This window comes from Oryza sativa, chromosome 11, assembly GCF_034140825.1.
Source record: "Oryza sativa Japonica Group chromosome 11, ASM3414082v1".
NCBI lineage: Eukaryota > Viridiplantae > Streptophyta > Magnoliopsida > Poales > Poaceae > Oryza > Oryza sativa.
This window is the reverse complement of record NC_089045.1, coordinates 27,045,346-27,162,529: the sequence shown is the minus strand read 5'-3', so window position 1 is coordinate 27,162,529 and position 117,184 is coordinate 27,045,346. Positions and strand designations below refer to the sequence as shown.

The window sequence follows — 117,184 nt, the reverse complement described above, 5'->3', positions numbered from 1 at the left end:
TGATAAACACAAGTATATGCGAAAAGATGAGGTCCGTTGTGTTTGATTATTTCGCACATGTTTAAAGATAAACAAATTTGTCAATGCAAGTATGCAGCATTTCAAGATTGATGTGCTTGAAGTTAGGAGATTGGAGGTGTGTTTAGTTCACATCAAAATTGAAAGTTGGGTTGAAATTGAAACAATGTGATGGAAAAATTGAAATTTTGTGTGTAGAAAAGTTTTGATGTGATGGAAAAGATGGAAGTTCGAAGAAAACTTTTGCAACTAAACACGGCCCCAACATTTGAACTTTGAACCCAAAAACTATGCTGCTATGACTAGGGGTGGACCCGAACCTCAAGGCTATTTGGATCGTTGCATAAAGTATATGACCAGAGGCTCATTAGGATGAATATTTTTTCTTTACTATGTACTAGGGATTAATTCTTTTCAGTTGGTTTGAGATTTGGGTTAATTATGGATCCATCCACAATTATGATATAGTGTATGGTACCATCAAATGATGATTATCTCTGTGTCAGACCTTCGTTCTCCTTTCAACCCTCCTCTCACCGCGCACAACGCATTTGTACACTACGCTCCGTGTAACATAACCATCATATCGAATACTTTATATCCTTATTAATCACCATTTCTTAGCCCATATGGACCTGGCCCATTATAATATATTGGTACATACTGAAATAGTAGTAATGTAAAGGTACAGTTATCCTCCTCCATCATCGCACTTTTCAAAGTAAAAGAACAACCTTAAAAAAAAAAGAAACCATGTTCTAGAAAAAAAAGCCTCCAATAAAAAAAAGAAAATAAAAGCCAAACCTACAAAACATTCTTTGTATTTCTCTAGTTTCCGTTGCCATCAAACATATCGTAAAAGTCAAAGTGGTGGTTAAACCTCAGTTCTATGACACCATCAAATAGTGATTCACTGATTAATGGAACATCTTTGGTAGGTCATGTCTTGGAATATGACCTTGGTTGACACAATCAGTAAGCTCTTAGTTGAACCACCTGATACTGATTGATAGCAACAAACGTGCATGAGAGCCCTTTTGCAAATGCCACATTCAAGGAACATTTGCACAAAGAACCTTGTTTAATTCACCTTGTGTGATTTTAATGTGAGATGCCAAAGTAGATACTCCTAGCAGCTCAATTTTTGGGCTCACCAACAAATACCTACACCTAATTTATGGAGAGATAAAAGCGACATTAAATTCACTCACATCTAAAAGCAACCTTTTTGTCCTCTACATAGGTGATGACTAATAGCATTGTTCCCCCTTGGGCATTCATGTACTTTGACAACTGTTTTTCTTTTATCTTGGTAAAAAAAAGAATCTGAAATCCTCTAGCATGTTACTGATGTGAGAAAATGTACTTCATATGAACTGTTTTAACCAATGATATATACTATTATTATTTTTACAGACGACGACGTTAGTTTTTAGCATGGCATTAGATCATTTATCTTATTTAAACGTGTATGTATAAAAAAACAGTCATATTGAAATTTATTTGATGATAACATAAGTCATAACAAAATAAATAATACCTATATACTTTATTTTAGTAAAACGAATAGTCAAATGTTAGGATAAAAGTTAAGGCATCATATATTAAATAAACGGAGGGAGTATATGCATATGAATCGGAGAAAAAGACTCACTGTCAACAGGGAACACATTCTAGAGGTGTTCTTCATGTGAGCTCAAGTTAATATTGTTTTTTATTATGATCCAAGCGTATCATGTGGTCTTCTTGTCCATTGTAATGCCACTTTTATATCTTACTCACAACTAAATGTAACATATGTATAACTAAAACAAAACTAAAGAAACTTTTTTTTTGCGAGGCAAAACTAAAAATACTGACATCATGCAAATAACGTTTAAAAAGGTGAACTAGTAAAGTTGAGAAACTGCAGTATATATGTTGCTTGTATTTTGCTTTCTGTTAGTGTCGTTTTCACATCGTAGATCAGCTTACACGTAAGTTTGCTTGGAAACCCAATGATTAGCATAACACGTAACGGTGTCTTTGATTACTAAGGCTGTGTTTGAGGAGAAGGAAATAGAGAAGATTGGAAAGATACGTAAAACGAGGTGAGCCATTAGCGCATGATTAATTGAGTATTAACTATTTTAAACTTCAAAAATGGATTAATATGATTTTTTAAAGTAACTTTCCTATAGAAAATTTTTGCGAAAAACGCACCGTATAGTAGTTTGAAAAGCGTGCGCGCGGAAAACGAGGGACAATCCCCCTATCTCCCCGAAAGAACGCAGCGGAGTGTTTGAGGAGAAGGGGATTGAGGAGATTGGGAAGATACGTAAAACGAGGTGAGCCATTAGCTCATGATTAATTGAGTATTAACTATTTTAAATTTTAAAAATGGATTAATATGATTTTTTAAAGCAACTTTCCTATAGAAATTTTTTGCAAAAAACACACCGTTTAGTAGTTTGAAAAGCGTGCGCGCGAAAAACGAGAGCCAATCTCCCCCATCACCCCTAAACGAACGATGCCCGCAAATTTGAGAGTTTTAGACGTCTCATCTGAGAATTGTTTGACCAAATTGTGGGAAACACTAATCCATTTGCTGCTTTCCTTTTTCCAACCATACAACGAGTGTAACGTAACATGTTTCTCACACTTGCTACCACAAAGTTTCTCATGTTCTCATACCACTCGCCCACTTTTTCTGGATAGTATTTAATTAAATAAATTGGTTTGATTCAGGTTCACAATTTCACGAGATATTGCTCGAAATTCAGGTCTTGCAGTGCATTTCGGGCTATTGGTTCAAAATTTGTTGATTTTCTTTCAAAATGTATCGAACTATGCCCAAGGGTTACTGAAGAAAAATCGATGTCTTGCCGGGTCTCGAATTTTACTGGCCAAACGATATTGTAAACCCTTATTTAAATATACGAGATGCACTCTATTATTTACAATTGCAATATTTTCTGAATACACAAGATGCACGATATGATTTATAACCGAAGATGCACAATATACACAAGATGTATGATTTTATTTACTGGTGCATATTTCCCCATCCGTTTCTGATTAAGATATAAATTCATATATAAATTATACCTCGGTTCCGTTAGCATATTTTTTAATTGCTAAATGGTGTATTTCGTGCAAAATCTTTTTATATAGAAGTTAATTTAAAATACTCCCTCCGTTTTAGGTTATAAGACATTTTGATTTTGGTTAAAGTCAAACTGTTTTAAGTTTGATAAGTTTGTAGAAAAAAGTAATAACATTTTCAACCCAAGACAAATTTGTTATGAAAATATATTCTATTATTAATTTGATGAAACTAATTTAGTAGTATAAATATTAAAGTGAATTTCACAAAACCCCAGGTTTTGAGGTGCTCGTAACACAAAACCCCAAGTTCTACTATTTGTTTCAAGAAACCCCATGTTTTGGAGCAAAATATTTCAAGAGACCCCATATTTACTCAAATACTCATAATTTAAATATTATATATGATTATTTAGTATATGTTTACATTAGTAGGTTTCAAAAACACATCCCATCCTATGTAATTTATCTTTTTCTCACTCTTGAGTTGCACAAATGATAAAAACGCAACATAACCTCATTAATAATAACACATTAACCTATTATTTACAGGTATAAACAAACATACTACCAATGACCTATATTCATTAAAATGAGGCTAACATTTATATATACTCAAAAATATCTCGTATTATTATTTTTGTAATTATTATGCATAAATATATTAGCCAAAAACGATGATATAAGCTTAAACATGTGGTTTCTTGAAACATTTTGACCCAAAACTTAGGGTTCTTTAAAACAAATCGTAATACCTGAGGTTTTGTGTTATAGGTGCCCCAAAACCCGGGGTTTCTGAAATTCACTCTAAATATTACTATATTTATCTATAAACTTAGTCAAACTTGAAATAATTTAATTTTGACCAAACTTAAAATGTCTTATAACCTGAAATGGAGGGAATACCGTATAAATCTAATTTTAATTTTTTTTAATAACGAAAACATAATTAATTATACTAATAGGGTTTCTAGTTTTTCATACCTTTATTTCATCATCAATCATCATATTAAGTTAAATCTATCTCAAACACCATTGTAAGAGTAGCTTCGAAAAAATTGGGAAGAAAAAAAGCAATCATTATCCGAGGTGTCACACCATCCATCCTCTTCTTCTCCTGGTGAGGGGGAACCATGGGCGCACACGCTTCACTGCGTCTTTTTCCATCCAACCCCCTATAAAATCTCCAAATCCAACACCCCACCTCACCTCTTCCTCCTCGTCTCGTCTCTTCTCGTCGCCGGTGGATTCGCCGCCGCCTCCGCCGCCGCCGCCGGAGGAGGAGGACGAGGAGAGGGCGCTCCCTCGGGGGTGAGCATCCAGCCACCTCGGCCCGTTGCCTCCTCTTCGCATCTCGGCCCCGCGAGATTGGAAGTGAGGGCAGGGCAGGGCGGCAGGGGCCATGGCGGTCCCACTCGTGCTCGTCGTGCTCCCGCTCGGCCTCCTCTTCCTCCTCTCCGGCCTCATCATCAACGCCATCCAGGTGCGCCCGAATCCTCAGCTAGATTGGTGGCGAAATCTTTTCTTTTCTGTTCTTCCCTTGTGTATCTCAGGCGATCTGATGCGGCCGTGGCGCGAGATTTGGTTTCTTTTTCTTTTTTTTGTATTCTGTTTGCGCAAATCATTTCGTCGATTGTTTGTAGCCTCTTTCTTGGATTACTAAATTATTGTAGCTAGGATTTCTGGGTTAATTTTGTACTGTTTTAGGCAAAGATTTAGGATTACTAAATTATTTTCACTTTAAAAAAAAATTGTCTGTCACTGCGCGAAACTGTAACGAGAATCATCAAACTTTGCTTCATTTGATCTGCTAATCTGCGCGCAACTACGCAGCAAGATCAGCATGCGGCATTACCTGATCTGCTCGTATGCTCGTGAAAAACTGCAGGCCGTCCTGTTTCTCTCGATAAGGCCGTTCTCGAAGAGCTTGTACCGGCGGATCAACAGGTTCTTGGCCGAGCTGCTGTGGCTTCAGCTGGTCTGGCTTGTGGATTGGTGGGCAGGAGTTAAGGTATGTTGATATGGTCAGTGACAAAGCATCTTTCTGATATGCACTTCGTATCAAGATTTACCTGTTCTGCTAAAATGTTAAAATACCCACATTTGATGTACACGCAATGTTCTAAAGTTTATTTTGGAACCGTTGTGCAATGCAAATCATCCGTGTGAAATAGCTTCCTTTTGTCACATTAGGACAGTATAACCGAATCGGCAACCAGAACCTTCAGATCAGAAATTAACTGTTATTGCATTTATGTGTATGCCGTGCATGTTACAATTTAATAGAGCTCATTATTTGAGTTGTGAGCAGTGAGAAAAGTTTGAATGTGGACTCTCTCTTTTGATGGTTCTGGACGCCTCATGCCTGGACATTTTTTTTATAGGGTTTAGCTGCATATGCTGTGAGTCTGGAAAAACAGCCATGTTAATACTGCCACTGTTGTGATTGAATTTGGCCCGTGGAGCTAAAATTGAAATCCAACTGCATTTTTCTCTTCATTATGGCAGTAAAATTAGAGTACAGCATAATCAATCAAATTCTGGTGGCTAATTAACTAACTGTACATTATGCGAATGATCCATGTGTACAGCAATTCAGATTACAATAGAATTTACCGGCTTGCCACTTGAGCATTCTGCTTAAGATTAAATGTTTGATTTGATGTTAATGAAGCAAACAATTTTAATTTTTGCCATTTCGCCTTTCCCCTAAAATAATTTCAACCCATGTTCTGCAGATACAACTGCATGCTGATGACGAAACTTACAAGGCAATGGGTGAGGAATCAGTTTTATAGCACAGTTGATAGTGCTTACAATGTTCACCATGTCATTTATTTTGTTACAAACTTATCTGAAGAATCTTTGTAGGGAATGAGCATGCACTTGTCATATCAAATCATCGGAGCGATATCGATTGGCTTATTGGGTGGATTTTGGCACAGGTCTCATTCTCTAGTTGTTGAAACATCAGTTACACTGCAATATTTTGTTAGAAGTTCAGTATATACAGATTTGTCTGTAATATATAATAAATCATCCAAAACTTTTTTTTGTCATGTGGTCAGCGCTCAGGATGCCTTGGAAGTACACTTGCTGTTATGAAGAAATCATCGAAATTCCTTCCAGTGAGTTAGCTAGCTCATGTACATTTTACTGGAACATTTGTTTTGCAGTTCAGTCCCTTATAGACTAGTGCCGCTGACTTTTAAGTTATGTGCATAAAGCTATTATTGAAAAAAAATGTAAAGAAGGTAATAAAATATTAAACTTGCTCTTGGGACTAAAATTATGATAAGATAACATATTGCATTATTATGTCATATGTTCCTTCTCATCAGAGCTCTATGATTGTTGATGGTGAATTTGTTTGAAGCAAATTTGATATAATACCGTTAGATGATATGTTACACTTGAGATTCCACCACTCCAACCGCTAAGTATATTAATCTAAGGGTGGCTAAAATTGATATGCTTGAACTTTGTATTCAGTCAAGTGGATGTCATTCAGGTTGTAGCAATAAGTAGCAGAGTAGGTTGGCAGTTAAATGTTCAGTACCCAAAATGTCTAAGAACTAGTAGTAGAACATACATTGTGTTTCTGGTAACATAGCTATAGTTGTTCAAACTCTCTGTTACACATGAAAATATGCGTGCAACCAACTTTTATGGAAGCTGTACAATGTGGAATGGAATGGTATGAAGCAATCTTGAAGAAAATTTGATGTCCATCAACTAAGATCAGAAAAGATGTGTTCTGCTTTTGCTAGAAATCTGATGGAGAAGCAGCCTATCGGGTTCAGTTCTTTGTAATTACTGGAGATCCATAACCTAATGTAATGTGCACTAGTATCTCAGTGATGCAGACACACAGACATGCGAAGCATTCAGTTATCTATCTTCTGATATAGTACTTAGCGGTTTTGATTGCATGCAGACATGCTCAATGTTGTGATTGCATTTTGCAGGTTATTGGCTGGTCCATGTGGTTTGCAGAATACCTCTTTTTGGAAAGGAGCTGGGCAAAGGATGAAAAGACATTGAAAGTAACTTTTTTACCTCATCTACACAGTACACACATAATTCTATTGTTTGTTCTTTAACTTAGTGGTCTTGCTATGCTTATAGTGGGGCCTCCAAAGGTTGAAGGACTTCCCCAGACCATTTTGGCTAGCCCTTTTTGTTGAGGGCACTCGCTTTACTCCAGCAAAGCTTCTAGCAGCTCAGGAGTATGCTGTTTCACAGGGTTTGCCAGCACCCAGAAATGTATTGATTCCACGTACAAAGGTATGTTATTTTTTCTAGCTGAAATGATTTCTTGTATCTGGTATTCCTGTATTCTTGCATCAGAATTCACAAATATAAATCTCTTCTCCCAAGTTTTACCCTTGTAATAGTTCTGATATGAAAGAAATGAAAACATCATATTATATACACTAGACACTAGTAAACTACAGATTTCAGATGGGTAATTCTAAATGTAATAATCTTCACATATCGAGAACTGCATATTCTGTGCTACGGTTAAATTAGAGTATTTCTGTTGCATATGTTCACAGTGTGTATCTATTAAACATACGCAACTTCATAGGTGATTAGGATGCAGAATCTGTCCTTCAAACGTAGATAAATGTTACTTGTGTTTGAAATCTCTTAGAACAATACAAAGAAGGTCGAAACACTCGAATGTAAGATACATGTGTAACAACTTGCCTCGTGTAACAATGTGGGTCCTGTGCTCTACTGCCAAAATTTACATGTAATGTCTGTTGCCTGCCTAATTTGTACCTATAGTTGCTATCCGGTATGCAGTGTTATGTTTTTAGATTTTGATTGACATGAGGTCAACCTTTTCAAACTTTGATAGTTAAAATGTAGTTTATAGAACGAGACAATGAGTAATTTCATAATGATGAAAACCACCATAGCCAAAATCATGCATTGAAGACTGAGATGTCAGACACTACTACTCGTAATATTGATGGATTATGGATAAGAGTACAAAAGAGAAATAGGGGAACTCTGAAAATTCTTTTGTACTGGCTGATGGTTTCTATTCCGAAATAAACATGTGTACAGGTGTTTCAACATAGTAATATGATGATGCCTGCCTGTTTATTACCTTCCTGAAAAAGAATACCTAATACGCTAAATTTCAAGATAAATTCTTGAACTTATATGAAAAAGATTTTTACTGGTCAATTGGACATTCACAAATTGTTTTAAAGAAATAAACAAAAGCAACTAACTGAAAGATATAACTGTAATACTTCCAGTAAAATTAAAGCTTAATTGAAGTTCTAAAATGACAATTTGAAACAGCATTTTTTTATAATATATGACTGTAATACTTTCAGTACAACAGTTACTTCTTTAATCTGTTTATGGAGTGGCTGAGTGATCAGCTCCTTACAGTTATTAAGAATACATGGTTATGTCATGCATTTGGCCATGTAGTTATTTCGTATTGCAGCATTAAATCTATTTACTGATACCTCTTGTGAAAAAAATGAAAATTTCCAGGGATTTGTATCAGCTGTAACTATTATGCGGGATTTTGTTCCAGCTATTTATGATACAACAGTAATTATTCCAAAAGATTCACCTCAACCAACAATGCTGCGGATTTTGAAAGGGCAATCTTCAGTGGTATGTTTGCTAACTTCTTGGATATCTAATGGCAGACCAATCAAGAGAGTGTTGCAGAACTAAATATTGAAATTTGATGGGTTTCTTTTCACTGTTGAAGTCTTGCAAATAAATATAGATACATAGTCATAATAAATTGATTTGATTTGAAACAAATTTCCACTCCACTGTTTCTCTAGGTACATGTTCGCATGAAACGTCATGCAATGAGTGAGATGCCAAAGTCAGAAGACGATGTTTCAAAATGGTGCAAAGACATCTTTGTAGCAAAGGTGCTGAGCTATATATATTTTTTATTTAGACATCTTACAGTTAAAATGCCAAATGCATTGGTCGATCAATTAATTCTGAAGTAAATGTTGTATGTTCCTTTATTCTTAACTACAGGATGCATTACTGGATAAGCATTTGGCGACAGGCACTTTTGATGAGGAGATTAGACCAATTGGCCGCCCAGTAAAATCATTGCTGGTAAAATCTCAATACCGGAGCATTTTACTTAATTGCATAAAAGATAGTCTCTAGGTTAGAACCTAGGGCTAATGGCAGTGTGCAGACATACCAGTACGGTCTGAGTGTGAACAGGCAAATAAAAACATAGAAATGGCCCTTTTGACCATGGTTGTGATATATTTGCTCACAACTGGAGATGCATAGTGTGAGGGGCAATTTGGAGTGAGCAGAAGACAAATTTCAGTGAGCATGGCTAGCTAGTGGCAGTATTTGCAGCTGTACCAACTGTGAATATTTTTGGGTTAGCTCAAAGTCTGTTGGTCCATGCTCAACAAGTCAAAATAAAAAAAAACAGTTTAATTTTATAGAAAACATCTTTTTTAAAATTCGAAATCAGGCTGTTTGGGGTTTGTCTGGTCTGAAACTGAAAACTTGGGTCGAAGCCCCTTCCTTTGTCAGGGCCAAGTCAGAGGATCAGGGGAGGTGTTTTGCTGGGACTACCGTAAGAACACACTGTTGGTGATAGAAATGCAAAACTCAAGTACTTGCTGCAAGCCTGCATAGAACTGTTCCTTGTTTGGTCCAATACAATTACTGTAGCAACTTCCATAGGACGTCTTGTATGTATATGCTACTAGTGTTTGGTTAGTTACTGACTTTCTAATTCTGCTTATGTAACAGGTGACTTTGTTTTGGTCATGTCTCCTTTTATATGGCGCCGTCAAGCTCTTCCTATGGACTCAACTCCTGTCGACATGGAAAGGAGTCGGGTTTACGGGCCTTGGGCTCGCACTGGTGACGGCGGTCATGCATGTCTTCATCATGTTCTCGCAGTCAGAGCGATCGAGCTCAGCCAAGGCGGCTCGGAACCGTGTCAAGAAAGATTGAAAGAGATGAAGATAGAGTCTGCAGCTTATCAATGGGAGCTACCAATTAATTGGGTATTGAATTCATGTAGGCAACAAAATTGAGGGCCTAATCTTTCCTGTATAATGCACCAAAAGGGTTCTTACAGAACTGAATGCCTGAATAGAGAGATTCTAGGAGATTTGGTGAACTAGCAACTCTGAGCTCTGTTGTGCTGTATTTTCAGAGAATGTTTTTTTTTGGCAGAACAGGAATTGTACTACTTGTATTTATTGGAACTTCTACATCAGTCTGGATTTGTTCAGAAGACCTTTAGTGATTTATGTATCAGTGAAACTTATATCCTGTCTCCACCATTTGCATGATTTCTCAAAAAGTCACAACCATGATCATTCACGGTAGAAAGAATGCCATGATCATGTCTTCCTTTATCTGTCAGAGCTAAACAAATTTAGCACTTTATCTGTCAGACCTAAACAGATTTAGTTAGTTCCCTTTAAGTATGAAAGGGTTAGGTGGTTCAATTTAACTGAACTCCCTTTGGATTCATAATTCAATTCTTTGGTTCGGTCGGTTCTATAATTCTAGATGCTTCGGATAACGTTGAGGCCAAACTTTTATAACTTTAACTATAAATAATTTCTAATTTAATCTAATTTTTAATTTAAAGACACTAGAACAACGTATATAGATTCGTTTTACTAAGTATTATAATAAAATGAAAAATTATTTATTGCATATATTATAATAGAAAAACATAGTCAGATATATTTTGGAGACTGTGTCAATGTCTAAAACGTCACGAATTATGGAACCAGAGTAGAATCATAAAGGCATTGGGATCGAGACATGAAAATGATTACTTGCTTGGCCCTTTTCTAACCTGAATGGAAAAACAGAATAGAAAAAACGTAGAAAAGACATATGATTCTGTAAAAAGAGAATACATGAATAATTGTTTGATCGGATAAGGGGAAAAAAAGAATAGGATGAAAGAGATAAGCCTCAAAGGAAGTTTTCTAAGATGTTGGAGTTTTTGCTAATTTTTCACCAAAATCTAGATGTGATGAGCCATTCAATAGGATTTTATAGGATTTGGAAAGCTCCAATCCTTTATATCAAAGGACCAAATATATTTTTTAATAAAATTTAAATCTTATCAAATTCCTTCATAAATTGTTTGATTCAAAGGACCCTAAGTGACAGTTTCTTCCCATCATAACAATTACTTCCTTTGCTTTAATAGAAGATGTTATTGACGGTTATCTATACATTTGATTATTTATCTTATTTAAAAATTTATACAAATATGTAAAATGCAAGTTATGGTTAAAGTAGTTTTAATGATAAATCAAGTCACAATAAAATAAATGACAATTACATGCTGCCTCTGCCCCATGTTATGTTTTGGCACAATATGTTTTGAGACGGAGGTAGTAATTTTTTTTAATAAGATGAGTGGTCAAAATGTATATCGAAAAATCAATAGCATCAACTATTAAAAATCAGATTGCTATATAATTTCTAAAGAATTGTCTATTAATAGCAGTGGTCCAGTTAGGAAAGCACCTTTGTTTTGCTTGCATGGATCGATTTCTACACCCCAAAAAAAAAAATCTACCACCTAATTCTCTACCTCTATGGGCAAATGAATTATGACGACACAATTCTGTCTTGGGTCATGTATTTTTGTTTAAAAAAACTTGGGGTAATCTTCCTTTTCAAATGGAGCAATTGAATTTGCAAAATGCCTTTTCAAGTTGGTTGGAATTATGGAAAAGATGTAGTTCTCTAATGGGCCATGATTTTTTTTTTTAAAAAAAAAGGAAACTTGCATTGGGGCATAACTTCTTTTCAACTGCTTCACTCTGAATTTGTAAAACTTCTTTGGCGAGCACGCTGTTTCACATCATGCAAGAGCTAAGTGACTGTTTTCATTCTGACAAGCTACATTCAGTAAGCGATCTATGGAGAATTCTGCTGTAAGAAATTGTTCATAATTTTTTTTAACTGCTCATCAGTTGAAGCAACTTCATTAACACTAGAAGAATTGAAAGCTGATACCAAACCGTTGATTAAGCATGAAAAATTAGGTTGGGCTGCATATGAAAATCAATAATTAAGAGTTAAAAGATCAGGCACCTATCACATACGGAGTAAACAGGTACTCCATCTATTCCAAAATATAAGCATTTTTAGCATAGTGACAAGTCAAACATTTTTAATTTTAACTATTAATAACAAAATTATAAAAAAGATCAATCATGTAAAATTGATTTTACTAGATTTATCATTAAACAAAATATCATAATATGCAACTTTTTTTATTTAAAACATCTTAGTTTTATAGATATTGTTGGTCAAAGTAGCATCTCGGAGACCGTGTTAGAGTAAAAAATGCTTATATTTTGAGACGAGGGGAGTAGTTCCTAATTCTCATGACAGGTTGCTGATTTTCTAATCTATTAATAACTTCAACTACTTAATTTCTAATCTATTCACAAATCACAAACTCAACTGTCTATGACTCTCCTACAAAATTCTGGAGCTTATCAGAAGGAATAGTGATTGACATATCAATTACCGAATCCCTTGCATTTGGGGTTTTTAAAAAAAAAGCTGGTAATTTACTGTACATCACAAGATGAAGATATTATTATATGTTAACATCACAATCCTCAAGCATGGCTGCAGCCTGCAGAGCCATCATCCATGTAGCCCAGCCATCAAAAGGCACATGAAGAGATGGTACAATAGCAACATTATACAAGGTAAATTATGCATGGTAGAAGAACCAGGCATCACCCACTGACCACTAGACAGACCCAGAAGAGAAGATGCAAAAGCAGCACAAAGGCAAATTGCAAAGAGCATCAGAATGTACAGATGTTCCAGCAGGGTACATACAAATAATATATAGCCTTAGAAAGCCTCAAAATGAATTAGAATATAATGTAGCATTATTATTCTTTGAGACCCAGAAGGGGCATCCCTCAAAAGTTCCACTAGGAAAAACACAGACCAGCAAGATCTCTGGTACATACACTTCAGTAAGATAAAAACCAAGAAGGGGAAAAAAATTATCATCCTGATAACAACAGCTAGCACACAATTTGCAAAACGCTAGAGCAGTTTCTACTATAAGAACAAAAACCCAAAAAGGGGGGCCTATATGGGGGCAGCGCCGCCGTACAACTGAACACTCTTCAGATATATATATCCCGCAATCTTACTTCACATCTCAACCAAGAAAAAACACAAGGTTGCCAAAACCTAAACTCGCTGTAGAAATCCGAAACCACAATCTCAAACCTTACATAAAATGGAAATACGTTTAAATGGTTCTCTGAGGATATATATCTGATCTCATTGACCAAATCCCTGGTGGTTAGCTCTATTAACTAACCCATTTCTGTAAATCATGTGAGGTTCAAAATTTGCACCTGATGCACCTGTGGTTCTCTCCTCAACCTATTTTGACAAATGTTGTATGTGAAAAAGATTCCTAGGCGGCGACATTGCTGCACAGGAGAACATAAAAGTTAGAGAGTATATATAGTGTTGTGCAATGCATGCAGAAAAACAAAGAGCACAAAAAATAAGGTTTAGTTTCAGTAATGTCCTTAGCAGTGTAATATAACGAAGATGAAAAGCATACATTCAAAATAAGATGAGTACAAGCATGTTGTAATAATTGATCTTTTTTTTTAACAAAAATCAACTTGAAGAATGCTTTGACAAAAAAATTATTACACCAGTGCCCCTAAGAAGTTCATTCTCTAAAATAAAATACTCAGGTCAGGCTTAAGTTTCCAAAATCTTATTAGGCCATTTATATTTATCTAAGATGCAAAGTTGTCTACCGTATGACTGAAGACTCAAGCTACCAAACATCCAAGGACTACCACAATTAATATTTGCATTGCGTAAACAAGCAAAATGTTATGTCATGGTTAGTTGTGGTAAGAGCAATGAATTCAGAATACTGAATTTCTGATAAGAACTGAAACATATCATTTGCAACGAAATTTCAAGTTATTGAAGCACTTCAGAATTATTCTGAATCTAAAATATATGTTTGCACCATATTTCAGAAGCTAATCATAAATAAGATTAGTTTGTCGAGTTAATGATTTCCAGCTTTGAGACTGGAATCAATGAAAAAACTAGTTATTAAAGGGACACAGTTTTCCTAAGTACCTTATAATTCTTAGCAGATACTTTAAGTTTGGTGAGTTGGTGACATAACCTAACAACTAGAAAGCTAAGAACATCCAAAAAGACTAAACAGCTAGCTGAACCCATGACCCTAGTATACCTAGGTGGTAGCCAAACATGGAACAAATGTATACTTTTGAACTATATATTGGATATATCACAGGCATATTAATGTCTAAATATAACACCGTCATGAATATGTTAACTAGAATCTCCAGCTTGATGGGACGCTACACACATAACACATTAAGCACTGACAAAAAGTTCAATAATTGGAGAAGGGAATAAAGTTTCTACACCAAGCAAGTGTTACTATCTATTACGAACCACAGGTCAAAACTGGACGCATAGCTTCTGTTTTCACAGCTACAAATTTAATTGTTGTACTACTTGGACAGCATGCCTAAACGTTGATGGGTGAATCATCCAAACAAATTGATGTCTAGTTCATAAATAATGCAATAACCAACCAAAGAATGAAATATTCAGAGAATCATCATACGCATTTTAACGTAACAGTTGCAACATTGAGTAAATATCTAACATACTCCAGAAGCAGTAAAAAACACACACTTGTTTTTCTATAAAAGGCCAAACTGCCAAGTGGTGTTACCACGCTTGAATGATCAGTGTCATCCAGTATTTTCCTAGGACAACTAACACTAGCATTATATTTGCAATGGTAAAAACATTTCCTATATAAGCATTGAATATGCATGGGTTCATCTAGCGATATTGTTTCAGCAGAATGAATATTCAATATTTAAAGACACTGTTTTCACATTGCTACCATCATAGCGGCACCACATGAAGGTAATGGTTGAAACACTAGCCAGCAACAAAATGGAACTTTAGATAAACAGAACATAAGCATTAAGAATATATCTAACCTCTATTTGTTAATGCCCCATGTAACCTGCTGAGTTCTTTGCTGTAACATCTGAAGCTGCATTCCCAAGCCCATAGCCAAATGGGCTGGTTCCATCAAGCTCAGAAGATCCGGATCTCCAAGTTGTGTCTCCATAGATGGAGCCACCGCCACCACCGCCACCTCCTCCTGATGAATCTCCAAAGTTCCTTCCATACCCATTGGTTGATTGATTGAATGTATTAACAACACCAGATCCAGCATTCCTTCCATAAGCATTGGTACCGAGACCAAAGTTGGTTTCACTGGATCCATAACCGAAGTTCCCACTGCCATAGCCTGGGCCAGCATTAGCACCTTGTGCAGGCACAGGAGGGTTTCCCCAATTCACATTGTTGTTCCCAATTCCACCAAGGCCCCCATTGGCAGATGACATGAAGGAATTAGAGCTTGCAGAGTTGGAAGAGTAACTAAGACCTGAATTACCCCATAAATTACGAGCCAGCGAGTTGAACACTGACCCAGTACTGTCATTGACTCCACCATAGCTAACATTGCTATTGTATCTACCAGAATTTCCACTGTAGTATGGATTAAGCTGCCTTCCATACTGGAGACTGTTGTTGAAGCTTGAGCTTCCCCCAATAGCAGGGTTCATCCCTGGATCAAAATTCATACCGACTCCATAACCACCACCAAAAGAAGGATAACTACTACGGCCACCCGATAGAAGCCCAAACCTTGCATCCATCCTCATTCCATAGCCACCGACTGGGCTCGGATTATAACCCTGGGTGTATCCATTGAGGAAGTTATTGGCTCTGTTCACGGCATAGTTGAATCCACCGACAGGAGAACGCATGCTAGGCCCAGGTGATAGTTCCTTAGGAACCGCGCGCTTGACCTCAACCATCTTACCGTTCAGTTCATGGAAGGTCTTGAACAATGCCTTGTCCACAGCATCCTCCGAATCGTACGTAATGAACCCAAAACCTCTGGGACGCTGCGTGTTGTGATCATACATCACCACGACATCGGTGATCGTCCCGAACTGCTCAAAGTACTTCCTGAAGTCCGCCTCCGTCACGGTGGACGCTAGCCCCCCAACGAATATCTTCTTGGTGCGGCTGGGCCCCGGCGATCCATGAGCGCTCCCGCCGCTCTTGCTAAGAGCGTGCTGATCGTCCCTGGGAACAGCTTTCTTCGCCTCCACCTAAAACAAAACAAAACAAAAAATCCCAAAAAACATTCTGAATTCCTCGAAACGACAACAATCAGTAACACCTACAAACCACCATTACATACCACCATGGATGGATCTAGCACACCATCATCATCATCATGAATCTTAACACAAACATGTTGATGTAAGCAAACAAAGTTGATTTTAATTACCATGCGGCCATCGATCATGTGCTTCTCCATAATGACCCGCTCGGCGACGGCAGGGTCAGCGAAGACGATGAAGCCGAATCCCCGGGCGCGGCCGGTGGCGCGGTCGCGCATGATGACGGCCTCCACCACCTCGCCGTACTTGTCGAAGTACTCGCGGAGGCGGTCCTCGTTGGTGTCCCACGAGATGCCGCCGATGAACAGCTTCCCGGCGTCCGCCTCCATCCCCTCCTCCTCCTTCCCCGCCCCTGCATCAAAACAAACAACAACCACCGATCCCCCACCGGATCGAATCAGATCCCGATCCTCGCCCCGGCGATCCCCGGTCGGGCGGCAGATCTAGCAAGAACCGATCAAGAACCCGCCCCCAATTCGGCACCGAAATGGGGAATGAATGAACGAACGAACGAAATGAATTTTACCGATTGATGATCGGGTTGGATCGATCCCGAGGGAGGGCGATGGTGGGAAGAAGATTCTTGCGAGCGAGGTGAGGTTGTGGGGATGCGTTCTAGGATCTTGGGGGAGGCATGGCAACCTCGCGAGAGGAGGGAGGGGAAGGAGGCCACACACCACCACCACCACCACCACCACCTCTTCTTCCTCTCCTTTCCTTCTCTTCTTTCTCTCTTTCTCTTGTTGTTGTTGGTGTTGTAGGTGTTTGTGTGTCTCTCTCTATTCTATCTCTCTCTCCTTCCTTCCCTTCCTTTGCTTTTTATTATTTATTTATTTTCTTTTCTTTTCTTTCTCTCTGCTACTCTCTCCTCTGCTTTTCTTTTCTTTTTTTTTCTTCTCCTTCCATGTCCTGCAGAGCTTTATAGTATATAGCTGTGTGTTGTGTTCTTTTTTTTGGACTTATTTTCCTTTATTTATTTTTTTCTGTTTGGTGTTTGGCTTCGTGTAACGTTTGTGATCGTTGATGTTGATACATTTATTTCTCATGTATCTTTCTTATCAGGTTATATTGTGTATTTTATGATTTAAGTTATGATGATATTTTGTGAATAATGCGATTTTGATTCGATCTCTATTGATTTAATATCTACTTGTCGCTAGGATTGTCATATTTATATTTTTAATGTACCTTAGCCCTTAACTATGATGTCGAAATACTTTGCATTGTTTTTAAATTGAAAATTTAGATTTTTTTTCCTATCTTCATGGTGCAGTTTATTTAAAAATAAGCTGCAAATCGAATCAATTGTTCCTTTTGGTCTTTTTCCGAGCTGCAAATGTTCTTCTCGTGTAATGTGGCTTGTTTTCTACGCTATTACTCATGCCATCTCACCACATTGTTTTCCTTCGATGCTCACGGTATTGTTTCATGCTCATAGCTTTTCTCCTCCACTCCCACATTCTCCACGTACTCTGACGTGTAACGCGCGGTGTATTGTCCGTTTCGCGCGAAAGTAACTGCATAGTTTTGTTTGTTTCCATATAAAGAGATAATCATATCTTTTTCCACCTCACCATATATTTGGCTTCTACGCGATGTGCACTGGTAACGTTTTAATCAATTATTTTTATATGCAAAATCAATTACATACATTTATTCGCTTCAAATCATCTTCACGCGTGTTTCAGCCCATACACGAGAACCATGAGTATAGGGGAGGACCAGTGGCAGAAAGTTAGTCACGAGAATGGTAGATGGCATAATAGAGATACATTCGTCTTTCATTGCCATGCATTCTACTTGTACTTGTGAGGGGTAAAAACGTCATATCGCGTACGTGGCTGTCAATAGCGACCAAGGCGGACGGAAAACGATTGAGAATTGACAAAAGTGTTAAAAATGGGAACGGGGTGAACTTTGGGTGCTATTAAAGTGAACCGGTCTACGCAAAGTCAGTCTTGTAATTCATGGTACAAATATACTATCAAATCTCATCGACAAATGTTTGTGTACTCCTTGTGTTTGTCTTTTCTTAGGGCCATTTCTACGGAATCTAAATGTTCGTTAATGTTCTTGACGCGTCAAGCGCACACCTCCGAATACAAAATACTTATCACCAATCGCCCATTGTCTACTCATTTTCTTCCAAATCCACTCCTATCTAAGAACACATATATGACCTTTACAATGTTTACATCCACCTAGAAATTGTTAGGAACACAAGAAACCGACCTCTTGATGTCTTTCTATTGAACAGGAATATGTGTGTCTCCAAAATTTTGTTGGCATTTATCTAAATCTAGGACTAAAACTCCAGTTAGTACTTAGTTGAGAGAATGTCCACCTATCTAAGACATTTTTCTTTTATCACCAAGAACAAGGAGTAATTTACTCATCCCTCATGTAACAAAATCAAGAAATATATGCATGCATGCAACTAATGATTATTAAGATGGCTATTTGGATTCCAGTCAACAATTTAATTTAGCACATGGAGATTACAAATATGACCATCCTCATTTAGAAAAACTAAAAAAATGGAATATGCTTAACACTTTTGGATAGAGAGAGTATATATATAGCTTTCCACCAATTTGTATGGACTATGGATTGGCATATTGTCAATCTCCATTCTTCCACCCTAGATTGTTGCATGAGACGCTAAGACTAACATGTAAATGAAAAGGACCATCTAAAATTTCTTAAGAATAACCATACAGCTAGCAGGAGATCTATGTATTTATATCTTTACAACATATTTGATGTTTTGCAAAAAAAATTGTGCCACGCCCTTAGAGAAAAAAATTCAAGATGAAAACAATCCAAAAGAAAGATATACATATTAAAATATCAATTTACTATATCGTCTTATATTTTAGTCTTCATTTCATCAACTGAAAAACCATGTTTATTTTGAGCCCATTTTTCTTTCTGTTTTATATTATTTTTTACACACATTTCATCATGTAATTCATTCATGTACTGTTAATTTGTACTGCCGTTTCTTCTTGGGGTTTCACTATTTTCAGTACCATCTCATCCTAACGACCAAGCTGTAGATACTAGATGTGCATATGGTTTTTTTTTTTACGGGTAGATGTGGATCTCTGATGAGATCTTCAGTGTGGAATAGTATGCAACTTTGGTATTTTCTTCTTGTTGTTTTCTTTATGGGTTCAAGTGCAAATAGGAGTTGAAACGTTGGATACAACTCATGGGCATTTTCGGCACTTTCAATTTGGCATGACAACATCACCATGTGGAGGTTAATGATACATCTCCCATAGCTATTAGTAGGGTGTTTATGTTAAGATCACACGTCATTTTCTTGGAGGGAATGATGGGTAAATTACTTTTTAAATTACTGGTACAATTTATCTAGGTACAAGCAAATTTCTATATATGTATCATGCATATGCAAGTTTTAGCCTTCGAGTAGGTATTAATTAAGGAGAGGGGTCAAAATATATGGCCTCATCTTTTCGCTTATGCTTATACTTATCGGCTAAAATTTAAATTTTCAACCTTAAATTTGAAGTTGATTTTAAGGTTTTTTTTCATCGTAGTTTATTTTTAGCCGTTGCTTTTAGATCGTAAGAACACATATATAAAAGTTTTACTCAAATTATTTTTGTTTGCAAATATATCTGTCTTCTTAGAGTGAGTAAGATATAGGTCTAGACTAGTTAGGACTATAATAAAGATAAAAGATAATAGGGGTAGTATGGAAAGTTAATTTAATGGTAAAAATCAAATTTATAAGTACTAGGTTGTTATATTTGGGATAAATTTTAAACTCTATAAATTGTTGTATTTTTTTAGAAGGAGTGAGTAGAATTTTTTTTTTTTGCTTATGTACTCTTAAAAAAATTTGTATTTTTTTGGTATTTGATTTGTAATGTTATTGGGGATAATTATCAACAACTAGCTAGAAGGTTAAACTTGTTTATATAATGGGAATGGATAAGATTATCTCCCTACAAATATGAATAGTATATTATATTTTGTATTAACTCTATATTGGGGTGTTTCTCCATTCCAAGATATATCTCCCTTTTCCAGGTCTATCTTGATGTAGTCACTGACATATATGCTAATTAAGGTCTCGGTTATTTGACGCCATCCGTATCCTAAGCTAAGACTAGGCAATTAGCTACCTATTCTTTATGATTGTGACATGAGATTTGTATACATAAAACCTGATTAATTAGAGCCACTACTTCATGAGAATTGCCTAGAAGCGTAAGCCGTTAATTTTTTTTGTACTTTGGACCTTGATGGATTTCTTATTGGAGGCCAACAGGGGCAAAAAGGAGACACTCATGCCTCTGCATGGGGTGTGCTTTTCAACAGCTTCTTTGAGAAGTTTATGCTCACACTGTATAAAGGGCTTTTGATGTGTAGAAAAGTTGCTACAGATGATCTAGAGAGCACCAAGCATGGAGTAAACATATATTGCTAAAAGAAGATGCTACAATATCTGCATACCAAAAAAAAAAAAAACTAAGTCTGCAAAATGACCATGAGCTGAAAAATACAAGTCCATGATGAAACTTTTAGAATTACTTTTCTCCTTTTCCATAAACCCCATACAAAGAGGGATATATGATTGTATATATGTATGTGCCTATATTATATTAGAACAGAATAGGATCGAGTTGAAATTTGTTATGAATTATTCTCACACATGTTACTTGCTAGTTTGACTTCTGAATTTTTGTCTAACATTTTTTTTGGAAGAAATTAAATGTCTAGCAAATATATGTATGTGTTAGATAATTTTTAAGTGTACCCACATGTATACTTGTACTAGGTGTATTATTGATCAATTCAGATACTTAGCTAGCTGTCCTATCGCTAGTTAGAAGTTTGCATGAGTTGACTTTGGATGAGTCTAATTAGACTTTGATCTCTGGCTAGTTTGTTAGTTTTGGTTGTGCTCATGCCAGAGGCAGCTAGCCCTCTTATTTCCAGCCGCAAATTGAGAGGCTCATTTTTTTTTTTTTAATCTTTTGAAGACTTAAGAGTTAAGACTGATTCATGTGGCTCAGCACCAAATAGTACAACACAGCAGAAGAAGTGTTATTCTGACCCTTTTAGCAACTTAAACTTCTTGATAATCATTTTTGCTCAGTTTTCAAGCATAATCACACAGTGAGATAACATTTCATTAAATTGGTTAATATATTTGCATCTGATATAGATAATTAATAAATATAAAATACTAACATAGCTGTGACACAGCAAAAAGAAATCGCGCCTACAGAATAAGAGTAGTATGACAATTGTACATTCTCAAATATAAGTAATAGTGACAGGAGAATTACATGAGATGTGCTTGCAAGATAATTATTATTTTTACAATGTCGCATCTGAATTTTCGATATGCATTTCGCTCATTATATATAAGAGAAGAACAAGTGCTAGTAAGTGGTCCTACGGCATTTGCTTTCTAATAAGCTGATTAACCAACCTTGCTAGCAAAGTATCACCAAACGTTGGCAGCCATAAAAACGTAACCAGAGAAACAAAATGAAATACAGATTTAATTAAATCGAACTCTAGAAAATTAAGATGGATAAACGGATGGAATGGTTATGCTGGGCCTTTACTGGGCTCACTTATCAACGACATGGGCTTCATCTATATGTCCACTATTCCCTGCTGCAGTATTTCTTTCAAAAGAGAAAGAAAAAAAAAGAAAGAGAAACTGTGATCTGCAGTACATAAGGAAGACAGGGATCAGAGCAATTCAATATAAGTCCATGCAATTCATATGCTTATCACCTTGTAATTAGTTTTTTTAATAATGGTAATGGTTTACATATCTGGCTTCTGCCTACAAGCACACAACCAATGTGTTTTAGAATTGAAAATGAAAGGAAAAAAAAGAGTGATGGGACAAGTTCCCAACTCCTCTAAAAAGATGATTACCAGAATTAAAAGCTCTATAGGTGCTATTCCATCCAAAATGGTACAAAAGACTCTTAGCTACCAATTTCAACAGTGTAGCACCACTGTACATAGTATTCCGCTTCTCCTGTGATAGCATCAAACACTAAGTATAGAACCAACCGGTAGACATTAAGATAACATGTATAGGATTAGCCATTTTTTATTATAAAAACTTTATCATTTCAACATCGCCAAATTAATTAACATAGAGCATTGGTCCCAAATAAACCTTTTCTTCGGTACCTGGGCACCCCCATAAGCGAAAATATAATTAGTTAGTTTTCAAACAGATGATGAATTAAAAATCTAAAATTAATCCCCTTAATAAAAGAAGGGAAGGCAAATGGGACCATGCTATTTTTCCCAGAGTACAGCTAGGAGTACTAGATCACTACTACTGCAAGTGCAAATGCAATTATGCAATGCAACATAAATTAGCTCATGACAGAGAGTGTCATGAATATATATGATCATGCAGGGGAGGGTTGCAAATTGCTATGACTTGGTAATTTGATAGGAGCAGAGCAACTAGAGAGGTCCCACATGGCAGGGAGTAGTGGGCACTGAACATGTTGATATGATACAGCTAGGTAGGGTTCAATGGGCCATACATATACTCTGAAACACAAGTGTGAGATTGAGAATGAGTGAGAGGGTTGGATGTTGATGGAATAAAACCTTGTGGCCCCCAATGATTGAGATGCACTACCATTTGCTCAACCAAACAGATCAGTAAGCAAGGCATGCATCTGCATATAGCAGCTGAACAGCATTATTTTCCCTTCAAAATACGGTTATTATATTAATTACATGTGTACCTAGTCATATGCATAAACTCGACGTCCTGATCAGCTATGTGCTTTCATCTCTGAAGCATGCAGTCTACTCCAGCTTGCAGTTGCAGAAGATCTCAGTGCCATGCTGCTAGCAAGCTACGCCGTGTTTAGTTCCAAAATAATTCTTCAAACTTCCAACTTTTTCATCACATTAAAACTTTTCTACACTCACAAACTTCCAACTTTTCCGTCACATCGTTCCAATTTCAACCAAACTTCCAATTTTAGTGTGAACTAAACACAGCCCTAATTGCAGGGGTCCTGAGCAAATATATGAAATGCAGGAGTGGTGGTGATCTGTGCTGTGTCTCTTGATTGAAGCTGTGGTCCTAGCTAAGATAATCTTCATTCTTCAGCTAGCTGTAGACATGCATGCAGTGGCAAATTTAACTTCCTAGGAAATTACTGAGCAGAACATGCATGCAGTGCCCCTGCTTGATGAGCTTGCATGTATAGTGTTAAGAAAAAAAATGATGACAAATTAATCAAAATGGGTCAGATTCTGAATAAATCTAGAGCTGATGAGCGGTTAGATGTATGGAAGTGCAACACTCTCAGCAAGTTGATCAGCATTACATTGCCCAACCCTTAGAGCCTTGGAAAATTAAATGTGCTTCTATTTTTCATAGGACGAAGTATATATGTTTGTTTGGATGTCCCTGTTCTTTTGTAGAAATAGATGGATTAACGGGCACGTCCATAAAGCTCTTAAATGGCACGGCTTTTTTAAGAGAAAAATGGCACGATTTTTACAACAGAAAAACTTTTTATATGTTAATTTCTTAATTAAAATATTATTTTAAATCTATTTTCAACTTTATAACAATTAATTCATTCATTTATACCCTAAAATGCTGATACTAGACATATATACCAAACATATATACCATCCCTTTTGCATCTCCAAAACTTTGTGTTTCCCGGTATATCAACATCAGTACATACATAGATTTTCCTAGTTAGTTGTATCTCTTGTGATTTAACTTTTAAGTACATATATGTGATGGCATGATTTTGAATGAATTTAAGTATGTGAAAATGCAAATGCAACTACTCCATCTATTTCATGTTACAAATCATTTGACTTTTTTTCTTAGTCTTTAGGTTTGATCAAGTTTATAGAAAAAAATAACATCTACAATACCAAAATAGTTATATTAAATTTAACACTAAATATATTTTGATAATATATATGTTTTGTACTTAAAAATTATTAGCATATTTTTTTACAAATCTAAACTAACTTAAAAAAGTTTGACTTAAAGGCTATGTTCGGCAGTCACGGTTGGAAACTAATCCTTGGTGCACGTAAAATGGAACAGCTCATTAGCATATGATTAATTTAATATTAACTATTTTTTAAAAATAAATTAATATAATTTCTAAAATAATTTTTGTATAGAAAACTTTTATAAAAAATATATCATTTAATAGCTTGAAAAATGTGCGCATAAAAAGAAGAGAGATGAACTGGGAAAGGAGAGGGAATAACTGAGCAAGTACTCTACAACTGAGCGTGTGCAGCCGCAGTAGTGACGGGGGAGATGAAAGTACTCCATCCGTCCCAAAAAGACTTAATTCTTGGATTTCCATATCCAATGTTTGACCGTTCGTCTTATATAATTTTTTTTTATGATTAGTATTTTTATTATTGTTGGATGATAAAACATGAATAATGCATTATGCATGATTTATCTGTTTATTTTTTTTATATATTTTTTAAAATAAGACGGATGGTCAAACGTTAAACACAGAAATATAGGAATTGAGTTTTTTTTAACGGAGGGAGTAGGCAGCATCGCGGCTATTTAGACTGACGGGTGGGCCCAGCCGACTCATTCGTTTCCCCGAAACGTGCACGTGTGTAGTGTGAACCCGTCCTCCCCACCTAACCTAGGCCACCACTGACTCCACTCCCATCTCCATCAAGGCATCTGCCCGAGCCTTCCGCTTCCGACCGTTTATAAACCCCAAGCGCAGCGATCGAGAGCGACCGCTCCGACCGCCGCCGCCGCCGCCGCTCTCAGGTGATCCTCTCCTCTCCTCTCCTCTCCGCTCGTCTCTTCCCCCTCCCGTCACCGCCGCCGCCGCCGCAGGCTAGCTCGATCTAGCTTTCGATCGATCGACCACCAGCCGGCGCACGGCGACGACGTGCGTACGTACGTCGAAGCCACACGCCGCGGGGCGGCGCCGCCGGCCGTACGTCGCAGCGAAGCTAGGCGGGCGTCACGGCTGCTTGCTGCTGTGTCCGATCCCCGCCGCAGTCGATCGATCGATCGCCGGCGGTGAGGTCGTCGTCGTTGCCAGCTGGTGCCACACCGGCCGGGGCGCCATCGATCTGATCGAGACGATCGAAACCCTAGCTAGCTCCATATAGCCGTAGCATCGCCGGATCTGTGGTTGGTTGCCGGGTATACGTTGAGGATGAGTTTTTTTACTTTTTTTTTGTTTTTGATGCAACAAATCAACAAATGGAGGTGCATCGATCTCATTTTTACGATGAGTTGTAGTATATATACATAACTAGTACGGACTATGGAGTAGGCTAGTATATATGGGTGAACTAAGAATTATAGGCGTTATGCGCAAACTAGTTTGATTTCACGCGTGTGCGAGGTTATTTGAAAGGGTGATTTTACTATCCTTGAAAAAAATAAACCCAGGAGATACTGCATTTCATAAATTTGATACCACAAAGTAATAAGTATCTTAAATACTGTAAAATTGATCTATTTGAAATAGAATCGTACCTTTATGTGTCTCTAAAGGTTCATACGAGGGACGGACTACGTAATAGTTGACAGAGAGTAAATTGAAATCTTAGACACCTTAGATATAGAATCATAGATAACGACAAAAAGTTAACGATGCCATCGATTGGGAGTTACGAAAAATATTAATCATCTGACACGTAGCAATCCTGTTAATACAATTTGTATTTGCTATATATATGTTGTAGCTATCATTCTATGCCGCTCTAATAAATATGCTTCCATTCCATCATGATGGACACATATATCTCTCTTTTCTCTCTGATCAACGGTTGGTGGGTGATAACAGGGCATATATGCTGGACCTTTTTGTGGCTTTCAAAAATTATATTCTGCCATTTATTTAACTCAACGTGAAAAATATTTATGCGCGCTGCATGTGAAGGGGAATAATTGATGTGGAATTTAACTCGAGTAATTCAATAATATCTAGGTTTATTTTGGGATGCGATCGGACCCTTATAAGGTGCGATGAGATTCCTATGACGTCTCTTGCGTGGGCCATTGTGAACCTGTTGGTTATGTGGCTAACATATGAGCTAAGTTAGAGGATTCAGTTCTTATAAGGGTAATTTTACCATTCTAGTGTAAAATTCGATATCTCTAGATACTGAGTATCTTGAGGTACCAAAAAAATTTAGTTTAAAATTTAGGTAGCTCAGATACTTTTTTTTAAGAACTATAAAATTTCTCTTCTTATAATATGACCTTTATGCAGCTGATGACTCATGGAGTTAACTGTTCCTTGCAGGTTTAGTAGGGTTTTAAGTTTCGATGGCACCCTCATCCCGTCGAAAATTCCGTCGGAAGAAACCTTCACAAAAGGTCGACTCCATAGGCCTTCAGACACCGCGCTCTTCGGCCTTGGAAAACCAAGAACCCTTGCTGAGTTCTGAATATTCAGGACACAATTCTGCCATACAGAATGTCAGTTCCAGATCACAGACATTGCCTCTTCTCTAGCAATTGCTATGAAAATAGATGATGAGTAGTTTATCACCATCGATGACGCCTCTAATTTGCATCTCATTTTTCATTCTCAGATCCCTGAAGATTTGACCGTCTGGGATGTTGTCAAAGGCGACGTCGCCATTGTTGCCAGCAAAATGAAATCCATGACAGAGCGGCTGCTGGAAGAACTCAAGATCGCGCTCCGGTTGCTCATGGAGGACATCGATGATCAGAGCCATGTAGAGCAACTCGTTCGTCTTCAGAAGCATGTCGAAATCAGGCCTGACCTGACATCGGCAACGCTTCTGACGGCTCACCATGTGCAGTTGGAGATGTTTGTTGCCCTCAAGATGGGGATCCCGGCATATCTGCACGAAAATGTCAGCGTGCCACGGAGCCGTCTCGCGGAGATCTTCGCCTACGAGAGATGCAAGAACATCTCCTGCCAGAGTGTTCTCCCAGCTGAGGAGTGCGACTGCGATGTCTGCTGCTGCAGGAGAGGCTTCTGCAACCTCTGCATGTGTGTGGTCTGCAACGGGTTCGATTTCGATGTCAACACATGCCGCTGGATTGGGTGTGACGGCTGCTCTCACTGGACCCACGCTGGCTGCGCAATTCGTGAGGAGCAGATCAAGACTGTGATTACGGTTGAAGATGGAGTTGCCCACTATGTGACAGTGTTCTTCTGCAAGGCCTGCCATGGGACATCTGAGCTGCTGGGGTGGGTCAGGAATGTGTTCCAGCATTGTGCCAAGATCTGGGGCACGGATGCGTTGGCGCGAGAGCTCGAGTATGTTCAGGAGGTGTTCAGTGTTAGCGAGGATTCGAAAGGGAAGAAATTGTTCGAGAAATGTACTGATCTGATCGAAAGACTGAAGGTTGTTCAAGCTGAATCGATGGGTCCTGAAGTTCTGCTTCAGGCGCTCCAAGGTATGTGTACTAATTTTTGTCTTCTCATCTTATTATTATGCTGATTTACTCAGTGCTTGTGTTTGGTTCTTAGCACTGACTATGTTACGGAATCTATGCTTTACTTTTTCTTTATTTATAGAAGGATCATCACATAATCAGATAGAATTATCCTGATGTGATGGGTAATTGATTTCATTTCTAACTTTTTTTTAGGAGACATTTCCAACTTTTCCAATTGAAAGCAATTGCATATCTTCAATTGTAAGCTGATTGATTGTCCACTGCAGTTTAGTTTTATGCATACTGTTTTACTTGTCAGAACAGCTACAGTTTTGAAGCCAATTTTTTACAAATTAAAAATATGTGGGGCATTGGAATCAACAACAATATGTTTGATGGCTATTTCTCATGATTGAATGAAATTCCAGAAAGTTTATCTTCTAACGTGTCATATGCTTACTGTCATTGATATCTGACATGGAATTAAATTAAATTTGAGCTATTACACACTGACATTTTCCATATTTCCCAGAGATTGAGCTAGATGATGCTCCAGAGATCACTGAAAACGAAAAACAGGTGCAGCAGAACACTGATCCCCATGAAACCTGCAACAATCAACTCTCTGAATATGTCCAAGAAACTGCAATGACGAACAAGAAGGTTCGCCTCTCTGTCGATGCCATCACCGACGGCGAGGTGGAGAAGGCCAAGGAGGCCGAGCAGCAGCTGCAGCCCATGGCGGCGGAGCAGGAGGAGGTCCCGCCACCGCCGGCGAGCAGCAGCGGCGGCGTGGCGGCGCCGACGACGCAGAACGCGATGCTGTGCAAGATACTCGACGCGCTGAGCGGCATGCCGTCGCCGCCGTCGTCCGAGTCCGCCGCCGCGGTGTCCAAGGTGCATGAGCTGCTGCGCGAGGCCCTGAGCATGCCGCGCAGCTCCGGCCGCGCCACCGCCGCCGCCGTCGACGACGACGACGTGGCGCAGAACGGGAGAGACAGAAATGACGGCGACGACCCGCGGCAGATGATGATGCTGAAGGAGATCTATGACATGGTGATCGGCATGACGAAGACGATGACGAAATGATCATCCGACGAACATGTTTGTCACCTCACATGTGTGTGATCAGTGATCCAGATCCATTGCTAGCTCGATCCATCCATCCATCCATGCATGAATGGTAACCAATCTCTCTGCACTCTGCACCGTGAACACAAAAAACATTCAGAATCCATGGTAAAATGGTAAGTGGATCTGTGTAGTGTTTTACCAAATTTACCTGTATGTACTGCAGCCAGGGTTTGAAGTTTCGAAATTAGGATTTCTACTGCATGTGGGCGATAGAACCGAAATTTCAGATTTTTTTCGTACGATTTTTTTAAAAATTTTGACTGATTTTGAATGTATTTGAATAAAATCTGACCAAATTCACAAAAATTTGCAAAAAACTAAAAGTTTGGGGGTGAGATATGAGCATTTCGGTGACCGAAATTTCAAACCTTGACTGCAGCTCATCGATCAGCCAAACACCCAACCTTGTTTTTTTTTAGTATTTTTTTACTGTTTTACTGATATTGCATTAGTTAGTTGTTCAATTGTTGTATTAGAGAGATTTATCCATGTCGAGATAAGGTGAGCTGGATGCATGCACGGGTGCGTGCCCGTGGGCGCTGTCACGGGTGCGCCGTGCGCGCGCTGGCGTGCGCGTGCACGGCCGGTCGATCGCTCGACCGCGACAGATCGCGACGCCGGGAGCGCGCCCGGCGCGCCGCGGCGACGTGGATCTGGTCGGCGGCGTGGCGTGCCAAAGTCGTCGCCGTGAACAAGTCAACGGGGGCATCGTGGAAACGAAGACACAGGAGGAGGAAGAGCACGCCAAGTCAAAACCTGACAGCTCAATCTAATACCTCGTCAGTGCACCATGCCCATGAATCGAGGCCTGTATGCACGAATCTCGAGGGGATTTGGACGGATGGGATCATCCCGGTGCAGGGATCGGGGTCGTGGACTCGGACCACACCTCCCTCCCACGGTTGGTTCACGCGGGAGAAGAGAGAGGGAGAGAGCGCGCGAATTTTTCTATAAAAGCCCCTCTGCTTGTCCCAAATCACCACGCCTCAACAGCTGCTGCTTCAACTCTCTCTCTCTCTCTCTCTTTCTCCGGCGAGATCACCGGCGGCGGCAGGCCACGCGACCCGCGGAGATGGTAAGCGAGCCTGAATCCCTCAACACTTCTCTTGGAGGCGTACTACTGTAGCTCCCTCTCCTGTTGGGTGGAAGGGCGCGGGTACGGATCGGGATCTGGGTGAGGAAAGGGTCTCGCCTTTATCGTCGAGTTGAGGAAAAATTTTGGTACAAAGAGATGCTGGCTTTCGCGGATCCGTGCGGTTGATGTGTTGCTTTCGCCAGATCTGGTGGTTTTTTCGGGTATTCTGTTGATGTTTGATTGCTGGGGTTACAGAATTTGTTGAGATTTGTAGTCGAGATAGGCAGTTTTTTTTTTCTTTTTGTGAATCAGTCTTAAATTGGAGTAGTGATTAGCAAATATTTTCTTTCCATTCTCCAATTGATCCTTCCTTTGTGAAAAATAGAGCAGTAGTTAGTTCTGATTGTTTCTGACAGACATAATTAATACTTAAAATTTAAAATTTATAAGCTTCTATGTTCTTGTATTCTAGTGTCGATATCGATGATTCTCCAGTTAGAAATTATTTTTAGGTTACATAACAGAATAGCTTTCGTACTTGAGTTTGGAGTGGTAATCATTAGGAGCATGGTTAGGCATGTTAGTATCATCAAGGATTGGTCTTAGCCTCTTACGTAGAGCGAGGTAAATTGCATAGGTTCTTTAGCAAAATATGGGTGATCCATGTTTGACTTGTGGTTTTAACAATGTTCACTGGGAAAGTAGGGAGGCATCTACCCATTGAATATGGCTTTTTTACATTTAACAACTAAAATAATCCAAAGAGTCAGTCTGAGTCAGAGTTGACTTGGTCTAGAAAGGAACCGTGTTTCAAAAACCTGTAGTTGCAACTTGTTATCTGATTCATGGTAGGTTTTTATACACTATTTGGGAGTTGAAAGTGCTTCTTGTGGAATATTCTGAATGGTGTCTGAACCGCCGTTGCATGGTTTAGGTTGTGCTTTTAGGAGAGGTGTAGGTCAAGGTTAAGTTTTGCCAACTTTTATGTCTACCTTTTTTTTTGCACTAAGCTGCATTGCAACCAATGTTCTGGTTTCCATTATTTTAATTTTACAACTTTTAGGCATAAATCGGATATAGGAAGAATAGTGAATATTTGATGTTTAAAGTAATGAATAGTAATATCTAAACTGGTAGCTGAGCAGCATTTGGTTCAGTTAGAGCATGATGTGATACAGATTTTGCACTTTTCTGGATTATGACTTGGCATAGTAAGGTCCATTAACTACTTATAAATTCTATAAAAAAGTGATCTTCTCTTTCTTTGATGGACCATGAGTTGGTCTCCAACTTGTTAGTACATGGATCTGCCATTTATTTTACACCTGGCAGATGTAAAGTAGTTAGAAAACTGAGTATGAATATTTGTGTATGCTGAATGGTTGGGTTGTTTTGCACGACCAGACTACTTCAAGGCGCCTTGCTGACAGGAAGACTGCAAAGTTCCAGAAGAATATCACCAAGAGGGGTTCAGTGCCTGAAACTACTGTGAAGAAGGGGAACGACTATCCAGTTGGACCTCTTGTGCTTGGATTCTTCATATTTGTGGTCATTGGATCATGTATGCCTTCCAACCTTATCTTTATCCTCTGTTGATTTTATTTCACTGACACTTGTGCTGTGTTACTTTAGAATGCGCTGATGCATAGCTTATTATTGTCTCTTCTTTTGCTTTCAAAAGATAATGACAAATGAATTCCATCACATTAGCTTTAAGTCTTCATGACAAAGCACTCTTAGGTTTTGAATTGATACTAGAGGAATTAAAATGCTGAGTGTCACTCTGCTACAAATTCATGATAACCTAATGAAATAGAGCTGGCTATGTCACTAGAAATTTAAGACTGCTATTGTGCGTGTTTTATGAGTGATTTGGTGAATTCTTAATTAGTTATTACAACTCAAATTCTAGGTTATTTTTATCTCTGTTGTATACTATACCAACAAATCTAGCTCTTCAGTGCATGCAAGTAGGTCATGTTTTGATCTTCTGTTGTGTAGCCATGCAACTTTCTTGCCTATCTATATGGAACTTACAGTTCGGATGTTCTCTAGGCCACCTTGCTATGTTTCTTCTGCTATTATTGCGCTTTTAACACCATACATTTTTGTGCATCTGCAGCTTTGTTTCAGATAATCAGGACAGCAACTAGCGGCGGGATGGCCTAAAAACAGAGCTGATTCAAGAGATTTGTGATACATTGCATCCAATGCAAGTGGCAGCGGCAGCTAAAATGTTTGGTGTTGTCAGTGTTTTGTATGCATTTACATTTCTGAAGCATCGAGTTGAAGTACAATGTAACAGAATTACCTGTCTTACAATGTTGAATGGATTAGTATAATATTATACCGTTCATCTCCAGTTAACATCTGCTGTTGGAAAAGGTCCCTGCTTGTGCTTGTGAATTTTGTCGGTCTGGAATTATGAATTGCTGGACATGCAGACCTCATCTTGTTATCTTCATGCGAGCAAATTGTATGCAAAGAAGTATGTTGATTCACTGCCATTCTCATCAGCTTAATTGACAGACAAACAAAAGATAACCATAAGCAAGCACCGTCAGCACTAGGCACTATTATATCAAAGAGAGTGATTTGATCGTTTCACCTTGAACTCTATGCTATGGTTAATATTATTTAGTTTGGATAAGAACCAACCAACAGATCTAACACTGCAGTTTACTTGCTCTAAACCTTTGTGAGTATCATGTTCAGTTTCTTCAGAGTATTCTTGCTTTTAACACTATACACTTTTTACTTCTCCGCAGTTCTTTTTATTTCACATAATCAGGCATGGATTAGATATATCTTATTTTCAAGAGATTTTCACATAATATATGTATTAACTGTCATGAAATACTGAATTTCAGCTAATGTCTGAAGAACTGTAAACAGAATTACTAGTCTTACAATGTGATTTGTGAATTTGTCACTCCACATATTTCAGATCAACAAAGAAACATTTGACAAGAGGTTGAAACTTCATCAGCATGAACAAGTGAAGCAACAAAGTCACTTGTGGAGTCCTTGTCAGGAAGGACCCTCATGTTAGGTGGTAATAATCACTGCCATTCTCACCAGGTAGCTAACTGACAAAAAGAAAGCTACTAATCATGCTACCCTCACTGATAATCACTGTCATTCTCATGACTAATCAACTCCACTAAGGCACTAACTCACCACTAATCTTGCAAACTTCGTATCTCACTTGGCTTTGCATGCTTGTCACCATCTTCAGAGCTGTTCATTCTGATCACCTGCTGCCACCTGAAGATTGGAACAAGAACAACATCTGCTTCTTAGTAGTTGTTTCGATCATATTATACGCTGTTAATCTTGGTGATTTTTATTTTGTAGAGAATTTCGTACGACAGAGATCGTTCTGTCCTCATCGGCGGCGGCGGGCGACGCGCCATGGCGAGCGGTGGCGACGACGCGGCAGCGCCGCTCCTCGCCTCGAAGCACGGCGGCGAGCCTCGCCGGAACACGTTCGCGTTCGCCTGCGCCACGCTCGCCTCCATGACCACCATCCTCATGGGCTACAGTACGTCTCCGAGCTTGCTGCTTCGAGTGTCGCGTCGTGGCACGCGATCATGCCGTCGCCGTCGTTGATGTCGTCTTGCTGTTTCTTGTAGATCTCGCGCTGATGAGCGGAGCCGAGCTGTTCATCCGGGAGGACCTGGGGCTCGCCGACGAGCAGGTGGAGGTGCTGTCCGGGTCGATGAACGTGTTCATGCTCGCGTCCATCCTCGCCGCCGGCACGGTGGCGGACGCCGCCGGCCGCCGCGGCACGCTCGTGCTGGCGAACGCGCTGCTCATGGCCGGCGCGCTCGCCATGTCGCTGGGCGGCAGCTACGCGGCGCTCATGGCGGCGCGCTTCGTCACCAGCGTCGGCGTCGGGTTCGCCGTCGTCGTGGCGCCGGTGTACGCCGTCGAGATCTCCCCGGCGTCCTCGCGCGGGGTGCTGTCCTCCCTGCCGGAGATATTCATCAACGCCGGGATCCTCCTCAGCTACGTCTCCAACTACGCCCTCGCCGGCCTCCCGCTGCGCCTCGGCTGGCGCGTCATGTTCGCCGCGGGCGTCGTGCCGCCCGTGTTCCTCGCCGCGGGCGTGCTCGCCATGCCGGAGTCGCCCCGGTGGCTCGCCATGCGCGGGCGCGACGCCGAGGCGCGCGCCGTGCTCGCGCGCACCTCGGATACCCCCGCGGAGGCGGACCTCCGCCTCGAGGAGATCACGCGGGCCGTCGCGGCGCAGGCCGGCGTGGCCGGCGGCGTCTGGAGGCAGCTGCTCGTCCGGCCAACGCCGACGGTGCGGCGGATCATGACCAACGTGCTGTCCCTCCACTTCTTCCAGCAAGCGTCCGGCATCGACGTCATCGTGCTCTACAGCCCGCTGGTGTTCAAGCAGGCCGGCATGGCGTCGAACACCTCCGTGCTGGCCGCCACCGTCGCCGTGGGCGTCGTCAAGACGTGCTCCATCCTCGTCGCCACGCTCCTCTCCGACCGCGTCGGCCGCCGCCCGCTGCTGCTGTGGAGCGCGGCGGGGATGGCCGTGGCGCTGGCCTCGCTGGCGCTGACGCTCTGCGTCGGCGCCGGCGCGCCGTCCCCGGCGCGCGCGGCGGCGGGCGTGGCGTCGGCGGCGGCGTACGTGGCGGCGTTCTCGGTGGGGCTCGGGCCGCTGGCGCCGTCGTACGGCAGCGAGATCATGCCGCTGTGGCTGCGGGCGCAGGGCGCGGGCGTCGGCGTGGCGGTGAACCGGGTGACGTGCGGCGTGCTGAGCATGACGTTCATCTCGGTCGCCGGCGGCATCACCATGGCCGGGTGCTTCTTCGTGTACGCTGGCGCGGCGGTGGCGGCGTGGGTGTTCGTGTACGTGCGGCTGCCGGAGACGAGGGGCCGGAGCTTGGAGGACATGGACGTGCTCTTCACCAAGTGAAGATGGCTTTATTTGGGCGATCTCGGCCGTGTTTCTTTCTTGGCCTAGCGGCCGGTCCGGTGCTAGCCTTTTCCTAGTTCTATGCGTTGGCGCTGTCGATGTGTGGGTAATGATATATTTTTTTTCCTAGTTACGACCTTTCAATTTTTTCTCCCTCTATCAATAGAATTTCGCACTGTCTTATGTGAGTCATTAAAAAAATAAAGATGGCTTTATTTGTGGTATTATTGGTTGTGTTGCTACGATTGTCCGCAGTTCTAACTTGAAAGAGATGAAGAAATCATTTCTAGGCAGTAGAAGGACAAAATGGAAATGTTAAGCTTGGAAATATTAATGTAATAATCTCCATGATGGTAGACTCAGAAGTACTTTCTTGAATGTAGACTCAAAACTCAGAAGTGCACTCAGTTCACCATGAACAATGACAATACCGAAAGATAATAGAACGAAACATACCGAAAGATACTTATTTTTTTTTAATAATAGAACGAAACATTTCAGCCTTTACTCAAGAGTTACAGCTAATTAGTACCGAAAGATACTAGCTAGCTACCTGAAATTAACCGTAATCAATATCAAGATCATTGTCTTTACCATAATTCAAGAGTACACAAATTAACAATGTTACGATGATGTATTGACATGGTTAATTATGGTTCAAGAGTCCCATGTCCTAACTGAATATTAGAATATGTAAACAATGTCTACATGTAGCATTTCTTGGGGATCAGGAGCGGTCCACAGATTAAACTTGAAAGAGTGAATGAGGAGAATAAATCATTTCCATGCATTGCTACCTATACGGGCCCCTTTGAATCGCAGGGTAGAAAAGAACAGAGGAATAGAAAAAATACAAGATTCTGACAGAAATTGAAGTGTAAAACATAGGATTGCAAAACACAGGAAAAACAAATGAATGGTCGTTTGATTGGAGCGCAGGAAAAACATAGGAATCGGATGAGAGAGATAGACAAAGGAAATTTTCTAAGAGGTTGGAGCTCTTACTAAATTTTCTCCAAAATCCACATGCAATGTGCCATTCCATAGGAATTTCATAGGATTTGGAAAGCTTCAATCCTTTGAATCAAAGGGCCAAATAGGAAAATTTCCTATAGGATTTAAATCCTATGAAATTTCTACGTAAATCTTTTGATTCAAAGTGGCACTACATATGGTGCAATTAAAGGGATATTATCCTACATGTCAAGCCATCCATGCAACCTGCCGATCAGTTAAACAGACAGGCCGGCCGGCAAAAGGACACAGAAATTACGCAGGAAGTAATGGAATATTCATCCAATCGACCATCTTCATAAAGCATTCAGGAGTACCAGAAAGTTCACAAATACATACATTCAGTTTCTCATATATAGGTGATACCATCATACTTAAGATAAAAACAAGGATCAATGACGATATACACAACCAGATATGTACCAAAAGATACTTCCTCCATTTCATATCATAAGACTTTCTAGCATTACCCATATTCATATATGAATCTAAACATATATGTGCCTAGATTCATTAGCATCTATATGAATGTGGACAATGCTATAAAGTCTTATAGCCTGAAATTGAAATGGAGGTAGTAATAGCTAAGCTACTTCAAACCGCAATCAACTAATTAACTGATCACCACATTACTCGCAGTACACTACAGTAGTAGGAACTGATCATCACATTACTAGTAGTAGACTGATAGAAGAAATAAGATATGATTCAACCAAATTAAGGTGATCGACTGTAGTTACCACGCATAGTTAATCAGAGTAGTATAGTCATCATCTAACAGATCGATCAGCATAACGGCCGTAGACTTGGTTAATTATAATAGTAGTAGTAATCGTAGTAATCATCCTCTTCACTGGGCGGCAGCTTGAGCGTCCTGATCCTCGCGCACTTGGCAAGCAGCTGGGCGTCGTCGTCGACACACAAATCCCAGCAGCTGCACACATCGAGAAGCTCCAGGCGAGGGCAGCCATCGACGATGGCCGTGAGCTCGTCGTTGCTGACGCCGATGCCCTGGACAGTGAGCCGCCGCAGGTGGCGCAGCTCCGCCACCGCGAGCGCGAGCCGCGGCAGCGGGGGACGGCGATGGCCGCCGCTGCTGAGGACGATCTCCTCTAGGAGAGGGCACTTCCTCGTCAGCTCGGCGAATCCTTCCGTGGACATCCTGGTTTCGTCGGAGCACCAAACGGAAATAACCTTCAGAGAAGGCGACCTGTACTTGCAAAGTTGCAAGTTTGTAAATTAGATGAATACCGCTGCGGGAAATTAAGTTGTATAATATATACAAATAAGATGAAGTATGAATATTAAAACTAAAAAAATTGATACTTATGAATTTTGAGGCCTAAAAATGATTAAAATTACTTGGTGTTATGAGAGAAGAAAAAAAGAGACAATTTGAACCATAGATCTATCATCCAATGGCTAGAAATAATTGGGGTGACGTGGCTTCATGAGAGAAGAGATAAATAGCATTAACTACACTTAGTGGGGATGAACTATATAAGTATATTGGATTAAAAGCATTTTTTTATTAGCATCGATATATATCTCGCCTGTTGTGAGTGGTTCAATTATAAGCTGATCGATTGGCGCAGGCTCATGCTTTGAAATTTCGGCCTCCACCGACTAACACAAATCTCCCCGAAATTTTCGGGTTTTTTCAAATGTGTAAATTTGGTCAAAATTTATTCATATTCAGTCAAAATATGTTAAAAATTTTAAATAATCTTAATCCGAAAAACCCAAAAATCACGAAAATTTTAAATTTCCGGCAACCACCAAATTTTCGGTGGCAACTGAAATTGCAAACCCTAGCGCGCGCAGAGGCCAAAACTTTTTTTTTAAAGAAAAAAACACTTCACGGTGCTAGTATATTACTCCTATATACGGCTAGTACGAGTGATTCGGGATATAAATTAATTTATCTTCCCACTTAAATGGTTTATAATTTAAAACTGTAAAATTATTATGTATTAGCATATAGTGTTCTTTTTTTTAACAGTATATGCTACCGATACATTATACTCCATCCGTCCCAAAATATAGCAACATTATATCACATCAAGTATAAGGTTGTAATATTTTGGGACGAAGTGAGTAATGTACTTATATAGTTATATAGGCTTCTATAAAATTAAAAAAAATACTTACCTGTCTCCAATATACTCGAGCAGCTCATCGCTAACAAAATCCTCCCCCTTGAACACCTCGAGCCGGCCGCCGGAGCGGTCGACGGCGACCTTCGCCATGGCGCACATCAGGTCCCTGTCCTGCCCGAGGTGGAGGCACCGGACCGCGCCGCGCAGCATGTCCACGGCTCGCCACAGCTCGGGCACCCTCGCCGCGTCGAGCCACGAGCGGCACGCGAGGCCCGCGCCGGCGAGGACCTCGACGGCGCCCACCTTGGCGAACACCACCGACAGCACGTCCGCCGGCAGCTCCGACCAGTCCCTCCCCGCCGGCGCCGTCGTCTCCGGCGCCGGCAACGGCGGCAGGAGGAGGACATCCATTGTTGTTATTCGTTGGTGGCTGAAAACAAAAATGGATAGTTAGATATATGCATGTATGTGTTTGCCATTGATTTGATTTGATTTGATGGTCAGATTGGGATGAGAAGTTGGAAACTTGTAGTGTTATAATCCATGCATTACCTTTGCTGATGGTGAAGAAGAACACAGTGCAGTTCTTGCGCTGATGTGAGGACGGCCGGCGAGATTTATAGGAGAGATATGGGGATGGAGATTGATCGTTTTTTTTTTTTCATCTCGGTGCAAATGCAAACCTCGCGTTCTACGCCGGTGGCATTGATGAGGCGCTGGAATTCAGGCGCGAGTGCGATTGGCTAAAGTGAGCGGCAGCTACTAGTAGCAAGCAAGCAACCAACATGCTGTGCGACGCGACAGTGTGCGTATTTACTCCCTCCTTCCATTACTCTTCAGATTATAAGTTATTTAAACTTTAATTAAAGTTAAATTGCTTTAAATTTAATTTGTAAAAAAAAAGTAGTAATAGGGCCTCATCAGCAAGCTAGTATATCCTTAGGGCACCCACAATAGTTATCTATAAGCTCTCTACAAGAGATCCATGTCAGCATATTTTCCTACTTGGAATATATTAAATGAAGAGAGAGAGCAAAGCTATCTACTAACTTAGAGATAGTCTATAGAGAAAAACGAGGCAATGTATGAGAGAGCTATAGATACCCATGTAGACATACTATTGAGGTGGTTTAATATTAATCTAGTCTATTGTTGAGATGTACATGTTTTATAGAGAACACCTTACTTTACCATTGCGGGTGCTCTTAGGCTGATCAGCCAAATAAGCCTTTTTCAATTCAGGCAAATCCATTGCATTGATTGGCTTAATTAGTTAATTGGCTGGACATACAAGGGATCTTCTATTTGTGTGTTTAGTTCACACTAAAATTAGAAGTTTGGTTGAAATTGGAACGATGTGATGGAAAAGTTAGAAGTTTGTTAGTATTGGGATTTTTATTTTTTGTGCATGGCCACTAGAGAGTTCACATAATTAGCCTTCACTGATGATCCAACTTCCTTACGGGTCTCACTCTGTTTGGCTGAAAAGCTTCGGCCCAAGCCTCAGCCAAACAAGCCAGACACAAATATATTATAAAAATATATTTAATTATAGATTTAATAAAATTAATTTGGTATTATAAATATTATATTATATTTGCCTATAATCTTAATCAATCTTATAGTAGTTTGACTTTGATCAAAATGTTTGTTTCTGTGGTTCGCTCATATAATATTAGACTACTTAGGCCCCGTTCTAAAGTGGCGGGTTAATATGATGTTACCATCCAATGCACTATTCACACAGCTACCAACTAAAGTGGCAAGTTAATGTGCTGCTATCTACTCCATCCATTCCAAAAAAAAATTCAATCCTAGGTTTAAATTTGGACGTACATTATGTCTAGATCAACCCAGGATTGGTTTTTTCTGACAGAGGGAGTATTATTTAGACTGCTACCAATTCAGCTCAACGTAGCCAAATCTGCGCATTAGAATGGAGCCTAAAATAAATGTTTGCTTCCAAGTCCAACCCAACTAGTCAGCTTCCTCTTCTTTCATGTTAACAAACAAAGCCCGAATCCCTATCAACCACCTTACTTTCTTTTCCATGGGATTTTTGTTGAGCCCGCAGCTTCCATAATTGAATTGGGCCTCAGCTCATCCCATCAACTGGTTTTTGCTGGTCCAACCAATCCAGTTTAATTAAAAACCGGTTCAATTGATTTTTATTCCTGTTCGATTGCACACACGTTTATTTTAGTTAACCAGATAGGCCAAGGCCATTTTGTAGGTTTTTTAGGTAGGACCATCGGTACGATCCTAATAAGTACTATGAAATTTGTAAGATTCAAATTATATAAGAAAATTTTCATATATGACCATTTGGAACAAAGGATTAATTGTGGCTTTTGGAGGGGGAGAGAGAGAGTGTGTGAGTGAGAAAGGTTAGTGAGACATGTAAAAAAAAATGAATCTATTGAATCTGACAGTGGCTAACTAGAGGATGGCTTATGGGATGCCATTATATAGGGATTCAAAGTTTAGATTTTGGTTGAAATTGAAGATGATGTGAGTGAAAAGTTGTATGTATATGATAGGTTGATGTGATGGAAAAGGACTGAAGTTTGGATCCAAATTTTGGATCTAAACACATCCATTGTTGGTCTTTAAAAAACCAGGACTTGTACCATCCAACTTCTATGCTTGGATCGTCCTACATGAACAACAGATGAACATGCAGCAGGTAGCATCTTTAATCTGCAGCACTCGTGTTAGGTGATAACCAATTGTCATTACACGAGAAAAAAAGCAGAGGACAAAAACAAAAGCTAACCACTGGTTTAGTACACATCTGATGATAATCTCACTAACAAGTGATCGACAAGACAACCAAGTGATTGGCCTTCATGGTCGTCGCCTTGCAAACAGACATATCTCACCTCGACATTGTCCGTGTGGATCTGTTAGCATCATGGAATCGATCTACCTGCATCTCTGATCTGAGATACTTTTTGCTCGTGTAGAGATCGCCGGTTCAAACGTTTTCTTCCGGTAAGTTTGGATGGGTGATTTCCTTCAACTTTACATAAAACATGAGAATTTTGGAATAATTTTTTTTTGGTTGAGTGGAAGATAAGAATTATAGATAGTATTGATGTACATGTGGCCTCAGAAAATAAAAGGTTCTAATGTTTTTTTTTAGACCTTGAAAACTGCTTGGGCTTTGCCTATGTAATGAAATAATACCCTCTTTAGCCAAAAGAACAAGTTGTTTTATATCCCAAAAAACAAGTTGTTTTAAATTATGTGCAATTACACGAGTTAACTTTGAGCATAAATAGGATTTTGGTATATGAAAATGGCAAAAAGAAAAATCGCCAACACGCAAAAGTCTTAGGGGAAGGTGAGAGATATGACACGCAAGAACTTGCTAAACCAGGTGTGACTCCTAAGGGGAAGATGAGAGATGTGAAACTAAGCCAAGCTATGTGCCTAATAACAACCCGATAGGATTGGCCATGGTCTCAACCCATTGCCTTCCTTCTTGCCCAATTCACTCCACCATACTGTTGGCACCTATGATAGAACATTGTCGAAGACGCGGGTGTTCCTTTATTTTCATAAGTGCTAGGCAACATGAGTGCAAGGGAGTCGAAACCTCTTCCTGTCTTGCTTGTGCAGGCGACATCGCGAGGTTTGCCACCAATCTTGGAGCATCAATAAACATAGTTTCCATAGCATTACACTTTTGTAACTATTATTGTTTTGAAAAAATTATACCAAAGAACTATATGCAGCCAAAACTGTATAATCTGACTTTGAAAAATCCAAAAACGGTTTTACTTTTTACCGAAGGAAGCATATACAATTGAAATACTTTCCTTAGAAACATATACTTGAGTAACCTCCATTTTAAATAATCAATAGGTGATATTTATATTCAACATACCTCCAATAATTTTAACCACCATAAAACACCTCAAAACAAACTGGTTGTTCCCCGGGAAATTTTTAGATTTTTTTAAATATTTGTGAATTTGGTAATAATTTATTCAAATTCAATATAAATGTGTTAAATTTTCAAAAAAAATCGTTCGATATTTCGGTGCCACCGAAATTTTCCTGCTTACCGAAATGGAAAACACTGGTTGTCCCAGCAATGGAAGCCTTTAAAAGCCAGCAATTTACACTATAGGGCTGTGTTTGCATCCCCATGTTCCCAACACTTCTCCCTCGTTTTCCGTGTGCACGTTTTTCAAACTACTAAACGATGCGTTTTTTTGTAAAAAGTTTATATACGAAAGTTGCTTTAAAAAATCAAATTAATCCATTTTTTGAAAAAAAAATTAGCTAATACTTAATTAATCACGCGCTAATAGACCGCTCCGTTTCCGTGCGGGAGGGATTAGTTCCCATCGCTGGAATCCGAACACAGCCCAAGTCACAACTCGACCGTGTTCGCCGAGAAACCAAGCCACGGTCACCATGGCGCACGCCGGCGATGCCACGGCGCCGCTCCTCTCCTCGCCGGCCAAGCCCGGCGACGAGCCCCGCCGCAACATGTACGCCTTCGGCTGCGCCACCCTCGCCTCCATGACCACCATCCTCATGGGCTACAGTACGTGTGCAAGTTCTTGAGCACGACGCACGCATCAATGGAGCAAGCTCATCGTGTTTTGTGTGCTTTGCAGATCTCGCGCTGATGAGCGGCGCGCAGCTGTTCGTCCGGGAGGACGTGGGGCTGAGCGACGCGCAGATCGAGGTGCTCGCCGGGTCGATGAACGTGTTCATGCTCGTGTCCATCCTCGCCGCCGGCTGGGCGGCCGACGTGCTCGGCCGCCGCGGCACGCTCGTGCTGGCGAACGCGTACCTCATGGCCGGCGCGCTCGCCATGTCGCTCGGCGCCACCTACGCCGCGCTCATGGCCGCGCGCTTCGTCACCAGCGTCGGCGTCGGCTTCTCCCTCGTCGTCGCGCCCGTGTACAACGCCGAGATCTCGCCGGCCTCCGCCCGCGGCGTCCTCTCCTCGCTGCTCGATGTAACGCTCGCATCATAGCTCTAGTAGTGTTTGATTTGGGTCGCTCTGATCGATGCTCCGCTTGCGTGTGTCAGATGTTCGTCAACGTCGGGATCTTGCTGAGCTACGTGTCGAACTACGCGTTGGCCGGATTGCCGGTGCACGTCGGGTGGCGCGTCATGTACGGCATCGGCGTGCTCCCGCCGGTGTTCCTCGCCGCGGGCGTGCTCGCCATGCCGGAGTCGCCGCGCTGGCTCGCCATGCGCGGTCGCCACGCCGACGCGCGCGCGGTGCTCGTGCGCACCTCCGACTCCGTCGAGGAGGCCGAGCTCCGCCTCGAGGAGATCAAGCGAGCCGTCGAGGCGCCGCAGGAGTCCGCCGGCGTCGGCGTGTGGCGGGAGCTCCTCCTGCGGCCGTCGGCGATGGTCCGGCGGATCGTCACCTGCGTTGTCGGCCTCCACTTCTTCCAGCAAGCGTCCGGCATCGACGCCATCGTGCTGTACAGCCCGCTGGTGTTCAAGAAGGCAGGCATGGCGTCGAACACCTCCGTCCTGGGCGCCACGGTCGCCGTCGGCGTCGTCAAGACGTGCTTCATCCTCGTCGCCACGCTCCTCTCCGACCGCCTCGGCCGCCGCCCGCTCCTGCTCGCCAGCACCGGCGGCGTGGCCGTCACCCTCACCTCGCTCGCCCTCGCCCTCCGCGTCGCGTCGCCGTCCACGGCGAGCGCCGCGGCGTGCGTGGCGTCCGTGATGGCGTTCGTGGCGGCGTTCTCCGTCGGGTTCGGGCCGATGACGGCGACGTACACCGCCGAGATCATGCCGCTGCGGCTGCGCGCGCAGGGCGCGAGCCTCGGCATGGCCGTGAACCGGCTGACGTGCGGCGTGGTGAGCATGACTTTCATCTCGCTCGCCGGCGGGATCACCATGGCCGGGTGCTTCTTCCTCTACGCCGGCGTGGCGGCGGTGGCGTGCGTGTTCGTGTACGTGCGGCTGCCGGAGACGAGGGGGCGGAGCTTGGAGGACATGGACGTGCTCTTCGCCAAGTGATCAACGTACTATTTCATTACTACATTTTTTATGGAAGAGTATGAAGAATTTATTTATTCTTAACTTTGATTTTCTCCATCCAAGAAGGGACGATGTAACATTTAGCAACCAAAATGCATTGGAGGTGTTATCAGTTACTTCGTATAGATGGACAAATGGGCCGCCTGACACGACCTGGCCTGGGCACAACTAGAGCATGGCATGGCCCAACATACTTTTCGTGTCGTTTCGGGCTAGCTCACAGGTTGTACCTGCGACCCAGGCACGACCCGTGTCTTATTGGGCTGTCCATTGTGCTCACCTTGAAATAAGTCTATTTTGCCTCTCTCATTTCTTTGGGCCATGTCTTATATTCCTAGATAAGTCCATTTTGAGTCCCTTACTTATTTAGGTCGTATCTATATGGTTGGAAAAAGTCTCTTTTCCCTCTCTGATTGTTCGGCCGAACTGACCCGTTGTACCGAAGAAGAGGCCCAGGCACAACCTATTGGTCGGGCCGGGCCGACACGGGACCGACAACAGTCAGGCCTTGCTGTGCCTTGGTCGGGCCAAATCTCCATGCTGTGGGCCAGACCGTCGAGCTATGGGCCTTTTGGCCAACTATATAGGTTAGCATTCCGCATCTATAAGAGTCTCAAACACAACCAACCTATATGCATGCGTAAATACATGGGCAACCTTCGTAGTTCACTATAAAATGCCCATCTATTTGTTGGTCACGTAATAATTTCACAAAATCTTAACAATTATTCGATGTCGTGAGTTTGTCGATTTGTCTCCTTCCCTGAGCTAATGCTGGCCCATGGTCATCCTCCTCTTTTGTGGCCAAGGGGCCACAACAAGCCTACTCCTCCGTCCTCCCTCTAAAACCACTTCCTTGACCTAACCCTCTCCAACCATCTTCGCCCCAAGCACCTGGATCTTAGGGTAAAGACAACTCCGGGCTAATCTGACAATCATGGAGTTGATGATAGAGATGGAGAGAAGTATTCTCAAATGCCTAATTTTGGAGTGACATTTAGACTGTGCTAGTTGAAGCTCACCTTTTGCTTGAACATGGCTAGCTGGCCAATTTTTTTGCATAACCAGATGTAACAAGAGAAGATATTTATTTGAGTGTGTTAGGGGGCGTATTTGCGGGTGATGAGTATGGTGTTGTGTGTATGAGTGTGTGCATATGCGTGTGCCGTGTAATCGAAAAAATGTTTATTTAAGAATAGTTATGCAAATCTAATATCGAACACGGAAGAATTTTCCAGTTCATGTAGAAGTCATACTTTTTAAAAAAATTAAAAGTTTATGTGAAAATCATGTAAAATTAATGCATGCCTTTCAAAAGAATCATAAGTGTTTAGCACTCATGTACTTCTAGCTTGAATTATTATTAATTAGTATATATATCACAAATTTTTTCTTTAAGAAAATTCTTTCATTGGTCTTATCACTATTGAAGTATTGATTGAGTAGATTTGGGATTGTACTGTTGACCTGCCTTCGGTGCTTTTGGATCCTATATTCCTACTCCTACAAGAACAAAAGACACAGCATTAGCAGAACATTAATCTTTGCCGGCACAAGTACGAATAGTACTACTGTTTGGTGATAAGATTCACTTGTCATGAGCTCATAGACAAACAAAGGTTAGCCACCCATCAGGCATTCAGGCCATCAGTTGACACCAAAATTCTCAAAATAAAAACAATTACTTACGCCAATATAGAAGGGAAAACCCAACAACTGAGTTAACAGCTTTTAACTCTACATGCCTCACTGATGGGCCAGGCTGCTAATAGTCTCACTTTGGACATCCGTTATGTGGATCATTTGGAGCATGAGCATCCATGCATCCCTAATGATATTCATTATTGTTGTTATTGTAGATAACTTTAGAGGCATGATTAATTATTTTATGATTCAGCGACATGTACCTGTGATGATTGATTAGACAGGTACTCACTTAACAATGTAAGTACTATCTGTCCAAAAAAAACTTAATCTAAGAGGGGTCACAACGAATCCAGTTGATTTTTAGAAAATATAGAGGAACTAGATTTTTCAAGATTATCAGAAAATGTCCTTGGAAAATAAGATTACTGGAAAATGGAAGTGTCATAAACATGTCTGCGTTTTTCTTTTTGTCGAACAGATTACATTTTTGGATTTTATTAACCAAATAACTTGTTGCTCTCAAGTGGAAGATATATTTAACCATCAAAGATGGATGAACTGATTGAACGTTGATGTTTCCGCCATTGCTGCTTTTAATTTGGTAAATGGAGTAAAAATATTTTATTTTACACAACTTCGTGATGGTTAATTAAGATTGTTTTTGGTCAACCATTAAGCTGGACACACTAATGGTTCTCATGGATTGAAATTCCTGATTCCATTTAACAGGAAGAGTTTCCCACCGCATTGCTAGCTGACAGCATGTGATCTGCCTTCCTCACACCTAAGCTCCCCCAGTCTCCAACTCAAATGTATCATTAGGAATTTAGGATTTCCCCTTTGTTTTTATTTTCTTCTGTGTTGGCTGCTAGCCTTCTACGGATTGTTGTGGAATCAGGGAGCCCTATAGCTGTGTGTCTGATGTGTACTCTATTTTGTAATCTTATTGACTTCGAGTGCGGGTTTTGGAATCTGTAACAGGTAGCTTCTGATGTCTAAATTTGCAGAATCTCGCAACTGATTTGTAATAGGAGTTAAGTAGAGTTGAAATTTTGATTTCATTCTTGCTCCCAAAGGTAGAAACTGTGCCATGGAAGATGTGTACCTTTGAGCAAGTGGTCCTTTCTCGCCTTTGGTGAGAAGTGCCTAATTCTAACTATTGTACTTGTACAACAATACAACATATACAATTCAATAAAGTGTAACAATAAAAGATCAGTTGATAAGTTATAGTGAGATTGGGGGATCATAGGAGTATGGTCCTTCACAGTTTGCTTAGCTTTCTGTACATCCTACCTGTTCATTTGACAAGTTGCGCTGTCATTGTTATGAACTGGTTTCAAATCAGTAGATATATTACATATTTTCATCATTATAACTTATAAATCAACCTGGCAACATTTTGCAGTGGTCTTACATGTAAATCCAATGATTGAAAATAGTGGGTCCGCCGTATTTAACGTAAAATCAATGGTTAGATATATATTTTAGTATTATTGGAAATTCATCTAATTTATTTGAGCAACTTATGAGCGTCATTTGGTGATTTAGAAGCGTTTGTAGAAATCATACGTGGTGGTTTGAGAGTGTTTGTAGAAAGTTTAATGGACTTTACTATACAATAGATAGATGATCATGTCAATTAATTACTAATATTGACCAACTTACCAGCCAAATTTTCACCCTATTAATTGTCCGGAGTATTAGATGATAAATAATTGAAAATTGAGTTATATTTGCTACTTCATATTTACTCTCTGATTCCATTGCAAATTATCACCATATCCTTTTTGTCAATCATCATGTCCTCCCGTTGATCCTTAGATTTCTCTCTTGCAACTACTTCGTCAGTTCGTCTCAGTTATTGAATGATGTGCTGGAAATGAGATACGACAGTTATAGCTTGATTTGGTCAAATATGAGCAAAGCTTGCTAAATCATGTTTCCGTTAGGACTGTAGTTGGATTACGGATTCATCATGGTCACGCTAAACAATCACTTATTTCATCCGTTTTATATTGTAGTAAGTTTTTTTATTTTTTTTAAGTCAAACTTCTTAAAAATTTGATTAAATTTATAGAATAGCAACATTTATAGCATTATTTTAGTCTTATTAAATCTAATATTAAATATATTTTAATAGTTTCTTTGTTTATGTTGAAAATATTGTTATATTTTTCTATAAACTTAACTAAAGTTAAAGTTGTTTGACTTTTAAAAAATCAAAGCGACCTATAAATCTTTGATTTTATATGTACTAGAAAAATGACCGTGCCCTGTAACAGGCGAATGCTATTTTAATCTTATTATTGTCATATGGTTTAGCTAGAATGAAATTTACTGTGTTAAATTCGCTTAGATGTATATCTGTTAGAAAATCGTAAGCTGCAATTAGGAATTCGATCGTCCCAAGTTAGAATGCGAGTTTTTTTAATGAGATTTCTTATACGATTCTCCTTTTGTATTTAAAAAAGTGAACGAACTTAAAAACTGACTCAAATACAGAATTGTGTTTCTAAAAGTGAACGAATTTAAAAACCAACTTATACACGGATAACGTACCAAAATACCAGTAAAAATATCTTCAACTTTTATAATAGTAGAGATATACTTCTGCATCATATCATAATGTGATTCATATCTCTGCCTTCCAGTCTACGGCAGTAAAAGTGAATGGAAATTACTTTCCAATAATCGGAGGTTGCCCACCATGATGATGTAGGTCACTGTTGTCAGTATGTCGCCCTGCTTTTAATCCCATTCGCTTCACACCACACACACAGCTTAGCTCTCGCCCAAACCAAACCTCGCCATGGCGAGCGACGGCGACGCCGCCGCGCCGCTCCTCACGCCGTCCGGCGACAACGACGACGAGCCCCGGCGCCGCCGCAACATGTTCGCCTTCGGCTGCGCCACGCTCGCCTCCATGACCACCATCCTCATGGGCTACAGTACGTGCACTCATCGAGTTCTTGGCAACACATCCATGGAGGTAGTTCGATCGTGTTGTGTGTGCTTGCAGATCTCGCGCTGATGAGCGGCGCGCAGCTGTTCGTCCGGGAGGACATGGGGCTGAGCGACGCCGAGATCGAGGTGCTCGCCGGGTCCATGAACGTGTTCATGCTGGCGTCCATCCTCGCCGCCGGCTGGGCGGCGGACACGCTGGGCCGCCGCGGCACGATCGTGCTGGCGAACGCGTTCCTCATGGCCGGCGCGCTCGCCATGTCGCTCGGCGCCACCTACGCCGCGCTCATGGCGGCGCGGTTCGTGACCAGCGTCGGCGTCGGGTTCGCCCGCGTCGTCGCGCCCGTGTACAACGCCGAGATCTCGCCGGCGTCGACTCGCGGCGTCTTGACCTCGTTGCTTGACGTACGTATATATGCGTCCGTCGATCTGGCCATGTAGAATCTGTCGTCGTCCTTCCAGTGTCGAACACCTTGTTAGGCCTCCATTGATCGATCTCGCTCTCGCCTCGTGCAGATGTTCATCAACGTCGGCATCCTGCTCAGCTACGTGTCGAACTACGCCTTCGCCGGCCTGCCGGTGCACCTCGGCTGGCGCGTCATGTTCGCCATCGGAGCGGTCCCGCCCGTGTTCCTCGCCGCGGCCGTGCTCGCCATGCCGGAGTCGCCGCGCTGGCTCGCCATGCGCGGTCGCCACGCCGACGCGCGCGTCGTGCTCGCACGCACCTCCGACTCCGCCGAGGAGGCCGACCTCCGCCTCGAGGAGATCAAGCACGCCGTCGCGGAGCCGCACGATGCGGGCGGCGGCGTGTGGCGGGAGCTGCTCTTCCGGCCGTCGGCCATGGTCCGGCGCATCCTCGCCACCGTCATCGGGTTACAGTTCTTCCAGCAAGCGTCCGGCATCGACGCCATCGTGCTGTACAGCCCGCTGGTGTTCAAGAAGGCAGGCATGGCGTCGAACACCTCCGTCCTGGGCGCCACCATCGCCATCGGCGTCGTCAAGACGTGCTTCATCCTCGTCGCCACGCTCCTCTCCGACCGCCTCGGCCGCCGCCCGCTCCTGCTCGCCAGCACGGGCGGCATGGCCGTCACCCTGACCTCGCTCGCCCTCACGCTCCGCGTCGCGTCGCCGCCGTCCACGGCGAGCTCCGCGGCGTGCGTGGCGTCCGTGGTGGCGTTCGTGGCGGCGTTCTCCGTCGGGCTCGGGCCGACGACGGCGACGTACACGGCGGAGGTGATGCCGCTGCGGCTGCGCGCGCAGGGCACGGGGCTCGGCGTGGCGGTGAACCGGCTGGCATGCGGCGCGGTGACCATGACGTTCATATCGCTCGCCGACGGGATCACCATGGCCGGGTGCTTCTTCCTCTACGCCGGCGTGGCGGCGGCGGCGTGCGTGTTCGTCTACGTGTGGCTGCCGGAGACGAGGGGGAGAAGCTTGGAGAACATGGACATGGTCTTCTCCAAGTGATTGAGCTCTTGCTTTTTGCACCAAAATTTTTTTAGACAAAACTCAATTTGTCTCCAAATGATTTGAGGTCTCATATGAAGCAAACATTATTTCAGCAAATAAAAGAAAAATCCAGGTAGCAGAAGACTCTGAAGAATGATGTATTAGCTTTGCTTTTATTATCTAAAAAAAAATTAGCTTTGCTTTTAGGTAGCAGAAGACTCTGAAGAATGACTCTCACAGTCATATTTGTTTTTTTTTAACTTATAGAAGTTAAATTTAAACTTGTATGTTTATGGAGTGGTATCACATACTAATCTATATTGTCATTTTTTTGAATTTTTTTCATAATTATTTGGATTACATGTAAAGAACGAGAGGATGTCCTCTCGAGGGATTAAAAGAGTTTGCCCATACTGTTCTACTCCCTCCGGTTCCATAATTCTTTACGTTCTAGACAGTGACACAGTTTTCAAAATATATCTTTGACTATGTTTTTTATTATAATATATAATTAATAAATAAATATTTTTTATTATAGTGCTTTAAAGATAAATCTATATATGGTTGTCCTCAACCTTATTTAAAACTAACTTGAGGGAGTAACATTTAGGAACCAAAATATTTTTTTGCCCCCCAAACTTTTAGATATGTGGCCATTGCCTTGTTATCCAAGCAAGAATGGCCTCGAGATTCATGCAAGAAGCGAAAAAAAAAATCAAATCGACCATGTGCAAGTAGGAGTCAAGCTCCAAACCACTTGTATGGAGATTACGTTGCTAGCCAACCAAAAAACAGAGTAGTTTTGACTATAGAATACAAGTTATATAGTAGTAGTTGTAATGTAATTATACTGTTACATTTATTTTTCACCTAAAAACTATCGAATATTATATCGAATATTATATAGCTACTTCCTATGGGACTAGCTGTATCTATGGCATATTTTCCACGAAAAACAGTCAATTGTTTTCTCATAATATATTAGATTCAGTTACACTTTAATTACATTACATTATAATTTCTGAAACTTCCACAACAATATCCATTACTTACATCCATTACTTACGTTGTAATTTTTCTAGTACGCAGTTATTGAAAAATGAGATATTAATAAACCTATTTACTCTCTTCCTCTTTTAATATATAATGTTGTTGACTTGTTTGACGTTTTATCTTATTAAAAAATTATATAATTACCATTTACTTTGTTGTAATTTGTTCTATCATTAAAAAATACTTTAAGTATATTTTTCATATTTGCGTAATTTTTTTGTCAAACATATGTAAAAAATCAATTATGCCATATAAAAGAGAAGTAGCAATCACATTTGGAAATAATTAACCAAAATCAAGTTCACATTTTTAGCATACCACTAAAATCATCTAAGAGCGTTGGCTGGTGCAGGGCCAGAGTACCCTAGCCAGCCATTTGATGTTCTTCAAGCCACCATAGTCCAATATTCACACTTTTGGTTGTTCAGTTTGTCACCACTTTTGACTTTATTAAATTTTACATTATAAAGTTTTAGTAAGATAATAAACTAAACATTTCTCCTCTCATTGACACCCTATAAAAATTGTCATTTCTGACAATTCCCTCTTATAAAAAATACCAAATTTGGGTAAGACTACAAACTAAACAAACCGCATGCTATAGATATTTGTAACGCTAAAATGTGACAAATTTTTGATAAGATTGATTTTGACACTAAACTAGATAAACCCGTGTTTCCTTAGCTATCGCAACCTCCACGATTTTATTAGCTAGCGTGTGTGTGTTCTAGGCTATAAAAAATTTCTGGATCTACTGCTGTATATAATAATTGGGCTAACCATTTTACTGAGATGGGTAAAGTTTGAGGTTTGACATGGAGCACGGTGGTTAAATGAGGCTTCGTCCAGAGTGTGGGAGAACGTCCTTTTATGACTCGTGTAACTCGTGTTAGGTGATACTAATAACTTGTGATGATCTGATTTTCTTATTATTTTTTGAGATATGGAAGAATGGAAAATGATTAATTGTGATCATGAGCTGATGAACGAACAAACAAAGCCTAGTCACTCATCAAATACACCAAATCTTTGGAAACGAAAACAAAAGTTAGGGGGTGTTTAGATCCACGGGTGTAAAGTTTTGGCGTGTCACATCGGATATACGGACACGCATTTAAAGTATTAAACGTAGTCTAATAACAAAACAAATTACAGAATCCGCATGTAAACTGCGAGATGAATTTATTAAGCCTAATTAATCCATCATTAGCAAATATTTATTGTAGCACCACATTATTAGATCATGAAGCAATTAGGATTAAAAGATTCATCTCGCAAATTAGTCGCAATCTGTGTAATTAGTTTTGTTTTTAGCCTATATTTAATATTTCATGTATGTGTTCAAACGTTCGATTTGATAAGGTAAAAATTTTTAGGGTAGGATTTAAACAGGACCGTAAGCTAATATTGATGGGAACCAACCACCGATGTAACTGCTTAGACCCAGTTTAGTTCTCCAAAAACTTTTCGCAAAAACATCACATCGAATCTTTCACACATGTATGGAGCATTAAATATAGATAAAAAGATAAACTAATTGCACAGTTTGCATGTAAATCGCGAGACAAATCTTTTGAGCCTAATTAGTTCATGATTAGCCATAAGTGCTACAGTAACCTACATGTGTTAATGACGGCTTAATTAGGCTCAAAAGATTCGTCTCGCGGTTTCCAGGCGAGTTATGAAATTAGTTTTTTCATTCGTGTCCGAAAACCCCTTCCGACATCTGGTCAAACGTCCGATGTGACACCCAAAAATTTTCATTTCACCAACTAACATGCCCTTATTAACTCTTATACGCCTCAACCTCAGGGATCGGAGATACAAGAGTCTGACGGCTCATCAATCATGCTCATCGTCTTGGTTCCACATAGATACAATAGTTACCTAAAAATATATACTGCATTATTGATACTTGGTTCCACATATCATACGCACATTGTATCTTGTAGTTCGTGCTAGCTGCAGCTGACTATAAATCTGTAGCCCACTGTTCATATATCTAGTCTTTTATCTTCTCGATATATGTTTACAGCTGTTTTATATTCTGCTATTTTACATGCTTGCAATATGCGAATAGCCAAATACAATGTGGACGATCTGTTGCAGCATATGTATGCATCTCTGTTCATCTACTACTATATTTAATATTTATTGTTGTTTGCTGTTGTAGGCAACTTTGGAGACATGATTAATTCTCTGACTCATATATAGACATGTACGTATGACACAGTTAGTACAGCCACTGTTACTAAACAATACTCCCTCCGTCCCAAAAAAAGGACAAACGGTTTCCGTACCCAATTTTTGACCGTCCGTCTTATTTGAAAAAATTAAGAAAAAAAAAAGACAAGTCACGCACAAAGTATTAATCATGTTTTATCATCTAACCACAATAAAAATACGAATTATAAAAAAATTTCATATAAGACGGACAGACAAAGTTGGACACGTAAATCTAGGGTTTGCCTTTTTTTTTAGGACGGAGGGAGTACTATTAATTATCTATGTCTGTAGTTTTTCTTCTTCTTTTTTATTCGTGTGTCCACCGGAGTTTATGTGTGCAAAAACAACACACACAATAAACATTCTCAAATTTAATGTGGTACCAAAGATGTAGTAGTAAGATACACATCTTATTATTGTTTCTAAAAATGGTCCGCCCATGTCGATGCGCCTAATTAATACACTATCTAATTTTGAGGTTATACTAGACCATCTTCAGTCATAGGATCCCCATTTTAAAGCCTGTAAAACTAAGGGTATCTATGTTTATGATCACGGGTAGCATTGAGGTGACCTCTTCTTATGCAATGTGGCGAATTCTAACCCTTGACTGTGGATATGCATGACACTTCTATTTTACCACTACATGTTAGATAAGGGGCAAAATTTGCTAAATTAAACCACACATATGATTTTATATGACATGATTATTTATGTACGGTTAGATGCACCTTTGCACATGTCATGTTACATATGCACCTTTGTACTTGCTCCATCTTATAAAAAATAAATCTAGAATAGGATGTGAAACATACTTTAATACTATAAATCTGGATAAAGAATTTATCGATATTCGTTGTAGTAAAATATATCGTATCTGGTCTTAGTTTTGTTTTTTTAGGGACGGAGGGAGTATATATCACGAATTTTTTTTAGTCTTTTTTATTTTTATTAATAGATCATTCAAAAAGTATTTTCGAAATCTAAATCTTTTGGCCACGCAAGAGGCTGGCGTGGCCAAATAACGCTACCACGCTAACTGCGCGTGGCGTGACAGAGTTATTTGGCCAGGTTTACATCTGTAAATACTTTTTAGAATGGTCTATTAATAAAATTAAAAATAAAAAGTCTAAAAAATAAAAAAAAATCATATATCACCTGCATTCGACACAGTTGCAACATGACCTATGGGAAGTAAATGTGAAATCAATTTAATCCGACACACCTACAACTTGCTCTGAGTGGTTAGTCCAAGACTTAAACCCCATGCTAGCTAGGCTCCAGTATGAAACCTTAAGCAAGCCATGGCGCACGACGGCGCCGCCGCCGCCGCTACGCTCCTCGCATCGTCCGGCGACAACGACGACAAGCCCCGACGCCGCCGCAACATGTACGCCTTCGGCTGCGCCACCCTCGCCTCCATGACCACCATCCTCATGGGCTACAGTACGTGCACTCATCGATGTTCTTGGCAATGGTTAGAGCTTCTTGGCAACACATCCATGGAGGTAGTTCGTGTTGTGTGCTTGCAGATCTCGCGCTGATGAGCGGCGGGCAGCTGTTCGTCCGGGAGGACATGGCGCTGAGAGACGCCGAGATCGAGGTGCTGACGGGTTCGATGAACGTGTTCATGCTCGTGTCTATCCTCGCCGCCGGCTGGGCGGCTGATGTTCTCGGCCGCCGCGGCACGCTCGTGCTGGCGAACGCGTTCCTCATGGCCGGCGCACTCGCCATGTCGCTCGGCGCCACCTACGCCGCACTCATGGCGGCGCGCTTCGTCACCAGCGTCGGCGTCGGGTTCTCCCTCGTCGTCGCGCCCGTTTACAACGCCGAGATTTCGCCGGCGTCCGCCCGCGGCGTCGTGTCCACGCTGTTCGAGATGTTCGTCAACGTTGGGATCCTGCTCGGCTACGTGTCGAACTACGCCCTGTCCGGCCTGCCCGCGTGCACCTCGGCTGGCGCGTCATGTTCGGCGTCGGCGCGGTCCCTCCAGTGCTCCTCGCCGCGGGCGTGCTCGCCATGCCGGAGTCGCCGCGCTGGCTCGCCATGCGCGGTCGCCACGCCGACGCGCGCGCGGTGCTCGTGCGCACCTCCGACTCCGTCGAGGAGGCCGAGCTCCGCCTCGAGGAGATCAAGCACGCCGCCGAGGCGCCACCGCAGGAGGATGGCGGCGGCGTGTGGCGGGAGCTGCTCTTGCGGCCGACGGCGATGGTCCGCCGGATCCTCACGTGCGTGGTCGGCCTACAGTTCTTCCAGCAAGCGTCGGGCGTCAACGTGGTCGTGCTCTACAGCCCGGTGGTGTTCAAGAAGGCCGGCATGGCGTCGAACACCTCCGTCCTGGGCGCCACCGTCGCCGTCGGGGTCGCCAAGACGTGCTCCATCCTCGTCGCCACGCTCTTCTCCGACCGCCTCGGCTGCCGCCCGCTCCTGCTGGCCAGCACGGGCGGCATGGCCGTCACCCTGACCTCGCTCGCCCTCACGCTCCGCGTCGCGCCGCCGTCCGCGGCGAGCGCCGCGGCGTGCGTGGCGTCAGTGGTGGCGTTCGTCGCGGCGTTCTCGGCGGGGCTCGGGCCGATGACGGCGGCGTACACCGCGGAGGTGTTGCCGCTGCGGCTGCGCGCGCAGGGCGCGAGCCTCGGCATCGTCGTGAACCGGCTGACGTGCGGCGTGATGAGCATGACGTTCATCTCGGTCGCCGGCGGGATCACCATGGTCGGGTTCTTCTTCCTCTACGCCGGCGTGGCGGCGGCGGCGTGCGTGTTCGTGCACGCGCGGCTGCCGGAGACGCGAGGGCGAAGCTTGGAGGACATGGACGCGCTGTTCCACAAGTGATCGTGTCGGACGACTCGTTGTGAACACCATTTGATCTCGGTTTGAAATCTCGTTCGAATATTTAACATCAATTCGTTTGGAAACAACAACACTCGCATGACCGATTTGAACATAATCGTGAATATTGTTATGTATATGGGCCGTATGAGTCAGGCCTTTACCGGGCCGCGTTGCAGCCGAGTGGCCTAAATTGTGGCCTTGTGTGGGATTCGAACCCAAATACGCATCGAATTCTGGACTTCTATTGGATACTCTGATGCGGAAACGCAAAAATCAAAACGAAACCCGATGTTTTTTTTTTCTCTTGAACAAAGCACGAATTCAACCGACTTAAACTCAAAACACGACTTCGCGACGGTTGCAGACGCCGCCACCGCCACCGCCTCCAAAAACCGACGTGGCTCTCACCCGAGTCCCGGGCCCCACACGTCAGTGTCCTTTCTCTATATAAACCGACCCGTTCCCCTCGCGTGCTCTCCCACCTCGCGCCCGCCGCCTCCACCGCTCGAGCCACCGAACCCTAGAAATCCCGCCGCCGCCGCCCGCCCACTCCGTCGCGCCGATGGCGGAGCACGAGGAGCAGCCCTACGAGGGCAACGGGAACGGCGGCGACCCGGCCCCCGCCTCCGCGTACGCTGAGTACCCTGCGCCCGAGGGGTCCCCGCCCGCCGCCGCCGCCAAGCCCACCGGCTTCTCCGATGGCGCCACCGACGGCGGCCGTTCTCAGGTGCGCGCGTCGCGGATCTGTAGGGGGGGAATTTGGCCCATGTTTTGGGATGGGGGGCGGTTTGGTTTTGGGATTGTTTCATGGGTTGGGTGCAAGGGGATTTCATCTGGTTGCCTGAGATTTAGGGATTTAGGTGGTTTACTTTGCTTGCAATGTTATGCTCTCCAAATCGATGGAACTATTAGGTTGTTAGGTTGATTGTAATTGCTTTGTGCTGTTTTAATTTCCTCTGGAGACCACGATTCAAATAAAACATAGAACTAGGAAATTTTTAGGCGATTTTCGGATTAGATCTGTTTGAATTTAATTGTTGTGCAAATTTCAACATTCACCTTATGCTGATTGTATCACCTTGGACTCTTAGAGAGTAGTTTCTGGTCGTTGACAGCTTATTGGGGCTAAACAATAATTGAATCTTCTCTTTTGAAGATAAGAGGACTGACTGATAACTCTTGTTCTTTTATTCAGCACGAGACACAGCCACATGATGGCAGGTCCTCAAAGTCTAGAGAGAGGGAAAGAGAACGGGACAAGGACAAGGAACGCGACAGAGACCGTGATAGAGACCGAAGGGACCGCGACCGTGGTGACAAGGACAGGGACCGTGATCGCCACAGGGAGCACCGCGATAGAAGCGAAAGAAGGGAACACCACGATCGTGAACGTTCTGATGACCGTGATCGACGCCGGGGCCATGATTCTGAAAGGTACAGGTTATTTTTCCGTATGTTAATGGATATGCTATGATTCCTCTGCCATTTGTTTGCTTCATGCCACGTTTTATTGTGGGAATCTGATTTACACTTTATTAATGCAGGAGAAGAGACCGTGACAGAGATGGTCACCGCAGGCATCGATCTCGCTCCCGCTCCCCTTCAAAGGGTCGTGATCGCAGATCTAGATCTCGCTCACGCTCTCGATCTAGGTATGTGATTGAATGCCCTTGTATGCTTATTATATGCATTGGTTCCTGATGTTGATGATGGGCCAAGTTTGCCTGTTCTTATTAGCTTACAAAAGTCACATGTTCTTTTGATACCTCTTAAGTCTTAACAGTGATGCAATTTTCAGAATGTTAGTAACTTAGTATTTCTTCTTATCTTCAAAAGATTGACACTCTTAAAACATGCAGTGAACTGTGTTTCTTTTCAATTTTTTTTCAATGGTACATTCATATGTCTTTACTAGTTTACTTAATGTAATCCATTTATGCGCTTGATTTTGTTCTTTGTCATGTACCTTCTTAGGTGGCTTTAATTCTATTTGCTTATGTAATTCTTTTGGTCTAGTTATTAATTTGGCTTTTGTTAAAACAGCAAGCGCGTGAGTGGATTTGACCAGGGACCACAAGCAGCCATTCCTGCGCTTGCTGCTGGAGCAGCCCCAGGTATGTTAGCACCCAATATAATTTGAGAGTTTATTTTGCTCTGCTGAATTTATCTATTTATACTTGAAACTACCACAAATTGCTGTAGCTTTATCATTAACTTGTCTACATCACAAAACATAAGGCTCAAGTAACATTAATGCAAAGACCAAGAAAGAGTTATTAGCACCTCCTTGTTTGGATCGCCCCAATAAATACAATACATGCACCCAATGAGATGAGAGATCTTGAAGATGGATGATTTTAAAAAAATGGTTTTAGGGTAGGGAGAGGTGCTAGTTAATTGCATGCATACGTGCCCTGAATTATGAAGCCTCGGAAAAAAAATTAGTTGCTCCAATATTTTGGGATGGAGGGAGTGACAACCAAGTTTTTTCAACTAGTTGACCTTGTAACTCCTTTGGTCCTTTTTTTATTTTCAGCAATGCTAGCACTTATAAATTACGAACATCTCTAGTTCCCAATGAAGTACATATTCAAAATTTCTATATTTGTTTTGCCTGAGGGTCGAGAAAAGACTATTTACTGGTCTCTTTCTGACACTGCTGTCTTACCACTGGATGCCTTGAAGGCATGGTAATCATTATTTTGTACTTATATAGTTGATATTTCATGTAGAAAATTAATTTTATTTTATCATAACTGGTTTGGAACTAAGTGATTTTCTCTTTTTTTGTTGGTGTTTGTTTGTTTTGTGTGCATATCGGTAGGAAAGCAATCTTGGGCCACTTTGTCCAACTGCTGCAATGGGAGACACTGTAGCTTAATTGTACGAGGAGGAAACAATCTGGTTTGATATCCTGTTCGTCTTCCAATAGCAGCTAGTATTACATTATGTTAGTTTAATAATTGTTAACTTCAGTCCTCACTGGGCAGGCAGATGCCATCCATTCATCTATGTTGAATTTTGAAAAACAGGACCTATATTAGATTATCAGTAGTAGTTGGGTTGTTCTAAATGGTTTTGTTAATGATAGATCACAAGTAAAAACATTGATTATTTTTCTGATGAATTCTTTGCTGGTATTTGCAGGTCAGGTACCTGTTGTGGCCCCTGCTATTTCTGGGATGCTTCCGAACATGTTCAATTTGACTCAAACCCCGGTGAGTATTATGTTGTTTTGAACTTTAGGAATGAACCCCCTGTGAGCTATGATACTTCAGTTATTTGTTATAAAGACACAGTCCTAATTTTCTCTTGTTTTTGTATCAGTTCACTCCGCTTGTTATTCAGCCACAAGCTATGACACAACAGGCTACTCGACATGCTAGGCGTGTTTATGTTGGTGGACTTCCTCCAACTGCTAATGAGCATGTAAGAAATCATCCTCTTTTCTCCACATTTCTCACTTTCTGTGGCTTGTACTTTTGTGTGTTTTATACTGATGTCTGGTCTTCTTTTACAGACTGTTGCTGTATACTTCAATCAAGTTATGGCTGCTGTTGGTGGAAATACAGCTGGTCCAGGTGATGCTGTTCTTAATGTCTACATAAACCATGATAAGAAATTTGCATTTGTGGAGATGAGGTCTGTGGAGGAAGCAAGCAATGCAATGGCCTTGGATGGTATAATGTTTGAGGGAGCACCTGTGAAGGTTAGAAGGCCAACAGACTATAATCCTTCCCTAGCAGCTGCATTGGGTCCAAGCCAGCCAAACCCCAACCTCAATCTTGCTGCTGTTGGCTTAACACCTGGCTCAGCTGGAGGTTTAGAAGGTCCTGACCGCATTTTTGTGGGTGGGCTGCCCTATTACTTCACAGAAGCTCAAGTCAGGGAGTTGCTCGAATCCTTTGGACCTCTGCGTGGTTTTGATCTTGTGAAGGACAGAGAAACTGGAAACTCGAAGGGCTATGCTTTCTGTGTATACCAGGATCTTAATGTCACGGACATTGCCTGTGCTGCTCTTAATGGTATCAAGATGGGAGACAAGACCCTCACTGTTAGGCGAGCTAACCAAGGAGCTTCTCAACCTAGGCCAGAGCAAGAAAGCATGCTCCTGCATGTACAACAACAGGCGCAAATGCAGGTATGTGCTGTGTTCTTAAACACATTATTTTACGGAGCACAAATCAGTTTAAACACTAGCCTTCCAATTTCTGACTGTTGTTTCTTGGACAGAAACTCATGTTCCAAGTTGGAGGGGGAGCACTGCCTACAAAGGTGGTATGCCTGACCCAAGTGGTTTCACCAGATGAACTGAGGGATGATGAGGAGTATGAGGACATCGTGCAAGACATGAGGGAAGAAGGGTGCAGATACGGTAAGCAACAATGAACTCGCACATTCTCGCTTCCTGTGCACCAATCACTCTGATTCAGTTTCATAATTGATTTTTGCCTTTGCTCAGTTACTGAACTAGTTTCCTTTTGTGTGTTTGTCTTTTTGTGTGTCTTTTTTGTAGTCCCACATAGTGCCATTGCAGAGTCTTTTATAGTCCGACCTTATGCAATATTGGCAGTCGGGCATAGCCTACAGAAGACACACAATTCCAATTTTACTTTGCTTTATCAGCTTTATGATTATGATATAATATGATGCCATGCTTTTTTCTATTTGTCTATGTTCTCACTGACGCTTGTTCAGGTAACCTGGTGAAAGTTGTGATCCCGCGACCTGATCCCAGCGGTGCTCCTGTTGCTGGAGTTGGGAGGGTGAGTGCTCCTCTTGCTCTTTTGCCAATTTAATACAAATAATAACATCATGGGTTATGAATTTTGAAACTGTTCTGAAGCATGAGAGTGCATTGCAGGTGTTTTTGGAATTTGCAGATGTAGAGAGCTCGACCAAGGCGAAGAATGGGATGCACGGGAGGAAGTTTGCCAACAACCAGGTGGTGGCTGTCTTCTACCCTGAGGACAAGTTCGCTGAAGGGCAATACGACGGTTGAACATCGAAGTCGCCCTCTTATTGTTTCTAACGCCTATAAGGCGGAATCTATTTACGTTTACCTTAGTTTTGCAATTTTTACATCTAGTTTTTTTTTTCTGTGTTAGTTGAAATTTTATTAGTAGTCCAGAGATTGGTGCAGAATCATGTGTACTTTGGGTATGTTCTTATGGTTCTGACTTGAAAAGCAATAGTGGCTGGTTGTGCCTACGTTCTGTATTTCTGGTCATGAAGCAGGCCATGGCAACATTCGATCGTGCGTGTTGTCAGCCGTGTCTAATTCATTCGGTCGCGACCCGGGCGCCTTGCCAACGTGAAAAGACAAAAAAAAAAAATCCAAATTGGAGAACATTTATGACATATTAGCCCAGGGCTTCCATGCGGGCTTTGTCTGTTTTCTTTTCTCAGGCTTTGGGCCGAACAAACAAAGCCTTACCCGAACCCAACAAAAAATATTTACATACATAAAAAGTTTGTACATAGAAACTTTATGTATAAAACTTAATTTTAGATACATTGAAATTTCTATTGAAATTCTTGCTAAAATTTAATATTTTCCATTGTGTTTTCTTTTTCCACGTGTGGAGCTCAAGCCAAGCTATGTCCCGCATGCAGGGTTTCCCTTACCGGCGGTAACCGCGGTTACCGGGCTTACCGCGGGGGTACGGTAATATAAATACCGCGGTAACCTCCTTAAATTCAAATAAATTTAAAAAATAATTTAAATTTTTGATAAATTTTGCACAGTTTCTCGCAGTTTTTCACGGTTACCGCGGTAACCGCGCGGTAACCGTGCTTACCGCCGGGGCGTGGTAACCCCGGCCCCGGCGGTTTGGGAAACCCTGCCCGCATGTGGCTCCAGGGTTCATGGTTATAATCGGTACATTAAAACCAACAGATACTTAGCAACATACCTTTAATTTGTTCTTAGGCTAAATATTGAAGCACATTTCTAATGCTGCTCAATAACGATGTATTCCTAATGCCGCTCAATCCTACTGTGACATGGCTTACAATTCTTGCGATATGCTGATAGTTTTATGGTAAACTAGGAGATGAGAAGGAAAATATGCAAGCGGGCTAGTAGGAAGAAAAATATGGACACAGAAATAGCATTGACAATCCTGGTTAACTAAGAGCAATTCGATACTAGGAACACTTAAATGCTTGCTTGTAGGACACCACGGACACATATTGATGGCCTGGTGCAATTTCACCGGATCATCTGACTATATGAGAACCAGGAATCAGATGCTCCCAGGATTAATGAGCATTTGCTTTACCTCCAGTGAAGTGTTCTATTCCTCATGCCACACATTCCTATTGCGATGTTCATGCTTTGAGGTTGAACTTGCAAAGAAAGATAGATAAATACACAACTGTGTATACAAGAACCACCATGTTAACAAATGTATTATATATAGTCCAGAGAAGAGTAATAATTGGTACAGTCTAGTAGCTGTGTGATGTTCTCTTACAACTTAATAGCTAAGTACATGGGTGTGTACAAGTTCAGCAGGTTCACGTTCTGCAAAAGAAAAAAAAAAGGGACTGTCTACTCATCATTTGGTAGAAAACCCTCCTAATATCTTGCAAATTTTTGACCATTGGATTGATTTGAGATTCGTGCAAACCCCAACAAACCCTAACCACTTTTCCTTCCCCTCCTCCCAGCCGCCGCAAAAATTGCTCGATCCTCCTCTCGACACCGCACGCATCCTGCGCCGCCGCCGCCGCCGCCCCACCATGCCGCCACCCCGGCTGGCCAAAAGGTGTCAACGGCGCCAGCGAGACCCCCCCCCCCCGACCAGCCCCCTCCCCCTCCCCTTCCCTCTCCCCCTCCCTCTCCTCTCCTTTGCCTCAAGCCGGTGGCGGCGACCTGTCCCGTGCCATCGTCTTCCCCGTCGCTAGCGGCGGGGCGCCACCACCGGCCGTCTCCTCCTACCACTCTTTCCGCTTTGCCCCTGCCGGCTACACCGGCCCGCCACCCGCTCCCGATCCCGCGGCTTCGGCGACGCTGCGCCGCCTCGCCGCCCACCGCCAGGCTGCCACCTCCCATGGCCATCCCTCTAAAGCCGGCGAACTCCCCCCTCTTCCCCCTCCCCTCCCCCCTCCTACCCCCACCCCACCCTGGGACCCTAATTCGTTGGCCCTCTGCCGGAGTTTGGGTTCGCCAATGCCAGAGAAGAAGAGGTGGTCGCCGGAGTTGAAGAAGAAGAGAACGAATCGTGAAGCACATCCAATGATCCGAAATTTACAAGATTTGAGGTTGTATTTTCTGCTGACAGAAGTTTAGCAATTCCAAAAAAAAAATCATCTCCAATGATTATATGAACACACATCGATGTTCCTCAAATGATCATGCATGACAAATTGACAATAATCTATATACTTTGCTACTCCATGGAAAGGAAGGGAAAACATTGACATTGCAGATATGATGTGTAAGTAATCATAGGAGCCAATAAGTTGATTGATCGTGCGTTCTACTTTTGGTACAACACATCTTTCGGTCATATTGCACAAAATTGATTTGGTTCAACCTGCACATTATGAATTGAAGGACGATCAAGTTCACTGCTATCTCTCCATTTCTATGTATTTGAAAGCTAAGATCCTAGACTTAGTAGCTTCTTCCCTTTGTTGCAGCCGTCCAGTTGTTGACCATTAGTTTTCATATGCTCAACAAGTAGTCACAAAACACAACCGAACGCATTTGCTGAAGAGCAATATGACGGATAAACATGAAAGTTGCAATGCTAATTCTATTTCCTACAAGTTTGCAGTTTACATCGAGTTTTCCATGTTAGTTGGAGCTTTCTTTAGTAGGCCAGAGATTGATGCAGAACTATGTGTCGGATACTCATATGTGTCCTTATGCTTTTGATTTGACTCGAAAAGAAATTGTTCCAGCAAATTGTCCAAACATGTTATTTCTGGTAGAAAATTTCTGAATTTGCCATCGAGTCAGACACACTCACACAGCCATGCAACTCGCTACGATAACCTTGGATTCCGCTGCGAGTCTGATGACAACACTTGATCCATCATCATATCATGGTGAGACATGAGTAGCAGGCCTTTTGAGAGGCTTAGCATATAGCAGATCATATTTCCTTTGTGCCCCTCATGCCCACTAACATTGGCAAACATCAATATAATCGTAGAATCGGGGAAATTATGAACAATGGATCGAGAAGACAAGATATTACAAAGAAATCTAGATGAACTTTCTTGTCATCAAAATATAGACTTGGTAGAGCAAGTAAGAAGGATGGTAGATGCGCGGTGTGTTGTATTGGTGCTAGGAGAGAAGTTAGAGAAAAGAGCCAGCAATCAGGAGGTAGGTGTAGTGTTTTAATTCTACTAGTGAGAAATGCAACAGGGGTAGGTGTAATACATAATTTTGTCCAATTTTTTTTTTCAAATTTTGCTTATTTTGTCTATGGCGATATAATTCTGATAAATCCCGATTACCACTACTCTCATATTCTTTTTTGTCACCTGTAATAAAAACCCTGAGTACATTTCAATAATTCTATTGAGTTGCTGTTTTACATCTCTTAGAAAGATGTACTACTTTCTTTCTTTTTAAGTTTTTTGTCATGAAGAGAGTTACCCAATATTGTAAAAGACATTTTCTATGAGGAGATAATACATTCTTCTCTTTTGGAGGTACCAAATTAATAATGGAAAAGATTTCAGTCATTGACTCATTGACACGACAGAGCTGCTAGTGTTGCCCGGAAAACAGATGAACCATCTCCTCTGATCTGTCCCTTCTGCTCTGGTGAAGCGTTCATGAGGTTCCAGGTTACAGTGGGCTCAGGAGCCAGATGGCACTTAGCAGCAAACCTTTGATTTTTAACTTAGGCTAAACAGTAGAGGGATCGTTGATGATAAGAAGGACATTTGGATCAGTTATGTTGAAGCACTGTATTCCTGATGCCATGCAATCCTACTGAAACATATGGCCTACTTGTTTTATGGTAAACTGGGAGATGAAGGAAAACATAGAACCATATGTAGGAAGAAATATTTCCCTAAAACAATGTAGGAAGAAATATATAGAACATGTTAAGGCTACTGGTAGCCTGAGATGTTTTCATGGTCACACATTAACAATGTTTCATTGGTGGAGCCTAGACAAAGGGATATCGCCTACCAGCCTTCAGCATTTGAAATGATTTCCTGTTTTTTTTTTAGCCTCAAGAGTTTCAATGGTGTTCAATCTCAACAGGGACTAGACTAATAATATATATATGCACACATTAACATTCTTCTCCATTGATCATGGCAACAAGTTACTAGGACGGTCTTGTTGAAAGTAATAAGGGGAAAAAAATTACAACTCAAATGGCTTGTGTAAGCTACAATGCAATGTGCCTCATTAGTTGGTAAGCACTTTTCTTAGATCATGTCTGTCTCTTGTCGACAAATATATAAACTTGGAGAGAGGAGGAAAAGAAGCCAGAAAAAAGAACTAATAATTGTCAACAGGACAATAGGCATAGTGTTCTCTACACTGTTGTAAAATGCATCAGACTTTAATCTCCAATAATTCTAAAGAGTTATATTTTAATTCATTGGAAATTCTCAAGATGTAGTTCTAATTGTACTTTCTTTTTTGTGAGGAAATTGTAATTCTTTTCGATGTAATAAATATTGGAAAAGACATTCCCAAACAGAGAAGTCGAGTTACTTTTCTGAACTATAGTCACTACTCACTTGCAGGCCATGTTCCATTCTGGCCAGTAAGAACATGCCAATGCACTATCATCAGGAACACAAGCTTCCATCTGTTTTGAGAAGCTGCATAGATAGCCGTTGTTATGCAATAGATCAAATAATCTCGCCTGGTTACACTGGGCTTGGGAGTTAGCAACAAGCCTTTAATGTTTTATTCAGCCAAACAACTGAGGGGATGAAAGTGAAGGACATTCAGATCAGTTGAGTTGGAGCATTGTATTCCTGGTGCCGCTCAATTCTATTGTGGATGGCTTACATTCATGTGATACTGATTGCTTTATGGTAGACTAGGAAATGAGAAGGAAAATAAAGAAGCAAGGTAAATGGGAAGTAGAGAATTACCATCTAGGAAGAATATATGGACATGTGAGGACAATGGTAGAAAATACTAAAACGATGTCCTAGTTAATTATGAGCAGCAATTCGATACCTGGAACACCTAAAATGTCATGTTAATAGGACATCATAAACATGTGCAATACTCTAGTTAATTGCCATCATAAACATGTTCTACGTGTGGATCGAACAATTACACTGTGAAATCGTGGCGACTTGAGAGTACATATGCACCAGCAGGACTTAGACCAAAGGACATATCACAATTCCTCATGCCGCTCATCCTCAATAATAACATCAGATTAACCAATATCAGTCTATAATCGGAATGAAATTGTGAGGAATGGAGAAAACGAGAGGCTACTTAGCTAGCTGCAATAGCCTAGATAAACAATCTTGTTGATAACTATATAGACTAGGGGAGAGGAGCAAAAGAAGCCAGAAAGAAAAGAGAGGTAATAATTTTTAGCACCTCTCAGACTACAATCTGCAGACATTACCTATTTTCAATAATTCTAAACAGCTATTTTTTTTACCGTTGTTGGAAAGTATCATGATGTACTACTAATTGAAATATATGTTCTTAGTTCTCTATTAGCATGAAATGCAACAGATATACCGCATCAAATTGTTGTCATCATCTTTGAGTAATAAAAATGGTGTTGTGCATGCTCATATATGCATGCCAATGTTCCATATTCTTTGTAAGTAAACAGGCCAGTACCTAGCTACTTCTCTTTCTCCATATTTTAAGGAAGACATAATTACACTTAATTCTCCTCAGCCTAAATCACTTATTGTTCTTGATCTATAGACATTGCTCCTAAGCACATGAGGGACACACGACACAATCATACAGTACAACCAAGCTCTGCTAGAGAACTAAGGTTCAAGTAGCTATGAGGACTTCAGTAGCAGGCCGTCAGAGACAACCTACACACATCAGAAACGACATATCACAATTCCTAGTGCCACTCATCCCCACTAGCATCAGGTTAGGCAATATCAGCATAATCGAAAAATTGTTAGGAATGGAGAAGAGAGGCTGAAATAATCAAGATGAACTGCTATCTTATTGACAAATATGTAGAAGAGAGGAAAAGCAGCTAGAAAAGAGATTTGCTCTGGTCCAATAAAAAGTATCTCGAGGTACCAGTACCCCACGGTACCAAATCGTTTCCGATTGTTGGATCTAACTGGTCAGGAAATTGACCGACCAGAAAAAAGTGAACCCCATAAAACCATTCGTCCATATTTCTTCCAATCCCATTGCAACACACAAGCACGGCACTAGTCTCACAAAAAAAAATGCACGCAAGTAATATTCATTACTGAATTTGGTTATTTCTTTTCTCCTTGTGTAGTTTAAATTTGGACTAAATTTTGCCAGATGACAACTGCTTATTATATCGTTGGTGTAAATTGTTTTTAGAGAGTTTGTTTACAACAATTTTATTGATACTTGAGGAATGAGAAGCACTAAGTTGTATTAATCCAACTCCTATTTTCACGCTATGTCAGTCATGTGAGGGTGAGGCTGAGGGATCACACTGAGGTTTCCTAGGCACTCACGCCTTACATGAACATAATTAGCGTGCACAGTTCTTGTTAAGAGCGATTGGATATTGGTAACACGCTGATGGCTTGATGCAGTTCTGCCATATCCAAGAGCCAACATTGATGCATATTATTGTAGAATTGTTGGGCGTTTTCTTTGAGTCAAGTAAAGTGTTATATTGCTGATGCCACTCATTCCGATTGTGATGCTCATACCGCCATGCATTTCCATTTGAATCCCTGAGGTTGAACTTGCGAATAATTAAGAGAATGGTAGTGAAAAGTCTACACAAATCAGTGCTGCATCGACAGATATATGGACTTAAAAAACAGTGGTAAAGCCAGAAAAGAGAGAAGTAATAATGTGTGCATGCTAGTATGACGTTCTATTACATCAAAGTATACATGCTCAGCTATTCAGAGCTAACATTAAGATGCTTAATTGTTATCACAGTGAGGCTAGAGGATTTAATTTGGTGGCCTCTTGAATCAAATTTTTTGTTCCTAGTTTGCAAACTAAATAAATTTTTTGTGCAGTAATTTTGGCACTTCAAATACTTTTGCAGTACCTTCGCTGAATTCATAGACAAGTATATGCTGAATTCATTATATTTCTTGGCGACGAACGCCGGCGACGACGCATATCTTTTTCCTTCCAGTATGAGCAATTTTACAATCCTTGAGGAGGTACCACTTTTTCTATTGTAAATTTGGTACCTCTTGGTACCTAGATACTATGAGGTACCAAAATTTATACTAAATTTTTGATACCTCATGGTATCTCATCAAAGACCGTAGAATTGCTCTTCTTGAAAAAGTACTGGAAGGTACCATATTTTCTAGTGTAAAATTTCATACCTGCAGCTACCAAGTATCTCAAGGTACCAAAAATTTTAGTGTAAAATTTAGGTACCTTGAGATACTTTTTCAAGGACCATAAAATTTCTCATATTTGCTTGTCGGATCACCGCACGTGTCTTAGATTGGTCCGTGCGTTTTTTTTTCGTGGAAACGCCCCATATGAACCAAATAACAGCTCTTATGGTGAACAAAGAGATATGTCCATGCCAAGAGTGGGATGGATCTTTTGTATGGAAACCCCCTATTTGTACGAAAAAACGGTCAGGATCTCCAAGACTTCAGGTCACTTTGAATGGTCACAAACAAGATTGGTCCTTGGGTAGCCGTAGAGAGTGATATTTTGCTTATTAGGCCCCTCTAGTATTGTGTTTCTCAATTAAAGGAAATGAACCAGCTTATACTTGTGTAATTCTTGCAGCGAGCTGGTGACCACTTGAATTTCCGAACTACCGGTCGCGGCAGCAACCCTAGCCATGAAGTTATCCTCTCACTGTAAGTAAAATGGGAGGGTCAGAGCATGCTGGAGACGACGAACAAGCGAGTACGCTCGCTATTGGGAATTCTAGTCATTTTATGAGGTTATCATCTCTCCTCGTGCGTATCTTCCAGTTCCAAGAAGGCACTGTTGTACTCCTGATCATGATTCTCCATTATAGCACATTGAAGATCATCCTGGTACAGATAGGCCGGAGGAGAAGTCTGTATAAAATTTACTAGCTAGCTACAAAGCTATTTGAGTTTCAGTTATTAAATTCGGTTGTTTGGAAGCTTTATGGCTGTGTTTAGTTCACACCAAAATTGGAAGTTTGGTTGAAATTGGAACGGTGTGACAGAAAAATTGGAAGTTTGTGTGTGTAGGAAAGTTTTGATGTGATGGAAAAAGTTGGAAGTTTGAAGAAAAACTTTGGAACTAAACATGGCCATATTCACATGTAATAAATCAATAGACAGTCAACTATAAAGGCCTATATATATACACCTTCATCTCCTCTGCATGTATCCTTCATCTACAAGATTCCTCTGAAACAATACTTTCTTTCTTGTTAAATCAATAGAGAAAACACGGTCACAAATTGGAATGAGCGACATCAGGGATGCCACACTCTTTGAGAATCCAATAACCTGTCGACTTCACTGGACAGTATGTTTACGAAGGCCTGGTACTGCAGCAAACATAGTTTTAGTTGGTCCTTATTGATCATCCACAATAGAAATCAAAGATAATCATAGTCCATTTGAATGATCTGCAGCCCAGTCTTAAGTTCCAAGAGTAAATGGCTGGCCCGGCATGCTATTTACTTCTGATAGTAGAACACTGATGGCCAGCCAGAGGATTTTAGAGATTGTAGGCTCTTGTTCAATTCACTTCAGTTCAGTGTAGGGTGAACGAGTGTATTAGTTTAGCAGTTTTTGATTGGTTACAACATTTGTAATATTTGGATAAACTGGTACTCCTGTCTCCAAATATTATATTTTTAATATATAACTTCTAGGCAAGACCTGATAGTACTTTTTCATTAAAAAAACTAACTTGTCATAACTCATTAACTGCATCATATGTGTTGTCTCAATTAACTTAGCTCTGTACATTCGCTTTGGATGTAGAGGCCAGATTTCATACATTTCAACAAAAAATAAACAATGTCTCATTAACAGCATATATGCGGTGGTCGACTTTATTTTTTCATTTTGTGAAATCAAGGTATTAGCTGCGATAATTTCTCTATCTGTCTTTGTGTTGACTGCGTTAGTTTAATAAAAGCCTGCCGCTTGTCCTTAAGAAAACAATGTGCCATGAATCCAAACCTGTGGCCTGCACTGATATGTACGTAGTATATCAAGAATATAGCACTTTTTCCTTAATTAACCTGAAGCAATGAGATTCATCATAAATAATACAAGTCTATGCTGGTGGAAGCTGTAAATGTCAAATTTGTTCTCTCCAATGTTGGAAGGGCAGTTACATATATAGCAGAATGTGACAACAAATTAAGAGCTGGCTCTCTCTGTCCTGTCGTTCTCTTCACCTATACTGGTGTTGCTATATAGCTTCCTGATGTTGCTTGCATTTGACATGAGAGGCAGCAGGAACTTTGGCCTGTCCATACTAGCTGTTGTTGCATTCTTTGGCCTTGCGACTAGTAGGTTGACATGTTGGGAAATTTGGCCATCAAAGGGAAGGATCATGCAAGAAGATTTTAAAAGGAAGAAATGCAGCTAGACATGTTAGGATGATGTGCATTGCAGCATTTTCTAAGTCAAATCAATACTTTGTTAGCACTAATTCTTGTTGCATATCATTCTTTTATGGTTAATTAGTTTTGTTTACTGTGATCACATCATGTGTTAGACGTGTTTGCATATGGCTGGAAACTTGATGTGTTCAGTTTGAGGCCGGCCAATTCATAAATGGGTCAAGTTGCTAGCTAGTTACAACGTGCATATGTTGCATGCCTTAATTAGTGGGCTAGTTAGTTACTTAGTGGATAAGTACGTACATGCATGTGTTGCAGGGATTAGTGGAGAAGTGCATGTAGTAGAGTCCGGGTCAAGTAATCATGCGTGCTGGCGTGAGACTTATAAAGCCAAATTAGTTGCTCTGCAGTATGTGCGCTTGTGATAATTAGCTGATTCAGTGCGAATAACGGAGAAAAAAAAGAAGGCATTTGTTGCTGAAAGGCTTCTGTTCTTGTGTGTCCATTCCAAATACGTGTGCGTGTGCCGCAATACTGAAAGAAAAAAGATATGCGTCGTCGCCGGCGTTCGTCGCCAAGAAATATAATGAATTCAGCATATACTTGTCTATGAATTCAGCGAAGGTACTGCAAAAGTATTTGAAGTGCCAAAATTACTGCACAAAAAATTTATTTAGTTTGCAAACTAGGAACAAAAAATTGATTCAAGAGGCCACCAAATTAAATCCTCTAGCCTCACTATGATAACAATTAAGCATCTTAATGTTAACTCTGAATAGCTGAGCATGTATACTTTGATGTAATAGAACGTCATACTAGCATGCACACATTATTACTTCTCTCTTTTCTGGCTTTACCACTGTTTATTAAGTCCATATATCTGTCGATGCAGCACTGATTCGTTTAGACTTTTCACTACCATTATCTTACTTCTTCGCAAGTTCAACCTCAGAGATTCAAATGGAATCTACTGTGACCCATGGCGATGACACTGGCATGACACTAAAGCATTAACAGAAGCAGAATACTGAGCATATAGATGAGCCTGCTGCCTGCTGGTTGTCGGTGTTCTTGCAGCCTTCTGGAAGAGAGATGGTGTAGCCGATGGCCAGTTGCATCCTTGCACGAGATGGGATGGAGTAATCACATGCCATACTGAATACTGCTGCTAGACTGCGTCGACATAGCGTGGGGGAAATGGTAAATGTTGCGTTCCTGATGTCACTCATTCCTAGTTATCTCGATACTGCAAGCTAGGGAAGCTGTAAGATAGGAATGTGTGGTTGTTGTTTCTCTTTAGCTACAAAGATAGAAATTGTGGAAGTTGAAATCGAACATTGTGGAAAGAGAAAGATATGTTAGTATATAAAGACGAGGGTAGCAGAAGTAATAATAACTTTTGTAGATGAGGTGTGTTTGATGTCAGGGATGGAGCGACGGTATGGGGGGGGGGGGCCTAGGAACTCAGTTAAGAAAATTTTGTAGTTATAACTCACTGTTTTCACCATGTATGCACCACTCTCAACACAAATTTAGATCACCGTATCAACTTAAACTCTATATAAAATAAAGTAAATTAAGCACCCCTCCATTTCGTTCTAGCTCCGCCCCTGTTTGATGTTAATGCTTATTTTTTTTTTAAAAAATGAAGATATCACCGCTTTAATTACACAAGTATAGGTGGTTTCCTTTGCTTCAACGAACCATATAAATAATGGAGGGGTATTACTACTGAAAGATGATTGCACTGTTCATTCACTCAAACAACATCACAAGGATCCTAATTCCTAAATGTTATCTGTACATTTGCGGAGTTTCTCTGCAAAAGATCCATCGAACTCTTTGCTTGGACCATTCTGTGATGCTGAAATATGATTCAATGGCTAATTATGAGAGAACACCGGCATACAATAAGATGCAATCTTACTCTATACATGATTGCAGATAGCAAGTTGATTTTTCGGAAATTTGCTTTTTTTTTTCTCTGCTCTATGCAGAGAAGGCAAAATTTTCTTTAGTATCCAATTCCCCATTCATAGTTACATGTTTGTTCCAATACATTGACATTCTAAGATAGTAAAGTGACAAGGTTCACTGCAGGGAACATGTACCACTCTTTGAGGCTGATGTCCAAGTCAATCCTGCATGAACAGATGCACTCCATTATTTGGCAATCGTTGTGGCCTTGTGGGAGAGTTTCCTCCTTGGAACAGAACAAAATCATGCTTTCCAGGTGCAAAATTTTTCCCTGGTGCAGGAGACATCCAGCGAGTGATCTCAATATACTGTAGTTTCATAATAGTGGCAAGCAGAGTTATACTGCGTTGTATTCCTAGCGCCACTCATTCCGATTTCGATGCACAGGTCAGGATGTAAAGCATGAAGGTATGAATGGCAAGGAAAAGAATGAAAGACAAATCGTCGATTCTAATGAAACTTTGCAGTGCAACTAGTTATATAGATCTAGTAGGAAGTTGAAGCTGGAAAATAACGTGTGCAGAGTACAGACCAGCCTGTAAATGCAAATTATGGAGCAGTACCATTCCTTGGTCTTGTCAGATGCTTCAAAATTGCGGGTGTTGGGGGAGTATCTCCGGATCGAGGGAAGCTAGCCTCCGAAGGGACCCCCCATCGCCGTAAACCTCGAGTCCCCACTGATGTGGCAGCTACAAGAGGAGCTGTACCCACCAGGCTTCCGACCACCTAAGCTCTCTAAGTACCGGGGAGACTCCAACCCCGCGGAGTTCGTCAAGAATTATGCCCTGGCCATTGAGGCCAGCGGCGGAAGCCTGGCCACAATGGGAACTTGCTAGCAAGAAGGCATGCAGGAGCAAAATGTGTGCAAGTTCTCTACTGCAAGATGTTCTGCTATATATATAGTGTGAAAGAAGGTAGGATATTATCAAGATGAGCTTGGTATGGATAGCATCAAGAAGAAGCAATATATCATTATTATTACTGCCTAAAATATAATTTATGGAGGAAATTATGAGCACATTAGGTGAGCTTGGCAAAAAGCAGCTGTATGGGTACATAAACAGTCATGTGGCCTGACCAATTGCGCCTTTTGGCACTTCACCATATATTGGCGTAATAAATTTCAAAACACGTGTGAGAAATTAATATATCCAGTGGATAATATTAAACCAGTCAGCTGGGTATTAAGGATATATCCATTCATCATACAGAAGTTCTGCTATATCTGAGGATGAAGAATTATTTGATGAGACAATTGGTCATATAACATCTTCTTATATGGGAATTGAGGATATACCCCTCCCTACAAAATTGTTGGATTGTTAGTTAAGTATATTGATTTGACTTAGAAAATGATGCAGTGCATTATCCTAGCATGCATGGCTAGCTAGCTCTATTTCCTTCCTTGAAGATTTTCACAACGTGTCATAAAAGTGTAAAATTACATCAAACATTTTTTTTGTTGAATACATAAGAGGATTGCTGAAACATTTCATTAAGAGAGGAGAAAAACATGGGGAGGGAAGCAAAAACCCTCCCTCACCCTTCAAATAAATAGATGTAAACCTCTGAAGCAAATGGTAAGCTCGTGAAGAAGGATTGCAAGCAGATGTAAGCAATATACATTTTGGATCAATGACCTGTCAGGAAATATGCTCCACCACATTCAATTTCACTCTCAATCTCACCGGTGCTGTGTTATCTGACGGTTGTAGGTTTCGCTACAGTAGACTGAAGAAATTCAGAAAACAGAGCAGCTAGCTGAGATAGAGTATGCGCTGCTTGAAACTTGCACAGCTTTTCTGGGTTCATCTTCTCCTTTTATTCTCCTCTCCTGGGAGTTTGTTACATGCATCTAATGGCCGAGCGTACAGGATCGCAAAAACCGCGCCATCCCACGATATAGCTCCTAGATCGGTCAACAACATAAAGAAAGAAATGGAAATTGCTCAACTGAATTCTAGTACTCCTGGACTATTTTCAGTATTGCCTACATATGCAAGGCTAGACTAACTAAAATGCAGCTAAGACTGAGAAAAAACGGATCAATGCTCAAAGATTTACATCGGCTTCGTCAGCATGACCCTTTCCTTTGAAGGCCAAATTGCTCAATAGTATGCGTAGGAGTCCATGGGCAGTGGCGGGCCCAGGTTTTTGAACTTGTGTATTCGAAATGAGAAGGGGTAAAAAAAATTGTTCATACACCTAAAAGCCTAAACATATCAAAGTGCCAACATAATAACATATGAAATACAAAAATGAAAGAAAATGATAAATTAGGAAGAAATCTTACAATTTAGAGATTAACTTTTCGACGCTTGATATTTTGAAAATAATCGATGATGTCCTTGTCCTTAGCTTGCAAATTGAATTTTTTTTAATGAAGCCCCATCTTGTTTCTCCAAAAAAGAGTTTAAATCAACAGCTGGCCCTTCTTCGTCTTCATGTTTCAGTTCTGAAAATTAAACAAATTTGATAATATGGTATGAACTATGAACTACCGTCCAGTGTCCACTAGACCACTACAAACTAAGCAAGCAAGTACACTCTCACTAAATCAGTGAATTGCAGCTCCCAATCCTAAAATTTTCACTACATTTATTCAAATTTGTGTACTCACTAAATCAGTGAATTGCAGCTCCCAATCCTAAAATCTTCACTACATTTATTCAAATTTTGTGCATGTACAGATTTAGTCACTCACTGTGTTGTCACTGTTGTGCTGCTCCTGTCCTGCGCGGCTTGCTGTTGCTGTCCTGCTCCTGCTTCTGCGGTCCTGCCCTGCGCGGCTGAGCCGGTCAGCCGGCCAGGCCAGGTGCCGGCAGCCCTCAGTGGCGCAGCCGCCTACCGCCCTGCGCCCGGCGCGGCGCCCCACATCCCACGACCACGAGCACGAGGACACGAGTCGCGCGGCCGGGCCGGCGCCACAAGCCCCGCCTGCTCGGCGGCGCGCCGCCAGCCGCACGCCTGCGCAACTGTCGGGATGGATGGGGAGGCGAATTAGGGTTAGATGGGAGGGGAATTGGGGATATGTCGAAATGGGCTGAGATGCAAGGTTGACAACGGCCCAATTAGACCGCGGGCTGAGAGGAAAGGGGGAGGGGAGTGGGAAGTTTAGGCCCAATAGAGAAGAAATGGTGAAATAAGGTCCAATATGAGCAGTTTAAGGTTTCTTTTTTAATTTTTTAAATACATATACGAAATATAGAGTATATATACCTATTTTTTGTCCAAAAATCTTGGGTATACATCTGAATACCCTTGAATATACACTGGGCCCGCCCCTGTCCATGGCAACCTCTGAATCAGGTCCAAAGTGCGTGTTGGATTCATGACATGTTGTTTTCTTGTGGACAAGCCAGAAAGCAGTAACAAATTATAAGGAGCATGGTTTATTACAGTTTAAGCCGGGTTAGATGATCTGCTAGTATGTGCCACTATGAAAAGTTGCAAACTAACAGAGTCAACACAAGATAGAAAGAGAGACCGGACAGCGTGATTTCACAAAACAAAACAAAAATCAATTAGCACATCTTCTGTTAACTGAGCTAGGCAAAATATGATGCAACTACTATGTCCATTAACAATCTAGTAGTTCTGAATCTAGAGTCACTGAACTGAAAGGAATAAGAGCAACGATGAAAATGTCTGAATCCTCTCGCCAGTCTCCTATTACTAGCCTCCCAGAAACAAACAAAATTATCAGTACAGGATGTCATATTAAGAAAACAACATGATCATCCGTGTTTTTTCGTTGCACATGATCAGTACGGGCGAACTGAAAAAACTATAACGTAAGGGGTTAACTGATTAATTATTCAGCTCTTGCTAAGTGTGGGATTCCTGATGTCTCTCATTCCAATTTGTGATCGTGTTGCCTCCCATGAACTAAACTACGAAGATGGCACTAGGTATTAATTTAGAGGAACCTTGTAGATGAAAGAATACACAACTCACATATGAGGATCGACGCTGTAATGTGTACACAACTCATGCCAGCCTTAGCTGAGGGGTAAAAAAATGTTATTGACTTAAATTGTTACATGTGATGATCGATAAAGGGACAGACAGACAGACTTCTATGTTTGAATGTCAGAAACTCAAATAGATTGCAAATTAGTAAATGTTTAGTAAAGAAATACATCCAAATCTTGCCAGGCCACAAATGTACTCTAGTCTTCAGGGATTGTTGTGGGAGAGTTTCCTCCATGGAAAAAACCAAAATCATGTCTTGCAGGTTTCTTGTATTGCAAGAGCCATCTAGCGCGTGATCTCAATTCACTTCAAGAAGAACTGTTGCAAGCACAATTATAATGGGTTATATTCCTAGTGCCACTCATTCCAATTTCCATGCATGGGTCAGGAAGCAAAGCATGAAGATATTCATGGCAAGGAAAAGAATAAAAGAAAAAGCATCTCTTCTACTTGCATGCAACTAGTTATATAGATGTGGGAGGAATTTAAGCGAGAGCCTATGATAAAAGCCTAACTTTACTTCTATCCTAACATATATTATAACTCCAAGTCCTAATTTACACCTAACTTTAAATACATATTCGGACACATACTCCAGCATCTCGGACATCGAAATGCCATCCGACGGTCAAACATTGTCCATCATGCCCTCCCACTAACATGTAAACTATAGTGGACTGCTCGATTATTATGTTAATCATCAGTCTACAGCCACGACAACGACATTACTGTACTGTAAGGTGCTATCGCTCTTCTCGTAGCAAACTGTCACGAAGGAGCACGCACATACGCATAATCGCGCAATGCCTCTTGGAGCGATGCTCTCATCTCTTGTTGTCCATGGTCACTGTCCCGCCTCCACCTTGAAGGCCGTTGAGCACGGTGGCGATGCTGGCAACGCGCCATGCCAACTGTGGCGAGAAAGCCATCACAACGACGTAGATGCAATATGATGGGTTCGTGTGTTCATGAACAGAACTCTTCAGAACGATGTCAAACACCTTCTGTACTGAACATGCCTACTGGAACTTGTCCACAGATTGTCTGCTTCTTTTGGGTAGTACGCATCTTCTTCCTGAAGCCACTCATTCTTATCGCCACAATGCTTGACATCAGGTTCGAGTTAGTTTCCTTTTCATTTCATAGGGGAATTGAAATGTGAAAAGGTGGGGATTCAATTGAATGGATAGCAAAATTTATAGAGGAGAAGCTGGGGGGACGCAATAACAGTTATTGTACTGCTAATTATTGGCATAGGTGTTTTTTTTTGTAACTTGTTTCTTGCAAATTGAATGTCAAAACAGAAAAGATAAATATGGACAACCACATATTAGCCAGAAGAAAGTAAAGTATAGTTCAAATTCATCCATCTCCATGACCAAACAGACAGCTAATACCCTAATACACATTGTAGCATTACCACAAATACAAACAAAGATATATATATATATATATATATATCGATAATTGTGTCTTATTTTGACATGAAAGTATGCCTGGTAAATGGTCTTAACACTTTTATAGTTTTGTTTTTTTTTTGTTTTAGTTGAAGGCTGTCTAATTTCTTAAAGAATGCTAAAAAAGTCCTCCTTTTTTTTAAAAAAATTTCTATGTAGAAAAAAACCTTGGTATAGTCTTAAATATTTATCTAGTATTCAGATAACGTTCTAGTCCTCCATCCACAAATATAATGGATCATAGGCTTTAAGTTACGTCCACAATTATAAGAAGTTAATTTCATAGTACTAATTTCGCTGCCCACCCATCATTACTTTCAGCAAAATTTACGCATGGACACTAGAAGAATGCGATTGCTCGCAAGAACTATAGCTTCATGGCTATTTGCCACTTGACACCGTGCACATAATTTATCATTTTCTTCTATTTCAGTAAGACACTTTATCGGTAGCTTTGTCTACTTTGTTTCAATTGGATCGTAGCACTGTCCAAACTCATCCCCATTCACTTCGGCAACATGGGCCACATGTAGTAGTGAGCGCATCCAAAAAATTAGGCGGGTCCAAAAAAAAGCACGAATTTCATATGACCAACAACAACTAGAGCAATACCAAAGAAAGCTCACCAACTAGCAATAATGATGGTGATGATGTGTCTAAGTGGGAACTATATATAGGAAGAATAATCACATAATATTGTAATTCAATTCTCATCGTTCAGTGAGAAAATGGAATTGTCGGTGCCTGTAACAAAAGCTCATTCGATGATCAGCATGTAGACTAACTATAACTGTGTCTGGTATGGCAGGCCCTTAGGAACATATATAATTTTGACTTGTTTTTACTCGCAGACTATGTATGGCATTCGTGACGTCACTCATTCCGATTTTGTGAGTTCTCTCTTGGTCTCAAGTAGGAGCAGGGGATTGAGACAAAGAAGGCATTGTTTCCAGGAATCTTGTAGATGAATAGATAAAGGCATGTTTCATCAGCAGTATCCAGTAAAGGTTGTGTTCCCCATGTCACCCATTCCTATCTCGAATTCTCAACATTGTGATTATTGTTTTTTTTTGGCAAGGGGCAAGGGAAGGTGTAAGACAAGAACAGGTGACCATTTCTCTTTAGCTAAAAAAGATACTGGAAAATACGGAAGTTTAAATGGAAAATTGTAAAATTAGATGTTAGTATATAAAGGTGAAAGCGACAGAACAATTAACGATCCTGCAGGCCAACTGGGTGTGCTTTTTTTTACACACATACACATGCACCCTCACCCCTAGGAACATACACACGCACCCTTATGAGCACGTCCGAAAAATGGGCCAGCACATTTTCAGATTTATGAAGTCACCACCGTGGTTTCGCTGTGGATAGATATGTTGCCTGCCATAAAAGAATAGTTAAACGTAAATACGAGCGCCCGTCTAAAGTCTAGGACATAAATGAAGGTGTGCAGGTTCCACGACCAGGAGTCTAACCAATTGAGCTATACTAACTTCTCATCCAAGTGGTGTCTATTTCCACGTACGATAGGGTTGTTCTATTTATACAATTTCCCCAACCCGATCAAGATTTCTGTGATTTTTTTAGTTAAATTCATAATGTTTTTCTAGAAAAAATGTTCCGGTGCAAAGTATTTATCCAACTCTTGTGTGGACCAATTTGTGATGCTGAAATGTGATCCCATGGTCAGAATTATGCTGGAAATAAATAGAACCCAACAAAGATGCTAAACCTGGGCTATGCACAATTGCACCCAACAAAGATATTTTGAAAGCATTGTTGTTTTCCCTGCTCTCCGTGGAGACGGCAAAATTTTATTTAGTACTTCTTTCTCCAATTCCCGATTGGTACATAATTAGATATTCTTGCTCAGAGACATGATGTCACATAGTAAGAGGATAGTGTTCTCTTCACGAGGAACTTGAACCTTGGTTTGAGAAGCTTCGAAGTTCAGATGTTCAAGTGAATCCTTCCTAGACAGACATACTCCCGTCTTCAAGAATTTTTGCTGGAGAGTTTACTCCTCAGAACAAAACTTAATCATGCTTTGCAGGTGCAAATGCCTCCCAAGTTGCAAGAGCCCTCCAACGAGTGAACTCAATGTATTGCAGGATAAGAACCGTTGAAAGCAGAGGTATAATAGGTTGTATTCCATTGCCACTCATTCCAATTTTCGATGAACTGGTCAGGATGCAAAGAATGAAGATATGCGTTTCAAGGAAATGTCTGAAAGACAAAGCATTGATTCTAATGCAATGTTGGATGCAAACTAGTAGTTATATAGATGCAGTAGGAAGTCCAAGCTGAAAATAATGTGTGAAGGCAGGCTGGGAGGATAAAAAAAAATCCTGATTTGTAATATTTGTACTCCCTATATTTTACATTATAAGATATTTTAGCCTCTCAATCCCTCGTTTAGATTCATTAAGCACATGCGTGGATATATTCAAAATCCAAAATTTCTTATGGTGTGAAGCAAATAAAATACTAATTAAGGAAACAGTACCCTTTATTTCCTGCATCTATATAACTGTAATTATAGATCTTTCTTTTTTTTTTCCTTTGTGAACTCGTGTATCATTGCAAACATGTAAATTTCTTGCTGAATTCCAGTTGTCTACAGCATTCGGGGAGAATAAATTTTCCCCATTGTAGCATCTCTGCTTCCATCTTCAATTGTCTTTAGGGTCGGTCATCCTTGGTTTGTAAGAGGGTCTCTCTCTTCAAAGGCTCTGGCTCAAAGTGAAAGCGCAATTGAGTCAATGTGATAATTTGATTAATTACGGACCACGAGTAAATATAGAGGCGGTTCCTAATCTCTACATGAATCAGAATCAGGAGAGAATTAGGGAAACCGACTAGGACAAGATACAAAACATGTCTATAACTCTATATCTCTAATACCCCCATAGTTGGAGCGTCGCAAAGGCAAACGTTCAAATTGTAATGGAACTCGCAAAAAATAGAGCTAGGAAGACCTTGCCATCCATTGACATGGGGTAAGATTGGTAACATCGAATTTGTGTAAACCTTGCTCGCATGTTCTTCCCTACCCATTATCCTTTTTCCTTGCACCATCCTTTCTACGTCGAGCGCCCCTAAGCTGCCTTGTCCTGATTAAGATAAAGGTGTTGCTTTGGGGGCCTTCGGATGGGGGAAATGGAGGAGGGGCAAGGCATGCAGTGGAGTTCGACACTGAAAGGGAGGTTACGAGCATGCAAAGGAGGCACAGATGGCACGGGCTCGCCGGAGATTGGGGTAGAGGTTTGTACCTGGTGCAGATGGAGAGACGATACTAGAAGGTACCAAAGTCTGAACCACCGTTGGATCTAATTAGATGGACGGCCCTGATTTATCCCTTCTTTCTTTTCAAGGATGGTAAAGGTGCTCTTAGTCCAAGGTGCTCCTCTAATCTCCAATGTCACTATTGCGACAACTACTTGGGCATAGTCTCCAATATAACAACATTCATTTTCATTTTGGCATTTTACTTTCTTCATTTTCTATTTGGAAGACTGGAATAATACAGCCATGCATTCACTGATTGTCATATCCACTTGGGTGGCCTCAAGAGCTCATCAACATACATATATATATATATGTTGTGGCACAATAGGGTGTGACGAAACCCTGATCTGATGCCGTCGACTTAAGAAGATGCCAGTGGCAATTGACTGGGATCATCATGTGGAGACGGCAAGCTGAGCTGATCAGGTCTAAAGGCGACATGGACTTGCTCCATAGCCATTTCCCTCTAATGGTTGTCCTCTAGTCTACACAAAGACACCTCGTATGCTTTCTGATGCCTCTCATTCATAGTACCATCTGTATCTATCAAGCAACATATGCATCTTCTATATAGTACCCACTACTTCAACAAGAGAGGCAAATTCTCATATGAGCTAGCTATATAGTAGATGGCCGTTCTCTCTTGGGCTATATAGTAGTACTAGACCAAGGAATTATTGTTCAATGAACCATGGTGATGGCGATGTTGAATATATAAATATATATATATATATATATATATATATATATATATATATATATGTATATATATATAATGAAGTTAATCAATATATAAGTACATAAGTAATAAATTTAATATTGTGTTCTAAAATGCTTATCAGATTGGCTCTCCCTTATTTATCTTGACCATGTTCTCCGAACAACTAAACTGTCGTGTTCAATTTGCAAATACTTTCTATACATTTTTTTAAAAAAAATCTATTTTCATGTTTGTAATATAATACTTAATTAATATTGAATTGATGACCTACATCATTTTGCGTGCCCTACATAAGCTCAACCAATGAGATCAAATGTAGCCTAAGTAGGGGATAAATTAAATTATTTATTACAAAATTTAAAATTAAAGAACCAAGTTAACTATATTATTAAAAAAATATTACTTTGGATCATATATATTCTACGGACTAGCTATTATTCACTAATCAATACATTTTTAAGAAAAAATTCAAATATATTTTGCTATCCCCTCGCTATTTTTTAGTTGTTAAACTAAAATAGAAACAATCAATAATATTGGATATTTTTTTAGAAACTCAACACGCGTACACCCTAGCCCTTAGAGTACCTTCAAAAGATTGAGATGGCACATTTTGAGATTGATGAAGTCACCGTGAGCGTCCTGTTGTCGACGGGTACGCCACATACCACTGAAAGAATAATTAGCTGTAAATACGAGCACCTATGTCAAGTCTATGACTTGAACCCATGTGGGCAAGTTTCACCACAAGAAATCTAACCAGTTGAGTTGCGCTCACTTCGCAATAACGTTAGATATTTAAACAACCATAATTTAAGCTACATATTTTGAATACTCCTATGCATTTTAAATCGATGAACTATTAGTTATAACCTTTGGATCTATCTTATATAAAGTAACCAACAAAGTATGATGGTAACCAAGCTCTGTCATTCGATCCAATGAACGCTCCTGATTTGGTACCGTCGTCCCTTCTTGCTGGAAAGCATCTCAATGTGCTATGTTGTGTCCATGTGTATGTGCTTCTGTAACTAAAGGGGATTGAATTCTCTCTAGCTATCCATGGATTGCTCGATCGAATCAGTTTTGGAGAATAGATGCATCTGCAAGAGGCCACTGGCAGCATCTCCCCTCTCAGTTACGACTGATCATTCAGTTAGTTTTCACCACCATGTATGTGTAGAAAATTCCTGAGCTGAAGCCATCCACGCAACGAGACGTCAGAGGCAGCTGACACATCACATGGGATCACAGGAAGAACCGGAGACGTAGCTGCTGCTGTATTCAGCGCCGCAAGCCGATTGGACTTAAACGGCGACGATCGACTCCCTACACGGCCTCTTTATTCCAAGGTGCTCCTCTAGTCTCCAATGTCACGGCTTGCATTCTTCCAGATGCCTCTCATTCCCCAGTACTGTCATTCTTTTCTTACAAATAAAATGTAAACAAACGGGCTGAATATGTAGAACTAAATTTGTTTCAAAAGAAGTTGTATAACCAAAATTGTAAACAAACGGGCTGAAACATGTGTCTACTATATATTGACATATTGTACTCAGGGTACTAAAAAGCTGAGCCAATCGTACCATTTTCTTTTAGTAAACTTGTAGTATTGTGTCATTTAAGTCCATAAACTCTCAAAATGCATATCCAAATTACAGAACTTGTCAAAGTATACCATCTAGATCCCAAATCGACACATCCCCTCTAGGATCCTACGTGGCGTTGATGTGGCATGCCACATGGACGTGACATGTCATTTTCTTTTTTCTTCTTCTTTTCTTTTTCTTTTTCGTTTTCTTCTCATTCTTCTTTTTTTTCCTTTCTTCTGCTCGGGTCACAGAGAAAAGAGAAGAAAGGGAACAAAGAGAAGAAAAAAAAGAAGGAAAAATATTAAATGGGTCACATTTGTCAGTCAAAATGATGCCACATCATGTCCGTGTGGCATGTCACATCAGCGCCACGTAGGATCCTGAAGGGGTTGTGGCGATTTGGGATCTAGATGACACACTATGACAAATTTTAGGACTTAAATATGCATTTTGAGAGTTTAGGGATCTAGATGGCATACCCCTACAAGTTTAAGGAGTGCCCGTACACTTTACTCTTTTTTTTTAAAAAAAATTGGTTCTATAGAGCTAGATTTTGAGATGGTGAGTCACTTAACTATTTCTCACGATCGAGCTAGCTAACTGCATAATTGAAGCTAAAATTTCATTGCTGGGCTGTTCACTAGCATGCTAGCTTAGGTAGCTCTCGTGCATGTGTATTTGCTTTTTTTGCAAGTTGCAACCAATTTAGCTAGTGTAGATCAACCGAGAAGTTGTTTTTGGCCACATATGGTTTGTTATATGAGTGATTTTACAGTTGTGGAGGAGGTACTGACAGGTACATACCATATTTTATAGTGTAAAATTTGGCATCCCTCGATACCTCCAGCACTAGAAGGTGCATAAATTTACACTAAAAGTTTTTAATATCTCTTGGTGCCTTTTAAGAATTATAAAATATCTCTTGTTAGTAGGTATTATTCGATTATCTTATTCATGGGCTGATTGGATGGTCCCGGAGGTGAAATTCCGGCCTTTAATTTTTGGCTTTTAATTTATTCATGTGGATCAAACATTGATCATTGAAAATTACAACCACCGAAAGCTCCCCTTAAAAATATCTTGAAAGATGATAGAGTGGATTTAATTCACATGCTTAAATATTGAAAGATTTGCGAGACTAAAGAAGAGTGCAGTGTTAGGTTCCAAGTGGAGGCGGGAAAGCGAGTTTTTTGCCCCACCTATATAATAATTCTAAAATCTTTTAAGTGAATTTTTATGTGGGGTGGTAGCGGGTTTGCCCACCTACATCCAAATACAATATGCATCATCGCCAATTTGTCAAGTTTCTTGCATCAGTGAAGCAGGTTAACATAGCGCCTCAGTAACAACGGTGGAAAGGCGACCTGCGTGCCGCCTGCTAGTTGCCGGTTCTGGTTCAGCCATAGGAAAGAGAGATGGTGGGTGGATCATGTAAGCAAGCGTGCTACAGTGATCACCGTCGCTAGACTGCATCAGCTGCTGGGAATATGTTGTAAATGTTGTGTTACTGATGCCACTCATTCTTATCGTGACACTGCTCGACACTAGAGTCTAGAGAGGAACGAGGGAAGGAAAGCACTCCTCTTCGCACTACTCTGATGCTTTTATATGTGAGCAATTCTACGGTTCTTACCTCATGGTACCTCCTCAAGGACTGTAGAATTGCTCTAGAAAAAATAGTATTTCATGGTACCTCCTTAAGGATCATAAAATTGCTCTTTATATGTAGTGTAAAAAAAACACAAATACAGCATTGGTACAGCTTTATTATACTCTGTATTTCTTTAGAAGGACTATATAACAGGGTCAAAACCAAAAAAAAAAAATTTACAGAGGCAGTCTAGTACAAATGAGGGTCTTGAATTTTACCTGTCATGCAATTCACCCAGTAATTCAGCACACTGCAACAAAAATATCCCGTGCCATATACCGTGCAAATTAAATAGCAAGCAATAGTTGTGCGATATTTATGTTCCTAGATAGACTGCAATACGTATTAATTGTACCATACACTAGCAGTCTAGCACGTGTATTTTCATTTGAGTTTCCAGTGTGTCTGATGATGACATAATTTGATCCACAATCCTAGCCGGGAATAAAATTTGATGGATCTAAATGCATGCTCTGGTAGAAACAAGTTGTACACTCGTCAAGCTTTAATTTGTAGCAGCTAACCTTGTTACAATTAATTTGCTTACAAGATGTCTTGAAATTGAAGGACATATTACCTTGTCCGGCACTTCATTTTTCCTATAGGCCTCTCATTTTCAACTATTACCTCCGTCCCAAAATAATTGCATTTCTAGGATTTAAAATTCGTCCCAAAATAATTATAATTCTAGAGTACTAATTGCCCCATCAATCATATCTCATTCAAATTTCTCCCTATTTTACCCTCAACCGTCTTCTCACTCTCACATAAACACCATTTAATGAGTGGCACCATAGTCTTTCTTCTCAAACCTTAATATATGCTAAACAACATAGAATTGCAATTATTTTGGGACGGAGGTAGTACTAGCTTGTTAACTAGTAAATCCAACTTAAACCTGGATGCTCATAGTCATCTAAGCACTATTACTTCAGGATATAGCAAATTTTTAGCAAGTCACTTGCAAAATTCGCTACCCTATTCTCAGTTCCTCCCCTGTTTCTCTCTTGCATCCATATGAATGCATGCATGGGCTAATTATCAACAATTAGTATACACAGTTATGCATACCAATCATCCTCTCTTGTGTAATTGTGCAGCTTAATTAGTGCTCAACAACAACAATATGTTGTGGCTGATCATGATCCAGATCGCTAGCTGACACCTCCTATCCGGGCATTGAGATTTCATGACTCAACTCGGCTGTGTGTCCATGGAGACGCTGCTGGCAGCTGTTACACCATATGATGTGTAGAGCTCACGATCAATGGAAGTCATGGGTGCCACACTGCCCATCACTGCAAACTGATCTGCTCTCAACGGCTGTGATCGACTCACCTCATGTACTAGGTAAGACATGCTGCTGCTATGATCTCCAGGGCAACAACCTATAGTTTTCCAGATGCCTCTCATTCTCAGTGTCATTCCCTTTCTGAACAAAATTGATATACAAAGGGCTGGACATGTAAGACCTAATTTGCTCCAATAGAGAACCTGTAGAACTTAAAAGGTCTGTGTCAAGCAACAAGCATCTACTATATATGTAGTACCCAGGGCAGTACAAATATGAGCTTTTTTTTTTCTTTGAGATGGTGAGCCATTGTCCTGAGTATAGTTGGCCAAAAAGCCCGTAGTCTGATGGCCCGGTCCACGGCATGGAGATCTTGCCTGGCCCAGGCACAGGACGGCCCAACTGTTATCAGGCTCGTGCCGGCCCGTCCTAACTGTTAAGCCGTGTTTGGGCCTCTTCCTCGGCACGACGTGCTGGCCCAGCACGACACGGCCCAACGATCAGCACAACCACAGGCCAACATCGATCCCCCGCCCCTATAGGCCATAGCCCATCGGTCGCCGACCCAAAGAGTGGAGGAAGATAAAATAGATTTATTCCAGTCATATATAGCACAGCCCAAAGATATAAGAGAAGCAAAATATACGTATTCCAAGGCAAAGACAGTGGGCTGGAACAAACACTACGGTCCACTCCAGCCTCCTCTAGCTCCTTCAGATCACCAGCTTGACCAGCATCAGCCATCGCCTACGTGGGGACTTGGAGGGTGAAAACTTCCAATCTCATCAAGAACGACGAGATCAAGCACTGCAGCCTTGGCATGTCCATCGGTTTCACCAGAATCCTCCAGTGTGCAATGAAGAGACCAATCGAATTACTTCATTTTTCCTATATACCTCTCATGTCCATTAGAAATTCGTACATAATTAAACATGGATGCTCCTAGCTAGCAATCTACATTACTTCAGCATATATATAGCTAGCAAAATTATTAGAAAGTCACTTGGCAAAGTTCACTAGCCAATCTTCTGCTCTAGCCCTGTTCCTATTTTTTTTTATAATATGGTGTAATAGAAGCCTCTCGTGCTATTTCACATAGAAAAAAAATATTTTCTTCTATTGCACCAAATGGATATAGGGGCTTATCATTGATACACAGGACCATGTTGGGCAAATGGAAATGTTTTTTTTTTTGACTGGAGGCAAATGGAAATGTTGGGAGTACAAGGGGTAAATTAGTGATATCACACATTGATTTTTGCATGTGGAAGTACTAGTTGGCAGTATTTGCATGTTCAAAACCATAATGACCATTATGACAAAGTGAAGCTGAAGCATTAACCTTGACAGTTTGTAGGCAACCTAATTAATCTGGTCTCTGCATCTAACTGGATACATGCAGCATTTTTAAGTTGGGGAGCTTAGCCTCTCAAACAATCCAATCTGAAAGTCGCTTCTATGGAGATTTGAACTCATTTTTAAGTTGGGAACTTAGCTCCTCAAATAACCCAATCTGAAATTCGCTCCTATAGAGATTTGAACTCAACACCTTGGATACTACTCAAGTTACTGTAACTATTAGACTACATACCCTTTCACTAATAATTAACCTAGCTAGCTGCACTTTTGATGCCTCTCTCACATGTACGTGGAATTTCAATGCTTAGATCTTTGCAAGATTTGTGATCATTGAAGAAGATTGCGGTATGTACCATTGCAAACTTGTAAGTTCCTTACATAATTAATTCCCATTGCCTAGAGATTTTTGATCTGTAGTTATTATTAATCGAACCAGCGAACTCGAGAAAGGTGTGTAAGTATCATATATAGTACTATCTCTTCATCGGCAGGCGCCGATGCTGTCTCCAGTGCGCTTCCGCAGTCCAATTGAGCCATCTCCGTGGATTAGCATACTCGCAGCAAGGTGGTTGCAAACATACGCAGTGTAGTAGATATCCACCGCGATAGTTACCAACACTGGCACTGCGCTGTACCAATGCCATCAAAAAATCGAGTTGCCTACTCCCTGCTAGTTTAATTCCCATATGAATTTGGCAGTGTTGGGGCATGCTGCCATAGGAAATATGATGATGGTGCCGCGTTAAGGGTCATTCGAGTTCATGCCTTAGACTGGGTGGGACAGGGATGTAAGCATTCTATACTGAGGATCGAGGATGGTTTACATTTTCGGTTTGGTAATTTCGCCCCATTCTGGCAAAATATACTGGCTGAAACTTTCAGGGTTTTTTTTCCCAACTTTTTGTGGATTTGATCAAAGTTTATTTAAATATAGTCAAATTTTCAAATAATTTCGTGCAAAAAAAGAGTAAATTTCAGAAATTTCAGTGCCTCAAAATCATTTTGGCCCAAAACAAAATTGGAATACCTAATACCAACACTACTGGAGAAGGGATATCACATTAGTCCCGGTTCGAATATCTATAGCGCCAGTTCAAAAGCTCAATGGCACTTTATAATCTTTAATCCCGGTTGCTGTTACCAACCAAGACTAAAGATCATTGTTAGTCCCGATTCAATAGCTGTCAGCCCGTGTCAAGCCCCCCAACAATCTTTAGTCCTGGTTGGTATCACCAACCGGGACTAAAGATCATATATTTCGGGACTAAATATCTCTCTCCCACGTCCTTGTCCTCTATTGATCTCCACACACGTCGAATAAATGAAATTCCTCTCTCGCTCGCTCTGGTCTTCTCGCCTCTCTCGCATATCTCTCTCTCCCACAGCAGCCGGCCGGGAGAAGCAGCGGTGATGGCCGCGGTCGGGCGGCAGCGGTGGAGCGACGGGAGCTTGATGGTGACGATGCGGCCATGCAACATGCGGGGGAAGAATTTATTTTTTGAGAATTTGTGATGATTTTTTTTGAGAATTTGCAATGTATTTGATATGTGATGTATTTTTTTTTAGAATTTGTGATGTATTTGATCTATGAATCTGTGATTTGTTATGTAGCGAGCACTTGATTTGGGGAAATCAATATGCAAGCAGTAAAATAAAAATAAAAAAAAAGAAAAAACCTAGTTGGTAACACCAATCGGGACTAAAAATGAATCTTTAGTCCCGGTTATTTCAACTGAGACATCCCGGTATCGGGGTCCCAGTTTACAACCCAGGACTAAAGGGGGTTACAAACATGACTAAAAGATGAGTTCCCCAGCAGTGCATGAATTGTTGGTAGCTAGACTACTGCGTCGACAGAGTCTGTGAATGATGTTGTAAATGATGTGTTGCTGATGCCTCTCATTCTTATCCTGACACTGATCAACATCAGAGGAACTAAGTGACAAAGGGTTGAAGTAAGATAGGAACATGAGGTTATTTCTCACTGCCTAAAAAGATAGAAGATATGGAAGACCAGAATGAAATGGAACGTTGGGGGAAAATATATAAAATAGTTAAAGGAGAAGGTAGCTAGTGGAGGCAATAACATTTTTTGAATACCAGTAGGTGTGTCTGGTGTCACTCATAATTGAAAGAAGCTATAGCTAATCAGAGCAGGTGTTTTCTTGAAGCTTGTTTAATGCAAATTAATGGAAAAATGGGACTGATAACTTTATAACTAAGGAGAATCACATAGTGATGTTCTGTCCATGCATGTACATGTACAGATGTAGTTACAAAGGGATCAAATTGGCCCAATCTACCCACGCAACCATTTTTTATCTGAACAGTTTGCATCAAAAACTTCTCGAGCATCGAGGGATGGTATGCTAGATTTAATTTTCATGATCAAAACATGAAAAACTGCAAATTTGTAAATTTTGAATGAGTGTAGTGTATTCAACCGTACGAAAGAGATACAGTGGGTGGAATTAGCAAGGTCGCATGCTACCTTACGCACCGTTGCTGGACTGCATCGATCGAGTACATCGAGTATCCTGTAAATGTTGTGTTCCTGATGCCACCCATTCCTATCATGATTCATGACACTGCTCAATTTGAGAAACGAGGGGGAAAGGAGGAAGTATGTATGACAAAAACAGTTCTGATATTAATTTCTCAGAATGCAATGGAACATTGCACGAAAATAAATAAAATGTATTTAAAGGAGAAGGTGTAGTAGAGGCAATAACAACTTTTGCATATCAGTAGGTGTATCTGGTGTCACTGATAATTGAAAGATGTCAGCGCTGCTAACCGGGCAGATCAGCTTCTTTTTTTGCTCTGACATGCATCACGCACGTTGCAATAGGTTATGTGAAAAAACATTCCTTTTTCTTTCTTCAGGTTTGAATCATGAAAGCTACATCATAAATTTCGATCGTGTTCCACGAGATTTCAATTAGATGGAGTGTACTTTTTTTCGAGGAAGATGTAGTATAACAGTGTGAAAACCAAAGAAAAAATAATAAATAAAAAATTACAGAGGCTCTGGTGCAAAAATGAGTGTCTTGTATTTTACATGCTGTGTATTGCAATTCACCCGGTACTTCAGCACACTGTAAAAAAATACCCTGTGCCACATACCGTGCAAATTAATTAGTTGTGCCTGATTAACGCAATATGTATTAATTGTACTATACTCTAGCACATTTGAGTGTTCAATATTGGATATTATAACAATGTTAAATTTTCAAATAATTTTGTCCAAAAAAGTTTTGAACATCCTGAATTTTCGGGACCCCGAAATTGTGAAATTTTATTCAAAAACGAAAGTGCAAACACTGTGCTGATCAGCCTGTTGGATTGGTAAGACTAAACTAACTCTAATTTTGTTCTCTTCAGCCAACCCAGATAGAGTCCCATCCTAGCCGGGAGTAAAATTTGATGGATCTAGGTTCTCTACTACTCCCTCCATTTCGAAATGTTTGACGCCGTTGACTTTTTTAAATATGTTTGACCGTTCGTTTTATTCAAAAAATTTAAGTAATTACTAATTATTTTCCTATCATTTGATTCATTGTTAAATATATTTTTATGTAGGTATATAATTTTACATATTTCACAAAAGTTTTTAAATAAGACGAACGGTCAAACATGTGCTAAAAAGTTAACGGTGTCAAACATTTCGAAACGGAGGGAGTAGATATAAGTTGCACATTTTCCCCAACTCAACTGCATCCTGATAACTCAACACACATCAAGAGTCTATGAGTTGGTTGCCACCGAGGCATCGACCGTGCCATAGTCCTTCATTTCTCCGAGATGCCTCCCATTTCCATTTGCCCTTACCTACTAGCTTCGTACTAACCTGTTAATTAGAAATTGCTCCTAGCTATAGCCATCTAAGTATTAGTTCATATATATGTGAAATTATTAGCAACTCACTTGCCAAGTTTACTAGTCAATTCTCTGCTCCTGTTGGGACAAATTCCAACTAGTGCATTCAACGCGAATTCTGCCCTTAATCGTGAGCAGTGTTATGCATTTATACTAGGTATACAAGAGGAAATTATATTTTTGCCCCTATCTCTTGGACTAATCTAAGGTGGCTGCCCGGTGGGCCAGCCCTCGGGCTCCTAGTAATATCCTCCGTGACAGGGACGGCTGTGCTCGTACAACGGCACCTGACAGGAGCGTGTCGTAGGAAAAACGGCGTGAACCGCTTCCTACGAAACCGCGATCACAGTACCAGTCCCAGGACATAGTGCTGGTACCCACGGTGACAAATATGAATCATTGCAAATCCTTAAAATAAATAGAGGACTTATTTACCTTAACTTAGGTTGCAGCTCAGGACAGCCTGAGAATACAAACGAAGACACAGACGAGGAAACACCAGCAACAGCAACAACAGCGGAACCAACGGTCTAACACCCAACACTACAGGCGACGGCTGGGAACCAGGACGAAACCCTATTCTTCAATTCACTTCATCTTTAGCTTCAGGACGGAGGAACTATATATATTTATATAGAGCAAGGGTGAGTACTTTCGTACTCAGCAAGTCACGGGAACTTAGGTGTTTAATGCAAGCTTGGAAGAGAGACAAGGTTGTTTTGCAAATCCTTTGTTTGAAATCATTTTTGAAATCACTAAGTGATTTATTTCTTTTTAAGTTTGGGTCGAAAAGGAGACTTGCGTCTCGATTCGACTTAAGAGATGCTTTTCAACAACTCAAATGGTAATGTACCGACCTCCCGGGTCAGATCATTACTTATCGGCTCCCAGAGCCATTTCACTTGATTAAGCGGCTCCCAGATCCTTTTTCATCTGATTAGGCGGCTGCCAGAGCCTTTTTCATTTTTGCAGACTCCCAGAGTCCAGCTGCCCAGCAGCAAAGCAATCCGCTTCCACTCGGTCAGCCTAGTCTATGATGCCCGCAGACATCCCGAATCACACAGATTCGTTTCTGACCACTCAGGTCATCCATCTGCCACATAGGCTAATTCTGGTTACGATTCCCAATCCACAACAACTCTTCACAAAGCACAGGCAAACAAATCTACGCAACGGGAACCACCTCACATCCGCCCATGACCGTGGGCACGGCTGTTCGAACAGTTAGTTAACCTCTGCAGAGGGGTACACTTTACCCACAAGACACGAACTTACTCCAGACACTGGCCGGTGTCAGAGGTTCGTGACAAAGCCTTTCCCAAGCCGACCCAGGGTTACCTCATGCCACATAGAAGGATCAAATCCTCAGATAAATATAGACCATTTTAGGCATTCACAAATCAACTCCAACCACCTTGATCGGTAAGAGAGCAAGCTTCTCGTCCTTGCCTTACCAGGAACTCGGTTTGTCCTGACCCCGCCCCGGCGTTCCCAACTATTGGCATGCGAGGTTTCCCTGAACCGACTAGTTACTTAGCCAGGGTGTCCCATTCCATCTTGTGGTTGCACTTTGATTATGTTCGATGAGTTTCCCACAGGAATCGGTCCTTATATGCGAATACAGGACAGTGCCACATAGGCACAACCCCCGCATCGCGAGTTTTCACAATTCATTTTATTTTCAAACACACCGACACCACATGTCAGATTTTGAAGGCTTCACAAACCCATTTCCCAAGTTTTCGATAATCAACGGTGTATGTGGGATATTAGGTATACGCGCTCAGAGAGCACGGATACCGAAGTACCACAAGGGTGGAGCGACAAGGAATCAGGATAGTACAGCCTACAAGAATTAGTGCGACTACTGGGTAGGTCCGTCGGTTTGGCACACAAACCGAGGCCAAGCAAATTAAGTGTGTGATTCTAATAATGCAAGTTGCAAACAAAATAATAATGATTTTCCAATTATAGGAGCAATTGGACAAAGGGTGACTTGCCTTGCTCAAAGTCTTCACTGAGCTTCTCGAATCTTCGAGAAATCCACGATCGACGAAAATCCGGTAACCGCAACTATACGCAAACAATCGAAAACCTAGACAAAAGACCAAGAAAAAGACCCTATTTAGACTAAATAATAGTGCCATTAAATAGATCTCAATTTACGGAATTACTGGAAGAGGAATGGAGTCAATCGGACGAGCGGTTGAGGAGATATGGATTTCCTAAGATTATTTGGATTTTCTGTCTAAAGGAAAAGGATTTATCAAATCCTTTGGAAAAGAAAAGGAAGGAGGGATGTCATTTAGACTTACTCGGGCGGCTTAGGCGCGGCCCAAGGGGTCATGCGCAGCGCGGTCAGGCCATTGGGCCGGCGCGGGCGCGGGTGGTCGGCCCATTAGGGGCGCGCGGGAGGGGGAGGCCGACCGGTGGACCGGGTGCACCTCGCGGGGTCCCGGGTGGGGCCCGCTTGTCGGTGACTAGGTTCACTGAGGGAAGGGCTCACGGGAGGGGCGGCGATAGGGTTTGGTGGACGCGGTTTGGGCGCGTGCGCCGGGTGGAGCGAGGCGCGATGGGCCCACGTGTAGCCGCATGGCTCACCGTGGTCTGCGCACGCACGTAGGGGGAAGCGAGGCTGGCCGGTTTGACTCGGTCTAGCCGAGTTGGCACCGACGTGGCGCCTACGCAGCGGCCACGCGGGCCGGCGAGAGGAGGAAGAAAGGGGGCGCGGCCGAATGGACGGCGGACGGCGTCCGAGTTCACCCGAGCTTGTCGCGACGATTCGAGAGGGAGGGAGCACACCGGAATAATGAGACGGAGGAGATAAAGTGCGCCACCGGCTCGGATTCACCGAAGGGAGACCGGCGACGACGAATCGCGGCGGCGCTCGCCGGCGGTGAGAAAAGGGGCAAACGGCGGAGGGGCGACGAGGATTCAATTAGAGGCGGTGGAAGCATCTCCGGGGTTCAAGGAGTCCGTTTCCGGCGTCCGATGGGGCAGAAGAGCACCAAGGAGGGCTGGCGACGAGCGGCGGCCTCCGGGAGCGGGCGGCAACGGCGGCGAGGCCATGCTGGGCGGCGGCGGGTCTAGGGGCGGCGTCTACGCGTGTTCGGGAGTGCCACTGAGCTATCACGCAGACTAGAGGGGGCGACGGAGAGCGAGGAAGGGGAACGGGAGGAGGCACTATAGAGCCGGGCGGGCAGTGATGGGCGGTCGAAGGCGCGGGGCGAGTTCTCCGGCCTTGGGCTGGGGAAGGGGAAGAAGAAGGGTGGCCGGAGTCCTCTTCGGCTCCTCGCGCACACGCCGGCTTCACCAGCACGCGCGACGGCGAAGGGAGGCGAGGTCGACAGCTGCAAGGTGGCAACAAAGGCGCGGCGGCGGTGGAAGAGAGATGCCGAGAGAGAATGAGATGGGGAGGCTCGGCCTGGGCTTTATAGATGGAGAAGAGGCGGTTTGGGAGGGGGAACCGACATAGGCGGTCAAGGATGCAAGGACGACGAGCTGGCGTGGTCAAGGTGGTGGCAGGCGGTGACGCCGATGGTGGTCGGGCAAAAGGAAAAAGGTGGAGAAGAAAGGGAGCTCTGCTCCTTCCTGTTTCGGGATAAAGGAAAGGGAGAGGGAGCGAGGCCGAGGGCTCTGCCTCCCTCCCTTGGACGCATGCGCACAGGCGGGGCTGGGCGACGCGTAGTCACGGGCGGCGTCAGGCTGACGCGGCGGCGACCGAGCGGCTGGCCTCGAGCGAGCGCGCGCGCGGGAACGAGCGGCACGGCCGAAAATCGAATGGCGGCAGCGGGAAAAATCGGCGATGGCGGCAGCGCTGGCATGGGAGAGAGAGAGATCGAACGAGAGAGAGAGAGAGAAACAGAGAGAGAGAGGAAGAAGACGAGAGAGCGAGAGAAACAGAGAGAGCGAGCGACGGCTCTCTCTCGGCTCGCATGCGTGCAACGCACGTGCGAGGGGGGAAGATGATGGGCTGGGAGGGGAGATGGGCCAGGGGAGGAAAACCGGTCTATCCAAAAATAGGGAGGTCAAGTAGACTTTTTTAAGGAGATAGATTTGGAGAGAATTTGAATTTGGGGGAAGGAGTTCAAAATAGGAATTTGGTTATTTTTGGAGTCAGGGCAAATATTTGGCAAGGATTCAAAGAGAGGGATTGAATTTTCGGAATTTGATTTGGAGACTTGAACTGGAAGAGAAATTTTGAGGAGGAGGATTTGATGTCGATGAGAGGGAACAACGGGATTTGAAATGAGATCTTGGCACGACTTAGACTCGCACACAAAGAACAAAAATTTTCGCAATTAGGATTTTGCCGAATTAGTTTTTAACGTCTCACGAAAAGTGGAGCGTTACAGCGGCGCCCCCAAAAACTCTGACCACCGCACGGGTAAAGCCGCGTTTCCCAGGTAGTGGCCTATGCAAGCCCGTCCCTGCCATGGCGCCAGAGGTGGTTGGTGGATATGTAGTGCGTATTTATTACTCCTCATTACACTTCAAGGATCTACAATGGCTTCTGGCACATGGCCTTCCCGGCCATCCATGATCCTAACCAACTCCGGAGTCCGGGATGGCCTCCGGAGTTCCGTTGTTTGCCGAAAGTCGATTGGCCCTTAATGGCTTGATATCCTCGGAGTCCTTGTTGGCCTCCAGCGGATCGATGGCCTCCAGAGACTCCGTGGGGCCCTGGAGACCATGTGGCCTCCGGAGGGGCTCCGTGACCCTACGGCGGCTGGCTGTCCTCCGGAGGCTCATCATGCCTCTGGAAGCCCATTAGCCTCTGGATGTTTAACAGCCCCGAGAGACTCAAATGACTTGGTTGCTTCTCCAGGGTAGGGGTGGCTCTGAACCGGAGGCTAGCTCCGTAAATCTGGAGCCATTCCCCCAACAGCTCCTACACTGTTTTCTCTCTTGCACCCATATGGATATATAATCATTTCTAGTTAATATTTTAGAGTGAAATAATGATTGCATATATATATATATATATATATATATATAATTTGTGGAAGGACTACTGACTTTGCCAGTGTATAATTCAAGAGCTAGTGAATTGACTTTGCTCACCCAATAGAACTTAATTTATAGAGCAATTTTATATTCCTTGAGGAATTTTATAGTCCTTGATTGTGTTGCTCCGCATTGAATATCTGAAGAAATAAGCTAACAAAAATTACTTTGGTTCACAGGATAAACATGGTCGGCCAACATAACAAAACTAATATTCTTCTTAATTTTGTTAACTTATTCCTTGAGATATTTAATGCGGAACAACACAATTATTCTTACTGCCTCCGTTCCAATATAAGTAAAGATGTGGGTTTTCGTTTCCAACGTTTGACCTTTTATCTTATTTGAAATTTATGATTAGTATTTTTTTATTAATACATGATAAAACATGAATAATACTTTATGTGAGACTGATTTTTTTTATTTTTTCATTAAATTTTTTCATAACAAACGGTCAAATGTTTAACACGAAAACCACGACTGCACTTATATTGGGACATATGTAATATCATATTGGACGTTCTCTCCTGTCTAATGCGGCAGATTAATTAGAGAGGTGATCATCAACAGTTTGCTAGGGCTCATAATCGAACCAGCATGCAGCTAGCTAGTTGTCACCTTGTGGTATGGAGAGTCCATCACTCAAAGTACATCCATCACAGTTGATACATCATATGATGTGAGAGCGCACGAGGAACTGCAGTCGTGTAGCTGCTACTGCGGCAAATTCTGCAAGCTGATCTGCTCTGAAGGCCGGTGGTCGACACACTCCACTTACTCTTTCTGCCATGCTGCTCCTCTAAATGTCACAGCATCAGCCAACATTTTTCCATCTGCCTCTCATTCCCAGTGCCACCCTTCTGTTTGAAAAATAAAATAAAATTTGGTACAACAGGCTGAACATGTAACACGAAATTTGCACCAATAAAAAACTTTTAGAAACTAATTAAAAAGTCTGTATCGAGCAAACATGCATCTACTAAATGTAGTACCCAGGGGAAACTAGAACATGTATATATATGAGCCTTTCTTAAATTTGGAGTTAGTTACACCTCAATTTGCTGGTGCAAGATCGAATGAAGTGTGGGCTGTGGCAGTTAATTGATAGAAAATTTATCTTTAGCGAGCGAAATGGTGTATATATGTGGTCAGGCAACCAATATAAGTCGACCATTAATTCCTGAGTTCCTGTCATTCTTTTAAGACAAAATTTGCTACAGGACACTGAAAGATTGCGGCCTTTGCTGTGAGACACCCGAAAATCATGTATTTACTCGTGGACACTGTAAAAAAGTGGTAATTAGCTGTTGGACACTCCTCCTATTATTTTATTATTTCCGGTCAAAATGGAGAGAGAAAGAGCTGTGTAAGTACCAAAATGCCCCTGGACACGTACTGTTCTTCCTCTCTCTCTTCTTTTCTTTTCCCCATTTCTCCTCGCGTCGGCGGCCGGCCTGAGCCAGGAGGGCTCGGCCACGGCGGGGTGGTGGCGGCGGCGGCAGCGCATCGCTGGGGCCGCTGACGGCAATGACGCACGGCGGCATCCTGGAGCACGGATGAGGTCTGCAATGTTTGGTCGGCAAAGCTTCCTCGCCTCCATGGTGCCACTGTAGCACAGCCCCACCCGCTCCAGCCCGGCTGCCTCCATCCGCGCTGACCACTGTCACGCCCACTCGTGCCGCTCCACCCGCTCCGCCCCCTCGCATGCCACCACGCTGCGGATCTCCATCCCGAGCAGCACGCGCTCCGCCGGCGCCGTCGTGCTCTGCTGCAGGCCGTCGAACAACGTCGCATAGTAGTTGAGCGTCGACGTCGATGCCGGGTGCGCCGCCATTACTGCTGCTGGGGAGTGAAGTGACAATGACGACAGCACGGACGCGTCGGGGCTCAATTGCAGCCGTGTGTTCAGCTCTCCCGTGAGCAGCTCGTTGAAGCTTCTCAGGCTAGAGCACGTGATGATCTGCTCCCATCGTCGACGGCGAGGAGGTGGTGCAGCAGGAGCACGATGCTCGGTTTGGTCGACACTAGAGCCGGAGTTCACTGCCGACGGTGACGACGCACGATGGCTCGGCCAGAGCGGAGCTCGGCGGCGGCGCAATGAGAAAGAGATGAACAGACAAAGAAAGGAAGAAGAACAGATAAAGAGAGATTGACAAGTGGGCCCATGGGCAAACTTGTCTTTAACCAAAGTTTCTCTCTCCATTTTGACCGGAAATAATAAAATAATGGGAGGAGTGTCCAGCAGCTAATTACCACTTTTTTCAGTGTCCATGAGCAAATACACAATCTTCAGGTGTCTCACAGCAAATGCCACAATCTTTTGGTGTCCTGTAGCAAATTTTGCCTTCTTTTAAATTAAAAAAAATATTGTCTGAGCATTTACAGGCCAGGTCGATCATCTACAAGACATACTCCCTCCATCCACAAAAGTTGCACCTATTTCACATTCGAGTTTTTTCAAATAAGTTATTCATATTTATAGTCTTTGTACATTCAAGACTTAAATGAAGAGATAAATTAAATGTTTTATTAGAACCCAAAGAGTCATCTAAAATACTCATTGGTTGCATGCTTACATTCATTCCTTGATTTTGTAACATCCAAGGTGATTTAATTTCTCCGTGGTCTTGGTGTCAAAAGTAACTTCTGTGGATGGAGGGAGTATTAATTAATTGTCGAAACTCTTAAAAGGAAGGCCGTATACCATCATTGGCATGCTCGAATTCTTTGAAGCTCTAGCCTAACGCCCTAACTAACTTCTACTGCTGCATATCAAATATTAGACCAGAGCACTCTTAACACATGAACTAAAATTTGTCGGCATGCTCAATATATCTTGTACATATGGATGAAAGCATACTATAGATGATAGAATTAGTCAAATGCTCTTTTTTACTTGTTTCTGAAGAACAGAAACGAGTGGCGGAGTCATAGGATCAAGCGAGGAGGGTCGAGAGTGAGATGTTGGGGAAGAATTTTATAAGTGGGTTCAAGGGTATTTTTGACCTTTCACACTGTTTATCTCTCCTATTCAGTCGGAAATTAATATTTGCGGTGTCCATTAGCAAATAACCACATTTTTTTGAGAGTGCATTTCCCCTGAAGATTGACTTTTGACGTGTCCTAGAGATAAAACCACAAAGTCACGTTATTGTATAGCAAAATTTGCCTAACAAGAAAGTCAATACAAGATTGGATCACCTTCTTTTGTCGAACTCGTAATTGGCAGTCGAATAATCTCTATGTGCTCTTTCACAGATTCCCCTCATTCCTATATTGGAAGTAAGCGGTGTGGTTAATTTGCCTCTTTCTTACGAAATTAGCAAGCCAGATAGTCCCCCCCTCCCCCTCAAATAGGAAAGTTTTTTTTTTTGAAGAAAAAACTAATTAAGGATGTGAACAAGGATATGGACCCATGAGTAGTTCACTCAAAAGATTGCATCTCTTCTCGCGCCTCCCTATATTCTTTTTTATCTCTATGTGGCCGACAAAAATTAGATGTACTTCTAGTTATATATATAGAGAAACATGGAGGGATATGAGTTAGACCAACAAACAAAAAGCATATAAGATATAACCATGTTAATGGTTGTGCAGCCTAGTATATGTGAATAATTGTGGTAATAATAAATGTCAATAGGACATGTCATATTAGGAGCAGGCCAATAGTTGATATAACTCTCCAAGACTGATTAATGTTTATATATTGGTAGTAACAATAATGCATGCATGCAAAGATAAATTCACTGTTGGCTCTAAATGTTTTTACGTCATCCACAACTAACCTTAGAGTCAATATGTAAAATAATCATCCCTCCACTCTGTCAAGTCATTAATGTTCGAGCCTACGTGGGTTTTTTTTTTATATCATCATTGATCGGAGTCCATATTATTGTACCTACTCTAATTAATGGTTTAACGTGACTACATATGTGTTGTCCAAGCCAACACACAATGTATGTATGATTCTTTAATGTCACCTAATATGAGAACTTGAATCCTATTATGAAAGTATATCACTACCAGAAACCGGACTAGGCCTGACGGCCAATTATTTAACTGACGTGTACAATGGCTCCTATCGCGAAAAATCTAATTTTCCTGACGAGCCTGTACTAACGTCAGAAAAATAGAATTTTCTTGACGAGGATTCACAACCTGTCACAATAATGCGATTTTTCTGACGTGAATGGAGCAGTAAGTGAAAATAATAGGTTTTGGTGGGAGTTAGGTGGGTAGCTATTTTCGCTTTGGCGCCAGATGGATGGATAGAGCGCCAAAAATATTGGTGTTTTGCGGGCACACATAAAAAAGAGAGAGAGAAAAAACCACTTCATTCACCACCCTGTCCAGAAGCCTCTTCACTTCTATCTAATCCTTCTCCTCTTCTCATCCCCTCCAGCCTCCTCTTCCTCTTACTCCAAATCTTTCAAATCCATCCAGCCTCTTCCTCTTCCCCACTCCAAATCCTTCAAATCCATCCAGCCTCTTCCTCTTCCCCACTCCAAATCATTCAAATCCACCCATGTAGGTTTCTCCCCTCGAATCCCCTTCATATTGCTGCTCTCCTGTGGCTAGGGTTTGCTCCAATGGTGGACTCGAAGATGTTGCCGCGTCGATCTGTGGCTGCAGCGCCTGTGGATTTGCTCCAAGTCCAGAGCTGAAGCTGCAGTCAATCCTTGCCTCATCTCCATCCAGATCAGGACCTAATCCCGGGACTCCGTCGACTCCTCTTGCTGCACTTGTTAAGCTGTAGGGAAGCAGGTACTTTTTTGTTTATTTTTAACGAACTCTGATAAAGCTTGCAGTTCTTAGGGATTTTCCTATGATTTGAGGCAATACTCCCATGGATCTGCTGGTTTTTTTTTCTCTAGAATTTCATTACAAGCTTTATACTGGTAGCATGGAATTTATCCTAAAGATCTTTAAATTTTGGCTGCTAGTTTGAATAAATCCCTCACTATTCGTAAGTATTAATTTCTTCAGCACTCTAAGCATGTCACTATCCTCCTGTCAATGAATGCTTTATTCTGTGATAATAGTAATTTTGTTGTTGTTTGGACTGTACAACATTTATGTTCCTATGAGAGAATAGTAATTTTAGCACAATTGAGCTTGTAGGCAGTGAATAAACTTTAAGCTTCATAAAAAGAGTGATTTTCTCTTAAAGGATGATACACCATCATCCTGGTGCATCTTAGTATAAGCATGACATACATATTTTTCTTGAAAGTTTCACCTTTACTATGCAAAATGGAACTGTAATGTTGGCTAATATTTACAGATTGTGTCGAACTCATCTGAAGTGCTGACAAGTTATTGCTTACCATCGTCTCATTGTCAATACCAAATCCGAGGTAACCAGGATTTTCAACTTACTTCACTGTAATATATTTTGTGCAGTAAGTGATAGAACAATAACAACCTTCACATGAACCTTTTCATTCTAAATGTTGATTATATTGTACATAATTTCTTTTTGTGCTATCCTTTGTGACGTGATTAATCAAGTAGATGATGTTATTTATGGTGTGATAAATAAGAGTGACATATATGCACGTTAAAATAATTTATTAAGAATTGAATCTGTTTTTAACCACAGAATGACAAGTCGTGAATGGATGTATAGTGGTTGGACACGTGGCAAAGCTCTCACTAATGAATGGATTGATAATACAACACAGTTCTTAAACCGTGCATTTTCTATGCAAGAAGTTGTTAAAGATGGTACTATTAAGTGTCCATGCGCCCAATGTCGGAATTATTTTAGGCACAAAAGGGATACAATAGAGTTGCACTTGTGCAAATACGGATATAAAGAGAACTATGGAATATGGACATCACATGGTGAGAGATCGGTGATAAATGACAATGATCCTGGGCCTTCATTAATAGATCATGAGGGATTTGGTGAATCTGATAGGATGGATAATATGTTGGTTGACTTAGCCAGTGCACAGCCACCAGAAAGTAGTGAAGAACCTGCACATTATGCTAAAGCATTCTATAGGATGGTTGCTAGTGCTGATGAATTGATCCATGAGAATACAACACATTCATGTCTCTCAGCTGTAGCTCGTTTGCTAGCTATGAAGTCACAGTATAACATGTCAGTTGCACATTATGATGATGTTTTAGGGATAATCCATGAATTCTTACCTCCTGAGTCTAAGTTGGCTAAGGACTTTTACCGTTCAAAAAAATTGCTAGAAGGTCTTGGTATGCCATATGTTAAAATTGATGTTTGTTACAACAACTGCATGCTTTATTACAAGGAAGATGAGCATAAAGAGAAGTGTGATTTCTGTGGTACTTCTCGTTATGAGAATGGCCAAAACAAAACCCCACGTAAAGTTTTGCGCTACCTGCCTATTAAAGATAGATTACAAAGGTTATATGCACATGAGGAGATAGCAAGATTATTGCAGTCCCATAGTCGCTCACAATCTGGTAACATGGTTCACCCATGTGATGGCGAGGCATGGCAACAATTTGATGAGGACTTTCAAGATTTTGCACAAGATCCAAGAAATGTTCGTCTTGCTTTAGCAACTGATGGGTTTACTCCATATAGTTTAGGTGCTGCTCCATACTATTGCTGGCCAGTATTTATAACTCCCTTAAATTTCCCTCCCGGTGTGTGTATGAGGCCCGAGTACACATTCCTTACCCTTGTCATCCCTGGACCAGAGCATCCAGGGAAAAAAATAAGTGTTCTAATGCAACCTTTAGTTGATGAACTTCTGAAGTTATGGGAGGGGGTAGAAACCTGGGATGCTTCACGCAAGCAAAACTTTACAATGAAGGCAATATTTCTATGGTCAATCCATGACTTTCCTGCCTATGGGATGTTTGCTGGGTGGAGCACCCATGGTCGTTTGGCATGTCCAATTTGTATGGGTGATTCTCAATCTTTTCAGCTCCGTAATGGTAGAAAGCCTTGTTGGTTTGATTGTCATAGACGCTTTCTACCCAACGAACATGAATTCAGAACTCAACTAAATGCATTTAGAAAGAACACATTTATGCTTGATGAGCCACCAAGGATTCTGACAGGAGAAGAAATTAAAGAAGAAATGTACGCGTGTGTGGATGATACGGAAAACTTTGGTAAAACACACCATTGGACTCATATAAGCTGTTTTTGGCAACTTCCATACTTTGATAAGCTGAAGCTGCGGCACAATATTGATTTGATGCACAATGAGAAAAATGTAGCTGAATCTATATGGAACACATGCTTTGACATACAAGATAAAACAAAGGATAATGTGAAGGCAAGGAAAGTTTTGGTTGAAATTTGTAGTCGTCCATTACTGCAATTAGTGTCAGAGGGTAATGGAAAATGGCATAAACCAGAGGCATCATTTTGTATTGATAGGGATGACAAAACAACAATTCTCAAATGGTTTCAAGAACTAAAGTTTCCTGATGGATATGCTGCCAATATTAGGCGTGGGGTTAACCTACTACAAAGAAAAATTTTTGGCCTAAAAAGTCATGACTACCATGCTTTCATGGAACGTTTGCTACTTGTTGCATTCCGTGGATTTATTCCAGAGAGTGTTTGGAAGTGTTTGGCAGAGCTCAGTTTTTTTTATAGGCAGTTATGTGCAAAAGAACTAAACAAGGATACCATCCGCTCTTTAGAAGAGAATGTAGCTGTTCTTATTTGCAAGTTGGAAAAAATATTCCCACCTGGTTTCTTTAATCCAATGCAACATCTCATCATACATCTTCCCTATGAAGCTCGACTTGGAGGTCCTGTCCAATTTCGTTGGAATTATCCATATGAGAGGTAAGACAAGAAGTAAAACATTAACTTGTTTTTGTAGAGTTTATTGACCCTAATGCATTTGGTCCTGCCATGTAGGTTTATCCAAAAACTTAGAAAGAAAGTGCGAAATAAAGCTCGAGTTGAGGGTTCCATTGTTGAGGCCTACCTAGTTGAGGAAACATCTAATTTTCTTTCACTCTATTTCAATCCTAAAGTTCGGTCTGCTAGAAACAAGATGCCTCGATATGATGATGGTAGCTCACAATTTGATAGTACATCCAACCTAGAAATATTTTAGTACTCTGGCCGGTATATTAGCCCACGGGGCTGCCATGCACTCACAATAGAAGAGTACAAGGCTGCTACCTTATACATATTGACAAACACACCAGAAATGGATGATTTCTTCAAGTACGTTTCAAATCTACTATGAGTCATTCATATATTTTTATGCCATAATTATAAATAAATTTATTAATGTAGTAAATATGATAAGGAACAATGGAAGAGCCGAATTTCACCAACACCAAATCAGTTGCGAGACTTGCGATTAAATGGATGGAAATCTGGTCGTGGCATTAGAAATGGGCCTAATTTCTTTGATTGGTTCAGAACTGAAGTATGACTCTAACCACTTGAGACATTGTCTTTCCTTCAATGTGCAATCAACTAAAACTAACACTAATATCTGTCATTTGCAGTGCATGAAGTCATCTAGTATACACAATGCTTTGCGTCAAATGTCATATGGTTTTTGAAGTACAGTTTCCACTTATGGAGTTTATGATATCAATGGATATAGGTTTCGTTCAGAGAAGTATGAGAGCAAGAAATCAGGGTTAACAACAACCAATAGTGGGGTGTGTGTGTCTTGTGTTGGCGAAAACAATGATGTGCTAGAGTACTATGGTATTATTAGTTGGGAAGGCAGCATGAACCTTGAATTGGTTTTGTTTGACTGTTATTGGTTTGACCCAACATCTACCGGTGTTCGACGTACTGACAATTTGGGTTTAGTTGAAATTAAGCACACGTCTAGGCTTTCAACTTTTGAACCATTTGTGATGGCTAGTCAAGTTACACAAGTATATTATTTGCCTTACCCATGCACTACAAGACGTGATCTATCATAATGGTGGGTTGTACATCATGTCAATCCACGGGGTTATGTCCAGAAAGCTGAGAACACAAATAATGATTCCAACCCAAATGATGATCAAACCCAAGATGTATCATTCTATCAAGAAGATGGATTGGAAGGCACTTTTATTATTGACCTTGGGGCTGACTTAGGAAATATGACTCCACCTATTTTGGATGAGATAACCAATGCAAAAGACTTAGAATTCCTAGAAAAGCAAATGCAGGCTGAAGATAATTACGATGAAGATGACAATGAAGATGAAGAAGAGGAAGAAGAAGAAGAAGAAGAAGAAGAAGAAGAAAAAGAAAATGATGAAGAAGATGAAGGGCCACAGCCCCCAGCTTATGATCCAAATGATTTTTAGTTTAAGCTATTGAGATTGAAATATCTATTGTATTTTGTGTCTGTTAATTTATTTATGCAGCTGCCAACTTTCATATGACTTTTTAAGCTTTAAGTACCTAAGGTCATTTTGTACTTTATAAAGGTTTTATATTAAGCACTGATGGATTATTATTTGTTTGAATGATTCCATGCTATGAAAATATATGCTATTATTCTTCTTTTTTTATGGACCGATGGTGCTCTTCTAAAACTAATAAATGGATATAACATTGCAAGAAATGAACGGCATTGATCGGAAGCGGCTTGCAAGACAGCAACAATGCAGGAACATCTCTACAAGGAGCAATGCTAGTGCTACTAATGCAAAAAACAGAGTCCCGGAAATGATTAATGGAGGTGGCAGTAGTAACTCCGGTGCTAACTCCTCCCAAAGACTTTGTGCTGGTAATAGTAGCAATACTGATAATGCCTCCCAAGCCACCAATATTGCTGGAAGTGGCATGAGCAGTGCGCCACCAAATAAAAGAGGGAGGAAGAAGGGCTCAAGAACTGCACTAAAAGTACCTCCGCGGGGTCGAAAGATCGCGCTGAAACCTCGGGGTGATGAGTAAGTATCTGCATTTCTAGAACCCTACAGATTTTCTACTAATGCTTATTACTTTGTTAACTGCTCCAATAAATTAGAGGCTGTCTTTATTTCTGTTCTGTAGAATTTATATTGTTCAAAGCCGATATGTTTGTGACGTGATAAATTGAGTAGCATACAAGTTCTTCAAATCTAATATGTGTATGTATACAAAAGCTCTGTACATGTGTTGTCTATGTTTTTCTCCTCTTAATGGAACAATTCTCACATGGGTGTTTTCTTTAGGCAATTTGAGTACGTAACATACCCTCTATTGAAATCAGACCCCAAATATGGTACACATATGGGAATTATTCTTAAACGAGAATACCCTGGCATTATTGAAGAGAAGGATGAGAATGGTGTAATCATCAGCAGCCGTCCAGCAACCTCATGGTTTGATTACTATGAAAAGGAAGACGACTCAGGAGTCACAAAGGCAGATAAGGTGAAGCAAGAATTTTGGGTAAGTCATTGTTAAAATGTCCTTCAAATTACATTGACAAGCAATTAAATTGCTATCTAATATATATTAACTTGGTACATGCAGAATGCATTCTGTGTCAGTGAGGCGGACAAGGTAGAGGCTGACCGTGTTTTGGAAAATTATGCAGCGAAATCAGTGAGGCAAATGATGTATCAGCTTTGTGTCGATTCTGTCAAGGTGTACCATGATAAAATTGGGGAGGAGATTGATGATGCATTAGCACGCCCAAAGGAACTTGAAGTTGATGAATATAAGGATGGCCCCGTTGATTGGTGCAGAGACAATGGATTTTCATACATTGCAGATTATTGGTGTACTGAAGAGTTCAAGGCAAAAAGAAAGAGAGGCCAACAAGCACGCCTTAATTCTGAGGATGTTGCCCAAAACCGAGGAGGTTCCCGGCCATTCACAGAGACACAACAATATATGGTACCATATCTTTTTAGCATGGTTTTTCATTAGTTTTATTCATAGGGTATTGCTCATCAAACCAATTATGTTTTAGGGAGTAAAATTTGGACCTGAGAAAGCTACAACACTAAACACTTTTAGTGCAATGAAGACTGGCTTTAAAAATATAGATAATGATGGAAATATTGGACCAATCCCAAGCCAGAAAGCACAAAAGCATGTGGTATGGTTTCTGCTTCTATTCTTTCCATTGAAGGAATGTTTTGTTTGGTACTAAATTCCAACCTTTTTGTAGACTGATTATTTAACAGGTCTTAGGGCTAAATATCCAGATGATTGGCAACAAAGAGACCTAGATGAGAATGTATTGTACAGCACCAATGGTGGCTTGCCACATGGTCGCGTACAGATAGCGAATGGAGCTGTTAGGAAGGCTAATATTTTGGCTGTGGCCAAATCAACAAATGTTCGACCTGCCAATTCAATTGCTTTCCAAAATATGGCTCGACAAAATGAACAACTACTCCGGGAGAATCAATACATGCGCAAAAAACAGGAACGAACTGACAAGTTGTTATTGGTATGAAGTTACAATAATACTTTTACTCTCAGTTTTACTCTCAGTTTTAGTTTTTAGTTTCTAAACCCAGTTGGCTACTTTTTAAATGTAGGCACTTTATGAAAAGTTGGGTGAACAAGTACCACAAGAATTGGACTGTCCAGTAGAAGAGGAAGATCCATTTGCACAGGTAAGCGGAGTTCAATTATTTTAGTTATTTACCTAAGTATTTTCTCCTATACTGCTGCGGTTACTCATAGATGAACTAGCTGAATATTTATATTGTGCCAGTACAATTTGGTTGCCCTATTGAAATAGCAAACTAATTTGCATTGGTATGTCAGAGTGAGAACAGACAATGCAGCACTTACAGTGAGGGATTGGGCTCATGTTGATTGTTGTAACAGTTGGCCTTGTAGTCACATTCTCAAATAATTGAGATGGTAAGACAAAATATATTATTTTAATTTGAGATGACTTGCATCTTGCACAAAACAGAAAATTGGTTTAGAAGGTTATAGTTACTCCAACATTTGTTCAATATAGTACAAAAGGATTGCATAGGAACTTTGATAGACCACTGTGTATTACTTATTGTTTCTTCTAGTTGCATCGGCATGCGTTTTCACTTTTCAGTACTGGTTAATTGGACTGAATTCTTATAAACTTCATTTCGAACTGCTGCAGGGAACAAGTTCTTCCCGTGTAGTCTCACAGCCAGTTGAGGACAATGGGAACAACAACAGCGATGGATATAACACCGCCTCTGGCAATGGTGGCAATAACAACAGCGACAACAACTGCAATGGCAATAATACTAGCAGTTTGAATGCCAATGATGGAAGCAACATCGGTGGGAACAACAACTCTGGTGGTTGTAATACTAGCACATCTTGATTGCCTCTCCATGATGCTACCACTCACTTCACTAACAGATCATGCAAGATGGGCTAAGGCTTTTGGATATACTGACTGTGGAGTTGTGTCATACTAATACTTTTGGATAGGTTGTATTTATGGTTCTAAACCTCGATAGAATGTGGGACTCCAAAATTAGTACTAAGTTTCTTACATAGTATCTTGGCCATGCAAACTCCACAAAGTGACACTTTTGTGTTATGTTCAAATGGTGAACTGGAACTACATTATACTGTTATGAGGGATCTATGTGTATCACTTGATCCATAAGTTAACGAAATATTGAACTTGAACTGGAGGTGTGTATGTGATCATGATGAATACTGGAAATGAGTACTTTTGCTATTGTACTGTGTATATTTGATTCATGCTTACGTTCTGGTAGGTTTTCTCCTGATGATTTGCGGCTAGTTGTCTAACTGTCAGGGAAATATATTTTCCTGACTGTCATAACCATCAGAAAAAACCACTGCAAAACTGTGACAGGGGAGACCATCAGCGATAGATGAATATCGATGACTGCTCACATCAACGTCAGGAAAAGTATCCCTGACGTGAGTACACGTCAGGAAAATTAATCCTGATGCGCCTCCGTCACCTAAATTTATTTTTCTCTGACAAGCTAGTCCTGACGGAATTTTCCTGACGTTGACACATCACAAACAATTTTTCTGACGTGCATTTGTTTTATCCTGACGGTTTTTAGCCGTCATAAGTAATCTAGTTTCTGGTAGTGTATGAGACGTCGTATATATAACTAGTGTGTCACGAGTATATATATGTATGACACTAAAGTGAATATATAGTGCCATTATATATATTCTTAGTAATCACTCTAAATTGTAATTACACATGCATGTGCAATCCATCACACATGATATATTCCAATGGACGCTTAATTAAATCAATTAGCTATTCTTTCGGTACAAATCTAAACCCCTTTTGAGCTCTTATTCTAGTTTGTCTCCGATTCTTCCACACCTAATTAGGGAGTCAAACTACAGTACATAGGCAATTGAGTGTACATTCTTCTAGCTGGATTGCAAAGCTATATGAAGTGTATATGGGGACTGCGGCAGTTGCCAAGATTCAAATTGGTCTTGTCAGAGATTTCCATGATATTAGACCTAATTCCTAAGCAAATTATCTCTCCCCAGTGCCACCTATCCCCAACACTACACAACCATGACCCATCTATGCTACATTATTGTTACTTGGAAAACTGAAAGCTTCGCAATAGCAAGCTAGATGGTTGGAGGCGTTCACTCAAAAATAATTGAAGTGGAGGAGAGGAAATAAGAGAGTAAGAAGATGGTGAACTTTTAGTTGTTTCGCTTGAGTTTACTTGGGGACAAGAATGAATCAAATGGAACTTATGTCCAATCCACACTTCGGAGGTTGTGCCATTAAGTTGGCCCGTTCTGTATACCAGTAGGATACTTGGTGACTTAACATGCATGGACTGAAGAGTTGGGCTCCATCAAGTGTAGTCATACGTTTTTGTTCAAAACCTAGATAGTTCAATTGTCCCAAATTTAGTCCAGCTGGTTAATTAAACAATTAAGTCCCTTTAACTCCCTGCAATATAGGTACAATCTTATTCGAATCCCTTTAGCCATAATATCAAATGTTTTGAGCCCTCAACTATTAGAACCAATGCAATTTAACTTCCTTTGTGGTTTTGATAGTGGATTTCGCTTGTGTGACACTTTGACAAGTCCAACCGGCTAAGTTAGCAAGTGGGGCCCACATGTCACCGTTCCTAACTCTTCTTCTTCCTCCTCGTCTTCCCTTCATCCCTTTCCTTTCTGCTGAGGCGGTGGCATGGAGAGGCACTGGGAGGAAAGATGGAGGAGGGAGGCTACGCCTGGTCGGTCCGCCATTCACGCGTGTGTCGCGCGTCAGGAGATCTCTCTGGCACGGACCGATGAATGGTGATAAAACTCTGCCAATACGTGTACCACCTAGTACTATTACTTCTGCATGTGGCAGCTCCATTTTTTTTTATTTAGGCACTAGGCTGCTACGAGGACATCACATCATCAAATACCACGCTCAATGCTGCCATAGGAGTCACTTTGTACCGTTTTAATAGTTTGGGGAGTCATTACACCCGGTTTTACGCTTAAGGGATATGAACCAGATTGAACGAATATTGATTGAGTCAAAGTGGACTTATTTCTTAATTAAATGGGTACAATTACAGTCCGGGTTTGCTCGCTCACTTTGTAGCAACAAATTTGTTTATGGGATGAGGACGTGACCACTTTGAATTGTTTAGGCCAGACTTCTCAAGTGCAAGGGTAGGCTTGCAATGCATCTCAAACAGAGTAAAGTAGACATTGTAGTGCCTAGTTCCCATGTTTGGTTTTTTCGCAACCAAATTTATCTATGCAATGCAGGATGACCAGGAATGCCTAATTAACTATCAGTGAAGTATATCTTCTTGACAGTCGTAACCATCATAAAAAATACTACAAAACTATGACGATGGGGAAGACTGTTCTCATCAATGTCAGGGAATTAGCCCCAGCTTGAATGCACGTCTGCGTGATCGTTTCAAACGTTGACACACATTCGCGTTGTAAATTGTCTCCGATTTACAGATTAAGTTTAGTGACCATATGCAAGTCAAATGTGCAACAATGAGACTTTCCCCTGATGCTCTGAGTTTTTGATGTTGATTTATCTGTAGGCCATGAGCCATGACTTAAGTCTGAACAAGGGCGACATTCGCCGTGTTTAGTTCCAAAATATTTCTTCAAACTTTCAATTTTTTCATCACATCAAAACTTTCGTACACACATAAACTTCCAACTTTTCCGTCACATCGTCCCAATTTCAATCAAACTTCCAAGTGTTTGCTACACAGCAATTGAATCCACCCAAGTGTTCATTCCACGATGCCGCCTACTCCCATAGCTAGCCATGCTTAGAAGCAACTCTATTAGGTAGCAGAGATCAAAAAAAAAAAAACTCTATTAGGTAGCAAGTACTAGCTAGCAACTGGATCTTTGTTACCTATATTGTAAGATCTCATTAAAAAAAATAATCTAAGATGGAGAATGGGAAAGAAGAACATGGTATGTATGTATATATAAGCCTTTAGTAAATGTGGAGTTTATTTGCAGGTGAAATATCGAATGAAGTGTGGCAGTTGCTAGGAAATTTATCTTTAGCAAGAGAAATGGTGTAGGAGTATACATGTGTGTTTGCAAAGGGAACCAGGTCGATTATTAATTCCTGAATTGCTGGCATTCTTCTAGATTAGAAAAAAGAAAAAGAGATTATTCTGTGAGAATTTGCAGGCCATGTCATCTACATTGTGTGAACTCTTAAAATAAATACTGCACGCCATCATCGTCGCTCTGCTCTGAAGCCCCCAAGCCCGACCACTAGTAGAGAACTGATAACCGGTACTAAAGTGCTTGAAATCCCTCGAAACATTTTTAGTTTAGATTGGTGTTACCAAGTGTGACTAAAGTTTAATTTTTGGTCCGACGATCAAAAATGATTTTGGTACTATGAAGTATCGGTACCTTAAGATACTTTTTGTTGGACCGGAGCAAATCTCAATTCTTTAATGTCACCCATATATGGATGATGATGACCATTGACCAGTTCATATAGGCAACACATGAGGCCACAGTTTTCAGAACAGAAGTTATATAGACTGATGAGTTATCGGCCAGAATCCAGCCTGGAAGCCCATCTGTTTATTATGAAATTCTGGCCTTTTCATGGCCCATCAAGTTGTGATAGTTAATAACATTTGTTTACTTATTTTTAGGTGGTAATGCATGCATGCAGACACGTTGGGAGTAATATGGTAGAGAAGGGCACGAGCATGTAGAGACATTCCTCAAATTAGGGCATACCAATAGTTAATTTAATTCTCAAGGACTGAATGTATAATACTGATGATAATTCATGAAAAGATCTTTGTTTTAATAGAAAGAGGAGAGGCACATGCACTTTACAAGGATCATAAATTAAAGGCTAGGTGCCTACATTGTGCATCAAACACTTAATTACCAATTTGATTTTTCAGAGAAACGGTCTAGATCAGGTGCTAGATTAGTCACCCTAATCAGATTACTATTTGCATAATAAAATGGATACAGTAATATTGCAACAGACTGTGATCACTGATTGCACAGCTAGTACTCTAACCACGATGACTCCGGAGTTAGATCCAAGGGCAATGTACAAGCTAATCCATCAGTTGGTGCTTGCTCCTCGTGCCAATTTAATCAGCTACCGACTCACCTAGGCTTTGAGAGTCAAGATGCTTGCGTGCAAGCGTGTGGAATCAAAGCTCCATGCATGCCATGAACAACAGCTAAGGATTCAACCATGGTTGACAAGGCCAAGCTCTTGTGTTGTTCCACCTTGGAATGCAAACGCACTTCCTGGTGCCTCTTACTCCTAGCTAGCACTTCTCTACATCCATTGGGACTCGTGCATACAAATATTGATGTTGTCACATCTCAGACAATTTTTTAGGCATGAGGCCCTTTTACACTTATCTTTGAAAATTATGGAATACACCAGTTATATATATATTCCTGAGTGTGAGCAACCGTGTATATATATATACCCATGGAAATAAGCGTAGAAACATTTTTAGTAGCTAGGTATCAAATCTAAATATGTGCATGTACTTAATTACATGCTACAATGTAGGAGTATACATTGCTAGTGAGCATGTAAGCATGAGCGGCTGCTCCATTATATTATGTGAGCCGGAATAGTTCCAAACCCCGTTTCAGTTCTAGATTCGTAGTACTACGATGTGTCACATTTCGCATGAGATTAGTCTATTTTGGGACGAAAGAAGTATATATATACTACTTGAAATTAGTCGGTTGTGCTCTCAATTTTATTATATACATTGATCGCTCTTTTCACAATGTGCTTTTGGTTGATAATGAAAGTATACTTTTCAACACTACACGTGCCATATTTATGTTTTGAGACTAAAACTAAAACTAAAACTAAAGGTTACTAAATGTCAAAGTTCCAAAAGTTTGATGGAATCTTATCTAAAGTGTCAAATGTTTATGAGCGGAGAGAGTACTAGATAGCTTTAACTCGTAGATCAATTAAAAGGGACTACTGTTTGTAACTAGCTTGCAAACGAAATAGAAACTTAATTCTCTATATATATCAGCCCATAAAACTTCATAAAATTAGTGTAATCCTCATATGAAATTGGTAGCTTATTTTTTTCTTTCTTTTCTCTCCTTTTTTTTTTGTCTGGGAGTCACAATGCTGCAATCGATAGAAGAAGCTAAGACGCAGTCAACTATGTGCAGGTGAACAGCTGATCCAACTCAATGGCAATCAAGGCCATTCTGGTGGTAAATTGGTGATCAATTAGCCCAATGGCCTCCTTCGATTCAGCCTAGGTGTTCTTCAATCAACAGAAACGCGGCTTATTTTCTTCCTGGTGCCTCTCATTCTCGGTGTGCGAATATATATAGCTAACACACAAAGCCGGCCGTTCTTTAGCTGGCTAGGTAGTTGACTCTCATGGATGCATATGTTTGCTTCTTTTTGCAACCAATTTATACATGCAATTTTACGGTCTTCAGTAAGTAACATATGTAAAAGGTAAATTAAAGGAAGGAAGTAACAGATGTACAAATAAACAACCCTGGCCAGAATGGTACAAAACATTAGATTGTTTTAAATAAGACCAATTAAAATATGGTACCTCTCGTGGTACCTCCTCCTTAAGGACCATATATATAAACAAATCTCAATTTATGTTTCTAGAAGATCTCAACTTATGTACGCAATGCTCGATGAGGTGTAGCGTGGCGTACAGATCTGTTCAGCAGTTTACTTGGCTAGGCCCGACACATCGTGAAAACTGCTAGATTTAAATATTATAGATTTATGTATACATAATCAACGTTTTCAATTGTTCATTCAAAGATGCTCACCCAAACACATATGTAAGCATGCTTGGTAGTAACTTGAGCAACTTAATTAATTAGGCACTCTCTCAGTATCTTTATTTCTTTAATGGATTAAGAAGAGCGATAAAATTGAGAAAGAAAGTTATGATTGGCTGAGATAATGTAGTAGGTGGTGAAATTAAATAGAAAATGGTTGTGTGGTTTGGTTAAGATGATGGGTATGTGAAGACGTAAATATATTTTGAGATAAATTTTGAATGCTAAAGGTAACTATATCTTTTTGACGATGGGAGGAGCAATTAACATTTTTTTCTATCTTCTAGATTAGTGATGAACGATCACATTTAGAAATATATTACAGATGAAGGATGAAGAATCACACTAGGAAAGGATCAGTGCGGGTCGCTATGAAATTTATCTCAAAAGAGCACGAAACATTCAGAAAAAAATTACTCCTACACAAGAATGTGTAATTGATCCGTGGCTGGTAAACTGCAATGTGACATGGAGGTGAATCAAATACTTAACAATGCACCAGTAATCTCAGATATTCGTTTGGTTTTTGACTTTTGAGGAAACGGAAGGATAACACGGTAGCACAAAGAACCAATACGAAGTGTTTGGGCTCTCTGGCTATTCGCATATACGAATTTTTATGTTGGAACAAAGTCCAACAAACATGGCAATGGCAGCTGGGTTTACAATGTGCCCCTTGTCATACAAGTACAAACTTTGCATCGATTGCGCTCCGTGTAGTGGCAGTATAAGCGTGTACATCACTGAATGCTCTTCCTAATGCTTCTCATTCTCACTAGTCTTCATCAAATGTTTGTAGTTGAGGTGGATACTGTTCACCTCAACTACGCCCATCTGGCTTCATGTTGATGTTGAGTAGCTAGCATGCTAGCTATATATAATAGCGCTGTGATTTGTAACTGCAAGAGACAAGATGTGAGGTGTGTGGTAGCATCGTACATAAGTAGATACTCCCTCCATTTTATTCTACAAGTAATTTGATTTTTTCTTAGTTTTGACCAATTTTATAAAATAAAAATTGGCGACATCAACAACACCAAATTATTTCACTAAAGCTAACATTTAATATATTTTTGTTAATATGCATGTTTTCTGTCGAAAATGTTCCTATATTTTCTTATAAACTGATCATCAAACTCAAAACAGTTTAACTAGGAAAGAAGTCAAAACGACTTTTAATATGAAACGGAGGGAGTAGTAGTGAAGAAATGTCCTTTGTTCTGCCAACATATATGTACTGCCATAGTTACAAGGGATTGAATTTGCTCAAGCTATCCATGGGTCGAATCATTTTTTGAATGACACACATGAATCTGCAAGGCCATTGGCACCTCCTCTCCTGATATGGCTTATCATCCACTTAGTTGTCACCACCATGGGGTTTACAAAATTCCTGAGCTGAAGCCGTCCACTGCAGGAGACTTCAGATGCAGTTGATACACCATGTGAGACCACTACATGAACAGCTGCTGTAGCTGCTCAGGACGCAAGCTGACCGGATCTCAACGGCAGCGACCGACTCTCATTCCATGCCTTCTTCATGTTCCTGTGCTCCTCTAGTATCCACAATTGCTACAATCGCAGGTTAAATTCTTCCAGCCGCCTCTCATTCCCACTGTCATCCATTTTCTGAAATATAAAATTGAAACAACGGGGTAAACTTGCAATTAAATTTGCTTCAAGAAGAACATGTAAAACGAAAACGCCTCTATACCGGGCAACACGCATCT

The 117,184-nt window shown here is 41.2% G+C and overlaps 10 protein-coding genes, 1 long non-coding RNA gene and 1 pseudogene across 26 annotated transcripts; 9 read left to right on the top strand and 3 right to left on the bottom strand.

Moving 5' to 3' along the window:
* Positions 1-4,237: 4,237 nt before the first annotated feature.
* LOC4350987 (1-acyl-sn-glycerol-3-phosphate acyltransferase PLS1) lies at positions 4,238-10,420 on the top strand. The gene is made up of 11 exons (XM_015762363.3): positions 4,238-4,585; positions 4,991-5,113; positions 5,841-5,880; positions 5,974-6,047; positions 6,171-6,230; positions 7,071-7,148; positions 7,231-7,389; positions 8,626-8,751; positions 8,931-9,023; positions 9,139-9,222; positions 9,886-10,420. Exons 1-11 carry the CDS (start codon positions 4,505-4,507, stop codon positions 10,090-10,092), a joined length of 1,125 nt encoding a protein of 374 aa, XP_015617849.1. The 5' UTR covers positions 4,238-4,504; the 3' UTR covers positions 10,093-10,420.
* A 2,568-nt stretch (positions 10,421-12,988) lies between these two features.
* Positions 12,989-17,120, bottom strand: LOC4350986 (heterogeneous nuclear ribonucleoprotein 1). Its single transcript, XM_015761543.3, has 4 exons — positions 16,972-17,120; positions 16,553-16,797; positions 15,180-16,370; positions 12,989-13,592 (listed from the first exon to the last, which is right to left on the bottom strand). The coding sequence occupies exons 2-3, from the start codon at positions 16,772-16,774 to the stop codon at positions 15,189-15,191; spliced, it is 1,404 nt and encodes a 467-aa protein (XP_015617029.1). The 5' UTR covers positions 16,775-16,797; positions 16,972-17,120; the 3' UTR covers positions 12,989-13,592; positions 15,180-15,188.
* An 8,031-nt stretch (positions 17,121-25,151) lies between these two features.
* Positions 25,152-29,147, top strand: LOC107277428 (OBERON-like protein). The gene is made up of 4 exons (XM_015761542.3): positions 25,152-25,263; positions 26,759-26,934; positions 27,051-27,888; positions 28,403-29,147. The coding sequence occupies exons 2-4, from the start codon at positions 26,782-26,784 to the stop codon at positions 28,957-28,959; spliced, it is 1,548 nt and encodes a 515-aa protein (XP_015617028.1). The 5' UTR covers positions 25,152-25,263; positions 26,759-26,781; the 3' UTR covers positions 28,960-29,147.
* An 838-nt stretch (positions 29,148-29,985) lies between these two features.
* LOC136351145 (uncharacterized) lies at positions 29,986-32,446 on the top strand. Its single transcript, XM_015761541.3, has 3 exons — positions 29,986-30,079; positions 31,484-31,640; positions 32,202-32,446. The coding sequence occupies exons 1-3, from the start codon at positions 30,077-30,079 to the stop codon at positions 32,246-32,248; spliced, it is 207 nt and encodes a 68-aa protein (XP_015617027.1). The 5' UTR covers positions 29,986-30,076; the 3' UTR covers positions 32,249-32,446.
* Positions 32,447-32,604: 158 nt separating this feature from the next.
* Positions 32,605-35,245, top strand: LOC107279515 (polyol transporter 5-like). Its single transcript, XM_015761540.3, has 3 exons — positions 32,605-33,160; positions 33,437-33,623; positions 33,715-35,245. Exons 1-3 carry the CDS (start codon positions 33,125-33,127, stop codon positions 35,013-35,015), a joined length of 1,524 nt encoding a protein of 507 aa, XP_015617026.2. The 5' UTR covers positions 32,605-33,124; the 3' UTR covers positions 35,016-35,245.
* A 1,472-nt stretch (positions 35,246-36,717) lies between these two features.
* On the bottom strand, positions 36,718-38,719 carry LOC4350984 (putative F-box/LRR-repeat protein 23). Its single transcript, XM_015760866.3, has 3 exons — positions 38,681-38,719; positions 38,181-38,558; positions 36,718-37,239 (listed from the first exon to the last, which is right to left on the bottom strand). Exons 2-3 carry the CDS (start codon positions 38,537-38,539, stop codon positions 36,840-36,842), a joined length of 759 nt encoding a protein of 252 aa, XP_015616352.2. The 5' UTR covers positions 38,540-38,558; positions 38,681-38,719; the 3' UTR covers positions 36,718-36,839.
* Positions 38,720-42,489: 3,770 nt separating this feature from the next.
* Positions 42,490-44,464, top strand: LOC4350983 (polyol transporter 5). The gene is made up of 3 exons (XM_015761539.3): positions 42,490-42,689; positions 42,763-43,109; positions 43,184-44,464. Exons 1-3 carry the CDS (start codon positions 42,557-42,559, stop codon positions 44,132-44,134), a joined length of 1,431 nt encoding a protein of 476 aa, XP_015617025.1. The 5' UTR covers positions 42,490-42,556; the 3' UTR covers positions 44,135-44,464.
* A 4,091-nt stretch (positions 44,465-48,555) lies between these two features.
* LOC107276655 (polyol transporter 5) lies at positions 48,556-50,425 on the top strand. The gene is made up of 3 exons (XM_015761153.3): positions 48,556-48,753; positions 48,825-49,171; positions 49,283-50,425. The coding sequence occupies exons 1-3, from the start codon at positions 48,615-48,617 to the stop codon at positions 50,231-50,233; spliced, it is 1,437 nt and encodes a 478-aa protein (XP_015616639.1). The 5' UTR covers positions 48,556-48,614; the 3' UTR covers positions 50,234-50,425.
* A 4,326-nt stretch (positions 50,426-54,751) lies between these two features.
* LOC4350982 (polyol transporter 5-like) lies at positions 54,752-56,415 on the top strand (annotated as a pseudogene).
* Positions 56,416-56,801: 386 nt separating this feature from the next.
* Positions 56,802-61,555, top strand: LOC4350981 (splicing factor U2af large subunit A-like). Of its 4 annotated transcripts, XM_066305061.1 has the most exons (11): positions 56,807-57,053; positions 57,522-57,760; positions 57,871-57,978; positions 58,370-58,440; positions 59,151-59,230; positions 59,474-59,544; positions 59,654-59,755; positions 59,847-60,467; positions 60,560-60,701; positions 61,025-61,092; positions 61,191-61,537. In XM_066305061.1, the coding sequence occupies exons 6-11, from the start codon at positions 59,509-59,511 to the stop codon at positions 61,326-61,328; spliced, it is 1,107 nt and encodes a 368-aa protein (XP_066161158.1). In that variant the 5' UTR covers positions 56,807-57,053; positions 57,522-57,760; positions 57,871-57,978; positions 58,370-58,440; positions 59,151-59,230; positions 59,474-59,508; the 3' UTR covers positions 61,329-61,537. The 4 variants fall into 4 exon arrangements, 3 of the variants coding, with proteins under 3 accessions (NP_001391495.1, XP_066161158.1, XP_066161159.1); NR_175845.1 differs by lacking the exon at positions 59,151-59,230 and having other exon boundaries at positions 56,802-57,053; positions 60,843-61,092; positions 61,191-61,555; NM_001404566.1 differs by lacking the exon at positions 59,151-59,230 and having other exon boundaries at positions 56,802-57,053; positions 61,191-61,555.
* Positions 61,556-72,981: 11,426 nt separating this feature from the next.
* Positions 72,982-76,004, bottom strand: LOC9268641 (uncharacterized). Of its 2 annotated transcripts, none has more exons than XR_001541013.3 (3): positions 75,707-76,004; positions 75,296-75,457; positions 72,982-73,273 (listed from the first exon to the last, which is right to left on the bottom strand). It is a non-coding gene; the product is annotated as an uncharacterized lncRNA (long non-coding RNA). The 2 variants fall into 2 exon arrangements; XR_010737809.1 differs by lacking the exon at positions 72,982-73,273 and adding an exon at positions 74,572-74,911.
* Positions 76,005-101,560: 25,556 nt separating this feature from the next.
* On the top strand, positions 101,561-109,836 carry LOC9270452 (autonomous transposable element EN-1 mosaic protein). 12 transcript variants are annotated; one of them, XM_015760242.3, is made up of 9 exons: positions 101,561-101,989; positions 102,510-102,582; positions 106,768-107,098; positions 107,363-107,582; positions 107,667-108,032; positions 108,109-108,237; positions 108,310-108,594; positions 108,686-108,763; positions 109,261-109,836. In XM_015760242.3, the coding sequence occupies exons 3-9, from the start codon at positions 106,770-106,772 to the stop codon at positions 109,468-109,470; spliced, it is 1,617 nt and encodes a 538-aa protein (XP_015615728.1). In that variant the 5' UTR covers positions 101,561-101,989; positions 102,510-102,582; positions 106,768-106,769; the 3' UTR covers positions 109,471-109,836. The 12 variants fall into 12 exon arrangements, 9 of the variants coding, with proteins under 9 accessions (XP_015615728.1, XP_025876852.1, XP_025876851.1 ...); XM_026021067.2 differs by having other exon boundaries at positions 105,704-107,098; XM_026021069.2 differs by lacking the exons at positions 101,561-101,989; positions 102,510-102,582 and adding exons at positions 104,823-105,023; positions 108,918-109,016 and having other exon boundaries at positions 109,261-109,402.
* Positions 109,837-117,184: the final 7,348 nt, after the last annotated feature.

Bases quoted from the DNA above. Each gene is read 5' to 3' on its own strand.
- LOC4350987 (XM_015762363.3), top strand. From the start codon at position 4,505: ATGGCGGTCCCACTCGTGCTCGTCGTGCTCCCGCTCGGCCTCCTCTTC. The intron at 4,586-4,990 runs GTGCGCCCGAAT...GAAAAACTGCAG, and splicing joins TCATCATCAACGCCATCCAG to GCCGTCCTGTTTCTCTCGAT. The intron at 5,114-5,840 runs GTATGTTGATAT...CATGTTCTGCAG, and splicing joins ATTGGTGGGCAGGAGTTAAG to ATACAACTGCATGCTGATGA.
- LOC4350986 (XM_015761543.3), bottom strand. From the start codon at position 16,774: ATGGAGGCGGACGCCGGGAAGCTGTTCATCGGCGGCATCTCGTGGGAC. The intron at 16,371-16,552 runs GTAATTAAAATC...GTTTTGTTTTAG, and splicing joins ACATGATCGATGGCCGCATG to GTGGAGGCGAAGAAAGCTGT.
- LOC107277428 (XM_015761542.3), top strand. From the start codon at position 26,782: ATGGCACCCTCATCCCGTCGAAAATTCCGTCGGAAGAAACCTTCACAA. The intron at 26,935-27,050 runs GTCAGTTCCAGA...TTTCATTCTCAG, and splicing joins ACAATTCTGCCATACAGAAT to ATCCCTGAAGATTTGACCGT. The intron at 27,889-28,402 runs GTATGTGTACTA...CATATTTCCCAG, and splicing joins TCTGCTTCAGGCGCTCCAAG to AGATTGAGCTAGATGATGCT.
- LOC136351145 (XM_015761541.3), top strand. The intron at 31,641-32,201 runs GTATGCCTTCCA...GTGCATCTGCAG, and splicing joins ATTTGTGGTCATTGGATCAT to CTTTGTTTCAGATAATCAGG.
- LOC107279515 (XM_015761540.3), top strand. From the start codon at position 33,125: ATGTTAGGTGGTAATAATCACTGCCATTCTCACCAG. The intron at 33,161-33,436 runs GTAGCTAACTGA...TTTATTTTGTAG, and splicing joins ATCACTGCCATTCTCACCAG to AGAATTTCGTACGACAGAGA. The intron at 33,624-33,714 runs GTACGTCTCCGA...TGTTTCTTGTAG, and splicing joins CACCATCCTCATGGGCTACA to ATCTCGCGCTGATGAGCGGA.
- LOC4350984 (XM_015760866.3), bottom strand. From the start codon at position 38,539: ATGGATGTCCTCCTCCTGCCGCCGTTGCCGGCGCCGGAGACGACGGCG. The intron at 37,240-38,180 runs GTAAGTATTTTT...TTGCAAGTACAG, and splicing joins CTCGAGTATATTGGAGACAG to GTCGCCTTCTCTGAAGGTTA.
- LOC4350983 (XM_015761539.3), top strand. From the start codon at position 42,557: ATGGCGCACGCCGGCGATGCCACGGCGCCGCTCCTCTCCTCGCCGGCC. The intron at 42,690-42,762 runs GTACGTGTGCAA...TGTGCTTTGCAG, and splicing joins CACCATCCTCATGGGCTACA to ATCTCGCGCTGATGAGCGGC. The intron at 43,110-43,183 runs GTAACGCTCGCA...TGCGTGTGTCAG, and splicing joins TCCTCTCCTCGCTGCTCGAT to ATGTTCGTCAACGTCGGGAT.
- LOC107276655 (XM_015761153.3), top strand. From the start codon at position 48,615: ATGGCGAGCGACGGCGACGCCGCCGCGCCGCTCCTCACGCCGTCCGGC. The intron at 48,754-48,824 runs GTACGTGCACTC...GTGTGCTTGCAG, and splicing joins CACCATCCTCATGGGCTACA to ATCTCGCGCTGATGAGCGGC. The intron at 49,172-49,282 runs GTACGTATATAT...CGCCTCGTGCAG, and splicing joins TCTTGACCTCGTTGCTTGAC to ATGTTCATCAACGTCGGCAT.
- LOC4350981 (NM_001404566.1), top strand. From the start codon at position 56,889: ATGGCGGAGCACGAGGAGCAGCCCTACGAGGGCAACGGGAACGGCGGC. The intron at 60,702-61,024 runs GTAAGCAACAAT...ACGCTTGTTCAG, and splicing joins GGAAGAAGGGTGCAGATACG to GTAACCTGGTGAAAGTTGTG. The intron at 61,093-61,190 runs GTGAGTGCTCCT...AGTGCATTGCAG, and splicing joins CTGTTGCTGGAGTTGGGAGG to GTGTTTTTGGAATTTGCAGA.
- LOC9270452 (XM_066305092.1), top strand. From the start codon at position 102,829: ATGACAAGTCGTGAATGGATGTATAGTGGTTGGACACGTGGCAAAGCT. The intron at 105,024-105,098 runs GTAAGACAAGAA...CCTGCCATGTAG, and splicing joins TGGAATTATCCATATGAGAG to GTTTATCCAAAAACTTAGAA.